This window comes from Chiroxiphia lanceolata, chromosome 10, assembly GCF_009829145.1.
Source record: "Chiroxiphia lanceolata isolate bChiLan1 chromosome 10, bChiLan1.pri, whole genome shotgun sequence".
NCBI lineage: Eukaryota > Metazoa > Chordata > Aves > Passeriformes > Pipridae > Chiroxiphia > Chiroxiphia lanceolata.
Window position 1 is genome coordinate 17,649,225 of NC_045646.1, and position 142,742 is coordinate 17,791,966.

Sequence of the window (142,742 nt, forward strand, 5' to 3'; positions counted from 1 at the left end):
GTGAATCAACCCTTTCAAACTGAGGTCTTCGAAGTTAGATATATAGTGCAGCAACTTGATTTTCAAATGCTTTGGAATGAATGACAGCCCTGTTTTTCATTTGCCTTTCTGTGTGTGACTGGCCCTTGACATCCAAATCCTAAAGCTGTAGCTGGAGACTAGCCAGAGCAGGGCGGGGGAGGCAGGTGGAGGCAGCTGAGACAGCCCAGCAACCAGGCAGGAGAAGGGGAGGAAGGGCCTGCAGGGTACCATCATCGATGCTGGAAGGGAAGAAACCTGCAGCCTGTCCATGATGAGCACCACCTTGGGCAGGCTGTGCACAGGAGTGATGCTGTCTACCCACAGCAACCTTGGGAGCTGGATGTAGAGGTGAGGGAGGGAAGGGGTTGGACCAAGAACTGCTAATGTACTGTAAAGGGGCTTGGGCTATGGAAACAAACTGCTAAGGTTAGATTTTACTTGGTTTAAAGAAAATATTCCTATTTCATTTACGTTTCTTGTAGCAGCTGGGCCATCTGCAGGTCCTGTTTACCAGCATCCCCCCATCACCTGTCAATTCCCACCTGTGTTTACGGCAGAAGAAGAGAGTGATGTTAAAGGAGAGATCCAACCTTCAAAAGCATTCAACCATGTGTCTCCAGGTTTCTTACTCCCAGGCCTCTGATGGGAATTTCTAGATTTTTCAGGTATACAGCTGTTGCAGATAGCCCTTGCTACCCTAGTGGCTAATTTAGCAAGCAAAATAGAGCAGCTCACTCCCCTCAGCCTCTGGAAAGCTGGTACAGAGGGTTCTCAGTGCAGTGCTAGGGCTGGAAATAAGCTATACTTCATTTGATTGTTGTTTTCTCCTGCAGTATTTCAGCTGGGAACGGACTTGACCTGTTATTCTAAACAAAGAGGACCTGTGATTTTCCTGTGTGATTGATGAAAAGCAAAATCTGCCTGGCATCCCTGGGGTGGGTGGAGGAGCTGTGGCAGCAGCCAGAAGAGGGAAACCCAGATTTTCCCCCTTACACAGAAAACACAGCTAATTACAGGAAAGGGCAAGGTGGGGGTGGGAAGCATGCTGTGCTGCTGCAACCCAGCAAGACCGGACGTGCCAGGGAGGGGCAAGGTGTTCCAGGCGGGAGTCTGGTGTCACCTGCAGTCTGCTCCCCACTGGATCCCTCATGGCTCACTGGTGACTGGCTGGGAGAGGGTCAGGGCCCACCATTGTGCCATCCTGCCCATGCTGCTCCCCTGGGACTGCTGGAATGGCTACAGGAATGGCTGGAGCACAGAGCTGTTGCAGGGCTCAGGAGCACTCGCCATGCCTCGTGCTGCCTGCTGTGCCTGCTGCTGCCAAGGAGGAATAGAGAGAGATGGTTCTTGCTCCCAAAACCTTTATAATTTTAGGGGGTTTTACATGATTAATAGAGCTGTTCCTACCTTTATTCCTACAGGGTCAAACCATTTGTTTTCATGAGGTATGCTAATGTAATCTATTTTTTCTTCTTTCTCAGCCATCTCTTAAAAAAAGAGTTCTAAGAGGTTTGTTTGGGAAAGTGTTGCAGATGTATTTCTACGTGACATATTTATGCACAGTGTCACTGATCTGAATTCAGATTAGTGATACTGCACTATAGTAATAACTGATGGGTTGTAATGTACACGTTGCTTTGAGATTTAAATTTAAGAGGCAAGCATAGGAAATAGATCTTTTCACAATACACTGTAACCAAATAGAATCCCGATAAACAGGAATAAAGAAAACAAATTTTGTATCTGGGCATTCAGCTTCTCCCAGATGTTAGGGACCATCTGCCAGGATTTTTTAGCCTTAAAGTAAGCTGCATTTATAACACCTATAAACCCAGTGACTTCTTCCCATCTCCTCCCCTACTCATGCTTTTACAAGGGAAGGATACACATGATAGTAACTCATGTATTCATGTGCAGTTCACATGCATTAGTTACTCGATGTTTCAACTCTGACCTTATTACTCCATGCTTGTTACACCCAGAGGATTTCTGGATTCCCTAGAACTCAGGTTTTTATTGGGACAAAAAAGATGATATTTACTGAAATATTAAAAAATTCTTATCCAGTTTTGTTTTTGTTCTGAATCCCAGGGATTCCATACAAAGATGAGATTTATTAGAGACTTGAATGCTCAGTTGTGTGCATTATTTCCATTGGATTGGGAGCAGATTCAAAACTGGAGAACTGGACATTCACATGGTCCAAGAACTGAAAGGTACAACTAGCACTGGGTTATTTTTTTCCCCTCTGAGTTATGCTGACAGCAGCCATAACATTCAAGCTGAAAAGTTTGTTTACTATATAAAGGGCATATTTTCCCTTCTTATCCCAGCTTTTCTTGGCTTTCATTGCTTGGCAGTATCCCCTTAACCACTAACACCCAGAGGTGTGGTATTAAACTGGGATGAAAAATGAACATGCAGAAGAATATTGGAGATTTAAGTGGGTATGGTTCTAAGAAAACCGGTGGAAAATATGTTTACTCCAAGCATCTGTAGCACCTAATTGAAGCAGTGATATTTTCTGTAAGAACATAGGGAATGCTTTTCTGCTTTCTCTTTGGCTTTGAATTTCACTTTGAATCGATGTGACATAATTCAGGGAATAATTTTCTCACAGCTGCAATGGAAACTTTCTGCCAATAGACAAGGATGTGTTAATCGAGGTGAAAAAGCTCACATGCAGTTCAGCTTTTGTGTTTTCTGGAGTTCTTGTTAGGAACTGTTGCTTCTTCCTAATTTATTAAAATCTAGTACACAGTAAACACTATTACTTTTGAACTATTAATGTTGCTGTAAATTTGAATGGCTAGAAAAGGGTGGCAGATTGTGATCAAAAGGGAGCTGATCTACAGCTGTGTGTGAAATCATTGCTGATACTAAATGTGACAGAGAATGAAGCACACGTTAATGTGCCCATACAGGATGATGTAGTGCTCCTGGGCCAGCAGTATTGGCATTGCCAAATGAATTCCCCTGAATCTGATTTAGAAGAACTTAAAAAGAACCCATATCACCTTTAGGGCATCTGCAAGGGCTGCTGGTTGGTACTTAGTTGTTTATTCATAATACCTTTCTCAGGCATCTCTAATTTGAAGGCTGAGTTCCCCTCCAATGGATTTGCCAGGACCGGTGAGGACATGCAGCAATCTTGGGAGCTGGGATGGGGGACCAGCCACTGATTCTGGCAGTGGCTCCTGGCCAAGGGAAGGCTCCTGGCATGCTGATCTCCCTCTGGTCTTCCCCTGGAAGAGGTGGTGGGGTGTGGGAAGGCCCTCAGTGAGGAGGCTGTCAGAGCACTGCACACACTCCCCCAGCACACCTCGCTAGCACCGTGCACATACCGGAGTTGTAATTAAATTCAGCTAAGCCCTGGTCAGCAGTTTTAGCTCACTGTGGTCTGTCACTCCAGTGCCATTCCAGAACAAATAAAGAAAAGGCATTGTGCATGTTGAATGGGGAACAGCCTTTTCTTTCCTGCATCCCAGTCCCCCTCTTTTTTGAGGCAGTGGGGTCCTGCAGCAGCCATCTGTTCTAAAAGCTACAGATTTAAGCAGCCAAATCTTTTTTGACTGTATCAGTCTATATTTGTACAGGTCACTAATCTTCCCAGGCACACATCACAAAATGCAGGTAGTTAGTAAGCCCCTGATGGATTTGCACTGCCCAGGAAGCCACCAGTCTCAAGCAGGGAGGGGACTCCTCCAGCCTCTGCCTTTGTGGCAGCTGCATGGCCAGGCAGGCTCACCCACAGCTCAGGCATCCCTCAGCATCAGCTCAACACCCTTTTGCTTGCTCCCCAAGGAAACACCACTCCTGGCAGAACTGCCCAGGCCCCTGCTGACAGCCTGGACATGCCCATAATCACTGAGAAGGGCCAAGCCTGGAGAGCTGCCCTCTGAGCCACTGGTGACTGCCCCAGCCACTTGCCAACAAGAGTAAATGGGTTTCCACAGCTCACTTATCAGTCCAGCCCTCTGTTTCCTTGCCTTTTATCACATATGCTTAAACAGGAGCTGTTTCAAAAAGGTACTTTTTTTTTTCCCCAACATACAGATTTACATTTTTCAGAGACCTTTGAAGATGTAAATCGAACAAGATAAAATTTAAAGCTCTTTTTAATCAGCATCACAGCCCTGGTTTGTGCCATATGGAGGAGCAGAGGAACAAGTGGAGCTGAGAGTGGGATGGGCTGGGTGACGCACCGAACAGCCTCACCAGCGAGTTGCAACAGTGGAGGTAACCCCAAACAGGGAGACTTTACTGGGCACCATAGAGTACGTGGTGATGGCCAGCACAACAGGGCACGATACTGCCATCAGGGTGGCTGGAAAAAAATAGATTTTTCTCATTTAATCAACTGTATCATTTTACAGTCATGTTTTGTAGATTAACAATGAACAGAAGAGGCTACTAGTGCAAGTGCTTCAGAGACAGGGACTTCATCCTGCAAAAGGGTTATTGACAGCCCCGGCTGAAAACAGCAGGACAGTGTTCAAGCTGAACAAGCAGGGCCAGCTATGGCTTTGAGCAGAGGTAATTTCCTGAATGTATCTGTGGGGAAAATGGTCGGAGTAGAAACAGCCCCAGTTGCTGCTGGAACAGCTGCTGCAGGCAGTGCTGTGCCAGGCAGTGCCCGGCTCTCACAAGCCTCTGCACAACAGCAGAAATGTAATACCCACCTCACTATGAGGACCAGCATCCAAACATTTCCTCAGTGAACTGTTGAAAGGAAAGCTAATGTCCCTTCATGGACAAAGCTTTGCTACTCTTCTTCTGGCCAGTTGTCAGCCTGAGTGATGGATGTGGTCTTGGGTATGGGGTTCCATGCCCAGGAGGAGGTGGTTCCACTGCAGGGTCACAGCACTTCATGTAGTGGGAAGGGCCTTAGGGATTTGCTCAGTCTGGCAGAGGTGTTGTGATGGGAGGGGGTAGGCTGGCTCCCCTTGCTCCACATCCCTACCAGTGTCACTCCAAAGCTTTTTAGTGTGGTAACTTTCAGCCAAGTGAGAGCAGGGTCTGACCTGCTGAGTGGCCCCGTGGTTGCCAGATCAGTGTCACAGGGCTGCTTGCGAGGGTGCAACCCACATCAGAGGTGGGAGCAGAACCTCCTGCTCACCTGAACACTGGTTCTCTCACTTCCCATAAAGCAGAGCAGGGCTTTATTCCAGGATTAGTCCCTGGGTACAGACACGGCTCCTTAAGGCACTGGGGCAGAATTCAGCTCTGTGGGGTCTCCATTGCTGCGTATAAAGAGCAGGTAAGTGGGAAGAGCTGTGGGTACCTGACACAAAGCAAAACCAGAGATGAAAAGTAAGTTCAGACTTTACCTTCAGCTTCCCATACATACAAAACGGAGCTGGATTCCCTTCTCTGCCTTAAAAGCTCATCCAGCCCTGCCTAACTTGAAGCACTGAAGAAACATTGATTCTGCCACTCTTTTCCACCTCTCAGCCCTGTTGGTTTTTTTCCCTCAGCAAGATTATTCCAAATGCAAACTGATGGGCTGAGAAGGACAGAGCTCTTCCCCAGCTCCCATCTAAGCCAGCAGAGGAGACCTGTGCCTCCCACCCGTGTCACCATGAGACTGGCTGCTGGGAAGCTCCCTTTGGGTGACAGCTCTTCTGGGGGCAGCTGGCCTTTCACAGCTCTGCAAATATCCAAACACTGACAGGGATTTCTAAAAATGGTATTGAAAATGTATTTTTACCATTGCAAGTGCTGTCAACCTTTGCTGAGATCTCTGGGCTGGCTTGCAAAGGAAGTGCACAATGCTGGGCACAAAAATAGAAAATATTTATTTAAAGAAGTTAAAAGTTCTAATGTCTTCTCTCTTCTGATAAGTGTAAATTACTGGCAGTTCAGTGCTGTGCTGAAATAAGTGGGGTGAGATTGTGAGAGAGCTCTTTTCAGTCAGAAATACACAACACTTTAATTGTCACCCACTTGTTTGCTTTTTAATGTGAACAAGGCTTCAGCACCTGCTACCCACACCCCCACCTGCTCTGGAGTGGCTCCAGCCAAGGCCCTCCAGCTTGCCCACAGGCAGGTTTTGAAAGAGCTACAAAATCACTGCTCAAGGACCCGAATAGCTGCTCCTGTGTCTGTGTCTGCAGCCTGGATAAAGGGCTCCACACTTTCCAAAGTGGCAAGCTAGCAAAGGAAATGTGGGAACACCCTGCTTTGCTTGTTTCCCATGAGGCATCACTGGGTTATAACACCCTCCCCAGCTCCTGTGGCGAGGACACGCCCGCAAGCAACAGCCATCACATACTGTAATGGAAGGGGGTCAGTCTTTGGGTTCTTCCTTCCCCAAATCCATGGTTGTTTTTGGAAGGGAAAGGGCCTCCCTCTATTTGAGGGTTTTCCAGAATCCTCTGCAGTGGCCTAATCCTGCTGCCACTGATAACCACTGGGAAACCATCTGACTGATGCTGATTATTTCTGGAAGTTAGGTCCAAATACCCTGCAGGGGAGAGGAGCTGGGCACCCCAGCAATGTTGTTGATGGGACCTCCAGAGCCATTAGACCACATAGCTCCCAAGAGCCACCTCTGGTTCTCTGTTACTTTGTACTGATAGTCAGATTTACCTTGTATTTTTGCAATTTACTGTCAGGGAAATGGAATAATATTCCTTTCCTTCACCACTGTATTGGAGTCTAATCACCATCCTTAGCCATCCTCAGAGACCTGCATCCTGGAGCTGTAATTGCACCTGGGACACACCATAATGCAGAATAACAACTCGATGCTAATGAGCTCTCTGTGTTCACTCAGGATGTCGTCCTCCTTCCCAATGAAATTACTGCTGGTCTGCTCATGCTGCTTTTTCAAGTGTGTGCTAAGATTTGCAACCAGTTTGAGCAACTCCTAGTTTTGATTCAAGTTGTCTCCTGAAATATACAACAAAGAAAGGCAAAGCCAGGACAACTAAGCAGAGATGAATGTGCTTAAACTGGAAAAAAAAAAAAAAAGACCTAAGGTTCTCTTTAATTTGCAGTTTATCTGCAATTTAAGGGAGTAAACACAGCCATGCTGAAGATGCCTAAACACAGCTTGGAGAGCCATTGAAATCTAGGTCAGGGTTTCAGCTGTGCCTGGGGATCTCATTACATGAATCAGGGAGATTCTGTGCTGCCCCAGGAGCCAGGCAGAGGACCCTTCTGAACCGGTACAATGAAACCAGGTAGGCTCCTGCACAGTCAACAGCAGCCCCACTGCAGACTGATAAACAGGGCACGTAGACCATTGCTGTGCTGAAATTGCTAAATTATTCCTGAGTCCCACTGGTCAGTCATGGCAAAGGCCTTTGACTCTCCAGTGGCTTCGGTCTGCAATTGTGCTCCAAGGAGCACCTCAAGCATTTGCCAGCAGTAACCAACTTGCCTTCCAGGTGCTTGGAGGGAGGTATAGAGCTGTCAATCTGATAGTTGTTCACAAAACACATAATTTGGGGGGAAAGAGAAAAAAACCCACTTGCATTGAGCCATGTTCATTTGCTTTGCAATCCAAGTATATGAGTCCTGCAGAGCATGAATCTATTCTGTATTTGAGACCCAGTCTGTGTTTGTGTTTTAAGCTAGTCTTCCAAGCAAAACATGTGAAAAGAGAACATTTAAACAGGAAGGGTTTGATATTTTTTTTTCCCTCATAAATTTCTTTAGGTCTTGTTACTGCTAATTACTGGAGATCTCAGCACAAGAGCTTTTCTTTCTAGCAAACCAGCTTCTCATGTTTCCTGCCCTTCAGTTAATCAGTTATAATCTCCTGCTCTGTTTGTTTATTTAACTTTTTTAAAGCTAATTGACTGTTTGTGACATGAGTCTGTCTGAGACTATGAGAGCAGAGTTTGTTTGTGTGTACCCACAGCACAGACAGTGGGTGGGCTCTGGCAGTGCCCACCACTTGCCACTGTGGCCTCTGTATGTTCCTCCCCTGATGCCCAGAGCCCACCAGCGTGCTCAGTGGGTGGGTTCAGCCCAGCCTCCTGGCTCAGTCTCCCTCAGTGTGCCTGCCAGGGAGGCTGTTTTCCCTGGAGGCAGGCAGTGGCCGGCAGGGCTGGCAGGTAGGGCACAGGCAGCTGCCAGGGCTGATGGCTTGCAGCCTTGCCCAACCGAGGCAGAATCCCAGCTGAAGAGGGTGGTTGGCATCAAGTAAGGCAGGGACATGGATGGGAGCCATTGCAAGCCTGATCCTCTGATTCCTCTGGTGGGATGCAAAAGCAGATTAGAAAATAAAAATTTGAGGAGCTTTATAGCTCTGTGTCTGTGTTAATTGAAGAAAGATGTTTGTGGTGAGAGTGGTGGGCTTGTGTCCTCTTTTGCTCCACTGTCCCCCTGTCCCCTCCCTGGCACAGACATGCCCTTTGAAAGGCCAGGCACCTATTGCTCACTGTGAACATGTGGCACAGGACAGTGGGTGCACCCACAGCTCTTTATTCCCCCACACCCCAGGCAGACTTCACAAGACACAAACCAGCACGTCTGGGTGTCAGGGCTCTGCCCTCAGTACGGTTCTTACCCACCTGGTACTGTGCCTCCCTGTACCAAAGAGGCCTCTCCCTTGCATGTGCTCCTGACAGCAGCTGCCTCCCCACACAGTGCAAGCAGGTGCTCTGGGGTGTCACCCACAGACCCTCTGAGCAAGATTACGAGATGACTTTTCTCAAAATCAGTATTTAGTTGATTGTAAGGATTTTTTTGACCCTGTGGTTTTTTGCCTTGACCGTGCAAGAATAACTAAGCAATGCTGATTTTATGTTTGTTTTTTTTTTTCTTTTTACCCTTTAAAATGGGTTCCTACATCAAATCAGACTTTGGCTCCCTTATAATTTCCTGTGGCATCACATGGCTATAGGCTCGAAGGATATGGCCAGTGGCAAAATCTTGCTGCCTGAGGGGACTTTCTGAAAGGATGGATCTGCTATGAAATATCTTAGTCATGCTCATGCATGCATATTATCACTACAAAAGAGACTTGTTTTTTTGGCAACTGAGTGCTCCTGGAATTGTGTTTCAACATTGGAGGAACAGGCTGAAGTGCAAAGACTCTTGAAAGGGTCCTACTTGAGTTTGTGGTATGACAAAACTACCCTTTAACCTCAGGCCATGAGGTATGAGGCACTCTCTGTTTCTAAAGCGACTTGAGACATTATGCACAGTTCTATAAAAATGCAAAATGGGGCTTCTGTATTACCCCCTATAGTTGAGGAGGTTTTGGAGCAATTGGTTCACCATTTGTTACCAAAAAAGCACTTTCCCTAAAGCCACGGCTGCTGCATCTTCTTTTGCAGCAGGCTCTTTATTTTTGTGCTTATAACATTGCAGTTTATTTTCGTGGCAACAACTATAATGTGGTAATTTGCATCTATAATCACTGCTACTAGAAAAGGTAAAATTGTGACGATCTTTTTGAAAAAATTATCTGAGCCCAACTGAAATTGCAAACTATAAAAATAATATTAATGACTAGAACATTAAATCATGACATAGTGAGCTGAGCATATGATTTTTATCCTCTCACTGCCACACTGAGGGGCAAGCCTGTGTAAAACGGCTGGAGAGCTGAGACTGGGGATGAGGGAACACACAAGAACTCTCATTCATATTTTACTCAAGCTTTGCCAATGTTGTTCTCTGTTTTCCCTTCCTTGAGGACTGCAATTACTCATGTACCGTTTTCCTTCACTTTACTAAGTGATGCACAAATTGTTTCTGCATTCCAGGTTAGTTTCTGACGTCCCTCTCTTCTGTTTGCGTGTGGATAATGAAGATGCTGCCCTGTTTATCAGGAAATGAGTAGGCTGCTTGACTCCCACCTGAGCTGAAGGAGAGAAGTCACATCTAGGTCAGTGGAATTTGTATGGCTTACCACCAGCCCTGAACCAGGGTTTGCCTCAGCATTGCAAGTTGTTCAGTGGTTTTGCATGTGTTTTATCTTTCACCTCTGTCCAAAATCTCAGTGCTGTCCTTCATTGTCAATTTAGGATGTAACGTGGGCTCTGCTGGGACGAACACTGCATACAGTCATTGAGAAACTAAGGTCAAAATGCATTTTTCTTGTTCAAATTCCAAAACCAGCCACAGAGTGTCTTTCCTACTTCTATCTCCTGTGGGTTTTGCTTGCTGTAAATCTTTTAGAACATAGCAAAAGTTTTTTTATTTTCTTGCACGTACACACACACACTGGTTGGGTGATGAGACGCCTACAAAGGGTGTGTAGGACTTCACACTTGTCTGGTCTTCAATGCCATGTCTTGATTCAAATGATTCTCTGTTTTGATGAGTTGATTAAATCTATTTTAGCTAATACTTAGCAGAAGTCAGGCTACTGATAATATAGAACAAGCTAAGAAATCTGCTGTCCATATCCTTTGAGCTAAGAAATATACTGTCCACCTTTCACCTTGAGTGAAAGGTGTTCCTCCCACGGCAGGGGAGTTGGATCTAGGTGATCTTTAGGGTCCCTTCTAGGCCATTCTGGGTTGGAAGGGACCACAATTCTATGCTTTTCTGAAAATCTTATATTTCCTCCATAAATAGAAGTAAGAAAGCTGGCATTAAGAAAAAAGAGTAGGCTATCCGAGAGCTCAGTTTGACTGCTGTAGAAATGTCAGGTGATCTGATTTTCTGTGCATCACTGACTGCATAACCAGGCTGAGAAGTTAGACTTCTCTGGAAAAGGCCAGACCCATGTGAGCCATCAGAACTCACACGTGGTCATGAGCACTTCATCCTCGCTCGAGGCACCTGGGCAAGCAAGTATCGCTTTTCTTCGTTGTGTGTGATGTGGGTTGAGAGTTAGAATTACGAAACAAACCTCTTCGCTTGCTGCTTTGTCTCTTCACATTTTCACAGGCCAAAAAGAACAAAAATCCCACATCCAATAATACAAGTGTGGGCTTGCCTCAGCCCTGTGTTCCCTTGCCAAAGGGTGGTGAGAGGTCTCTTCCCAGCCTCTGAATGCTCCTAGGACATGCATGACCTACATCCCAGCTGGCCTGGGTCTGCCTCTTCTTCCTGCGTGCTGTTCTTGCCTGTGGTGCTCACCTACATCAGTACATGGATTTGGCAAGTATTTTGTGGCTTATATAGATGATCTGCAATCTGATAATTAATGAACGGTCCTAATTAGAATACAGTTCTGAAGAGTTAGCTCTCTTTTAAATGTCCTGCTTTTCCTGCTGCATGATATTGCAGTCTCTTAAGGGCTATTGGAGTCACCACGTGACGTGCTCCTTGTGGCTTTATGTGTTTATTTTTTTTGCTTCATATTTAGGGTATTATCAATATTGATTCTCAAGACAGTTGGATTGTTGTTTCTAGAGAGACATGTAAATTGAGCCACTTTCCATTTAATATTAACTGAAACTCCCTGGAACATTATCATCTGCATGGCAACCAGAAGCCCATCTGTGCCTAACATCAATACTACAAAGTGAAGGAGCCTGCTTTTTACAGGATAAATACACACTAAGAAAATTCTTATCAGCTCTGAACAAGGGCTTGGTGGGAAAGGCCATCCCCTCCCTAACACCAGCTGCAGGTCACATCCTATTTCAGCTGTGAGTAATGGATAGCAGTGATTCACTCCGCAGCCAGTCTCATAAAAGTCCACTCCTTATTCTCAGAGATAAATAGGACTGGTATTTTTATAGTCAAGTGTTGGTTTTGGTAAGTCCTTTCTAGGCCAGTTTAAACCAGCATGTGTAACCCCTCCTGGCTGACTCCCAGATTCATGCAAGCTGGCAGATCCACTGGAGTACTGGAATGGTGCTTTGGAGGGGACATGCTGGACAAACCACACGGTCAGAATTGGGAACTGGGTACAAAAACCCAAATATCAAAACTCAGGAGTGCTGAGCTCTCCTTTTTCAGTGAAAAATAAGAGTGTCAGGTGCTTGCTGGTGAGGAGGACACCTGGTCATCTGAGCACTGGCCACAGAGAGGATCTTCACATTTTCTGATGCTCTTCTGCCAAGGGGCGATATCAGCGCAGGCTCCCTGTTTGGGGCTTTGAATTCCCTCAAATTAATGGTGCTCTGCTGCTTATAAGAAATCAGGACAGTATTAATTTAGCTGTGTCTTAAATATTCCTTTTCTGTCTTTCTACATATATGGCTGCTTTAATGCTTTAATGCAGTATTTTCCATTAAGCATTTCTAAGCAGTACAACAAAAACAAACACTCTTATAAAAACATGTGTAAGATTAAACTATTAAACGTACTCAAAGTATACAGCTCATAAATTAAAAGTGCTTATGCTCATACTTTAGTATTGATTGCTAAGTTGATACAAGTAGAACTTGCCCTTAGGAAACAAAAATCACGGTTCCTTAAGCTTTTCTTTGTCAGGAAGCCAAAAAGACAACATTACATGGAAATGTCACCATTTGTTCATGTCAAATATAGTTTATTCAATTAGATATTTTATAACTCTACTGAGTTATACAAAGGAGGTTAATATTTTTTATTGTTTTTCTTCATGCTGTGCCTCTCATATACACAGAGATAACAGCCTAGTAAAATATACAGTGTAATTTGGTAATGTGCTTATTGGATTCCAGTAAAAGTCTATGAGAAATTATTCAAGATTTTTGCTTCTTCAACTGAAATTTTCTTTCATTTTTTTTGTTGGTTTGGTTTGGTTTGGAGTTTTTTATTTTGTTTTCTTTGGGGGGCTTTTGGGAATTTTTTAGGTTTTTTTTAATAATCTTGCAAGGTTTTTGTTTTCTGGAAGTGCTTCAAAGAAGAAATCACTAGAAACACACTTGCATTTTTTCCTCTCAGAGTCAGGAAAGAAGGACTTTCTGGAAAACAAGGACTTCAGATACATTCATGTTTTCATAAATTTGTCTATGGTTGTGAAACATATTTGACATCTTGCAGAATGATAAATACAAGAGGAGCCCAAGTTTACAGTAACTCGCCTTTCGAAAGTGTCTTACTGAGGGTACAGATGAGTTCTGGTTTTATGGATACGGTTTAAGTTGGCAAAAAAATATTCCTTTTTCCTTGTGGAGTTGGTTTTCTGCCCAGCTGGAGGCTGAAGCTCCACTCAGCTCCAGTCGTCAGATAAATGCCACCACTGATGCAACAGAGAGAGGTGGCAGCACACAGCCAGTGAGAGGGAGAGGAGAGGACCAGTGACATCCACTTCAGGCTCACTTAACAAGCGATGGAACTTCAGCCAAAGCAGCTGGGTAAAGCTATGGGCATGGTCCCAAGTTTTACTGAACTGGGGCAGTGGTACTATGCCCTGTAAAATGGCCCTGCCACAGGTGTAAAGGAAAAGGAGAAGCCAGGCTCTTTGGCTGACTTTAGGCTGAGAACCACCTTTGTGGTCCATGGTACTTCTTAAAAGTACCTGTGAGCACTTTCATTGTGTGAATCTGCAGGAAGTGACGTTTCTTGAAAGAACCAACACCCTTCCTGGAAATATTGCAACAGTTCAGAAAAGGTGAAAGTTGAGCGCTGCCACCCTCTTCCTCTTGTGTAATTTGATTAGCTCATTCCCTGAGGCAGCAAGAGCTGCTGTCCCCACAGTGCTGGGTTTAGGGCTTTTTTGAAGTCCTGTGTTATATTAGGAACTGCTATCATATTTGAACTTGATTGAGGACATGAAACAAACTGCAATTTGGCAAGCCATGCAGATTGTAGCTTATTTTTGTTCTCTGTTAATTTACCTGCCTGTGGTATTTTTGTGCTGCCCAGGATTTAATCTCAGCTTGCTCAGGAGATGCTAAACACATTTGTCTGGAACTGTGCTGGCTGCTGACCGATGGGCAGCAGCAGCAGTGTGTCACCAGTCTGATTACTCCTCCCCACAGCAGGTACAGCTGCTGTGCTGTGACAGAGATAGACCCCAAAGCCAAGGCTTCCCATGATTACCACATCCCTGAGTACATGGGAGGAGCATCGAAGGGGTCTCTCACAGTGGGTACAGCTTTGGGCTGCCCTGGCTGGTAAGGAGTTAGTGGGGCTGACAGGCAGAAACCCCTCCATGAGCTTTCAGGCCAAACAAAGGAACAGAAATGCTGGAAATGATGGTGTGCTGTGGCACACAGTTTGTGGAGTGGCCTCTGGGAGGGACGCCGCAAACTGTGATGACTAAGAGTGGCCTGGAAGCTAAATCAAGTGTAACTAAGGGTGTAGATTCATGAAATGCTTAATCCAAGTTAAATGCAAGCTGTTTCCAACACAGGTGGCCCCTCCACATCTCACATGTGCATTCCTACCCTCTCTGTCTGTCGCCTCTGGGTGTCCTCAAGCTGTAGGTTGACTCAGATCACATTGCTCACCCAGTGCAAAGCAGCAGCACTGTAGGCTTGGTTTGTGTCAGGCCATAGCTATGCATATGAATCTGACCTAGGAGGCCCCTTCTGGTAGGGCAGAGGGAGAAATGCTGTTCTGTTTGGTAGCTTTCAGTTAGATAGGATTGAGTAAAAGGAAACCGTACTACACAGAAGCCAATTTGAATAATGCTCAGGGCTGAACTGGATTCAGCAGCTCAGGAGACTAAAAAGCAGAAATCCACTGGAAACTCCTCTTAGCTACTTTGTGTAGGAAGCACACAAAACCTGGAGCCTTGCACTAAGCTCCAGCAGGAAGGGCTGTAGACAGAGGAGCCTTCTTTTGGAAACATCACTTGAAAGAAACCAGCCAGCCATAAGTGGTTTGATGGGGTTTGCTGATACATTTATACAGATTGATAATCCGGAGGCCAGGAAGGAGCTCTGGTTTCCAGATAAATGTCCTCTCTTGCATTCACTTTATTATTGGTCACAGCTCTCTTCCATTCCCTTTATTCCTTCTTGCTCCAGTTTCAGGACAGGGATGTGGCAGGGTTTGAACAGGTCTCGTGGTTGCTCATCGCTTGCACAGTGCTGTGAAGGAACACAACCACAGCATTGAAATCCAAACTAAATACTCTTTCATTGCTGCCTACTTATGCTTTGATTTTAAACACAGCTTTTCCCATTCCAAATGTAAACACTTCCCAGGTTTATCACCTCTGGTTTCTGCAAATGGATGCTTCTTTCAGGAAACAAGTGGAAGAGCAGCATTCTGCCCAGGTAAGTTCCCAGGGCAGGATATTGCTTCTCTGCAGTGAGAAGCCTGTGGTGATTACTTCTTCCAGTCTTGTCAGATGAGTGTAGTTGCAGAGTGGTAACAAAAGCTGTTATAGCACTTCTGAGAGGAGCAGTGACTCAGGGAATTTTTGGGAAGATGCATGTGGGAGCTGAAAGTGAGGGACAGGAGAAGATTTCTAGGTTTAATCTGTGATGGAAAAAACAAACCAAATCAACCAACCAACCAAACAAAACCACAAACCTTAGAGAAATTAGGATATAAAAGTGGGGATAAAAGCAGGAAAAAAACATGGGAGTTCTTCTTCCAGCTTCTGCTTGCCTGTCCTGCTCCTGTTCTCTCTGTGTTTGGTGTTGGCATGTTGCTGCTCTACACACTCACCTGCAGTATTGCTGTGGATCCCACCCATCCTCCTCCTCACATGGGTCACATGGTGGGTGCTGCAGGGGATGTTTTCTGACACACACAACTAAAGACTGCCCGGGTGGGTGCCCACCTCAGGCATTCCCAGAAGTGTCATGCCTACCAGCCCCACACCAGGAACTCAGACCAAGGTGCACACGGGATTTGTGAGGCTTGTGTGCAGCAGAAGAGTGGCTTCCACATGCCAGGATGTCGTGGGTGAAAGTCAGATGATGGAGCAAGATTTAGGGGCTCTACAAGGCCTGTGGGCTCTACAACAGCTTCTCTGTCACAGGTCAGGGATGCACTGCCTGCCCCAGCCCCTGCCCACAGTGGCACAGCTCCATCCCAGAGCTGCAAATGAGGCTGTTCCCAGCCTCACAGCGAGAGAGTGAGAGGAACAAGTGACTGGTAAAGAGCACGAGCCCTGAAGACCTGGAAAGGTCTGCACAGTTACTGAGCAGTGCTGGACTCCAGACTCTGCAAACTTTATGATCACATAAAGTAAAATACATAAAAATAAATTAATTTAGGTGGCCTGCTTTACACAGTAATGTCCTGCATATACCATCTCTGAAGTCTTTAATGAGTTCCTTGTACCGTAAATTCTGATCTTTTTTATTATTATTTTTAATTCTGTACTGTTCCAAAAATGTCATCCTATTTCCCGCTGTCATACAAAGTGCCTGAGGCTGTGATTGAAAAATCTTATGAAAAGACTCATATTCTGTTTCTAATCTGATGTTTCTGTCTTTAGAGTGCCTGCTAGTTTCTTTTTGCCTGCATGACATTTCTATTTTGATCTAACCTCTTCCTCTCCTCCCCTGTTGCAGTGCCTCTGTCTGCAGGGCCGGTTTCTCCTTCACAAGTTGTTAATGTGAAAAAACTACACTGCCCCATACTTGGGCAGGTCAGCTTCAAGCACTCCTGAATCACAGCTTCAGCTGGTGTTTACAGTGGCTAACAATGAAAAACCGTTTTTACGCTGAGGATAACGGTGTATTTGCTCTGTAAGGTAAACCTTAGATGTAAAAATCATTACTTATTTAATAAGCACATCAAAGAATACCACTGGAGAAGGGAATTTCAAAGTTTCCCAGAATAATCAGATTTCTGCTATTATGTGAAGTATTTTTTTCTCCTGACTCCATAATAATGAGTAATAGAAGCATAGTTCTCAGAAATCGTTGAAAGCATTACTAGATTGAACTAAAAAAAAGTGAAAAAGGAATTAAGCGTTTCCTTAGAAGCTAGAAATCTAGTAAGCAACAGGACTACAGAGCTAATGAGAGAAAGAAATTCTGACTTGGAGCAGACTACAGCACTTCCGAAACCTGAGAAAGATTTTCTTTTAGGAAGGAGGAGAAGTACCATTGGGAAAGCTCGTTGCTTAATTTCCTACAGGACTTGCCTTAATTAAATGCATATTTAAATAAGCAGGAGCTCAGTAGTGGAAGTATCCTATAGCAACATTGTGCATTGTGCTCCCACGATACAGAAGCACCACTGAGGGCAGCCCTGTCCCCAGCATTGCATATTCTAGGTAAAGAGTGCCACAGAAAAGACATCCTTTGTGGCTCTCCCATTACAGATTTGTCTGAACGACTTTCTAAAGCCTCTGATGACCGACTGTGAAACAAGGCCCCAGTTGATTAAGAAACCGAATGGCTTGGCAGAAGAATGAGGTCCTCAGTTTAAATTCAGGCTAGTTTCCGTTTTCTTAGTCCTTTCCATGGCTCACAGAGAAATCCCTCACAATTTTTTAACCCTTTGCTCTGCCTGGCTGAGCCCTGGAAAGATGGGGGCTGCGTGGGTCACCTTGAGCTTTCTTTGTTGGCAGCACCTCACTGCTGGAGTGCCCCTGTGCCCACCTGGAGCCAGAGTATGGCAGGAGAAGGCTCACCTGGCAGGGCCAGTGGGAGAGCTGGGTCCACTGGGCAGAAGGGAGTAACCAAGAGGAAAAAGGGGGCATCCAGCAGGTGAAGGATGAGTCTTCCAGCAGGATGCATTAAGGTCCAGGTGATGTAGTTTGTGGCAGAGAAGGAAGTGTGGTGGTCTTTGTCTCTCCCAGGTGTCTCTCCTGGGTGGTCTCTCCCAGGTGCATGTGCCACACACTGGCCCTGTCTGTGATCCTCCTGTGTCTGATGAAAGCCAGGGTGGAGAGTTCCCTGCTGTGAGTGTGACATTTGGTGAGCAGGCATTTGTGTTTGGCACTAATACAGGCAGCTATTGCTTCATCCCAGGCATGGTTGTGGCCCCAGAATTGGCAGGTTTTGCCAACAGCTATGAAAGGTTTCTTCATCCTGAAAGCACAGGGTTCATTTCCAACCCCCACGATAGGTGCATTGTTTGCATGCTGTTGGGAAGTAAGAAGTTTCTAAGTTGGTAGGGCAATGATCAAGGTCTCACTGGACCTGGCTTCTTGTCTCACAGCTATCAAGGGTCTGCCCAGTGGCCTCCAGCAAATCACTTCACCTCCTCCTGTCTCAGTTGAGCTATTGTGAAACAGAAATACAGGTGCTAACCCTTGGCAAAGTTCACACAGGGACTTCCATCAGCAGAGGGTATGGAGGTTAGACCAATATTATTATTACAACATGCACAAGGAGAACAATAGACAGAACTGGAACAAAACCAGATGAAGTGGAGAGGGGAAAGGATGGAGCTCAGACTGGAAAAGAACATTTTATAACAGTGACAACAAGCAGGAAAAATAGTTAGGTGAGAACATATCCTGTTGCCTAATAGTAAACAGCGCTATGTCTGTGCATTAGGAGACATGGGTGACCTTAGTGTCTGTGTCTGATGACTTCACCCAGGTAGATTTCTGGACAACAATGTGTGTATTGCAAAGCTCTTCCCAGCCTTTGGTTTCATTGCTTGGCATTCTCAGACAGTGCTCCACAGTCCTCTGTAGGCAGCTGTGGCTTGCATGGCCCATGGTCCCAGCTCACTGGTGGCTGCTCATGCTGCCCCAGCTCCCCAGGCTGAGATAACGAGCCCTGTGAGGGCTAAGGTGATGCTTATGCAGGCACGTGGCTTCTGGCTGGCTCACAGCATGGCCACAACTCGCTCGGGCATGTCTGCATAGTGCCTGTCAGGCTCCAGATGGGATCCAGCCTGCCAAATGGCAACTGTTTTAAAACCTGGCTGGTGAAGAGTGGTGACACCCCCAAAGGCAGCTCAAGCTGCCTGCAGTTAGGTGTCCAGGAGCTCTGGCCAGGACATCACTGTGCCAGGGATGGCCAGTGCCCTCACCAAGCTGACTGGGGGCTGTATGCAGCACAGGAAAGCTTCAGGGTGGGCTGGACTGAGCTGGGGAGGGATGACCAAGTTTAGACTCTCCAAGGCATTGCACTGATTGGGGTTGTTCAGGAGAGCAGTGCCTCATCTGACAGAGCAAAAGATAATTTATCCTTCTGTAGCTCACCCAGAATTGCTCCCTCTGACACCACTAACACACCCTTTCCTGTGGGTAGGGGATATGCAGTGATCTGTATTCTCGGCTCACACAAGATGTACTTTTTTCCATAGCACTTTCAAGTGCTATCAAATACAAAGGTACATTTTCCTTTGTCCTAAATACCATACTAAAAAAAAATAATCTGTGGTTCAAGTGGTCCAAAGTATATGACTGAGAGCTTTTCAGAGATAATAATCTGCAGGTGTGTTCCAGTCCTGGACAGTGATGGATCTACTGCAGAGAGTCCTTCCAACAAAGAAAGGGGCTCCTTCTTGTGGGATGTGAAACACAGCAGGAATGAAATGCTTGAAAGAATATTGATCTATGTACAGGTGGCAAAGATAGTGTCAGTTTAATTTTAAAATCAATACAGGCACTTGTAATGATTCCTAATTGCAGCAACCAAGACTCTTACATCTTTTGTTATTAGGGCTGGTGAAGTCAGGACAGAGAACTTCAGTGGGAGATTAGTACAGCTCTAACCATGCCACAGGACAGGAGATATGGGCCAGAGTTTCAGAGTATAATTCCCCCCCAGAAGGATTTTTACTGTTTCAGGAGGAGTAAAAAGGAGGCTTATCCTCAATGCAGTACAGTACTTCTGGGGGAACAATACTAACAACAAATAGGATATAAAGCTGTCATAAGGGAAAGTTTTCTGGACCAACTCCAAGGAACAGGGGCCAGATCAAAAAAGCCCTGCAATAACAGGAGTGATAAATATAATATCTTCTAGAGTCTAAAAAGTGAAACCTAGAAAGTGACATAGAAAGGCTGGAAAGAACAATATTTTGTATGAGTTTTGTGGTATTTTTGTGGAAAACTGACTAACAAGCACATGATGTGCAGCTTGGTAGAGTGGGGGGAAAGTGCTGGGACAGAAACCTGAGCTTTCAGAGAAATTAATCTCACTGACATTAAAACAAACTCAGTTCACACATTGGTGGGAGAAAGACTCAAGTGCCAGATTTCTAATGAAAACGTAGCTCTGATCAAGCCATGGACAGCAAAAAGGCATGGCAAAGGTTTAAAAAAAATGGCAACATATTGAGGAAAATCTAGGTGGAATATGTTGGCTCCAACTGCAATATTGAGACAGCTGTTGAATTGCAGGCTGAAAAAGCATAAAATATTGAGAGCTGGTAACACAAGCTCCAATTCTGAAATACTTGTGTGACAAGCAGAAGAGAAACTCGTTAGGAGCTGAAAATGTCACAGAACTAATTGCTTCATTTTGTTAGCTACCCTCTGTTGCATGCACATCAAAAACCACACCAAAAGATGAGGAATATTCAACTTTTTTCAGGCAGTAGTAGACTCGGTGACATCTGAACACCTCCATACTCCAAATTTTTGCTGTCTGGCACCACAGTAAAGAAATGCCACTATTCCCATTTTACAGACAGGGAGGTAGATGAAAACAAACAAAGTGATTTTCTAAAGGTTGCACTGAGAGTTTGTTGGCAGGTCAGGGACTGAACCCAAGTCCCCAAAGAACTAGCTAAATCTTTAGTCACTGGATTTTTTTTTTCCCCCGAGTTGTGAAATGGGTCATTGTTAATAATCCAGATTTGTTATTCTTTTCTCCTTTGACAGATTTAAGGGTTTTCATGTGCCACCTCCTTGTTCACTCGTATTTTTATATGGAGCATGCACTGCATATTTGGTTGAAAGCCAAGTCTGTGTGCCTCAGTTCTCCATCTGCTCTTTTTATGTTGCAACTTATCTCCCACCCCACCTCTGCATTGTCTTTTATAAGTGTATCTCTAATCTCAAGCAGCATTTAGCAAACCGAGATACCAGTGTCACAAGGGGTGACTGCCACAGCAGTGCTCCTCATGGTCTCCATGGTGCTTCTATGGAAAACTTGGGCAATCCTAGGAACAGATCACTAGGTGTTTGAGATTATTTTCAAGAACCTTTGCTAAGTATTCACCAGGAATAGGGAGACAGCTGTTAACACTCCAGAAATACCAAGTGAAGGTTTGAATGCCAATCCAGAAAAGGAGTTGAGAATATAGGAGATGATTTATCAAGGGCATATTGGAGAAGTGTGAATAGAGATGGTGCTGTCATGATGTATCTCACAGTGTCTGATATTGGAATGACTGCTTGGAGACTTCTAGTTAGACGCAGCAAAATTCATGATAATTGCCAGTGTTGAGGGAGTCTATGTTAAATGGGCACCAAAAAGCAAAATGTGAAGAGCCTGAGGACAAGGAATTTTGTTGAGGACAATGGAATTTGGGTGGTTGGGTTTGTGGATTTTCTAATTTTTTTTTTTTTTTTTTTAGTTTTGGGTTTATTTTTTAAAAAATGTTCTGACAGAGATTATTATAGAGAATTAAGAAGAAAATGTCATTTTATCTCAATCCCACTATTTGCTAGCAGTGGCAGTTCTCCCCCTCTCTAGATCCAGAAATCAAAGGAAGGAGAGAGGACAGAGGTCTGGGGATGGACTGCTGAGTGCTGCATGGCAGTGTGTGTGGTGGGGACAGAAGGAAGAGCATCTGCTGCTTTTGTTTCCCTCAGTTCATCTCTGTTGGTTTCACAGGCAGCTGGGAGGTAGCCAGTCATACAAAGGGAATAACTCAATCCAAATAACAGAAATTGGTAATAAAATATAAAGGATACTTGCCAAGAGGGTTGTACAAAAAAAAAAAAATGTTTTAGCCTGAGGTGTGATTGCACCTGAGGTGTGAGGTGTGAATTGCTGAATGCAGCTTTTTTTAGGAAAGAAGGATGCAAAACGAGGGAGCTGCTGGCACTGCTTGAGTGATACATGAGCTCGGTTTTGTCTACATTACTTGGAATTGGCTTTTAACTTCTGCTACTCTATTATCTGCTCTTTTTTGACAGTAACTCAATAAATATAGGAGCCAACTGCTCTGAGGGGTCTATGTGTCCAACCTGGATGTGCAGTCCAAGTCCAGCCTGGTGTGTAGCTGGCCATGTGCATGCACAGATGCCCCCTTTGTGCGCACGGTTGCTGTGTTAGTGCCAAGACACGTGGAGTGTGCAGTTTGTGCAGGTACATATGCAAACAGGTAACCTGAAAATCGAGTCTTGAAAGTTATTAGGGTTATTACCAGAGACATAATTGACCTTGAATCTGTTTAATAATAGCATTTTGGAATGAGCCAAACCTAATGATTACGAAAAGAGACCTGCAAGGTTCCGTTCATTTTTAATACAGTGTATGGATACTAGGCTCTGATTCCCTGCCTTTGATCCTTGGGTAGTCATTTATTTCTATGCAAACTGGACTCTAAATGCTGCTGAACTCGAATTCAGTTGTCCTGTGTTGCTCTGCTAATGTGAACAGACCACTCCTAAAAGGTGAGGGAGCTCTATTTTGTGACTGCCCGACTCTGGTTCTACAGACGTGTGAAAGGCTGGGGTCAGGCTTACTCTATTTGCCTGAAACGCTCAGGCTTAGTAAAAACGTCTTTGTTTCAACTCTGAATGGAACCAATATCCAGTAGGCAGTTCTCTGCTCTTGATGACAGTGAACACTCAGTAAAAATGATGTAATACTAGATTGCTCAACACCTGTCATGAAAAAAAGCTTATAAAAATTGTGTATATGAAGATTTACTTAGAGAAACCATGGCAAGGTTTCTCTCTACCAGGAACACTTCTGTGAGAGAAATAACTCCCCTAAGAAAGCGAAGTCCAGAGCACCTCTGAGGAATGGGCTGGCCAGAAGTGAGAAATGGTTGCTCTAGAAGCACAGGGAATCTGAAGTGCTCTTGGAAGAAATGGATGGATGTGAGATGCTAGTGCTCTGAGCTGTCTCAAAGCTACTTTAGGCCTAATACCTAACCTTTCTCTTACAAAGTACTAAAAACAATGGCTTCATATACATGCCATTTATTTAACACAAATGATTGTTCTGCCTGAACAAATACCAATCACAGGGGGTAGGCATAAAGCACCAGGTGAGACTGCTACCTTTGGACAAGTGTATGAACCAAGTGAGAAATTCCTAAGGAAAGCTGAATTTGCTTTATGCAGCTCATTGCCATCTGGACTACCTTCCTGGACCTTCCTGATAACAGGCAAATTGCCAAAAATAGCTTCATCTGATACCACAGGGCACGAGAACCGGAAACATAAGGCCAGTGCAACATAAGGTGTACACCTCCTGTTGCTTCACACACCTTGTGTCCCTTACCCCTCTAGGCACAGTTAGAAGAATCCTCTATGAGGGGACTTATCTGCATTTATTTGAACCTGGGCAGATGTTTTACATGATTCTCCATGACCTCTGAACCACAGTGTGCACCAAATGAACTACAGATATTGGCTGCTTCATAGCATTGTGACTAGAGAGAGGTACATCCACATTCTACTACAGAAATACAGCTCTTGGTGCCAACTATTCAGGAACTCATGAAGTTAAAAAGCCTAATCCATGCATTTATTACCTTTGAGTAACTGACTCTGGAGATAAGCTGAAATGAGCCATCATTTCTGTGGTGATCCTTTCTCCTTGAGCACTGACAGCTTTCCTGAGTGCTGTCATCTCAAGGGAAGGCACTGGGGCTACTACATCAATCATTTCTGAAGTGTTGTCAAGCCTGATGGGGCAAGAGCAAGCCTGAGTTGGGGATGCTGCTGCCTGTGTATGAGCTTTCTGGCTTAACAGCCTATCCACTGGACCCAAACAGCGCGACTGGAAAACAAAGTAGCAAAATCCTAGCTGACAAAAGTGGATGGAGGCAAGCCAGGATTAGAACAACAACAAAAAAAAACCAACCAAAGCTGCAAATAAAATAGAGATCATCTCTGCCCTGTTAAAGAAAAAAAGAAAATGGATTCTTGTGTGGCCAGGGGAAGTCCATGCAGTGGTGAGGACCTTGATTTATGTCCCCTCTTATGACACTGAAACACAGTGGGGAAGGCAGAGCTGTCTATTCAGCACAAAAAAAAAAAAAAACAAAACAAAAAAAAAACAAACAAAAAAAAACAAAACAAAAAAAACAAACAAAAAACAAACAAACAAAAAAACAAACAAACAAAAAAAAAACAAACAAAAAAACAAACAAACAAAAAAAAAAAAAACAAAAAAAAAAACAAAAAAAAAAACAAAACAAAAAAAAAACACAAAAAAAAAAGAAGTCATGTTTACTTTTCATTTAGAAGGAGGTGACGAGACAACCTCCGGTTCATGGTGTCCTGTCTTGGCTAAGGAGTAGCTTTGATCTCTTGTCTGCTGGACTATCTGTGTTTGTGGTGAAAAGGTGCTGACCCAGGAAAGACCCTGCGAGGGTGACTTTGGTGCAGAGCTGAGGTTTTCTTAGGCTAGTCCATGAGCCCACCAGTTTACATGTGGTTTCAGAATGCAGACAGTGTACACAGCTTGGAGACTGAAGCACATCCCAAGCACTGTTATGATAGCTGTGGAAATGGAAGTCACTGTCTGCGGAGCCACAGCAAGATGGATCAGTGTTGGCAACATCTTCTGTTCAGGAAGGGACACTCCTGGTACTTGGGCACCAGCCAGAGGTTCAGGCTTGGGAGGCAAATGTGCTTCACCAGAGCTGTTCAGCCCTACAGGATGACTTCAGTGTGCTGAATTGCTTCTAGAGGGAGCCATTGGCTGGTGCAAGTGTCCAGCCTCCCAACTTCTGGCACGGTGAAAGGTGCCCAGCCTGAGACAGGCTTTCCTAGTGGTGCTTGGATTCATGGATGGATCTATCTGCTGAAGCCTCAGAAAGAGTTAGAGCTTGTGTTGGTGCATCAGGGAAGGGGCCTGGCAGAGGCAGGGGCTGGCCTTGGCCATCTGGCCAGGGTTCGACCTGGTACTGACACCAACGGGGATGGAAATAAATGAGGTGGTGGGAAGTTGTGGTGCAGGCTAACCACAGAGCAAGAGCGTGGCCTGCATCTGCCCACAACAGCCACATGCCATAGGAATGGTGCTGCTGATGCCTGGGAAACAGTTCACCATCCTGTCTGTCCCACTCTTCCTCCATTTTGTCCTTGTGGTTTCATTCCCGGCAAGCACTGACTGAGCAGATGTAGCATATTTAAGCTTCAGTTAGGGCTTAGTTAAGTTTGGCTACAATGGTATCTAAACCACTTGTCCCAGAAAGTGTTTTGACCATAGCTTTCACCCTCTTCCTAATCTACAAATTTATGTTTTTGCTTACTAGGAACTGCAAGATGCAAAAGGGCCCTGCAGGCTCAAGGGCAGAGGCACTGAGTGGGGAAGGACACCACACTCACCAGAGGTAAGGCTGCAACGTCTTGCTTTGATCTCACCATCACTGATGCCCAGACTAAGGTTTCAGCCAAAAAAACCCCACTTAGGTCACTGGCTGCAGTAGTGTAAGAGTGAATTGAGGGAGGGCAAATGTGGTTTTGTTCCTTGGCAGCTGTTTGGAGACTTCTAGAGCTTTCTTGGACACCTTTACATGAATAAGGACAAAGTTGTTTCTGCTCAAAAGTCTATCTAGCTGTTTTTACTAAGGCAATGTCTTCTGTGATTAAAGGAGTTTGTTCTGTTATTGGTAGTTGTAAAAAACTTTTTCCTGAAACTTTCTGTTTTCTCCCATAGTGCCGGTTTTCTTTGCCTTTTAAATTTAAAAAAAAATAATCTAAATTAATGTCATATATGCTTTTATATATATTCACCATGTATTGAAAATATATCAAATCTTTCCTATAGAGTGATAATGGGTAGTTGATATTTTAGTCCTAATACACAGTAGCAACTAAATCTAAAGAATTAGATTTGTCCTCATCTTTTTTCCTGTTACATCCTGTCAGACAGTCCTCCAAAGCAGACTGCTCTTTCTTGTCCCTCAGAAAAATGAAGCTAATTCACAAGCTAGTGTGGCCCCACCCTTTTCTGAAAGAATGAGTTTGGACTATGAACCATTCAGTCTATTTCTGCCTTCAGAAACTGAAACTTCACAAACTTCAGAAATTCTGGCTTAAGAAATCGTTAGCCTGAACTCCAGCTCTGAGAAGGGGACAGGGAAAAGGACCTTTCCCATCATGTCTCAAATTAATTCTTAAAGCTTTGAACCAGTTAATCCTGTCTTCACTATTGTTGCAGCACAAACTGACTCAAGGGGATGTCTGGAGTAAACCATAGGCAAGAATTTCTCCTCCCAGAGAGAACATCAGTCCTGGAAGAAGCTGGTGCTGGAGTGCAGAAGGGGATGGGCAAACCCAAGACACTGAGACATCAAACACACCAAATAGAGGTGGTGAGTGGAGAAATAAATTCGGGAAAATAGAAAAAGAATGTTTTTCAGTATGATGATAGGTGCTTTATATATATAACAAAGAAATATATATAAATAAAAATATATATGAAACTTCCCCTTAACCAGAACCGAGTGTTTAATTGCCAAGCCCTAGAGACCTAGAGAGGTCAAGAAAAGCATGACAGAAGTCACAGAAGATGAAGATAATTAGCATGATCAGAGTTGCAGTGCAGACAGGAAAATAGACCAGAAGAAATCTATGAAATATCTTGCTAAGAAATAATAGGCTTTTCAAAGACCTGAAGTATATTAATTAGTTGAAAGACAAAAACTGCCCAATCTGCCATCTTACGCATTGTTTTAGCAAAACAAGCAAAGCAAGATTTCCTGTGTTACTCCAGCTTGTCAACTCAGAAGCTGCCTTTGTTTTGGGAGGGGGCAGGCTAATGAGAGATGCTGAGGTTTAGCTAAGGTGTCAGGGCTGGCTGCCCTGTGATGGGGGAAGATGGTCCTGATGGAAGGCTGCAGGTCCCGCCTTTCGGGCTGAGCTGTGGCGCTGCCCTGGCGCACAGAGGAGCAGGTTCCACGGGGCAGGAGAAAGGTATGTTTGCATTGTCCCTTGGCTCCCTGCTGCTGGGCTTCCTTCCTGCCTGAGTGGCAAGTGATTACAGGCTGCAGCTGCTAATTGTTTCAGACAGTGATTGGAACCTCTGGGGAATCAAAGCCCTAGCATTTCTCTTAACTTCTGGACTCTTAACTTTGCACTTTAGGTGTTTACTGTCGGCTGAATAGGCCAATAACACGCTCTCTCCAACAGGCTGAGCAGCAGCCTGTTTCATCCAAGAAGGATGAAATCAAAGCCCTGAGCCTTGTTCCTTCCTACAGGCCTCTGAAAGAGAATAGTAATCAAAATTGATTTAATATTCTTGGGCTGAATATTGAATTTCTCTTCAGTCCTCATCCTCAGAGAATACAAGGTACTTGTTAGCCTCAGAAGTCACTTGAGTGGGTACAGCACAAAGCAAAAACCTAAATTCTTAATCTGTAAGTGTTGGGGGAGAATATTAGCCTTTATTGTTTCCCTGTCAATAAAATGCAGGAAATAGTCCTAACTGCCCCACCTCTACAACTTCCCATTATTAATCACAACAAATGTCCCTTCTAGGCTCTTTGGTTTACTCCTGCAAAGGGATTATGCCAACATGTCCCACAGTTCAGCATATGGAACAGAACAGATCCAAACCCTGTTCAACCAAGCGCAAGGTGCCTTCAGGTGATGCTGCTTCAGAGTGTGAGCTGACCTCTCCCAGGGAAGACAATGCACTGCACTGTATTATGAGCTGTATGAAAACACTCAGGTAGTCTTGGAAAAACGGTTATCAGAAAGCATTCACTGGAGCTGGCAGGAAAGCACATTTTGGAAACGCTTGTTTCATAAATATTTATTTTAAAAATTGAATTTTGTGAGTTTTCAGATGAAAGAAGCCATAAAACAGCGAATAGAAACTTCAAGATTGAATTTTTTTATATAGAGTCCTTATAACCTCTTTTATCCTTTTTCAGTTTGAAAGAACTGAAGAAACTTAAATCTAAAAAAACCTGTCTCAGGCAGAATGCAGAGCCAAGGCCAGGTTTCCCGAAGAATGAGTCAGTAATAAAGAAACCTGCAGCTTGTAACCAAAATGCCTCGAGCTGTTATCATAAGTTATCTTGAATAAACTATGTATTGTGTACTTCTTGAGGAGCATGACCAAAAACTCACTGAGACAGTGGATCTCCAAGTAGGTTATGGCTAAAAGCCCAACTAATGTTTTATTATATGCTTCTTTTTAGTTCATATTCAAAAGGATGTTTGTTTGGTTTTACTCATTCATTACTCATGGAAAAAAAACCCCAACAACCCAGTGAACTTAAATGAGATTTACAACACAAAATTAATTTTTCATTTCTTAGAGAGCACCTCCTCCAGACTGTAGAGAAATTGTTTCCCGGCACAGTAAAATCTTTACTGATGTGGTCAAGATTTAAAATTCAGTGATGTACTTCCTCTACTGGGGAAGTTCTGAATTTCTTCAGTGCAGTGAATCATTCTGGTGGTGGAACCAAATACAACTGACTTATGTTGAATGGCAAAAGAACAACAAAAACTTTCCCAAATTTGAAAATATCACTAAAAAAGAATAAAAGCAGAATTGTCTTCAGCCATTATGGGCTGCCCTAATTTGAATCACACGGGAAAATGCTTTGTTAATGGCTTTCTTCTTTTACTCTTCACTGGCAACAAACCAAACCAAATCCTTTCCTTTGTTCTCTTCCTTTATGCATTGCTTTTCCATCTGGTTTTAGAAGAAGCTGGTCCTGTGGGTTAGCAAAGATGTGGAAATACTAGAGATCTGGGGTCATTTCCACAGATTTCCTGAACAGCCATAGAGTGATCACTTTACCTCCACTGCTCTTTTGTAAAACAGGAATATTCCACTTTACCTCACAAGGCTGTGACTAGAAAATTTATTTACTGCTGTAAGATGTCCAGCTACCACTGGAATATTCAAGGCATATATATTTTGTATTTTTCCTTACAAGTGTGTGCTGTGTAGAGTTTAAGCTAATGAGTCCCGATGATGATTCACGGTGATTCATAAGAGGAACAAATTTGAATAGATTTAAATACATACATGTAAAAGAAACATGTGAGGCCTCCCAGAACTCTTTGAAATATAAATGTGAGAATTCCTTTAGGTATAATGCTGGAAGCCTTCACGTCAGACCATATTGGCAGGTGCCAGGAAGAAGGAGCCAGCCAGAAAGACTGATTTATGCAGTTTTTAGCTGGCAGACCCCAAAGATTGCAGCACTGCATCACTCCAAACCGTGGGGCGGGTAGTGGGATGCACTCCACTACCACCACCATCTGCTTTGAAACACAAGTAGAAGGCTTATTCCTCTGTGTTCTGGACCTATGGACTTTTTTTTTTCTTTTTCTACCAGCTTCTCTAAGTTTGATTTTCATTTTATTCCCCATTTTATTCCCCTCCTTAGAGTATTATTTACAACTGAATAGCAAAATGTTATAGGCTGAGCTGACAGGGCACTAAATATAGCAGGAGCAAGTTCGTTCCCCACTCTAATCATCTCCTTCTGCTTTTATGCAGATAGTAAATGATGGGCCACAGAGGGAATTGCCATTTGTCCCTAGGAAATGCATGTCAAAGGAGTTTAAGCGCTACATCCTGCCCACACCAAGGGAAGTTAATTTAGGTTTGATGCAGCAGTACTGGCTTTTCCTAGCGCTGAGGAGTTGCAGAAGAGATCTGTTGTCCTTCAGCTGAGTGCCACAGAACCCGTGTTTTTGAATAGGGTATTTACAATGGCAAATGGCAGCATTTCCAGCCTGAAGTAACAGGCAAATTTCAGCCAAAAAATTGTGGCATTCATTCACATCATCTCCCTTGCTGACCCCACTGCCGACATACGCCTCTCTCGGCCTTGGGAACCCAGCCATGCCTTGGCTGGTGGCTCAGCTCTGCCTCACCAGGACCTGGGCCAGCCCCAAGGCTGCCATTTGCTTTCTTTGTGCTTTAGGCTCGCTCCTCTGACTTGCCTCCCCCGAGCCAGCTGACTTGCCTTTGCTTTTTTACCTCTGCCAAGTCTGCTTTTGCTGCCTTCTTTCAGGTCTGGAGCTGTTCTTCTGCCTGCTCTTTTAACAGCTGTCCAAGTGTGCAGAAATAGTTGAACCAACAATACAACTTCGCCAGCTCTGGTCACTTGGGTCCTACAAACTTAAACACAGTGTGCAAAAGTTTAAGCAGCAGCTTCGCTGATGGGGCTTAGCCCCAAATCCACACAAATCCAAGGTAATCTGGAAGCAGCTCACTGCTGCTTCCTTAAAATCAGCGTGAGACGGCTTCAGATGAGACGGGGGCTGAAGGAGCTGGGAGCTGTGTGCGTGCCTTGACAGAGAAAGTTTGTGATCTAAAGGTTTTAAAATCTGCATAATGAAAACTGCCAGAAAGTTTAGTGCAGCAGTTCTGCTTTTCCCCGTGCAGAGCTACAGGGCACAGGTTAAGGCTCAGCTCCAAGAAGCGGGTGAGGTATTGCAATGCAAAGGAGCAGAGGAGATGCTGAGTACAGGGATATCAGTTAAAGTTTCTGTCCAGCCTAAGGGTTGTTTCATGTATTTTATTCACTGGCTGATTAATGTAAAATACAAAAGTATTCTGCCTGGCAAGCAGGGAGCAGAACTGCAGTCTCCACCCTCCCGAAGGATGACTTAAATATGAAGCTATGGTGCCACGCTCTTCCTTTCCTTCTGCCTGATCAAATGCATTTTTAATTTTTTAATGCAAAGAAGGAAAGCACCAAAATGAAGAGCTCTCTCTTGCTCCAGAAAAGCCTCAGACAGGGTAGATAGAGACCTCTCCTGGGAACACCAGCAACTCTCCTCCTGCCTTTCAGGGAGTTAAACTCACGCGCCCCATGTTCTAAGTGACCACCTAACAGTACAGGAAGAATGGAGCTCCACCTCCTCCCTAGCTGTGTGCTGGAGCACAGCACCAGATCCCATGGCATTTTGTACCCAAGCAGCCTCAGCAGTGACTAGAGCCAAGCCACCAGCCTGATTGCACAGGACCCGTGGGCAAAAGCAAAAGCACAGGTTTAGTCACCCAAGGGATATGAGCTCTTCATGGCCTACTCCGAGATTTAAACATACTTTGGGAAGTCACCATTCAGTAAGAATTGCCTTATACCCTCGTGAATGTACAAAATATCGGTCATTATAGTGGTCTTCCAAACTCAAAAACTGAACACACTTTACTTCAGTAAAACCACTGTTTACTTTATTCATTACAGGCAAAGCACTTCAGAGTCATTCCTCCTGAGGTGCTAAGGTCACTCACTGCGGTGTTTCTGTTGCAAGCTTACTGGGTCCCAAGTCACCAATAATTTCCAGTTAAAACACTCCAGATGAACACAATGGAAGCCAATGAAAAACAGGAGAATTGTTGATTGGAAACGTTCCCCCATTCCTGCCACCAATGAAAGCAACCAGCAATCTGCTATGTTTGCACGGTGAAACAGAGTACAAACTTTTTAATCCTCAATTCAGAGTTCACCTAAAAGATTTAGGGCCAAATATTCCTCCTTCTTACACCAGCGTAAATTTAGGGAAATTTGATCCAACTTAATGTACTACCAGGTGGTGGATTTTGCCTCAGATCTCATTATTTTTGGGCTTTTATTTATATTCAGCCACTGTGTGTATACACATATACAAAGCAGTAATTTTTTTGCCAGCAATGAGAGAGTGGAGTTTGCTATATAAATCGGTATTTCTCAGTCAATATGTTGCAACCCCTGAAGGGGTTATAAAAACCATCTGGGGGCTTGTAAAAAACTGAAAATTTTATAACAATCTAAAGCAAAGAAAATGTCATTTCTTCCACTCTCCATAGAGCAGCACCATTCTCTTGGCAACCTGTCAAAACCATACATGAAACAATAAATTCTATAGGCTTATCACTTTTACCACAATTTTTTTACTTTAGCTTTACAAAACATGTATGGGAACTGGAAAGTTTCTTTTTTTTTTTTTTTTTCTCTCTTATATACGATTTCCAATCTGAACTGCTTGAAAAACGCTGCTCTAAAATTTTTGGCCTCAAAAGGCATTAGATTTCATTAAGGGCCTCCGCCTTGGTCTTCTCTTAAGCTGCTTGTTAAAACTACGGCCTATTTTGTCAAGCTTAGGCTTGTTTGTGTTGGAGCCAGTTTTTGTATTTCACCGTGACTTTCAGCCTGTCAGCTTCCTCTTTAAACCTAAATCATACAGGGAAACATCAACATTTCCCTTTGTGGGAAAAGATGTTTTGCTTCAAGTGGAAAAAATGGATGAGATTTCCTGTATCCTCATTAGCAATGTGGTGTATGGTTTGAAATCTGCCCTTTCTAAGGTGAGATACCATCTGAAGAACCTCTGTGCTTTAAAGTGTAGCCTCACAGCAGATGCAACTTGTCAGTGAATTTTGCTTTCATGTACTCATCTTTCATCTCCGTGCATAGGTACTTATCTATGAAATTAATTTCAATAGCAACCGAGTGTATCCCACCTAAAGGAATCAGAGAATAAATTCAGAAATCAAGGCTCACTGTTGTTTTTCTTCCCTACCAGGATGAGATGGGTCACACAAGGACTGGGCAAGCAGCAGAGCTGGTAAGGCTCTGAGACCCTCAGAGGGATAGGGGAAAAAGGAGGGGATGGTAGTGCTCCCCTTTTGGCAGCTGTTTGGTTGGGTGAGCCAGTCTCATGCAGCTTCACCCCAAACTCCTCTTGGCTTCAACTATTTTTGCCTCATGCTTGAATTTCCACAAATTAGCTGTTTGTTGACGCTAAGTACTTAATAGGTGTGGTGCCTCTTTCCAAAAAGTGTGACTAGTTAACTGCTTAATGGGCACAAATTTGATCACTCAAATGACTTGCTAAGGAGGAGAAAGTGATTTCTTCCCGGGGTGGGAGGTGGTTGTCGACAGATAGAAACTGAATGAGCTCTGGGCTACACGGCAACAACTAAAGGGAGGCTCCTACTCTTTAGCTCCAGTTTCACTGGATTGGAACTGTGCTGTCCAAACTGGGTGTAATCAAAACTGAGCCTATTTCATGGAAATTATTTGGAATGCAACTTCTTTATCCCTGTCCCATTTCTACTGAACACAGACTATAAAGCTTCCATGCGCAAAGGGCGGCTTCAGATCCAAGCTGAGGCTATTTGGGGGCCTGACTGTTGGTCTTCAGCCTTTCAGACTAGAACCAGGGTTCTGCCCCAAGATCTGAGTTCAGCTAGCTAGTCAGGATCTGGCTCTTCTGCTGCCTTTCCATAAACCAGATTGTACCAAAAGGATCCTAAACCCACTCAATTATATTTTCCCATGTAGTTTTCATGATACTAAGCAGTTGGGCAGGACATCTAACATGGTCTACACAGCTTTCTGTCTTCATCCCTGAGAGAAAATGGATGCTCAAAGGTTGTCTCTGCTAACGTGAAAAATCATGCAAAAGGCAGGTGGGTTTTGTTGTTGTTTTTAATTAATCTCTATTCTCAACTCAGAAATGGATCTGTGTAGGAAAGATGGTATGAAACATTTTTGGAAAAGAAGCCAAACTTTAATTAAAATAAGAAACTTGAGCTAGTTAGTAAGTAGCCTAAGAAATGTCCAGCAGCTGGTGCTGCCCACAAAGAAGCAATTCCCGGACATCCTCGCCTGCTGGTGCCAGCACCTTGTCTCAGCCAAATTCCCCCTGCCCTGGATGAGGCTGAGCTCCTTGCCTCCGTGTACGGCCACGCTGTGCCACCTCCCTCATCCCTCTTTCCAGCATTTTGGTTTTGCCCAGGCACAGGGGCCCTCCACTGAGAGAGCCCACCTTGATGAACACAAGGCTCTCCACCATAAAGACCAAGAGCAGCTGCCACTGCTGCTGCTCCGGCTCAGGCCAGGAGATGGGTTGTTTTGATTTTTTTATCCAGAAGAGTCCAAACTCCTGAGGGAAGAAATGTGGTTTATTGCACACTCATCCTGTTTCTTCAAAGCTGGACTGTGCCATGCATGAAAAATGTTTTGGAAAATAGGAGCAGAAAGAATGACTTAACAAGGCAGTATTATCCACTGCCGGACCAACACACTGCCCGTTTCTCAGAAGTCAGCAGCAGCACCGTTTTGGTACGACGAGTAGAAATTGCTTCTTGTGCTTTGTCAGTCCAGGGCTGTCAGTCGGTGTTAAGGTTCACATGTGCTTTACCGAGATTACACTTCTGTCCTGCCACTCTGCTGTGCCCATGCCTGTGTCATTACGCTGGAGCAGCAGCTTGTCTCAGATCCCTTACTCTGTTTGTGAAGATTAAAACCCCACTGCCATACGAGGGACCGAGGTCCTTGGCTGAGGCATTTCCTCGTCCTCGCTGCTGGAGGACGTGGGTGCAGTGGTGGGTGATGAGAGGAGGTGTCCCTTTGGCCGAAATCCTCCAATCTCCCACCACGCCACTGACCAGGAAGGGGCCTCATGGTGCTGGGGGACGCTGCTGCATTTGGCCTCGGTGGTCTCTGTCCCCTCGCCATCCCCTGGCTCGCCTGCCAGACCGGGCTGGGCACCGGCACTGCTGCCTCGGCTCCCCCTTCTCCCCGCCGCGGCTGGCGCGTCTCCGGCCGAGCCGGTGGGGCTGGGCAGGGTCCCCGGGGCAGGGGCAGAAGCCTGGGCGAAGGGATTCCGCGGGGGTACCCGGGGCTCCCCGGCCCGGCACAGGGAGCGCGGGGCGGGCTCGGGCCGTGCATCCCGTGCCCGGGGCGGGCCCGCGGCGCGGGGCGGGGCGGCCGCGGGCCCCATAAAGGGCGGGCGGCGGCAGCGCGGTCCGGCCGAGCCGTGCGGGCGGAGGGGCAGCGGCGGGGCGGGCGCGGAGCGGCGGGAGAGGTGAGCGGGGCCGGCGGGGTCGCCGTGCCGGGCGCGGAGCGGGAGGACGCGGGCGGGAGGGGACTGGGGCACCCAAAGTTTCGCTGCTGGCACCCCGGGTCCGCGGTGGTCGCTCAGGCGGCTCCTCGGGTGCGCTGTTACCTGGCTCCCGCAAGTTTCCCAGTGCCCGGAGCGTGGGCGCTGTGGCGGGAGCGGGGCTGCTGGAGCGGTGAGTTTCTCCTCCTGCCTCTTCGTTTTTTGGAAGGGTTTTTCCCCTGGAGGGTTTTCTTCCCGTAAGAAGCGGGTTTCGAGGCTGGTAGCCCCCGTGCCCCGGCAGGGCAGGATCGCAGCATCGCCGCCGCGTCCCGGGCGGTGCGGGAGAGGCGGCACTGCCCGAGCCCCGGCTGCGCTGGGAGAGCTTGGAAACTGCGAGTTGCTCGCTTCGTTCGTGTCTTCTGTCTGCTGTGAGAGGGAGCTTGCTGTTCTCCTACTAAATGGAAGTAATAAAAATCAAAATTCAGTTAGTAATGAAATTTTCTTTGCATGTCGAGTGATAGAGTAACAGGGGGGCAGCGGTTTTAGCCGTTTGGGAAGGAGGGGGTGACATCCTGATAGTGAAACGGGATTTGGATAGATCTGGTGGCATCGCATTATGTGCCGAAGCAGGTTGGCTAAAACTCTGACCTTGACTCCCTTTAGACTAATATAGGAGCATCCTTAGTGTACTGAGTTCTGGGAAGATTTGGAAATGCAGAGTACACCTCAGGAGAGAGCAGTTTGTCTCTTGGTTAAAACGGTGTTCGATATCTTGGCTCAATACTGTGCGGTGTAGGAGGATCTTCACAGAGAAATTAAACCTTTGGAGATACTATTGTGCTAATGAATAGGTGTTAAAATGTCAGGTGTCCCTTAAAACTGGGGAATAATATCTCTTTATGGATTAGAGGCCTCAGTGTGATTTATTTCTCTCCCCCTTTCTTATGCCCTCATATGATTCTAAAACATGATTTGTGTTTTGTGGTTTTAATTGCATTCTTGGGCAACTTCCTGAAAGAGAAACCTGGTAGACTGATTTTTTTTTTTCACTGCACTGAAAAATGACCTCTTTTTCTTTCACTTTCTCTTGTGTGAGTATTTAGTAATGTCTTGCCCCCAGCTTGCCACAGGAATTCATTAGAAACCTGGTTTCTTAGGGAGCATTCACAAAATGTACGTAGGTGTAAGCAGCTGTGCTGCCGTGTAGCCTGGAAAAAACGGGAGAAGCTGCAGACATCCATGAGAAAAGCAGCTACAATGATTGCTGAGTGATCGGATGAGTCTTTAAAGTGTGTGAGGTGAAGACCAGCACAAGTAAAAAACCTGAATGATTAAGTAGCTTAATTCAACTACATATAAAATGTACTAGCTTGGAATTTTAAAATTTTATGGGGGGTGATTAAACCTGTGAGCATAGCAGCTCTTTGGCACAGGAATAAACTTTTGAGTAATGAGTGCTAGTTTGCAGCTTTTTACAATGATAGACAAATTCTATGTCAGACAAGCTGTAAGCAAATTTCATCAGTGCTCCTAAGGTGCTGAAAAACTGCTTATCTGGGCATTATTCTTTTTTCTGCTCCCCAGGTATCAGGGTGATAGAAGAACTCCTCTTTGCTTTGAATGGTCATCACTATAGTCACATATACATATCTATATATAGCTCCATGTATCTCGTGTGGGAGGCAATAGAAACTCATGTCAGTACAAAAAAGAAAACAACAGAAGCCTGCAGTGGATTTTGTCTCAAGGTGTATACAGAAGTGTTGAAGCTTCTGTTTGGTGTTGTCATTGACAACCAGGAGAATAGCATGGCTTAGTGGCATGTGGAGACTTTGTGTGGGTCTCTAAATTGCACAGCCAGAAGCGTGTGCCAGTCCTAGAGCTTCTTAACAGAATATTGTTAAGCAGAAAAATGTCAAGCAGGGAACCCAGTAAGTTGAACTAGGCATTTTTAGACTAAATTGAAGTGTGTGTGTGTATAAATACAAAGAAATAGCCACCTCACCTTATTGCTAGGAATTACAGTGGAAATGGGGGATCAGAGGGAACTCTGGCTGGAGATTTGTGTTGCTGGTGTGATGGTGGGCTCAGTAGCTACCTGGCTTATGCAGCTGGTTGTGGCTTTTGATTCTTGCTAGGCAACTAGTGAACCCATGCCTGAAAAACGTGAGGCTCAGTGGAAGGTTTTTCTTGGAAGCTGGAGTTAGGGTTGTCTGGACTGCTTGAATTGCTTCATCACAAGCATGCATGAGAGAGCATGCTTTTGTAATACTAATTAGGGGGAAATTCAGCCTAATCATCAAAACATTTCCAGTTACTTGGTCTGTTAACTGGATTCTACTACTCTCTAGGGTCAAAGGTTTTATATGTGGGAAGACGGGAAAGATGGATTAATCATCACTAATCTGTAAAGTGTTGATAGATCCAGTCAGTTTTCTTTGTGTGCCTCTGGGCATCTTGCCAATCACCTGTGACATAACTTAAAAATCATGTTTTACACCAAAGTACTGGTTTGTAAGTACCATGTAATTCAGTGCACGTATACCAGCCATAAACAGCTTCTCAATAAGCAGAGTGATATATAGAATTATCTCTTTTCAGCTTTGAATAACAGGTAGCAGTAGCATGCAGTAGTCAATCACCTACATACAAATTTAAAGGTTAACAATGTAAATGTTATGAAAATATAAGAAGGTTTTTTATTATTATTAAAGTAGATAGCTTCCCTGTGTAAAAATATGAGAAAGCTGAATATGAGCGACCATGTGCACGTTCAGATGTGTCTCCTCTAAGATGGTTAAAGTGGTGGGGTGGGAGGAGAGCAAAAAGAGATGAAAATAAAGGTGGTAGCATTCTACAGTTGTAACTATACAAATGTTTGGGCTGGCATGCTATGGGAAAAAAGCTGTCCTGTGTTCTTTTTTCATGTCTCTAGTGATAGGCTCTAATTCACTACTTGACTTACATTGAGTACTTCTGCAAGCAGAGGTGAGGTCTCTGCTGAAGTGAGAGTCAGTGATCCTGGACAGGGAGAGGATGGGGCAATTTTAGTGGCAATGCTTCTATTAGCCATAGGTTCTTGAGCTGTTTGTCATGGCCTCGAAATATACTTAAGTGCTACCTGAAATGCTGTATTTATCCTTTAGCACCTCCTCCTGAGTGGTGTCTGTGGAAACGTGCATTTTGGCAGCTGCTACATCTTGTCTGTGATCTGGTGTTCACCTTTAATAGCCAGAAAGATTTTTTTTCTTATATTTTCAGGCTGAAATCAGAAGGTACCTTATGCTGGGGTCAAATAAACTGCTTTGTGGCATAATTAAGTACGAAAGCATATTCATCTTGTGGAATTATCTCCCCATGGTGGAAATTGCAGTCTTGCTGTCTATACTCATCAATGTGGTGTAAAGTGTGGGCTTCAGGCAGTCTCCTGTTGTCTCCTTGGGCTTTGGAAACTGTGGCCTGAACTTCTTTTTATTATCATGGAACCATGAAAGCAATTGTGGAAGGCATCAAAGCTGATTGCCAGTGAGTTCTGAAGTTCAGATGCCTGCTCAAGGCTGTGTATAGGTAGTGGCCTCAGCATGCAGGCAGGTTTGTTTGTGAGAATTATTAGTTGTCAGGAGACTGTAAGCTACAGTTGTAAATCCCACTGGGGTCCCCAGAAGCACAGTTAAGAAATGCTGGTACATCTTAGCTCTCTTAGTTTGGCTGATGTACAGATGATGTGAATTTATGTTAATCAGTTACGTGGCTTTGACCAAGACTCGTTTCTTACTTAAATGCTTTTTATGTTATTTAACAGCTTGCACTTTAAACTTCTATTGCTGCAGAAGGGCATTTTGTGGTATTTAGTGATGTTTCTCACTGCTTCTGTGAGGTGCTGTCACCTGGTCTGAAGTGCAAGCTGCTTCTGGCCAAAGGTTGAGTGGGTTTTGAGGTTTCATGTTTTCGTGGCAGAGGGGCAGTTTGTCATTGTCTCTGACAGGTTACAGGTACAAAACAAAGAGGAGAACTGAACATAACTAACTTTTCCATTCTGTTATCTTCTTACTTTACATCTCCAAGTAATCTAAGAAATATATGTAGAAGTTGGTGGATTATCTGTTAGCTATACATTTCCATTTTGCTATATACCTTCCCTCTTCCAGGAGTAGTTCATGTTGATTTCTCAGCACTGAAACAAGCCTCCAGCTGCTCTGGCAGCTCAGCTTAAGAGGCTGCTTTCCCAGCTAATTGCCTACTTCCTCTGCAGAGGTTCGTCATCTGCGTTACAGAAATAGTGATGGACTCTGCGGAGGCTTCTCAGCCAACACAGCTCCCAGCTCAGCCTGCAAACTTTCAGGCTGAACTGAATCAGATGGTTTAATATACCAGGTCATGACCTGCTCTTGCAGAATTCATGTGCGTAGTTCGTTCTCAGTTGTCCCTTTTTTCCTGTGGAAATTTAAGTCTTGCCTTTCCAAAAACCTGTAGTAAAGCCAGTGGGATCAGTCGGAAGTGAGGTGAGATTAAGGAAAAGAGTGTGTTCTCTTAAATATATTAACCAGTTAATAAGAGAATTACCAGCTGTTTAAAGACTGTAAGTCCTCTTGCAGATGACTGAGGAGGTGTCTATCTGAGCATATGGAGAGTTCCCAGCACAGTGCTCCATTCCTACATCCTTACAGCATCTGTGACTGCTGGTTGCATTTGTGGTTGGCTGGTTCTGCTTCTGAAACTGGGAGGGGGAAAAGATAAATATATGTAAATGTCTATATCCCGTAAAGAGAAATGTGAATACCCTTATCCTTTTTGGGTAGCCTTCAACCCAGTTCTGAAACAGCTGAGAAAAGGCCACTAAAAACTAATATCTCATGTTCCCGTGAGCTTAAGTCTGTTTCAGCGATGCTATCCTGGATACAGAAACTCAGTATGCTTTTTTTCATCTTAAGTACTAATAATTTGGCTACATTACACTTTACATTTGTTATCTAGTCTTTCAGATGAGAAGGTGGTTTCTAAATTAGCTTGCAAATAGGAAGTGGTTGATTGCTAATGTTGTACAGTATGATTAATAAATAAATAAAAGGCTAGTCACCTCTTACTCTGCAGATCTCCAACCACAAGTACAGTAAATGGTTAGAATGCTGTTCCAGGTAGTTTTGTCAGTTGGTAGCATTCTCGAGATACAAATGCTTAAAGTATCAGGTCTTGGCTTTCAATGAGTTTGTGTAAGTAAAAGTTTTTACAGAAGTTCTTGTTATGAACAGAGAATACTGGAGGTCCAATTTATTTTTATGGTGAAAAGAGTGTACTGATTGCAACTGTGTAAATTTAGAGAACTGCCAACACTGTTATTGCCAGAGCCTTTCCTCTTGTAGGAGGAAGGATAAGTAAAAAATTAGTAATATTGAATTACTTGCATTATTTTAAGCGAGGTTTCTTAAAGGCCACTTGGAAGACTGGGAGCCTGTCTCCTGTTACCAGCTGGGCATCTCTAACCCAAGCATGAATAGGCTTTGGTTAGATGTCATGTGGCTGATATGTCCTCCTACCTCTCTTAACTTCCCAGAAGAAGCTACATAGCTTCTTAGCTATGTAGAAAACCTAATTTTCAGTTGTGCTGTAAACCTAGACTGAACCATAGGGTGTGGAATGATGGGAACTGGGCTTTGTAGGATGTTGTTTAGTAGGAAATACAAGTACCTCTTCTGTAGAGTAACCTAAAAGGTGTAGAATCTGAAGGCAAACTGTCATCTGTCTCCTGCTCTGCAGCAACTCACATGCCTTTTCAAAGCTCTACTGAAATTTTCACTATTGGCTTGAGGATTCAATTCTATACCTTTAGCTTTCTTTGTTTCTTATACAGATTTTTTTCTTTGCTTGACAGTTCTCCAAGTCCCAGTGTTACAGATAGTAGTATCTTAACCCTTCTGAAGAAGGATGTATACTGGAAAGCTCTTGGCATTCAATCTGCTCCAAGCACAGCTTTCCACAGTTTTTAAGTGGCCATGGAGCCATCTCCACAAGGCTCTTTCTCCTCTCAGCCTGGTAGGTGCAAGACACAAGGCATGAGTCACTGGCCAGCAGATTAAAATTTACTTGGGGAGAGGAGAACCAAATTTGTTTCCCCTGCAGGGGTGTAGAAGTGCCAGAGCCATGGTATCAGATGATACCAAGATACCTGCAAAAAGTGAAAATGAGTAAGGTTACTGGGTTTCCCTTTAATATTTTTTTAAGGAAGAAAGAAAGGTCAAATCCTATGGCAGAGGTGGGACTTAGGGTAAAGGTGGTGATGAGGTACCTGATAAGATAACAGCCATTGTTAGTCCAACACCTTGTGAACTATTTACTTCATAAATGTGTACTTATATAGCCCATTATCAAAGAGTTAATACCTTGTACCTTTATTAATGGGAGCTCACAATGCTGTAGGCTTGCCCTTAGCTCCTCATGAGCCCCTGCTTGCATAATAAGCATTGTTAATGTACAGTAAATGTGGGAACTGTGGTTCCATGAGTGTTCCTCCTACAAAAAAAACTTAAAATGTGAACTTGAGTTTAGGCAATTGCTGTGATTGTTGAACCACTGTTCCCTCTACTGGGGTGAATCCAGAGCAAGAAGGTATAGCCTCACCAGCATGTTGTGAAACACTGCTGGCTGCCTCTTTTTGGGAAACTGGTTCTGCAGCATTAGTCATGATGAGCTGACTGTCCCAAGCTTGTTTCTTCATTACATTAAGATAACCACATTGTATAAAGAACTTAAGAGCAACAAAACCACTTCTTTAATAAAGGGACACCAGTAAATTTAAAACATAATTCTCTTTAACCTTCCCGATGCTGTAAAACTTGATAATAGATCTTGGAAAATTCTGTGGCAACGCTGCTTTAAATACAGGAGTATATAATATTTACAGTAGTAAGTAATACATAGAAACTTTTAACAACAGCTGTTGAACTTATAGCAGTGAGAGAATGCAGATAAAATTTGAAAATTGTGGTAGAAGTGTGCCCTGTCATATCAGCAAACTATATTTGCTCCATGAAGCAGAGCTTAAGTTGGCTTTTTTAATTATGTAAAAATGAGAGATGGAAGGAAAAGCAAATGATACATAAATGCCTGTCTATGTTCTTGAAACTCTGAATAGTGCCTGTGTAGTGGAGTGGTGAAGTAAAAAACACTCTGGTCAGCTTTGCATGATGTGAAATTGGTCTTTGTAATGAACTACCATGAACCACGACCAAATGCTATTGAAGACAGATACTGGTGCAAAAATCAGGGTGGCTTAGGAACTGGAGACCCTGTTCATGAAAAGAAAGTTTTCGATGGAGCTTGTCCCTCTGCACTTGATGCTTAACAAATTTGCAAGAAGTGGTGGTGGTCAGGACTCTTCATAAAGAAGCACTGAACTTGTAACTGTCCCCTCATGTGGGAGCTGTGCTTGGACAAGGAGACAGTTCCTGTCTGGGACCAGCCCGGTTTAACAAGCCAGGGCTCTGCTGGGAGATTCCTGCTTGGCGGGGGAGGCTGGTTGGACACGGCGGAACAGGCATTCCAGACTGAAGCGGCCCATCTTGAAACAAGCACAAATGCACTAAAAAACTGGGAGGAATAGGAATAACAGAGAAAGGTTTAAGGTTGAAGGACTGAGCCATTACCATGCTTTCTGCAGTTGTGTGCAATGGTGGCTGTAGTGCCTGAAATCAGACCAATATCTTAACATACAAAATTAGGTTTTTTAAAAAAAAAAAGTCGCTTCCGGTTTATCTCTGTGGACAAGTTGTTTATATCTTGTTGACAGTAACTCACTCCTCTTCAAAGCAGTGTAAGTACTGAGCTGTTTAAAAGCTAGCAATCATCCTTTCTTGGTAACACTGTGCATATACTAAACTTTCCAACTATTGGGTAATAGTGGAAAGAGTTGTTAGATAAAAAGGGAGAGCCAACATTCAGGACATACTAGAAAACCTGGAGGAAGATGAAATGTTTCCCAGATCTGTTGCGTGGAAGAAGCCACTCCTGAACTCACCTGCATTCAGACCATGATAGGAGAAGATACTGAAGCTGAAGGCTTTGGGATGTACGAAGCTTAGGTGGGGAGTTATGAACACCTGTGAGGGGGAGAGAAGCCTACTGACAGGTTTGAGTGTTTTAATTATGTTTAATATATATTTAATTATGCTGCCAAGTGGGTGTCATCTGAAAAACAAGACCCAGCATCTGACCTTCCCATTGCAGCCAGAGTGGTCTCACTGCTTGGAAGAAACAATTGCTGTGTGCCCAGCCAGCTTCTTGAATGACTGTTAACAGGTTTGGTTGAGTATTTATTCAGTCCTGCTGGAGAGACTTGGTTAAATGCCTGAAGTGAAGCTGCTTTTTTTGAGCTCACATGTCAGCTGAAATAAGACTTTTAAATTAGTAGCCCAGATGGCTCTGACATGGAAACATCAACATCTCGGACTTGGAGAGGTCCCTGACTGTTTGTTCCGGGCCGAGTTTCCCTGGGTACACAGGCTGCCCAGTGTCTGCCACGTGGGCTCAGGGGATCTGAGCTTTTTGAGCTAAATGCATGAGACCAGCAATGCTGTGGGACTCTGCTGTTTACTTTTAGTCTGTTTAGCTGTGCTTGCTGCTGTTTTGGTTAGAGCTATTCACAGAAGTGCAGTCTGGTGTGCAAACTTCCTGATGGCGTGATATGTCTTTAAAGAAACTGCAGAATCAATCTTGCAGCTGCAAGAAGGAGGGGTTTTTTTTGGGTTATACGTTATTGCTGTTGAAGTCAGGCTTCAAAATAAACTCTTGGAGGTGTCTCCTAGGAAGTGCAGCCAGTACAGATCTAAAAACCTATGTGCAGTTCATTATTTCTTCCTCAATTTGCTTCAAAGTGTTCTTCAGGCTCTCTGGGATAGGTCTTTTCTCCAACTTAGATTTTAAATATGAGTATTTTTTCAGCTTATATTTTGCCTCTGATCTTGAACCAAACTAATTTCTCTTCTTCCTCTTGGGAAGAGGACAGCAGCTTGGTTTGGCTCTCTGAAAACGTAAGTCCTTCCTAGATAGTTCTTTCCTGTAGGGGGATCTCCATTCTTAGCAGTTTTTTGTGCTTGGGGCTGAGGTGTAACTTCTCCCTGCTCTACCAAAAGCTTTTCTAGACCCAGATTAAACACTCCATATTAATATAACTTCACTTTTGTACCAGGCATTCTGTAAATGCAGGCTGGAGGCATTGTGTCCTCTTTGTTGACATAACTATTTCCATAATAAATTTCAGCCAAAAACTTAAAACTGTGCATTATGGGGGTGATCTGAAGAGCTGAGCCTAGTGAGAGCTGAGTATGCTGCCTAGTGTGTCAGAGGGTTAGTGTTTTGAACACCAGCTTGAGGCTGAGGTCATCTAGAGATGGATATCCTGAAGACTTTTCATCATCTGTCATGAAACAATGCAGAATTATCAGTGTAGATAGGACGTGGAACAGTCGTCTTCTCCTGCCTTTCCCAGAGCTCTGTGCCTGACTGGAGTAGTTATCTGAAAATTATATAGCAGCTTAAACTAGGCTCTGCAGTTAGATACAGGTATAACTAGTACTTCAGTGTGGTGTACAGGACTTGGCGTGGTGCTGTTGAGTGAGGCAGGGGGAGTTAAGGAGTCCTTGGTGTGCTTGCCATGGACATGGCATCCCCCATACAGCTGAATGTGTGACACTGTCATCTGTTTTGTTCAGAAAATTTAGCATTAGGGTTAAGAACTGGATTTGCATAACAAATTGCAGGGGGACCTGTTTTGGGTTTTTATTTATTTATTCTTTAGATATATTTCTTTGGGTTAGTGACAGTATTTACATTGCCTATTAAGAAGTCTAAGTTGTGGGATGTCCTTCCTGTAAGTTCTCAATTTAAGAAGTGGGCAGCCTACCCTGAAGAGGGACAGTTTTTTTTGGTCCAACATCTTTCAAAAGCCCACATTTATGTAAATGAAATTCGCCTATACACCTTCCTCCTTCTCAGTTAACTTTGTAAAAAATTTTAAAGGTCATAGGCAAAGAAATGCCTAGCTTGTATTTTTGTTTGGCTTTCTGAAGCATTAGATTCAGATTTAACTATCACTAAGTTTTCAGCTTCAGTGTTATGAAAGCTTGTTGGTATTCTGTATAGCAGGTCAGCTGTTTTCCATCCTACACATTGTACATCCTTTTGGATTTCTTTTCCCTGCAATGTACTTAAGCTGTTTCTTTCAGGATATGCAAATGCACTTGTTGTTACTGCACTGCACAGAAGTTGAATATACTGAAATCCATGACGGAAACATTAATAACAGGGATGCCACTTTGGCTCAAAGATGAATTTATATCCTCAGATGAAATTATCTCCCTTTTTATTTAACAACTGTTGCCTGGTTAAGCTGCGCAGTGGCCATAACAGGACCAGGCCAAGAAGGGGCTGCTCTATAACTGTTGCTGAAAAGTGTTTTTATGCTTTTCCCATGCTCAGAGCATTGCATGACTTTATTTCACTTATTTAGTATCTGCTAGAGATTGTGCTCCAAAACAGAGACCAACCTGCCTTAGTAGCGTGTTGGGGGTAGAGGTGAGGCAAACATCCTGTACCTGGTTTCCCAAGAGGTCTCCATGTTATAATTTGAAACAAAACAACAAACACAAAAAAACCCAAACAAAAAAAATCCTGGAGCAGTGGCCTTGGGGGCAGAGTTGGATTGTTTTGACAAGGCTTCACATGTGTCATGGGGAAAATGAAAGGCTGTCATCCTGAGTCTGCAGGGGCTGTCACCAGTGGAGTAGAAAATTTAGGGACTTGTGCTATATTGCGGTATAGGCAAAAAGAGAAATGTCTGACTTCAGCTAGGTTTGTGCAGATGCACTGCGTAAATGACAATGAAACATTGTTTTACTTGACTTCAAAGAAGTGTCACTCCTGTCTGTGCCCTCATAGTATACTTCTTGAGGTGTAATGTGTCAATGGTAGATGTGCTCAAAATAGCCCAGTCTCCTTTGGTTTGGGCCAGGTGGAGCTGCCTCAGTCAAAAGCAGGGTTTTCAAATTGCAGCTCAAACTCTGCTTTGTGGTCATCTGGCACTGTCCCTGTCCATCACTACATGGGACAGGCTGTATTGCACCAACATTAACTTTTGCTTGCTTTTAAGTGCATCTGGTAAGAATCTCTAATAGTTTTGGGGGTTTGAGGCTTTGTTTTGCCAAGGTATTTGGTAAAGGTAAAAGTCTGCTTAGTATCAGGATTAAGAATTTGTTTAAACTGCCCATTGGGTTTCCAAATAGGGTGAAGAGGTGGCCACCAAACCACCAAAGAAACCTTAAACCCTTAACTTCTCTTGGAGTGTCAAGCCATACTTGCCTCCTGCAAGGCAGCATTGCCATCAGCGTAGAGCTGCTGCCTGGGAGAGGGGGAAGCCTTGTGCCTAAGAACAAAACTAGAGGTTCAGATGGTTTGTGCCAGCATCAAGGAACACTCAAGAATATTCCTGAACATTTTTTTATTTAACAGTACAAGTTCACTTTCCCTGTCAGGCTCCTGGCTCTCCCCATGACAGCTTTGTGCTGTAGCTGGTGGTAAGAGGTGCAAGGTGAACCTGGGGGTGGGTGACTCGTGTAGCCTCTTTGAGGGGCTTGGGTGGCATTTGGGTTTTCTTCCTGCAGGTCTCTGCTGCAGATAGCCAAATCCTGTCTAAGTTTTGGATTAAGCATGAATAGTTCCTGTTGATGGCTGATGTGGAGTTCCTTTGGAAGGAATTGTATTCAGTGACTTCAGAACTGCTTGAGGGATTATTAGGTTGATGGGAAAGACTTAATTATTGAGTGGGCTGTTAGCCTGCTTTGTAGGATAGTGTTTTTACTTTTACTTGCATAACTTAAATCAGTCCAACAAGCTGCTCTGGTAATATTGACAGTTGGACTGAGGGGAGAAAGATGTCTCAACTCCTTCATTATTTCATTTGGTTTATTCTGTGCTGCAGTGGCAAACTTTAACAAAGCCAGTTCTGTCCCCTGAGACAGTGTATAAGAAAGTGGAGATGCTGTATTTTGCTACTTTCAAGTGTTTTAGCACAGCTAAAGTACATGCTATTAAAAGACGATTAAACAAATCCGTGCAAACACCAGCTGGTTTGATGGTAATCAAATGCTCCAGCGTGGTTTAGGTAGGCTGGCGATGGCAGAGCTCCTGGGAGCCTCACGCCCTTGGAGTGTGTGGGAGGAGGCTGCGAGTGACGCCTCATCCCGAAGCTCTGCGGCTCTGCCGGGCCCGGCACTGGGGATGCTGCAGCCAGGAGAGCCAGTGTGCCATGCCCTGCAAAGGCTCAGGGGGGGCAGAGACCCGTGTTAGGGGTTTGCATGTGTTGTGCAAATGACACTTTATTCAGTTGTGTGCCTTCTGCGGCCTGATGAGCCTTTGGTGAACTAGAGAACCAGCTGATTCCTCCTCACCTTGTTGGAAGACGGACAGCTCAGCACGTTCTTGGAGTGCCAAAGTCAGCTTAGTGAGGCAACAGGCACACTACTGGTCTGAAAATAGAAGTCAGGGCTGTTAACTGTGCAACTGAAATGTCTTAAAAGTGTGGTGAGCAGGGAACATAATTTAATGAAACTGAACATTATTGCATGACTGTTTCTCTAAGTACTTGTTTGCCCTAAAAAAAAAGAGGTTGACTGCAGTTTCATGAGTAGGAAATACAGTGTAGTAGTTACAGTACAATGTTTAAGATTTGGGCTTGGTTCTCTATAATCAGTTGCTGAGAGGTCTTGAACAAACTGTTACTGCTGCTTGTGCTTCATTTCCTAGATCATGGATGTCCTGATACTGAATTCTGTCAGGTGTTAGACCTGCAGATAGGCCTGTTTTGAATGTTAACTTCACTCTGTACTCATTAGCTCCTGTATTTTGTTAAATGGAAAAGTGCAAGTTGAAAACAAAACTTTGCATTTTAAAATCTAAAAGTTTTCCTCTACATTCCCATTATGGAGAATGCCAATTATGCAGCTAACTCTTATTGTTCTAGGCAGGTGTAAATTCCTAGGACAGAAGGTCTGTTTGCATATGTACACATGCTTCTTCTGTTCACTGTGGAAAATGATCTGTAAAGTGTACTGTGCATCACATCTTAGTGGGCGAGGACTGTACCACATCACTTCTTGGCACTAACTTACCCTAAAGGGCAGTCTAAATAGAATGCCAAGGCTCATTTAATTGAAACACAAAACTAACAACTTCTGTGTGGTGGGAGGTAATTTCCCAGTTTGGTGGCTTTTGCCCTGTTACATAGGCAGTGATATTTAACCACTTCATGATTATCTCTGCATCTGGAAACCCCTAGGCCTAAAATACTGGTAGTGGTAAGTAAAATGCAAGTGTGAGCCTCACTGCCAGAGCTCTGTGAATGGTGTGTGGCACATGTGCAAGACTTGCCTGCTCTTTAGGTAAATAAGAATTTATGTTAAAAATAAAAACGCTGTACTTGTGAAAACTGACTTAACTTTCCCCTTGTTTTCTTACAGGTATCTCCAACCAGGAATCATGAACTGGCACTTCTCCCTCCTCTTTGTTCTTGGGACTTTAATGTCTGTATGTTCCCAGTTCAGTTTTTATCCTCTGGAGGAGCTTAGCTCTGATGTTGGAATCCAGGTCTTCAATCAAATAGTGAAAGCGAAGCCTCAGGACAATGTTGTTGTTTCTCCTCATGGGATTGCATCAGTCCTGGGGGTGTTGCAACTGGGAGCTGATGGCAAGACCAAGAAGCAGCTGACAACTATGATGAGATACAGTGTAAATGGTCAGTGGTTCCTAAGGTGGTTCTGGGTGTGTTATGTCAGACTCTTCATGCTGTATGAGATGGCTTTCCAAGTGTGGTAGATTGCATCATGCACCAATTAACTGTGTTTACCAAAGCACAAAATGGACAGACTGGAAGCTAATTGGCAATTTGAGTGTGGACATATACATATACTCCAATTGGCTTATAAGCAGCTTGGTTAATGACTTCAGGGCCCCAGCTAGAACTGCCTTTGTCCTTGTAAAATTGGTTTTTCAGAGCAATGTGGGAGGTGGTCCAGTGCCAGCACCGTGCAGGAAGGCTGCAGTACCCCATTTCAGGCTGTCCTGAACAGCCTTTAATGTGCCACTCCTTAGATAAGAGGGCAAGAGAATATTTATTGACACCATACTGAAAGCAATGCAAACTAACCATACTATTGATACTTTCACTTTGCTCTTCAGCTTTTTTCATGTGTTTCTGCTGTCGGGATCCCTGTATCTTGTAGTGCCCTCTTCAGCCATTTCTGCTTGCCTCTGTGCCTGACATTGCATGCATTTGTGTTTGTGTTCCTCTGCCACTGTCTGCCCCTTGAGAGTGTGTAGCCTGAAGGTTCTTACTGCTTTAATTTGCACGCTATTTTTGTGAGTGTTTGCCAGCAAGACTTAACGTCTTAGTGCCAGCATTCTCCCTTACTACCAAGAATAGGAAACCCTCTAAGAGGTAAGTGCACATTTAAATCTTGAGCAGTATTGTCATATGACATGCTGTTCTGTCTTCATTTGCTTTGCTGTTTTGGTCCTGGGTTTAAAGTACAGCAAAATTATTTGATAGTTTAAGATCGAAATGATGTAGATGGAAATATCTTCATTGGATGATCAACTTTAGGAACATTTGAATGCTCAAAATATAAGTACTTTGAAAAATTTTCAAGCATTATATCAACTTGTTTTATTTGGCCCACAGTCCTAATGCTGTGAGACACAGAGGTTCTCAAACACCTTAGCAGGTAGCCAGTACCTTGTTAGAGACTTGTTATGGGATGGGGAGATACCTATCTCATTGCACAGATTTCCTCTGCTCTTGTTCATGATTGCCTTGCAGTTCCTTGGCAACTGCAGCAACTGCTTCTTTGGAAAGGTAATAGTTGAAAAGTATTTAATTTGTCTTTAGCTGTCTTTTAATGCAATTTAGCAGCAGGAAGCAAAGAGGAGAGCCAGCATCATGAGACCAGACAGCTCTCCCCGGACCACCAGCAAGTGATCCGTGGACCACCAGTGGTCCACAGAATACAGTTTGAGAACCTCTGTTATGGTATGTTCTCCAAAAGAATTTGCCCCTAGTGTTGGAGAGTGAACATTTATAAATTCATACAACTGTACTGTTAAAGCATTCATGATACATGAAACAGCAAAGCCATCTGAGGCTTTTTTCTTGTATGCAACTAAGAGAATAACTCTGAACTAATTTATTCACTTCACATCTCTTAAGTTTGTCTACATCAGGAAGTAGTCTGGAAATGTTTCTGCCTAAATTGTATTGGGAAACAGAGGGAACTCATTAGTAACTCTGAAAAACAGCCACCCAAGGATTCTGTTCAATATAATGGTTGAACATGAAGTTGCTTGCCTGGCAAGGGCTTCCCTGTGTAGACAAGCACTCCTTCATAAGCCATAACACTGGGGAGAACTGAGTATGGTGAACATAGCAGTTCTTCTGTGGTGCCATATGCCTTCTCTCATACACAGTGAAGGAGCTAGCAAGCCCTTGATACAATCTGCTTTCAGATCCTAGGGATCTTGACTGTAACACCAGAACCTGCTACTTTCCTTTTTCCTTTTTTTTTTTTAGAGACAAGCTCATGTGTTAAGGGATTGATTCCTGCTTGTAGCTGATTTAGGCTGGGACCTAGTCTTGAGGGAAACCAAGACTTGACTTGCAGTTTATTAAAGAAATCTTGACAGTTTACTTTATTCTACAATAAATGGAAAGGAAGTATGTCAAGAACAATTTTTGCTTTACACTCTGCAGTTCAAAACCACTTGTTGTGCAAATCCTGCAGAGCTCTGACTGAGCAGCCTGACCCCTCAACTTTTTTTTGTCATTGTCGCAGAACTGACAAGTTTTCTGGGCTTATATGATATGAAATGTGTTTTGGAACAATCTGTTCTGTGGAAGAGCATGGTTAGTAGCTCCACAGTAAGACTTGAACCTCAGTGTTATCCCTAGCACTGTCTGTTGCATTCTGAGCAGATACCTAGAGGGGCAGCAGGAATCACAGCAGAGATCATGTTTTTGCTGGGAAACCGTATCAATCTTCAGATGAGAGATCAGAAATGGTTGTTTTGGAAGTCCTCTGAGAATGCCTGCTTTGATCTCCTTTTCTAGTCCAGCACTTAATGTCTTACCTTTCATGTCATTAATAGTTTGCATATAAAGTAACTGTTCATCAATCTTATTCTAAATTAAACTTGCTGTTCTTTCCAACTAGGAGTTGGTAAAGCCTTAAAGAAGATAAACAGGCTCATAGTCTCAAAAAAGAATAAAGACATTGTAACAATTGCTAATGCAGTGTTTGCAAAGAGTGGCTTTAAAATGGAAGTGCCTTTTGTTACAAGGAACAAAGAGGTGTTTCAGTGCAGTGTCAAGAGTGTGGACTTTGAGGACCCAAATGCAGCATGTGATTCCATCAACCAGTGGGTGAAAAATGAAACAAGGGGTGAGTATTGGTGAGTGCCTCTGTGTGTTGCAGGGTGGTGTCTGAGACCTCAGATTCAAATGGAAATACTGGGGAAAGATGGGGAGGTGGAGAAGGCTCTGCCCTGCAGCTAAAACTGTCTTTTAGCTGGCATTACTGTGGTATTCTAGAGCTGATGGGCCAGGAATCAGCAGCCTCACTGCCCCAGCAGATGAGCCTATCTGATGGCCTGGAAGGGATGTGTGCAGTGTGTGTGCCTGTGTCCATCTGCCTGCCCATGGGATCAGGGGAGCTTCTACTGTTCTTTACATTCATACAACTAATGAGAAATCCAAGCAGAGTTTGGAGCATGCTTCCTCTTGCAGCTGTGCTTTCTCAAACATAAAAGATACTTTCAGGCAACTCAGATGTTTTACTCAGTAAATCAGATTTACAGAAAGATATAGGGCAGTTCAGCTTTTGCTGTGACTGCCCTAAACTCTTGTAAGATATGACCCTGTTCTTATGACTCAGATTTAGTGGAGGATTCCTAATTAACCCTGCCTTGACAGAACTCCTCATGATTCAAGCCTCTTGGCATCTAGTTGTCAAGATTACATGTGCTAAAGCCAAAGATCACGTTTTGCAACATTTCCCAATCTAGGTGAACTACCTAGTTTGGTACCTCTTGGAGTTAAAACCAGTGCCTCCTGGATGTGAGGAGTGTGTTGATGATGTTGGATGTGGTATGTGTGAAACGAGGCTGTCAAATTCTTTCTCAACCACATCACCAGTTTTGCATAGCAATGTTGCAAGCAGCGTGTGAATGGGGAGGTGTTTCAGCTGAAACTATTACCACTGTAACAGTCTTAGATCTGTTCACATGCTGGAAAGGGTAAGGCCTTGTTAGTTGTTATAACATCAGACTATCAATTAGTAAGATGTGTTTGAATTCTAGTTATCCCAAAGGCTTACTTTTTGACAAAGAATACCATTGGCTTTATGAATCGTGAATGCATTGCCCTGTGAAGAGCTGGTACTCTCACAGATCAAGAGGTCTAAACTAATGTGTGCTTCACGTTCCTCATGAACAGTTGGCAGTGTTATGACAACAAGTACTTAAGACTTCCTTTATTTCTTCTAGGAATGATCGATCAGGTTGTAGCTCCAGATGATATTGAAGGCAGTTTGACCAGACTGGTTCTAGTAAATGCTGTGTATTTCAAGGGCTTATGGAAATCGCGATTCCGACCTGAAAATACAAAGAAACGTCCATTTTATGGAGCTGATGGGAAGACCTACCAAGTTCCTATGCTGTCCCAGTTGTCTATCTTCCGCTGTGGTAAGCTCAGTGACTCCCACTACCAAGGACAATGGTTGTAAACTCAGCTCTTTCAAACTGAAACAAGAATTTGCTGTACGTGTGGTGTTTAAATGGTGCTGCTTGTTGCAGCTGATGCAGGCACCTTGTGTTAGAAGAAGTGTCTGTGCTGCTGGGGTATGGGTAAGCTTGCCCTGCAAGGTACTTAGCAGTTGCTTAAGGTTGAATATTCTGTCAAATCCTCTTGCCTTCCAAATGGAAAATCTGAAGTACCCAAATTGAGAAATTTGCATGTTACTTAAGCTTTGCTGTAAGGAAAAGAAAAAAGGTACAGGTTCCTAAGGAGTGAGAATAAGGAAAAGCTGCAACAGAGACAGAATGTAGAGGTTTACCTGGTGATGGGCTGTGTATGAAAGACGGAGTACAATAAATCTATATTTTACCGCATATAGAGAAATGGAACTTGCACAGTCCCCAGTCCTGTGAGAGCCAAAAGAGCACGGGGTTAGTATGTTGGCTGTATCTCTCAAGGTGTGAAACAGCTCTTCAGATTGAGTCACAAGTGAAAAGAAGTTCAGCAGGTTCAGCCAGACTTCCTTCAGAGATTCTCAGAGCTGACATAAGCAGCTTGATGTGACTGACAATGAACTTCAGAGCTGCAGTGTTGCAGCCCTGTGGGGATTTTAGTGGTCAAAGTAAGATTGATACTCTGATTAAAAACTTCTGTTGCATCCTTCCAAGAAGTGCTGCTTGGAACTTGCTTCCTTGTGTGCTAAATACAATCTGAGGAATAAGTCTGAGAGTACAACTTTCTTGCTATAAATCCAGAAAGCAAGACCCACTGTGCTTTTAAATGCCTAGTTTTACTGTCAGTAGTGCTCACCTAATATTAGTAATTTATGTTAAAGTAAACAGCTGTGACTTTCTGTCCCAAACATATATGTTAGAGCAAATGTAATGTAGTACTTTAAGTGACTGCTGAAAGTGTGAGTTGTAGAAGGTGGGGAAGCCTCCTGCAGTATGTACTAATCTGCGGAGTTTCAAAGAAATTCATGACTTAAGATGGGGTTTAGCAAGACTATTATTTTGAAGGCTTTTGACTTCTGATGCTGGTTAAAGTCTCCATTACGTCTAAGCTAGAAAAGCTATTAAGGCTAGAAAGGAACAAAAGAAATACTGCTGAGTTAGGACTCACTTTAGTTTGTGAATCTCTGGATTTCCTCACACAGGGCTTCTGTTTTATCTATGCTTGCAAAGGGATCTTTAAAAGTTTAAATTTATTAAGCATCTTCAATCCCATGAGCTGACTGAAGCTGAGCTTCCCCTCCTTTGGGGATGCCTCAGTAATGATAGCAGTGTGTAGCAGATCAGGAAAGCAGTGCTTACCTGTTGGGACAGTTCACCTTGTGTTACTGTCCTGTAGCTGAATTACACAGCCAGTGTTTTGGTCTGTAGGCTCTAGTTGGAGAACCACTGCCATAATAAAAGGAAATAATGAAACTGCCAAGCCTGACACTATTCCTGCAAAAGTGTGATACTGCTGGTTTTGTAGCAATATGAACTCAGTCGAGGCATGTTGCATGGCCCTGGCAATAAGATTTAATCAGTAATGAAACTGTTGATTTTTCGGCTTGGGCTGATAAGTGCAAGTTTAGATGGAGAAAGGGGAAAGATAATAAGATCTTGCTGCTATCCAAAAACTTTGCCCGAAATCCTGTCTGTAGTTAAACTGACAAGTTTTCACTTGAAACTAACTATAAAAAGCGTTTGCTTCCCAGCCACATGCCAGAAATCCCACAGTAACTAAAGGGAACTTGGAAGAGGAGAGGGTTGCTCAAAGACAGTCTTCCTGACACTTGCTGTAACTTGGAGGTGTTGCTATCTCACTCCTTCTCATCTAATTGGCATCGTGCACTGCCTCTAAGTGGCTGATTTCCACTATCTTGAAAGGCTTAAGACTGCTTCCTAATCAGATCCTTATTCAGCAAGAAGATTAAGTAAATGCCACAGACTACTTCAGACAGGAGCTAGGAGCTCTTGCAATAACTCTTGGAGGAAAAAGCTTATCTACAAGATCTCTTCAAGCTGGAAAGATGCTTTTCCTTGCTTTTTGTTTCTCAGTGTGCAGTTGGTTCTGGTACAATTGAGATCTGAAGTAGAGATGCAGCTGCTTTGCAGACTTTGTCACTTCTAACGTAGCTTGCTTGCTGCTCTGGGCTGATGAGGTTTGTCTGGGACACAGGATGTATATTAAATGAGTTTTTGGTCCTTGGTGTCATCCTGTCTGTGCTTTATGTAAAGCTAGCATCTCTCCAGAGCCCATGCCTTTTGAAGGGTTGCCTAGTAGGAAGCCTGTGACTCTAGAGTCAGTTTTAAGATGTGGGCAAAACTTCCCTAACAAACTCTTACAGCTGTAGGTATCTAAAGGTAAGATGGACACTTAAGGCTGTAGGTTATGGCTCACTAGGTTTGGTTTTTTGGGTTTTTTTTTTTAGGTACTACAAGTACTCCAAATGAGCTGTGGTATAACATCATTGAGCTGCCATACCATGGTGAAATGATAAGCATGTTGATTGCATTGCCTACTGAAAGCACAACGCCACTCTCTGCTATCATTCCCCACATCAGCACAAAAACAATAGGAAGCTGGATGACAACCATGGTAGCAAAAAGAGTGCAGGTTATTTTACCAAAGTAAGTACTGATGTAATCTATTTCTCCTTCAGAGTGTTTTCAGGGGTTATTTATGTATATCTCATCTGATACAGGGTGACTTTCCTGATGCATTCATTTTTATCTTTCTTTGTTCCTACTAGATTTACAGCAGAAGCAGAAACAGACCTAAAGGACCCTTTGCAAGCACTTGGTATTACAGATATGTTTGACCAGTCGAAGGCAAACTTTGCAAAAATAACAAGTAAGGGGGGTTTTTGTTTGTTTTAATTCATGGTGGTCCTTCATAGCTCCTAGCACTGAATAAAGTGCTGCTTTACCAGTGCAGTTTTGTCTGCTTTATTTTGGCTGCGTTACTATGACACTGGAGCTGGGTGTTATATTGTAGCCAGCCAGGCATGACTGTTTGCTTCTGTTGAATGTTGCAGTAGCTCTTTTTTTCCCCTTGTCTTGCATTACAGCAGTAAATCATGGTGGTCAGTTTAAGATTTGATAATAAAGCCTAAGGGTCTCAAGCATTGTCTAAAATCTGTGGCAAGACTTATAACAATACTGTACCTTAGACTGTGGCAAATACTGCAACTACAATATGTAACTTTCCCTGAAGTATGTGTTTAATGACTTTTTCTTCAGCTCTGTAGGAAAGCTCAAGGATTACATTCACACTTTAAGGGACTGGACCGACCCAGAGCTGTAAATATTAGTATCTGAAAATGGAGTATAGACACTTCTGAACTCATGGCTGTAAAATGTCATTGTATTTTTCTTCTCTGCTTTTATTAAACTTCTCCATAATGAGCTAACAAAAAAGCCTGCCTTGTGCTGGCTTAATTTGAAAACAAATTCTTGTGTTTGATTGAAAGCAAGGTGTGTTGCTAAGTGCTTTTTCCCCCTCCCTGACATTGAGATAAGTGTCTTAAATTCAGGAAGCATATTTTTTTCAGTTGTTTTCTTTTTTTTTTTAATTAAAACTAAAAATGGAAGTGAACACTTAAGTGAACACTTCTTAAACCATCAAATCAGAAAACCTATTTAAATGGGGAGGGATGGGAGTAAAATAGGTTATTCCCTGTTTTCCAGTTACTCAGTGACTGTATTCAAAGATGTTACCAGTAGTGTTCTTCACTGCAGCTTCAGGATTTCAGCAGCTTTTATTATTCTGAGCCATGCTGGCATAGCTGTTAGCTACAAGGTACTTCAGGACTTTTTCAAGTAGTTTTACTGCAAGTGCTGTTCTCCATGGCTTTTTCAGGAACAGAAGGTCTTCATGTATCTAATGTTATGCAAAAGACAAAAATTGAAGTTAGTGAAGATGGAACCAAAGCTTCTGCAGCAACAAGTAAGCAACTGCACTGATAACTGTCAGACTTGGGAAAACTCCATTATAAGCTATAGCACTAAGCAAAGATAGTCCACTCAGAGACCATTGCAGGAATAATCTGACTTAGATCAATTGGTGGGTTTTATGAAATCTCAGGAAAATCCCAATTTTCCCATGTTGATCACTGTAAGAAATGCTAACAGGCTTACTTCTAGAGAAGTGTCTTCTAATAGCTCTGACCACTCATAAAATGTTCTGGCCATCCAGGTGGCAAAGAGGACTGAGCTACTACATGGCTTTGGGTGACAGCCCAAGAGTTCCAACTTTCTTTGGGTCTTGTATTGTCTTTTTAATATGCATCCTGTAAGAATATCATGTGACCTATGTGGCTTTAAATGTCTGAGGTGGTAGGTCTTAGGCATTTGTCTACACCAGTGAAAGCCTATATGTATACACACACACACACATATATATATACACACACACATTACGAAACTGATAGAGTATATCATGTGTTGTCATGCTTGATTTGTCTCACTCTGAGTCTTATCTTTCCTGCAAGCTGCAATTTTAATAGCCAGGTCATCTCCTCCATGGTTCATAGTAGACAGACCGTTTGTATTTTTCATCCGGCACAATCCCACAGGTAAGCAGCATTTGTAGGTACTTTTTGGCTTAGCAGTTGAGTGTCAGTTATGTAATAGTGACAAAAGAAGTCTGGAGCTACTGAATAACTATTTTTGAAAAAAAATCCTGCAAGTATATTTTTATACCTTTAATATTAGATTATTTTATTGGGAATACAACTCAGAACACGGTGAAAAATACATACTGGCTGCCAAGTTAACAGAAATAAGCATGGCAGGTTTATGGGTACAAAGAGTCTTTAATAGTCAGAGTTCCTCTGAGGGCAGAGGAAACAACTCTTACTGATAGTGAATTGGTGAATAGGACCCAGCTTTCTGATGGACAGTCAGCTATTCAGGGCAGAGGCATGATAGGGGCTTCAGAGATCTAGGGTGTTGCTCCAGCCTGCTCTGAACTGAAGTCAGTGTTCAGATATAGCAGTCGTGGCTTCTCTGCACTATGGGCTGATTCTCCTAGAGCAGGGTTGCCCCATTTAGTTTGAATAGCTTGTCTGCTTCTTGCAGTGACATGTATGATAGATATGTTAGTTAGCAGGGAACAAATGCAGCTGCCAGCACTGGGGGAAGAGCAGGCTCCTGGCAGCAGTCCCCATCCCCAGGCTCCACAGAGCATCAACAGAACTGTGTCTCCAGAAATATGAGCTGGCCACCTATCCAAACATACGCTTCCCTGGGCTCACAAACTCGAGGGAGGCTAGACAAGACTGACGAGGTGGCTTGGCTGTGCTCTGTGGACTTCATGCTTTTATGGAAAAAACTCTACTGACAGACTATGGTAATCCTTGTTTTTGTTTCATCCCTCAGGTACAATCTTGTTTATGGGACAAATAAACAAACCTTGAATGTGGAAAAGACTTTCTTCAAGAAGTAAACAGGCACACCCCTGTTCTGTTAAATATTTTGTACACTACTCTTTGACTTCACTCAAGAGCTAGTTTTAACCACTGGCTAGGTTTTGAAACAGGAGTCGACATAGTTCTGGCTTTGTGGGGGAAAATACAGATTGAAAACTACAGTATCTCTTCAAAATGTCTAAAAGATTCCCTAAACTACTGAATGGTTACCTATGCTAACAGCTTTTGAGCTTTTTCTGTATCTACTAAGAATTTTATGTATGGCTTTTTGTGAGAGGATTTTAACAAAGAATGATAAACGTTTCTATTAATGTTGGTTTTTTCTTGTGTGTGGAAAAGGTCTAATTTTGTAGATACCACCTATCAAGACTACTTTTGGTTCTTGGTACCTGGATATTCTTGGTAGAAATAGAATAAAAGTTCTAGCAGTTTTTATATAGTGCATGTATCACTGAGAGTTCTAAAACTAGTGTGGTGTTCAGTACACATCGCATTGTCCTGTCTTATTGTAATGTAAACTTGTCATTGCTAGTATACACTTTCTATTGGATTTAAATTTTATATTTGTTTTTGTACAAAGGAAAAAATAAAAGTGCATTATGAACAGTCGGTGTTGTGGATCGTGGATGTGCTGGTGGATATTTGGCTCCAGAGCCCTGTGAACTACTTGATTGAGACTTACTTCCAAGGAAGGTGAAAGGAGAGTGGTTTTGTGAGACCTTTGTGGTGTGTGTGTGAGGGAGTGGTTTGGGGTTTTTTTGTGTATGTGTGTGGGGGTTTTTTTGTTATTGTTTGGGGTTTTTTTGGTTTTTTGTTTATTTTTAGTCCATGCTGCTGATTACATTTTTTTGTTGAAGTCATTCTGCTGTGGATGAATTATCCATAAGTTTGGTATCTGAAGACCAAACTCAATTTGCTGTGCCCAAGTTATGGCTAAAAACTACCCTGTGAGGGCATCTCAGTGCACCTCTGGGACCTTTCCTTCTGTTCCCTATGGTGTAGGTTACATGCACATTGGCATCTCGTGCCCCTTGCAGGACTCTCCTGAGTGTAAAACTCCTCAAAAGATGAGCAGTAAATCCCTTTGGCTTGAAACAGCTGTTCTTTGTTTGAAAGCATGTTGTACTGCTCCTGTGGCAACTGAGGGATTTGGGTGGGTAAGGTAAATCTTTGATGTTAGCTGCTCCTCTTAAGGGCACACTAGCAGGGAGAGCAGCCTGGCTGCTGCTGGTCTGGGGGAGAAATTCCTGCACTCAGCCCTAGTGTAAGTAGATGACTGCACGTATCCATAAGCTGGAGGGTGAATGAGCATTGAGCCTCTTTGTCAGGTAAGAATACAAGATGAAGAGAAAAGGCTTCCAGCTGAAAATACCTGAATGTGTTGTGCATGGCCAGTCCTAACTCAGTACAAAACCTGGGAGGAGAGCTCATAATATGCTGCCAGATATTGGGCCAAGCTGCTGGCCTCTCATTTCCTGCTTGAGTTGAGCACTGCAGTTGTCAAGATGAATAAATCTGTTGAGCTGTCTTTTTTATGGGTTGTATTAGCTGCCTACCACCAAATCCTCTTAAGCTGGGAAAGGAGTGCTCCTGCTGCAGGCTGAGGCTGGGTCTCCTGTACTCAACTGAGGTGCATGGAGGAACTAGTGTGACCTAGTTATCTTCCTATCTTGTTGAAGAGAAAGTGAGCCATGCAGGTGGGGAAGGAAAAAAAAAAAAGACACCCCCCTCCCCCCCCCAAAAAAAAACCAAACAAACAACCAACCAAAAAAAAAAAGTATGTGAGTAATGTAACTCAAGACTCTGGTGCTCAGTAGGAGAGCTCTCCTGGCTAACCTGGCCAGACTTGTCCTCAATTCCTTGCATCTCATGGAGGTAAGGAGCACAAGTACTAACAGAATTGTTACTGGGTTGTGTACAATTACAGTGACACTTGCATTGGTTTGTCTTGAATCTAGTTTGGGTATGGTTCCTCTTGCAAAAATAGAGAAATGTTGCATCACAGAAACTACATAGCCAGAACCACCTGAGCTAGGCTTGAGAAACCATGATGTGTGTGAGAAGTGACTACTGGGGTACAAGGCATCATCTTTGGGCTGTGGAGCAGTGTGGGATTGTATTTCAGAGTAACAGCTGCTATTTTGGTATCAAAATAAAATTGCAGTATGAGAATTTTCCAGTTGCTTCTATTTAATGTTTGTGGTGAGAATTCAAATATTACAGGGTTGGCACTCAAACTGGACTCCCACAGGACTTGCACACAGCAGCAGTGTGTGATCTGGGCAGCAAGTGGGCTTGGGATTAGGTTTGGGTAAGAAAAAATGCAGTGACATAAGCTTTCAAGTTCGCCCTAGCACAGTTTCTGTGTAAACAACTGTAGGTCCCTTCTCTTAGTCCTGAAATAATTTGCAAAATAACATGATTGCTTTAGAGCACTGAACAACGAGTAACTGTGGGTATTTTCTTTTTGCCCTGGTCAGGCCAAAAGTGGACAGTGAAGAGGGTGGCTTGGCAAAGGTGAACAGGCTTATTGATCCTGATGGGGCCAGGAGTACCTGCCCAAGCTGAGCTCTGAGCAAACTGACTGGGAATGTCACACGTAGCAGCTACTTGTGAGCTTCAGGGTTCTGTGGTACAAGGGTGAAGTAAGTCACTGTGCAGAAAAAGGGGTTTTCAGCTCTGCTGCTGTAAGGCAGTACTTTTTTTTTTTTTTTTCCCTCAGTCCTGGGAAAGAAAAGCTTAACAAATGGTGGAAATATTTGCCTATAAACTGGGTAAGGGAGATCAGGATAAAAGGAAGTGAATTAAGAGTCTTGGAAGATGGGGGTTAGATTAGCTGCTAAAAACTTCCTTTTTAGTAGTGCTGTAAAAACAGTATCTGTGCTCTTCTGTCCTGGGAGTTGATTAATATCAGATTTCCAGTCCTGCTTGTCAAAGTAACTAAAGTTCAGTGGGGTGTTTTAACATTAGGGATGTGCTTACTGTAGTCTTTTTAACCCTTACTGTAGCAGTCTGTCAGCTGCTCTTGAAAGGCTTTGGGGAATCTGATTGCAATCAGCAGAGGTTGTATGTTAATTTTTTTAAAGTCATCTTTGTCTCTAGGAATATCCAGCCTAAGGTGAATGCTCATGTTGCTTGGTTCTGCTTCAGTCTACTCCTTCTTTACTCTCAACTGCTTCACAGTTGAACTTTGTCTTCATGGCAAAGCCAGGGTGCTTTTGAGCCCCTGAGCCCTGTGATGCAGCAGCCCTGCACCCTGCTTGAGGGTGGGAGGGCTAGGGAGGAACCATCCTCATAGAAGAACAGAGACCGTGACACTGAATGTGTAAAACTTAATAATGGATTGGTAACCTCAGGCAAGAGTTGCAGAATTGCTGCTCAGATGATTTCATTATCTGCTGTTCCTGGCTGCTCTCTCTATGGATGCCTCAGTTTCTCAGTCTTTAAAAGTAGAGGTAATACATCCTTTGTAAACTTCTGAGATGGAAAGCCTGGAGAGACTCAGCTCTTCAGTAATGAAAGGCTGAAACCCTAGGCAGGGACTGATTGTGAAAAATGCTTGTGGTTACAATTGCTTTAGCCTAGAAAGTAAGTAGGGAGAAAAAGTTTGGTAAAACTTGCCATAAGTTTCCTAAGCCAGATCTGTAATAAAGTAGTTAGTCCTGAGGTAATTAACAGGTAAAATAGCAGGCTATTAATCTGCCAAACTGTGTCTCAACTTTGTTTTCCTAACTTGAGAGAGCTCTAAAAAGCTGGTTTTCTTTTACAACTTCCACATTTCATTAACACTTTGTTTTCAAATCTTGTTTGCTGGACAGAATGGAAAGTGTAGGGAAGGGCCAGTTCCTCAGCCCATGTAAAGGGATAACTGCTGTCCACCCCTTGGCATCACAGCATATTCCCTGCTGGCAGCCTTCTTCTGACTGCAACCTCTCCATTAAAAACATGGCTACATTGCTTCCCAGCAGCAATGTGAGTTAATAAAGATGAAAAAGAGAAATTGAAATACCTCTTTTGTAAGCAACATTTTATAAACCCTCCCTTGTGCTTCAAAGAAAGTAAGAGCCCTTTAGCTTAGCCCCACCAATGCAGTTTAACTGCGTGTATTTAGTAGTAATGCAGTGGCTGAAACTTGTCTAACACTAATAATTTCCATTATTACTGTGGTGCCAGGAGTCTGTGTTGGATGTGACACCCAGGAGGATGCAAGTACCTCTTAAAAGCATGCAGGGACCCTAAAGGTAGAAACTGCAGAGGGTGATGCAGTTGCCCTCTTCCCCAAGAGGGTGGTGCTGGTGACAAACTGCAGCTCTCCTTGCCCTCAGATTGCTGGGCTTGCAGCTAGGGCCAGGTGGGCACTGTTCACTTACTTGATGACAATTTTCTGTGGTAAGGATGGAGTCATGTTGGGTAGATGCTGCCACATCCACCTGTCCTCACAGCAGGGCAGCCCCCTCAGTGCTGTGCTGCCTTCAGTCCTCTCTGTCCTTCAGATCATGCTGGAATTACCAGGGTTGTTAATTTTTGCTTTCAAGGCCATGTTGATGATAGCTGTTACAGTCTGGAAGGTTGGACCCTGTCTGGAATGCATGTAGCATGCATTATGCATTACCATTGTGTCATTTCCATTCCACCATGCTGCCAATGCACAATCAACCCTGACCCAAGGATTAGCATCCCCAAGCCTTTTCTGGCTGCTAAGCTCATGGCATTTTCCTTGAATACTGGATCTGGGCTCCTAATGCACCATGTTCCCTGTAATTAAGTGTATCAGCTCCTGAAGGGCATTTGTGCAATAGAGGGAGTGAATCAGATGATTTTTCTTTGGGGCACTGAGCACCTGGAGCCTGTGGCCATCAGTTAATTACACTGGCTGTGAGCCACCCTGCCCTAGACAGAAGGGCTGGGTATGTCTCCTTGGTTCACAGGCACCATTTGTTTCACTTCCAGGCTAATTTGCATTGGCTGGTTTGGGATCAGAACAGGTGCTGGAGAGGGGGGAAGGCAGGGCTGTATCTTTTGCTGTATCTGACCAGCCTAGGCTCTTCCACCTTCCTGAAATGGTTGTGGTGAGGACACTGCTATTGTTCTGCTCCAGGCCTCGCTGGCCTGAAGCACAGCCTTGCATCACCTCTGGCCCTTCTTGCGCATTGTCCCCGAACTCCTGGCTCCCAGCTCTCCCCAGCAGGCACCACTGGGCTTCAGGGGGCTGGGGGCATGTGTGTCCTGCTGAGAAGCAGTGCCACCTTCAGTGCTCTGCCTTGGACTCAAAAAAACCCAACAAAACCAACAACAAAAAAACCCACCAACCAAAGAACTCCCCGCTAAAACCATTCTGAAGGGGAATGATGGAATTTGACCAGTCTTGTTTTGTTTTTTTTTTCTGTTACATTTTTTCTATTGGGAGCTCTGATGGGTGTCCTCTAAGCACTGAGGTCAAGTAGGGGGGCTGAACAGGTGCCTTTCCTGCCCTGCTGGCCTATCCAGGAGGCAGTGTTTCAGCAGGAGCTTTCCACTGTCCCCATATCCCTCTATCCCTATGTCCCTCATCCCTGTATCCTCATACCCTCCTGGTCCCCATATCCCCCTGTCTCTATATCCCCCATCTCCATGTCCTGATGTCCTCTATGTCCCCCTGTGCCTATATCCCCATCCCTATATCCTCATGTTTCCCATGCCCACGTCCCCCTGTGGCCGTACTCCTCTCCCTCTATCCCCATAACCCCCCTTCCTCATATCCCCATATCCCCCTATCCCCATGTCCCTACATCCCCATATCCCCCTATCCCCCTGTCCCTACATCCCCATATCCCCCTATCCCCCTGTCCCTACATCCCCATCTCCCCCTATCCCCCTGTCCCTACATCCCCATATCCCCCTATCCCCCTGTCCCTACATCCCCATCTCCCCCTATCCCCCTGTCCCTACATCCCCATATCCCCCTATCCCCCTGTCCCTACATCCCCATCTCCCCCTATCCCCCTGTCCCTACATCCCCATATCCCCCTATCCCCCTGTCCCTACATCCCCATCTCCCCCTATCCCCCTGTCCCTACATCCCCATATCCCCCTATCCCCCTATCCCCACATCCCCATATCCCGTTGTTCCCCCGTCCCTCATTCCCGGTCCCGGCGCTGCGGCAGCGCCCCCTGGCGGCCGGCGGCGCGCACGGCGCCGTGTCCAGGGGCTGGTCCCTCACCTTGGAGTTTTGGAGCGGGATGTGCCTCGGGACCTGGGAAACACGAGTTGTTTTCAGATCCCCTGCTCCCGCGGGAGATGGAACTCCGTCCAGGACGTGGAAAAGCTGGTAGAAGGATGTACCTCCGAGCCAAAATGCGTTTCCACCACGCTCCCAAGCCAAGGTCAGCAGGATGATGAGCACCAGCTGACGAGGCCAGAGGGAACGTCTTATGTGATAAGAAAGGAAGGTTAAAAAAAGTTCAAAACCACTAGTCATCAAACAAAGTTTTTGGATAGTTGCTCTTGAAAACGTTTCCCTGTGGATATGCCATCCTAGAGCTGCACAGGAGTCCCTGCTGTGCAGCCTTTGTACAGGGAGAGCACTGCCTTCCTCTCTCTTCTTTGGGCAGAGAGCCAGAATCTCACTTCTGACAATGGGCAGCAGCTAAACAGGTCAGGCTTAAAATGCAGAGGAATAGATATGTACAAGTCTGAGCAAAAAAAACAGACCATTGGGCAACAAGGTGCCTTTGGTGGCTGCTTGGATCACAAATTATTAATTCTGACTGCAGGTATGTCCACTGGGCCAAGTGCTGTATTGCTGTTTGCAAGCACAGTAAACATAGTCAAGGCCTGAAATATTGTGTTTGAAGGATTTTTAGATCCAGCTGTTCCATGTATTTCACTTATGTGGTCCTTGCCTGTTGTCTTAATTGGGCCAATTTGCTAGACCAGACCTGGAGTAATATTCTTGTCCTTGGTAACCAAACCTGACTGCCATGCATCAGGTCCCCCCTTACAAGTGGGATTCAGGCCAGGTTCTCATGGCAGCATAGACCAGCACATTACTCAATAAAATCTGAAATTTAGCCCTGGAGCTTCTGGTGACAGCAGTTCTTGTACAAGGAACTGGTAAATGATTACAGGTGATCCCACAGAAGAGTGTTTGTACACAGCAGCATCCCTGAGTGCAGTGGGCTGAGCCAGCAGCTCTGCTGTGTGCTGGACCTCAGCTCTGAGGCAGGTATCAAGCAGTAAAACACTGGGAGAAACCCTGTAGGGTACAGCAATGTAGGGTTTGTAGGTGTGGAGACTGAGAGCCTCAAAAGGAGATTTATGTTTAATTCCCCTAGGTTCAAAGGGGATTCAGGCACCTGCATCCCATGGCACAGGTATGAGCTGAATGAGTGGGGAGTGGGCAGGGCTCAGGAAGCAAGAAGGGTGGAAGAAAGGTGGACTCTGGAAATACAGAGGAAAAATAAGGAAACAGGGAAATGCTGAGGCGAAACAAAGTGTATTTAACCAAAAGTATCTTAAAAACTTCAAGCTGGACCTATTGTTCCTGTGTCTGTTTCCTTTGCTGTCTAGCCAATCTCCCTTACTGGGTTTCTCAGCTACAAAATTCCTCTCTTGGAGTAGGTCAGGGTCTTGGAGCAGGTCAGCAATAAAGATAATTGCTGACTGCTGCCCTCTCCCGGGAGCCTGGGGAAGCCTCATTCAGCCTCCCTGGCTCCAGGTGTGGGACATGGTCTCTGATGGCTTTGGTCAAATGGTACGAACCTCACCACTGTGCTCTGGGAGGTTTGTCTGCACCTCATCTTGTAGCTCATCTCTTTGGGCACAGTTCTGTCCAGGACATACAGAGCTGAAAAAGCTTCATCCAGCTCTCAGTTAGGATTTTCAGTTAAGCCCAGTGTGTTGGCTATATAATATATATAAATATATATGTGTTTTACATATATATATATGATTTATACATATATACACTGTTGTTCACATACAAAACCAGGAGGAATTCAGCCCTTGGTTAACCAGCTACGTGGCCAATATTCACATGCATTGGACACAGAGGCACAGTAACAGCACAGTCCAGCTGCTTAAGGACTTAAAGGATGAAGGCTTACAGCTGTTTCTGGTTTAAAGGACAGAAACCAGCTAATGTATTTCCTGTGACTACACGTCCTTCCTCAGCCCATATCCCTCAGTTAATTACTGCAGGGGAAATAGCCTTTCTTCTGCTGTGTTGTGGTGGCCCCAGGCCGGCCTGACTCCTTGAGCCGGGATCATGGCAATGACTTTTCCCGGGCAGAGCACAGCCAGCCCCGCGGCGCACGCCACGAACACACGTGTTTGAGCCCACGGCCACCTTGTCCCCCCGGGCATTGCCGGAGGGGACACGACCGGCCCGGAGCCAGATCGCTGTCCTCCGCTTTTCTACGAAATACGGCCTCCCGCGGCCCTTCTATTCCAGAGAATACGCCCGCCGCCTCATCCCGCCCCACGCCCGTGACGGCATCGGCGCGCGGCTGAGCTGCGCCGCTACACGGGGCACCTCGGCCCGGGCCGGCGCCGCTACACGGGGCGTTACGGCGCGATGGCGGCCGAGATCCACTCGCGGCCGCAGAGCCGGCGGCCCGTCCTGCTCAGCAAGGTCGAGGGGCACCAGGACGCGGTGAGCGCCGCGCTCCTCATCCCCAAGGAGGACGGCGTCATCACGGCCGGCGAGGATAGGTGAGCCGGGGCCTGCTCCCCGCGGGGCCGGGGGCTGGCGGGGGCCGGAGGAGAGGCGCTGGCGCGGGGGGTGCTCTGTGGGGAATCGGTGTGGGCGATACCGGTGTGGGCGATGTCACTGTGCCAGGAGGCGCCCGGCCGCGACTCCGTGCCTGGAGCCACAAGGAAATAGAAAGCAATAAGAAATAGCCGGAGCTGCGGTTGCAGGGAGGGACTCGAACCTCATCGGCTGCGAGGGAGGAGCGGCTCAGCGGAGCCCGCAGCCTTCCCCCGCCCGCCGTGTTCGTGTGCTGCGCAGCCCCTGCTCGCCCCCGTGTGCAGATGGGCTCTGCGGAGGGTACGAGCACAACCAGGAGTGTGGGGATGTGTTTCCCTCGGCCCTCAGCCCCACTGGCCGGGTCACTTGTAGTGTGTCGCTGCTTTCCCCCGTGCCGGCAGAGCCGGAGCTCCCCGGGCTGCTCCAGCCGAAACGAGCCCGCTCCGATGGCTCACCGGGAAGATTTAAAGTTGCTTCGCCCTGGCTGGAGCAGCTCCGGGAGTGAGGTGGCAGAGCGGGGCCGAGAGGGAGTGATGAGCGACTGAGGACGATGGTTTCTGCTTGGAAGGGAAAATGCTTTCAGCGCCTAATCCTGATCCTCGGCTCTGGCTCACACAGCTGTGAAGCGCCTGCCACGGCAGCTGGTAATGGCATTAAGCAGTTATTCAGATGAAAGGCAAGTGGAAACGAGGAAGCAAGTAGCACAGAGGGATTGTGGCAATGAGAGTGGTGAGGGGTCTGCAGCGTAGCGGTGAGAGAGGGAATTTCCCCCGTGCTGTGTGGAAAGTGACTTTCAAACGTTAAGAGGGGTAGAAGATGCTCCTGTTTAGAAACGGTGTCAGTATCTTAAAGAAGCACGTTAAAAATAAGAAAGTGCACTCTTTGAGGTGTAGCTTGGTGGAGGGATAATTTTAAGCTGACTTTGCATCAATTTTTGCATGAATTCTTATTTGAACAGCCTGAGCTTGTGAGAAACAGGAGTGTGTTATCTGAACTGAGTTTTCTGGCATTTATTTTGGGTCAAAAAGCACAATCAGACCAGTTGGTCAATGGCTAGTTGGTTGGTCTCTTCCCTTCCCATGGAGATGACTTTGTGCAGTACATGTTCAATAATGGGTTTTGGATGGGACTGGGCAGCTTCCTTTTTATTCCACTCTTACGTGTGATTGTTCTGGTATCTTGGTGCTGTGCAGGGTGAAGTTGGGGTTTGGGTGCCAGCATGGGCTGTATTCAGTTCTTCTTCCTGAAGGAGAGAAGAGGAAATAGCAATTTTTAAGAGTTCCTGTCTGAGTTAAACCTGCACAGAGTTTCTTGGTGCAGGCTTGCAGAGCCTTGCCTGTGGCAGACAGTGCCAACCTTTAAACCTCAAACTCTAATGCTGAAGGTCAGCAGCCTGCATGTTTAGACTGTTGATAAGAGCCAAGGATGCAGCTGCATCTTTATCTGGGCAAGTTTTGATGTCAGACACAGCTGCGTGAGGAGAGCAGAGGCCGCTGCCCACGTTTGGGGTGTGTAATGTTAAGTGAGGCTGTGGACTCAAAGCAGAATTCATATCACCTGCCTTGCGGTGGGAATTTACTCAGATCTTTAAACTTTCAGAAACTGTTGCACTGTTATTACCTCTAATCTGGGATACCTCCTACAGTACATCAAAGCCTACTCAGGTATCCTTCACCTACAGTTTAATGTGTTGTCAAACTTACTGCCCTGTTTGTTCACAAAAGTGGGGTGTAGGTGTTAATGCTGTGTAAGTGATTATGCTGCTCACAGCAAGCAAAGTACAGAGTACAAGGAGCAAAAGAGCTGCTGTGTGCACTAAGAGTAGGGCTAAAGTATTTTTTATTGCACCTTAATGCAGCTGAGGCTGTCAAGTATTTCATAATAACCAGTCAGAGGAATGTGTTTACAACTTAAGTAGTGAGGAAAACATTGGTGCACAAACATTCTCCAGGATTGTTGTGGATTATTCTCTCATTAGAGAAGTTGTAGTTCTCTCTATTTTAAATTATATTTCCTGGAATGAGAAGTAATAATTCTGGGGTTTTTTTCAGAATACAAGAGGTTCCATAGTAGATCTGTGAATGCCAACACAGAGTCTAGGGGTTTTTTTTAAAGTTTTGAAGATGAAAAAGGAAAGAAGAATGCCATCAGGAGACAAACAGTTAGTTTTCCCAATCTTATTTTTCAGCAGGATACTTGCCATCTGTGGAGCTTTCTCAGAACTAATCTAAAAAGGACGATTAACTCTGTGTCCCTGTTGGCATCGTGCCTGACCCTGGCTCCAAGGCAGTGTTGGGAATTGTTGCAGTGTGTCCCTCAGCAGACAGATAGCTAAGGCTAGATGAGTGTTTCCCAGCTGTAGTTGGGAATGCTGAGGGATGATAAGCTGTGTGCAAGACCTTAAATGCAAGATGAAGGTAATGTGTTTACCACAGGCTAACAGCATCTCTGGAGTCACTGGCCCACCTGAGTGATGGTGTTTGGTGACCATCAGCAGCTGCTTACATTGCAGTACTAGGTTTTGTTGGGTTTGCTGGTTTTTGGTTGTGGAACTTAAATATTGGTCAAAACACATTTTAGTGTACAGAAATTCGATACAAAGTGTCAGCTGCAAGCTGTGTCCTTGAGCTTCCACTGCACTGTGATTAAACCAGACTCTTAATGCTGTTTTGGGAACAAGGTCAATATCAGTCTAAATACTTTTGGTTTATTTTAACTACCAGAAAGATGCAGTCTTCTGTTCTTGCTAGGAAAACAAGAACTCTTTTAGTTAGTAACTGTTGGTGATTGATTTTAGATAGGAAAGCAATTGCTGCTGTTTTGAAGGTGTTAGGAAGGTGCAGAGCTTGGAACAGGGCTAGGGTAGCTGTGTAGTAACTTGCAGCAGTGCTTGTATTGTAGCAGGTTTGGATTTGCCTGCTAATCTTTCATCAGTTCTTACTCCCTGACATATGTGCAGTTGGCTTTTAGAGGGCAGCTTATGCAGCACGAGCACAGACACTGTTGAGATGCGGGATTTTCTCTGCTCTCAAACCCCAGACTTTTTCTCCAACACTGTTGGCTGCTTAATCACCCTGTAAAAGAAACAGCAGTCAAGAACAATGAAAATTCTTAGAATTTGGTGAGGCCACACTCAGTATTGCTTGAAGATGGCTTTTGTGTGTGTTTCTTATATTACATTAAAAAATCCTACTGAAAAACTGCTTTGAATGGCTCTTCTATAAATGTGCATGCTGTCCAGCTGAAAGCAACTTCTGGTTCAATACTGAATGCTAAGGAAGTTTGGAGGTCATTTTTAGCCTTGTTTTGTTTCCTCCTGCCACTCTCAGCCGTCTGAGTCTACTGTAATTTAAAAAGTATGTTCCTATCTCTGGGTGCTCCTTAATGAGTTTTTACGTACTTACCGAGACTACTGTCAAACCAACCTCTGTCTTTCTAGGCCCTTAATAGGAAATGCTAAAGGAAAGGTGAGTGGTAGCCAGCTCTTCTCAGGCACTGAGCACAGGACTCTCCATTAAGTAAGACCAAGTTTTTAGAAGAGTGCTAAAGACTTTAGGGTGGTTCTCATGATAAAGCACTGTTGCGGTAGAAGGCGATTGTGGGAGCAGCATTACTGGAGGGCTTCTCTAGTCCTTTAAGCTGAGAACTAGTATTTCACAAACTAATTTGTCCTAACAGAAGGAGATGCATCACAAAAACAGGACTGTGTGAGAGAGAATCGAGGAGAAGTGGTATTTTGGCACAGGTCACTTGCTGAGTGAAACGATCTCTTCAAATTTTGCTCAGTCAGAGCTTTGTATAATTAGATATAAAGCTGTCTGACAGCTTCTCTTTGCAAGCATGAGGCGAGCGTAGTCTAAATCTTACTTGAACTAAAATAAGAAGCTTTCAGAAGTTAATTTTGCTAACTCTTGCAGCTATTTGCTTAGGCTCTTGACTTCAGTGAGGGACTGTATTGTTGATGATCAATGCAGAAATTATACTTCCAAGAAACAATTTCTTAGAAAAGCCAGCTCTTTGCAGTATTAACTGCAATACTGAGAGGAAGAAAAATCTGCTTGTGAAAAATCTGCAATGAGTGATCTCAATCACTATGATAACCCATTAGTCTTCTTATTTAGAAAATAATTACATGACTTTGGCTAGAAGTGAAAGAGCTGCATTAGTAAGGGTGGAAGCTACCATCCGGTGAAGTTGCTTTACAAAGCAAATTAAAGGCTGATAAAAATAAATAGGTGATAACTCATGCTACTACTGGCATTTGCATCATAAGAATGACTTGGAAACATTGTTTTTCCCATATTGTCATGTTACCAAGAAATAGCAAATGCTCTTCTGAAGTGTTAACTTACTGACATAAGGCAGGGTGTCGATTATTGTAAAGAGGAAGTGATAGCTTTTAAGAGGCAGTCTTAATGCAAAATATTTAGTGGACTGGATTAATGGACATATGTCATTGAACTGGTGGAAAAGTGACTTGATTTAGAAGCTGAAAATTATTGCTTTGGGGCAGTGTGTACTCAGCTGTATTGATTTCAAGTTTTAGAAAAGTAGTACATTAAGGGTGGGCGTTGTTTGCTTTGTTTTTGAGTGTTTTTTTTAAAGAAAAGCCCTGAAGTGGATTGCAAAATTAGAATGCCACCATTGTATCTTCAACCTGAAAAGTTCTAGTCTTGATGCAAGATACCAGTCCCCTGCTGTGCTCTTTTTGTTAAACTCTTTACTGTCAATCCTATATGATGTTTAGAAAAAAAACCACCCTAGTATTTTTCTAAAAAATTCTAAATACCAGGCCTTGTATTAGCTAACAGTAAATAGAACAATGCATCTCAGTGAAGTCTCCTGACAGTGTTTCCAGGTACGTGTATTTACAGATCATGTAGGAATGAGGAAGTTGGATTTAAACAGTAACAAAAAGGCAAACAATGGTTTGGAGAGGAAATTTCAAGTAGACTTAAAATAACGTGAGCACTGTCTACATGTGTGCTCTTAACTTCTTGATGTAGATTCCCTTCAGATGTGTCTGTTGTAGGAATGTTTTTAATTGACAATAGCTTTCCACTTCCTTGCTGGTCTCTTATATCCCTCCTCCCAGGATTTGACAGTCACAAGAGCAGTATAATGCTAAGTGTTCCCAAGACTCTTTTTCCTTTTCTTCCAAGGGGTGATTCTGGCAGGTTGCAAACTAAAACTGATTTTATAAAGAATCTTAGCATGCTGTCCAACTCATCTTGTCAGCTTGTTTCAGTTTTCATTTGACTGCCTTGTCAGTCCTGTTCATGTTTAGGCCAGAGGAGCAATGCAAACTTACAGCAGCTAATGTTGTTTGTTCTTTGCATTTCTACATGAGGGAGTACAGGCATGGCTTAGTGGCAATAGTACTGACTTAGATTTGTTGTCCTCTAAGAATTCACACATTAATTAATACTTGGGGATGGAGATGTCAGTAATATACTTGTCTGGAGGATTAGGTGCATCTCTTACTATATATATATATGTATATATTCAGTGTCTGGCTTGCTCAAGGCTGAGTTGCACAGAGAAGCCTTAAAAATAAAAAAGTTCAGACTTCCATAATGACATCATTTGCAATTTTTTTAAAACATATCAACACTTAATCTGTTATAAAACAAGCTGTGTTTGCACTGCCAAAGCTAGAAAGTTTCTGCAACTTGAATTTGACTTGCATCAGCCAGATCCAAGGAGGGGAATTAAAGGAATGCAATATGTAGCAGTTTTGAGGTGAACTGAAATAGCATTTCCATTTCATACTTACTGAAACTCAATGTATAAATAGTCTTGAAGAAAACTCTTCAGAATCCAAGGGTGCCTATTCTTAGTACTATTATTCTTGTTAAGTTAGAGTAATATTTGAGTGCTGTTATTTCTGTTATGTCATTCCTCAATTATGTTTGAGTAGCACAAAAGCTTAGAGGGTTGGAGCTGATACATAAGTAATGAACTGGTTCAGATGCAGGGAATGATGCACTCACTCACAACTGGCTTCTCCCTGCTCTTCCCATGACACAGAACAATACGAGTGTGGCTGAAGAGAGACAGTGGACAGTACTGGCCCAGCATCTACCACACCATGTCATGTAAGTACAATACTGGAGATGGTAAGTGCTGGCCAGGCATACCCTGGGTTTTGTACCTGTGCTGTGTGTGGGAATACCTCCTTTCCATTTCCCCAAGTGTTGGATTCCTTTAGTCATCTTGATTTCGGGAGCTTTGCAGCAAATCTAGCTCAGACTTCAATTTGAAACAAGCTGCATAGTGGGCGAGGTCTACGGCAGCTCTGGCAGAACCACGCCCTTCACCAGGGTGGATCTGCAGCTGTAGGTGCCTCAAGTGCTGGCAAATAACTTGTCTGCCAGTTAAGTGAGCTTTTCAAACCACTAGCTCAAAGTTCAGACATAAGAATATTCTGTGCTTTCCAAGGTGTGCTTTTTTATCTTTTAGGACTCCATGTGAGGTAATTTTAGTGAGCTCAAGTTCTTTAGTGTAACCAGCTGCATATGCTGTTGCTGCTAGCTCAGCTTTCAGCCTGTGTAAAATTCCTCTTGCTGAGTTGCACCCTGTGGCAGGAAATTGTGTTTGCATATGGTTCCTAGTAGTATATCTGGGTTACAGTAGTCATGTACCCATCCTCAGCTTCACAAGTGGGAATTTAACAATCTTACCAAGGGATGTTATCTGTGCAGGCTAATTTCTATCAAGCTACTTAAGTAGCTCTTGCCCTGAGTGAACGATTTGACTTTCTGAAAAGTCATGTGTATCCTAATACCTCTGTTTAAATCACTGTAATGTACTTGCTCTTTTTTTGACAGCACCATGTTCTGCCATGGCTTATCATCATGACAGCAGACGAATATTTGTTGGCCAGGATAATGGAGCTATCATGGTAAGTTGTTGTGACTTTTCTTCAGAAAGTAGATTAGAATTGCTTAGATTGTCTGTGAGCTCCAGGTGTTGCTGGCAGCTAATAATCTGTTTTCTTTCCATTCATTTTGGAATGCAGCTACTACTAAATGGCTGAACTTCTTGGCAGTTCAGCTGAGCTGTGCAGGGGAGGACTGCAAAGTAAGGGTTCTTCTGGCTAGATGAGAGCCAGATAGCCTCAAGAAGTCACTGAGCCATTAGTGCAGCAGTGGACCCTAACAACTACACTTTGTCAAGGAATTATTTTAAGGGGAGTACATTAAGCTGGGCAGGGTGCCATGGTGAGAACTAACAGGGGTTATGAACTGCCTCTGGCCAGGAATATGGATCTGCCTCTATCTTGCCATGCACATGTGTCTGGATTTGTTTTCTGCAGATCTTTTTATGATGTGGAAATTTGAACACTAGCTCTAAAATTACAAGAGACTGGGTTCGTTTCTTTTCTTTCTGGAATCTCTTCCTTCTTTCTATACTCTTGCTGTAGTTGCTGTCCTTGTCCTGGAGAGGAGATACACATAGCAGAACAGAAAGTGGGTTTGTATTCTTCCACTCTGTTCTTGATAAAGAAGGGGAATCTTGTGACTCTCAGATGTTTTAACGATTTCCCTTCTCTATGAAAATAAGGTCAAAATAATAACTGTCCTGTAAGGAGTCAGGGTATGCATGAGTGTCATAAACAGTGATTCTACTGATAACTGCTGTGAATAGTCTACACAGAATTGCATAGAATAGTGATTCTTGTGGTAAATACTGAAACTTGTAAGTTGAGACTTCTAAAATTTCATAAGCCTAATGGATCAAATAGAGAATACTCTCACTTAAACCCATCCATTATGAAGTCTCAGACATCTAAATCCTAAATACTATAAGATACAGTTTTGTTTGGTTCTGCTGGGGATAAATGAGGTCTTATCTCTTCCTGTAATCTCCCTTCAGCAAACTCAGTTCTGAAAGGATGTTCCCTGTGGAAAATTCTGTTAACCTTAATTTACAGTTGGTATGTCAGTGTGCTTTGCTCCAGCCTCAAAAACAGCTCCGTTTTGGTGAGATATACTGCTGCTATATAACCTTTGGCCTGAGAGGCTACTGCTCCTTTTTGGGTATCAGTGTTGTTTATGTCACTGTGGTATGTTTCCTAACAATATCATTTTGCTTTTAGGAGTTTCATATTTCTGAGGACTTTAATAAGATGAACTTCGTGAAGACCTATCCAGGTAAACTGTTAACCAGTGTCTACACTAACATTTGTGTGAAGGGAAGGCATCTAAAATGCTTGGTAAACTGGACACAGTCACAGATTAATCAAATCCAGATATGCTTTAAATCTGACTGACCTCATAGCTGTCACTTAGTTGGGGATAACTGCCATAAGATAAATGTTCTGTCAGTCAGCTGAGTCCAAGTTGCAGTCATTAAGTTCACTACATCATTAGCCTGTAAGTGTAATGAGCCAGAACTAGTGAGTTCAGATTTTGCTCTTCAGTTGGAGTAGTTATACTACATGAGTGTTGGGGTAAGAGTTTTCTAAAGGTGAATTTTGGTATTTACAATTTCTATCCTTTTGTAATCCCTGGGCTTGGTTACTTCTAGCTGAAGGTAAGAGTCCTTACCTTCTCTATCATCTTAGGAGGGCAGAAGGGATGAAAAAGATCATATTTTTCCTGTACGTGGGAAATAGGAATTGTTCTTGTATTTATAGAGATGCTAATTTCAGCATTTGTCTGGACATCCTTAAAAGAAATACAAAACTCAATTGCTGGTTAAAATTGGAATATTAATGTGAAAGGCCCGAAGGAAGTTCTTAAAGACTGTAGATTATGTAGCAAAACAAAGTGCAGTTTGTCTTATGACTCCCTGACACTGATAGAAGCAATGTTCTTGCTTAGGAGAAAAAGACGTTGTTTTTAAAGCAACAAAACCTCCCTTTATCCTAAGGGAGATGATTGGCAATTCAGTCAAGGGAAGTACTTCCATCTTGGGGTGGGGGGGACTTCTTTCTAATGTCCATGTAACTTCTTGCTTAGTGGCACCATTCGAAACAAAGCTGGGTGGGATTTGGTTGCTGTCACAGGAGGCAGTTTGAGTGCCATGGACTAGTTATGCTTTCAGGTGCTTAAAAGGAGGAATCTGAGCATAGTTTCCCCAGGGTCAGGAAAAGAGGTATTTAAAGAAAGCAATTAAAGTTTTCAGATGTTTTACATTACTCCCCAGAAATCCTGGGCTAACTAGAGGAAGCTGAGGGTTTGCCTGTTCCTTAACCAGTGTGTCTTGGGTATCTGGGCTGAACTCAGCTTCTCTCTCTCAGGGAGTAAGGCTTAAATTAGCTGTCTCATGTGTTTGTTCTGTTTAGTATTTGCCTTCTGAATAGCTCAAGTGAACCAATATGAACCTTTTAATTCAACCTAGACACAAGTATAATAGTAAAAAAAAAAAAAATCTTCTTGAGCATCCTCAACCTCTGTCTCTCTGAATTAGAATGTAAGAACACATCACTTTGATTTTTGGGAAAAAACAGCCAAAATCTTTTTCTTCTCACAGCTCATCAGAATCGAGTGTCTGCTATTACCTTCTGCCTGGCATCAGAGTGGGTTATCAGCACAGGTCATGACAAGTGTGTCAGCTGGATGTGCACCAGGAGTGGGAGTATGCTGGGGAGACATTACTTCACCTCTTGGGCTTCATGTCTCCAGTATCCTTTGAAAAATGATTGCTACCCTGAAAATGGAAGAGTACCTTTAGATCAATGTGATCCCTCCTTTATGTGTAAAAAAGCTAGAGTGACATCTCTTGCAGGTCTGCTAACCCTAACTCTGATTAGAAGTTTAACACTTTTATTTCTGTTAGTGGTTGTTAGATTGCAGAAGTGACTGTGAGTTGCACAAATCAGTGTGTACTACTTCCTAATTTTGAGGTGTTTGTCTGCAGCATCTTGTGGAATTGACTAGTAAGTGTATCTGTAGCCTGGCCTGCATTCTTCCTAGGCAAGTCCCTTTGTTCAGCAGATGCCAGTGTGCATTTGAATCCTTCTAGAGCATAAAACATCATGAAAACCCTTTGGACTGCTTGGATTTTTCTGTCTTTGCTCATGTTAATATCTTCTATCTTTAAGCTGCAGGGTATGTTGAAACTTTATTCACTACTAGTAGTAATTTCCTGTGTGCAGTTTGCTTTTCCACAAACTGCATTTAACTGCAGCATTTGTTGCTTAAACACTCTGGTTGTCTGTCCAGCTGTATAAGTACTTCAGGGCATTCTTTATCCTATGTAAAAGACTTACAAACCCAGTAACTTAAAGTGTATTTCACATATCAAAACTTTCAAGCAAGTTAAATACTTAAAATTCTAAAACTATTTTGTAGCACTTGTTAGTGGTAGCAGTTTAGATGTGGCTGGACAGTAATTGAGGTACTGGCTGATGTATGAGGATTAATGTCAGTAATGTTTTAGAAGTGGCAAGATTCAAAGATGAAAGAGGTGAACTACATCACTTGAAAACATGAAGGCCCCTCTGGAGTGGCTCTGTAGCTGTGTGGTGGTAAGAAACTAGGAAGAAAGGTAACTGCTCAGTTACCAGCAGCATGTCTGGCCTTCTGAGGTCTCCCATCTGTGCAGACCCTGCCTTAGTGAAGAGCTGACAGGTTTGTACTGTTGCTCTTTTTTGCTGTCTTTTTTTTTTTGTAGAGTTCTAGTAGGTTGTGTCCCACAAAACATTTCATGTGCAGTTCCAGTTTGTCTCAACTGAGTGCAGCACAGAATGGGGTTAAAGCTGGAGAGTGTGTTGGAGACCAGCTAACAGAACAGTGATGAACAGTCTGAGCCTCACTGAATTCAGTGAGTTCTGTAGCTAATGCTACTGCAAATAATGGGATGGTTTATTATTGAAATGGAGAAAAGAATATGACCTTTTATATCAAGATAAAAATAAATTTACGCTGAAGAACTTGACATTTGAAAATGCTTTGTAATCAATCCTGCCTTCGGACTTGTGTTTGGAAGACCTAGCTTTCTGATATGTGTTCTAGGTGCTTGGTCTCCCTATTGGAGGTTCCTTAGCAGTTATTTGTTAATGATTCTATGTGTAAGCTTCTGAATAACACAGCAGAGCTCCTATTCTTTACTGGATTAGTGGGGATAATGCAAGTCTGAACTTCCAATATGAAGAAAGGATCACATGTTCAGGGACTTAGAGGATTTGTTGAAAGCGAATTGTTTATCTCAAGATTCTGGAGGCTTAAGAGGTTTTAGAATGTCATCAGATGGCAAAGCCTCTGCATTTTCACTTAAAGTGGTGGGCTTTTTGTTACTCTGTCTTTTTAAAGTTAGCCTTTTCTGTGGCACACCAGAGGCTACTTAGCTCGCTGTTGCTTGTGGTTTTGTGTGGCTCCAGGAGGACACCTAAGTTTATACACAGCTCTTGGGTGATGTGGTGTCAGCTCCATGGGTCTTTCATAGCTCTTGCTTTTATTCTGAAGAGCAAAAGTCTTCTGAAGGCAGCAAATGTTCTAGTTCCATTGGCTTGCTGTTCTTTGGTTTCTGGAGACAGTAGTTACACCGTGACAAAACTGAGTATCACAAAACTGTTATGAGGTATAATGCTTTTGCCCAGTGTGCCACCGTGTTAATAGATCCCATGTCAGGATGTGGTGTGGCTTTTATGTCAGTGTTAACTGACACACTCCTTTCTGAAATACAGTTCAGTTTTCAATACCATGCTCAAGGACCTGCACTGGTAAACTTGGAAGTGCAGAGAACAGAACAAGAAACAAGATGGTCTCACCTTCTCAGTAGCCTGAACATTGGGAGTGTACTTCCACTGCAAGATGAACTAGCTGTGGAGGGTCGGCATCTTTGTATCCTGATACAAAGGATATAGTTGAGGATATCAACTATTATAACTTGGTAGAAAACTGAGGGCTTATAGGGGAGCATACTAGCTAAGACTGAATGCCACCCAGTGTCCAGTGAGGTGCTTCTAATGGTAGCTCTGCAATGAAATAAGTAGCCTGACACGTTTTGGCATCTCTTGTAGACAAGCATGAGTGTTTTCTGTAAATATATGCTAGAAATGGCCCAAATCTACTTAGCTTGCCTTAAACTAGAGCATGGATTATCTCACAGCTTTCTCCAGTGGCTTTTTAAAACTTTTCTCACTCATTTTCTTTATATGCAAGTACAGTTTTACTTGCACATATAGGGAAGTGTGATGAGGAGAGAGGAATCAGAAAGGTTTATTACAGTCTCCAACCCCTTTAGAAATGTTTATGTAAATATTTATCTGTCATATTAAAATGTTCTTTGTTTTTGTTTTTGTTTTTTTTGGTGCTGTAGCTGACTATTTGTCATGTAAAATACGCCTTGACTGCTGTTCAGATATGATCATGAAACTCAGCATGCATTTGTTGGTGATTATTCTGGACAGATCACTCTTCTGAAGCTTGAGCAGAATACGTGCTCAGTTATCACAACCCTCAAAGGGCACGAAGGTAAAGTAACTCTTTGCTTAAATCCACTTTTCCCAGATGTAATACCTCGTTGTAAACTGGGGTGAGACGTTCAGTTGCATATCTAGCTCTTAAGGATAGATTTGGGATTAAAAAACCAGTCCAGGGTAGTACTTACCATAAGCTGTACATATGACTGTCTGCTAAAGAGCACACACATTCTTGCTGAGGGGAAATCTTAGCCTAATAAATCTGGACAGGTATTTTTATTATAGATGAAAAATAAAGGTAAATATATGCATTCAGTTAAACACAAGTTATCCACTAGATGGCCACCTTTAAAAGCTTTAGTCTCCTTAACTTTGAAGAGGAAGGATGAGAATGTATTACTTTGTGGGGCTTTTTTCTCTTTTTTTAGACTTTGTAGTATGATAATACCTAAAGCAGCTTTAACAACTTCCAGTCTAGATTCTAAAATACCACTTAATTCTTCTCAGTGCAAACTTTGCTGTTCTGATCAGTCTTTATGTTCTAGTTCAATTTCCTATGTCTAGCTGAACCTAAGCTATAAGCAAGAAATCCAGAGAGCCTTTTAGAAACAAAAATGCCAAGTCAAAGGCAAATGTCTCATCCTGTATAGTAGAGTTGTAGTCCTTGTATCAAATGAAGAACCAAATGGTCTGTAACATGATATAGAGCCACTGTCTGCTGTAATGAGTGACAAGAATGCAAATCACAGAAGAATGTGTGACTTAATTATATGCTGAGAAAAATAAATAAGACAGTGCCTTTTCCCATGTGGTACTGCCAACTTTGAAATCAGTTGACTAGTTTGCATTTGGGTAGGGTTGAACTACTGGGTCATGAGTCTCTGACCCACTGGAAAAGGCTGCCTTGTTTAACAGCTGTAAGTATAGAGTAGGCTTTGTTACAGCTGAGGAGACTCCTGATTTACAAATGACTGTAAAGTGATTAAGCTGGTTTGGAATGCGAGAGGCAGGTTGAGATTTTCAAGTGATAAATGTCTCTTCTGCTTTCAAGCAGAATTCCAGATTGTTTCAGTTAAGAGCCAAATAATTCTCTTGGCCCTAGAGACTCCTTTACCTCTCTATTCTTTTGCACTAGTCTGTTCAAATGCAGCTCCTTGGCAGATGTTCCTGTTAGTCTGAAAGCAGTATGTGTCCTTAGCACTTCTTGTAAGTGCAGGTTCTACCTATTGGGTAGAACCTACTTTGGCTTATGTGCTTCCATATGGGGATTGTGACCCTTAAAACAAGAATTGATCTAGAATAAAAGATGATTAAATTTGAGGGGCAGAAATAGGTTTCTCTTCAATTGGTATAATACTAGCTACTTCATCTTTTTTTACTTTTTTTTTTTTTTTTAGTAAATCAGATTATGTGTAACTTTTATTCCTCCGCAGTATTACAGTATTTGTGTAATATTCTCAAGATCTAGTAACTCTGAACTTAAATGGCATCAAGTTCTTCTCTGAATGCACCTGTGTTTGACAGACTTCGAAAGTCTGATTTCATCTTGTTTCCTTTCTAGCTCTTGCTAGATAGAACTTCATAAGCAAACAGTGTTTGCTTTGCAGTTTAAATGGTTTTAGAGTTTGTTCTTCAGGTTAGCTTCCAGAATTCACCATATTTAACAGCTTGCTCTGTGTAATGCTGAGATAATACTCAAACTACTGCCTTTTGTGATGCAAATGCTATTCCCAGTGGGTCAGTCTGAAAACAGTACAGCCCTAAAGGTGGCCAAAAAAATCTCTTGCTCCAGAGCATTGAAATGGACTGATTTGGGCTCTAATTACCATTCATCTTGCTTTCAGACTAACAAGGCTTTTGATGACAACTGAACAGTGGAAGGATGCTTTAAAGGGAAGGATCTCTGCAAAGGAATAAAATATCCCAACTTCACAACTATAGGTGGCATAAGTGACAAAATTACTCCTTTAGTCCCCTGGCTACATTACCATGCACATGAGTTTAATATAAAGCTGCTGCTGTCAGATGACTCATTTCTTTCTCTGACTAGTGTAATGCATAGCCAGGCTGGGCCTTCTGAAATTTAGTTTTGTAATTCAGTAAGTGGTGGCAGATTTGCTAACAGCAGCGAAACTGTGACTTCGTTTCTTATTCCAACTATTTTAAGGTCGTAAATGTTTATGTAAGGGACTTGGTTTACCTGTGAACACTGCATGCTGTCCTGCAACCACTGACCAAGCACCTTGCTGAGTTGTAGATACTAGTCTCTGCTTGGGGAGCGTTCATAGTTTTCGTCTTCCAAAGCTTACAAAGCAGCCTGGCAAGTCTTAAAACCACCTACCTAAATATAAGGGGCAGAAGGCTCATAACTCAAACTTTCTGGTTTATGCTTTATTTGTCTGCTTATGGACATTCTGTTCTGTTGTCCAGTGCTCTTCCCCCTCTCCACCAGGACTGTATCTTGCTGTTGAATGTTGCCCTTTGCCTTAAGGCTTTCAATATGTTACCGGAATAAGGTTTCACTTTAGTGCTCCAGAAGGGCATCACTGTGCTGGGGAGCCAGTCCCTTACATCTGACTGCAGAATGTTCTTTCCTAGGGAGTATTACTTCCCTGTGGTGGGATCCTGTTCAGCGACTGCTCTTCTCAGGTGCCTCTGATCACAGCATCATCATGTGGGATATTGGCGGAAGGAAGGGGCGAACGCTGCTGCTCCAGGGACATCAGTATGTAATGGTGCCTTATTTTTCCTACATGTTCAGTAATGAACACAGAGTCCCAGGAAGACTAAGTAGATATTCGAATCTTTGTGAATAATGGAGAAAATATCTTTTTGCAGAACCCTGAGGACTTTGAGAGAGGAAGGATAATCGCTACTAGGAAAGCATTACTGATAAATCTTTTTTCTTGCTTGTGTTTTATATGTTCTTATTACTATAGTCTAGAAGTAATATAGAAGTAGTTTATAGAAAGAGGTGGATAAAAATCCTAAATCATCTCGTTTGTCTTTTATGTGAAAATTGGATGTGTCTGTATTGTAAATACCACTTGTGAGGGTGGGGCTAGAACCTTAAAGTATAAGCATGTTCATGTACCCGACTAGAATAAGCTTCAGTATGTTCCTGTTCTCTGTCTCTTTCTATCAGTGAGGTGATAAATTGATTGGCTAAATTACAGGGGTGGTCTCTCAGCTTCAGACAGTGTGTCACATCTCCCTTGTTCTGCAGATGAGGTAGTTAGCTGTCTGTATTTAATCAACCCTTGATTTTTACAGAGACACACTATCTGCCATTTTTAAATGTAGGGCTCTAACTCAGTCTGACAGGCAATTCACCACTAAAGATATATTCTACTTAGAAATGCACTGGTGGTAGAGATCTTGTTTGTGTTTAAAGATGTATTTGTATAGCGCATTCTCCTCATGTCTAATTCATAGATGCCTCCATCCACCTTTGATCAAGACTGATAGCCTTAGCCCTAGAACTCTTGTTAAATATTGAGGATTTGGTTTTATGGCTAAAGAATTAATACTGTTTACAAAAAAAGTAACTGAAGTCAGTAGCTGGAGGACCTTATACTGCTATTACTGCTCCCTCATGTGTCCTGGTGAAGACTTATAACAGTTAGTTTCTCTTCAAACATCACACTTAGCATCAAACTTCATACTGAATGGGAAAGGAAGTTCTACTGAGAAGCAGAATGACTTTTTTAATTCAACTTAGATGTTGCAAAGCAGTTTAATACTATTGAGATCCTTTGTTTAGTTTCTTAGGGTAGACTTTTATTTTGCCATGACGTTATTTAGGATTAAATTGTCTTACTGGTAAATGCATGCTTTGCTTTGCAGCTACAGACTGACTTACTGTGATTTGCTAGCAAAAGTGGAAGGAAGCTCTGTCTGCTTCTTAGCTGCATCTTGAAACAAATATTTCTCTTTATTTCTCTAGTTGTCTCTGTTTTGATAACTTGGCTTTCCTTGCCAACATAGAAGAGTATTTGCACACACATTCGGAGCCAGTTGACACTCAGCTCTCTGTCAGTGCTTACTGCCAGCAAATGTTAACATGGAATTGTACCTCTGGTATTGTGGTCAGGCCTGTTCTAGGCAACATCCTGATGCCAGGGGAGTGCTCAGGTGACAGCACCTGTCTAGTCATCCTCATAGCTCTACTCACCAGGCTTAGCAAACTGTTTGAAAACCAGTTTTGCCTTCCTAGATAGCTTTACAAGGATAAATCAAGGTTTGCTGGGAAACTATGCTTTGTTTAAATACCTTTGGTTAAATAGTGTCTACTTTGTTTTCAGTGACAAGGTGCAGGCTATCTGTTACCTCCAGCTGACACGGCAGCTGGTGTCTTGTTCAGCTGATGGAGGAATTGCTGTTTGGAACATGGATATCAGCCGAGAAGAGGTAAATTCATGTCCTAGGTCAAAAAACTATTTTATTTTTCCCCCCTTTCAGAGACTGATGTGACTTGACTTAGTTCTGCAGGCTGCTTTCCTCACATTGTCTGACACTTTAAGATTGAATGGTACTACTGAAACCTGTTCTGTTCTAGTGGCTGTCCATGCTGCATTGTAGTAAATGGGCTCCCAGGACAGGAGAAATGCAGGACACACTCGGGTCTGCTTAGAGTCTTATCTCAGTGAGACAGCATGTTCACTGGAATGGCTGTGGCCCTTACTGCTAGAACAATCTAAAGCAGGCAATCTTCTGCAGTAAAAAATGGACTGTGCTTCAACAGTCTTGAAATAAGTTCTCAACTCATGTCAAAGCAGGTAAAGAAGTGAGATGCAGGTTTTGAGATGCTGTTCAGAAGGCAGAGGTTCAGTCCCCAGGCAATGCTTTTTTTGAAGATCTTAGTACACAGCAACTGACCCCGCTGTGCACGTTCTGCATCAGTTCATACCCGTCACAGGAACTGAGAAGATATATATTTATTACTCTCTGTGGTTAAACCATAATTGTAGGAGTTAGTTTTGGTTACTCCCATAAAGCAGTATTTAAGGCTCAGCCTTTCTTGTCCTGTTGCTTTTTCTTAAATGCAAGTGCCATGATTAAGAACTGGTTTTTGATGTGTTGAGCTGTCACCTTAAACACACTGAATGCTGTATGGGATGCTCCTGACATTTTCAGCATGATGATCTCTCTTCAAAACTTCTGTAATGTTATGAACCTTTGTAGTTGAAAGGAATTGACTTATCATACAATTGGGGAAACAAGATGTGGCCGTTTCTCTTCTGGACCTGCACACAATAAAGGGATCTTCTAAATAATAGACAGTTTTAATGCAGTTAAAATAATGCAGTTAAGATAGAACAGCTGTGATGTATCAGAACTTGTTGGGAAAACATAATCAAGCCCAATCCAAAAGCAAAGAAACCCAGTGTTTGACAAATGATGAACATACTGCCTCTGAAGCATTAGGTAGTGAGTCGTGTTGCAGGGGTATCTTCAAATATGCACTAATGCACAGAAGACTAGAAAACAGACTTTTTTGATTAGAAGGAATGGTAACTCCACTGACAGCTGTATTATTGCTCTTGAGCAGTTCCAACTGTATGTTGGTAATAGTGTTGGTAGCATTGGCAAGTTTTTATCTTTTGTTTAATGTGTGAAATTAAGATTAAAAGAATTGGAGGATATCCTGTTTTTCTGCTAGAGGGAGCCAGAAAGGGGATTGTCTTCCCAAAAATGCTTTTAAGTGAAAACTGCTATTCTAAGTAACTGAAAGAAGCAATATGGAATATCTCATGTGATGGAGAGGCAACTCATTTCCTCTACTCTCCCTCCCACCCCCACACTGGATTTGTTACTACTCTTTTAAAGTATTTTCCACTATTTGGGGAAAGGAAGAGAATACAATTGAGGTTGAAGATTTAGGAGCTGGACATCTGGAATCAATAAATGTTCATGGTGAGATGGTGGTGCAACTGAGAATATTCTTGTTTTCTTACTGTCAGTGATGAATGTATGTGAATTAAGGAGAAAAAAATGCTTTGTTGTTCCAGCTTTCCTCCTGTCAAGTCTCAAGGAGAATTGCTCATGAGGTCTATAAAGTTGTATAGAATATACATGTTCTAATTCAAGTCTATGTACTAAAAATATTGTGCCTCTTTCTATCCCTTACAAGGATGCTCAGTTAAAGATCTGAGAGAGTTGAAATGTGTGAAAGCTCCATTTTCATTTGGCCTGGTCCATTTATGGCAGGAAAAATATGTGGGTGTGAGAAGGGTTGCTTAATGAAGATGTGGGCAGGATGGAAAATGCAAAGGAGTTCTTAATTATTTCAAACTGCAATCCTAGGAAAGCAGGAAATATAGTTATGCAGAATTTACTTCTGGATACCCCCCTTCTTAGGGGGGATAACTGCCTCATAGCTTCTACAGCTTGAATTACACTAGTCCTTAAAAGTCATCTAGGCAATGAGAGCAGCAGTCTTGGAATGCCTGCAGCAAGTTTAATAACTTGGATGTTTGAATGAGTTTTTTTTATTGAGGCAGGAACATAAGATATTGCTGTAGGCTTAAAAAGTGTAGGAGGTGTGTAGGTAACAAATAACTGTAGTCTTGGATTCAGGGTTTTTGTACTAAACTTCCTCGGTACTATACCCTAGGCAATCTATTGTTGTAATGTTCAGAACTGAGCCAGGGCATCTTTCCAAGTAAAACTTTACTTTTTCTTGAAACAAACTTCCTTGACTTGTTGTATGAGGGAAAACAATTCTGATGGCTTGCATCTCTGCTCTTTTGTAGGCTCCTCAATGGCTGGAAAGTGATTCCTGTCAGAAGTGTGAACAGCCTTTCTTCTGGAATATAAAGCAAATGTGGGACACAAAGACGATAGGGCTGAGACAGGTGAGATGGCTGGTTTGAGTGCTTAGTTATAATTCAGCACTTAAGCAAAATGTAAGCAGAAAACTGCTAAAGCCATTAGATCTTTTCAACTGTTGATATTTTTGCTGCTTTGAAGTGAGGGTTTATTGAGAGGTTATGGCTTCTAGGCAGCACTAAGACATATCCAAGTGCTGTGGAAAGTGTTGCACCAAACTTCTGTCAAGGTCAAAGCAGGCTGTGCTAGGAGTGTTCTGTTGGATTTCTCTGGATGTTTCTGTGCATTGAAGCTTTGAACAGCTAATCCTCAAGTGTTGTGTAAAGTGGCAAACAGTGCCCCATAACTGAGCAAATTGCAGCCTAACATGTTGTAGGTGCTCAGTTCAGGGAAGCAGTAATGGCCCTGCTTTTAGTGTGTGACAGTGTGAAAGCTTTCCAGATAGCCTTTTTTATGGAGGGGCTGCACAGGCACCAAGACATTCATCTGGTTTTGGCTTTCTTAGACTGTTATTTCCTTAGTTGCTTGTTCAGTCCAGTTTTTTCCCCTTCTCCCAGAAGAGGCTTACAGAAGGAGAAGAGGATGTACGCAGAGAATATGGAGATAAAACCATTAATGGCCCAGATGACTGGTCAGAACTCGAGAGTCCTTGGTCTTTGGTTGAAGTAACAGAGCATTTCCTAACAGGTTGCTTTCTAACAGGTTGCAAAACAGAAACTTTGTTGTTGTTCACTGAACACTTGGTAAAGGTGGTCAAGGGACACAGTATAATGATTTATTTTTCTGCTTTCTTCTTCCTCCATGAAGCATCATTGCAGAAAATGCGGGCAAGCAGTGTGTGGCAAGTGCAGTACCAAACGGTCCAGTTACCCAATCATGGGATTTGAGTTCCAGGTCCGTGTCTGTGATTCCTGTTTTGAGTCCATCAAGGATGAAGAGTGAGTATTAAGGACTAATAAACTGAGGTAATACTGCTGGGGTGCAGAAACACTTGTGCTTGGTCCACATCCACACACAATGCTACAAAACACACCAAGCTGACTCTCTGCTAATAGGCCACCTTTGCCTTGGGCACTCAGAGCACTGTGGTGGCAGAGATCCCCCAACTGGCTCTGCAAGCTCATTGGGATCAGGTGTGGTATTACAGCTTTTCTGTCAGCTTTGTTTCTTCCTCTCCGTGAGCCTAGATGTAGACTTGAAACATATTTGTCTCAAGATTTCTGTTCATTTAAAAGCTATTGATTGCACTTAAAATTGCTAAATGGCTGCCTGACAATGCATCACAGCTGCCAGGATGTATATGCATTAGTTCATATACCCTTATTGAATACTATTTCTACTATTGAATACTATTTCTACTAATACTGATATTCTTCACAGCCCAACATTATTTTCCCCATGCAAGCAAATTAGGTTAAACATCATTTGCTGTCTTGTCATTTGCTAAACTTGTCTTAGCAATGAAGAAACCCCTTTTTATCTTGATATGAACAGAGTAATCGGATGTGACAATTTTAAGGGTTTTTTTGTTGTGGTGGTGTTGGTTTTTTTTTGGTTGTTGAGGCTTTTTGGTTTGGGGTTTTTTTTGGAAAAGTGAGGTGCTCTGCCCTAGTTGGCTCACTGTAGCCAGCAGGAAAAAATGTAGCTGAGCTTGACTTTATTAACCAAGAGTAGGAGTAGTTGCTAATGCAGTGTCCCACTTCTGCTCTAGTATTATTAACAGGCTGCAGAAGGCCAGGAAATGTCACACCTACACAAGCAGTGCCTTACCATGACTTGCTAATTTAATTCTGTCCCCTTTAATATGGCACTGCAGCTCCCAGGATTGATTTATTAGTACTTGAGCAACTTAATTTTCTTTTAAGTTTATTTTGCACTGCTGTAATGATGCCATGAAGCTTCATCTGATGACTGGCTTTCATTCCAATTGTTCCTGTGCAGCCGTACTTCCTTGGCAACCTTTCATGAAGGAAAACACAACATTTCACACATGTCCATGGACATCTCCAGAGGGCTAATGGTGACCTGTGGGAGTGACCGGATTGTGAAGGTATTCCTGCATCTCTTTGCTGCATTTCTTAGTGATATTTAATAGAGAGTTAATTTTTGTATATTCTTTTTTCTTTCTGACAACTGTTGTTACAAAACTATCTGTTGTGGGCAGCAAGAATTGTATTTATGTCAGGCTGTTCTTCCTGCAGCTGAATGACAAATTGACCTTTACTCCCCTGTATGGAACATAGCTCTTGGAACTCATTATTGTTGTGTCTCTAGACAAATAAAGCAGGCAGGAGAATCTGCCAGCAGCCTTAAAGACACAGACCTGATGAAATGTGCAGGTGCCTTTACTCTGAGCTCCATGACTTGGAGCATGGCCACTAAAAGCCCTTGTTATGAGACGGTGACATGGAGCTCAGATTGATATAGAATCTTGGTGTGATTAAGCTCAACATCTACCATGGATCTCAGAACTGAGACTGTCCCAGTCTGTCCTTGTTTCGGTGTAAGCACGTTTGTAGCAAACTGCATAGCACTTCTTAAAACAGTTCTACAAAGAAGTACAAGAAGACTCCCTTGACCCCCAAGTTTGGCTTTTGGTTTATAAGGCTGGTATAACTCTTTATGGCATTTTCCTCAAGTATAGTTTATCAGGATTTGTTACGTCCAGGGACATCTTCGTTTGCTTCTATGCCTCTTACAGAAAGCCCTGTTAGGTCTTATAATGCTGTATAATTCTCCACAATATTCTCTTCCAGATCTGGGACATGACACCAGTAGTTGGCTGCAGCCTTGCAACGGGCTTCTCTTCCCGCTGATCTCGTCCGTGGCAGGTTTACGCACCTTATGTACAGCAATACGCACCGAACGGATGGAATCCTCCTCGAGAATACTACCGCCAACACTGGTTGCTTGATTCTTCTCCTGCTGCTGTTCCAGGATGGACAGTCACCTTTGTAGAGCACGGCTTTTCTGTTGGGCTCACCAGGAATCTCCTTGGTGCCGAAGTGCGGTTTCGCAGCCTCTCGGACTAACCTGAAATGGCTTACCTGCAATATGACACTCGATGGAAGGACCTGTTGTTTCTCAGTTTACATATGTAGTGTTAACAATGTGCTATCTCTGCTGATATATCTTGTATAGATACCTTGTAGCTAAAACATTATCAGAGTAAAATGAGTGTAGTAAATTCAATTTGTACGAATAGTAAAATAACTTATTCTCTCTTCCAAAAAGCAGTTCTGTCAAAATATTTTTGAGCAGTCACTTGTCTAAACTGCCTCCAAAAGGTATGTTGGTTATTCCTATGGAAGGAGGAGATACTTCAAAGTGGTGGGTAGCTTCCTTCAGATGAGATAGTAAGAGAACCTTTTGATCACACAAGATTTCCTGTATTGGCTTTCTTGTAGTGTTTGTCTTCGAGTTCAGTTGTTAGTGAAATCACTTTTGTGGGACAGCTGTTCTGTAGCTGATGAGTCTGCAAACAGTCCTGGGCTCTTTCTGTAGTCTCTTAGCATAGCTAATAAACTTCTGTAGTTCTTGTGAACATGTGCAGCCCAGCTACTCTAAAGAGAGGCTGTAGGTATCAACTATATACTTTGACGACTCTATAATGCTGTTAGAAATGGGAGCCTAAACAAATCTGCCTTGTTAAAGGTAATGGCTAAGAAAAAACGGCCAGCTAAATTTTAGAAATTTTTTCCTGTGGAAAGGCTGATGTTTCTTTACTGTTAGGGAACCTGTCTCTGCTCAAGTGCAGCATAAATTCAAATACTGTCTTGGTGTTGCTTAAAACAGATAAATACTGAGCAATAATTACTGAAGTATAGAACAGCTGCTTTTTTCCCTGCTCCCTAGGTCTGTTAATCCTGAGATATCTATATTGATCCTTTCCTGTTTCAAACCTGAGAAGTATGAAGAAGAGCTGGGAGGCTTTTATGACTGTGCAGTTGGCACATACAAGAAATAACTAGTGAGATATTGTCAGTTAGCTGGTCTGACAGTTGAGTGAATCTCTGCATTTAAACTCTGTAAAGAGAATTTATTTTGTAACTTTGAAACCTGAGGTAATATGTCACAGAGTTTAGTCTTGGAGCTGTTTAGATTTGTCTCAAAACAGAGGCATATGTGTGAGGACAGAAAATGTGGGTAGATCAGCTGGCCTGGAATAGGTAGTGTTGCACAATTATCAAAGGTAATAGGCTCTTTCTGGCAGAAGAGTTAAGGGTTAGACTGTCTTTATTTACAGCAACAATCAAGTGGTGCTATGAGTGTTAGTGAATTCAAGTCCTAGGTGTGCAACTTGACACTAATAATCTGCATTGGACCATGCTGTAGGCTGAAGTAGATTTAAGATCGTTAATACGTCATAATTCACTTTAAGCCAAAAATCTGATAGTCTCCAAAGGGCATTAGAATCCAGAATATGCTAGTTACTGTTATTTTTTCTGCCTTTCCATGGGCCTCCTCTGAAAGTTTTGTGAAGAGTTTTTATTTGCTAGCCTTACTGGGCCACTGAAGAATAAACAAATCCATCTTTTGTGGGAATCCCAAAACTTGTCTTGCCTTCAGTTCAGGATTTAGCACTTGTCACACTGATTTGATTCCGCTCTCGCTACATGCTGTATCGCTTAGGTTTTTTGGGAAGGTTTATTTCTAAGCTATTGAGAGAAAATCAGCTTGTACTGGAAAAGCAGTTGCAACCTTCTGCTTTGAAGGCCTTCACCCTTCTAAATTAGGAAGGAAACTGAGTGGTTGTAAGGGTGAATAAGTCCTGATAATGCTCTGCATTCACTTTCAGACTTGTTCCTATCTGACTCTGGAGGAGAATGGAAGCCTTCTTCCTCGCAGCATGTAAGGCAGAACTTGAGTTATAGTGCTAGAACTGTTCAAAATCCTACTGTGGTAGGTAAGGAGGATCCAGGGCGTGAATTAAACTTGGGGATTGAGTAACATTTTTCAAACCAGACATTCTGAAACTTACACCAATGACACTGAGGTGTAACTCCTTTGCAGCTAGTACTACAGAGCCTCAGCTTTTTTAGTTATTAGTCAAGGTACCCCCTGCTCAGCATGCAGCTCCCCCTTCCCTTTCCTGTGAATACTTCCTTTGCTTCTTTACATTTTTGCCACTAGATAATATATTCTCTACCGCCTAAGGAATCTATTTTCTATAATTGATAAAGATAGTGTCAGTTCAGATATAACAAGACAAATATGGCCACTAAATCATTAGCCTTTTAAGTATACTCTTGGTGTTGAATGAGTAATGCTTACAAACCACTAAAGAGAGAATGGTTTTGTTTATAAACAAGCGTTTTGAAGGCACACACTCTCTCCTGAAACTGAACATATTCAACTCTGTTAGCTCAAGTGTGCAATTACCAAGAAGCCTTGACTTGAAGCATTACTCATCTCGCTTGTGTAACCTCCTCCACTGGAGCAGGGAAGGGGAGCAAAGGGTACTAATATGTGCTAATTCTTTACTAGTTGTATTTCTGTACCCTGCATAGATAAGAGATGCTAGATAATTCTGTCCTTTGCTCCTTCCTGTCTGTTTTTTAAACTTTGATTACATGTACAATAAAATATTTCTTGATATTCACTTAGTCTATTTGGATGATCCATTTTTTTCTTCCATCCTGTGAAGGTACAACCCCCATTTTATGCTCTGGCTCCTCTTTTATGTGACCCATGTCCAAAATCTGGGTTGATGGGAGAGCTTGTCAGGTGTGTTGCATTGGAGCTGAATGAGCTGCAGCAAGTTAAAGGCCCCTGATGTACTAGTGTGCTGAGACAACAACTGCTGCATGGTCCCAGTTAGGGATGTATAACCTTATCCTGTGTTCTGTTTGCCAGCTCATGTAGACCTCTTCTCTGGTTACCTACAGAGTATCAGAGGATTAACCTCTTTCCTGAGATCCCTTGGACCTGTCTAAGGTATTAAAGAAATGTTAATTTTGCTGGATGGGGTGAGCAGAGTCTACAATATGATACATACAGAGGACACAAACTGCAGCCACAGGAGGTGGTTAACAGTTGTCTCATACTTTCTCACAGAGAAAAGATGGAGATAAGCTGGGAACTATCCTTATCCCTCACAATTGCTCACAGCCTTCACAGGCTCAAAAATACAGCATTGGCTGGCTTTGTAGCTGACTGCTTTCTTAGGGTATTTAGGAGCCACAGAGGGAATCTGAAAGAGTTTCACAAACTTGGCACCTTTGAAGGGTGGCTGAGTAGCCTGTGTAGTATATAATACTGTAATTTTTTTTTTTTTTAAAGACATGTCTCATTTTAATCAGCTTAAGCTTCTTACCTTTCTCAAGGCAAAACCCCATGTTTTCGAGTTCCAACAAAGACTGACTGGAACAAAATCAAGCTGTTACTGATCTGTAGTCAGAAAAGCCTATTTAGATGTCTGTGTAGACCATCTTATGTTTTAAATAAAGCATATGAACTCTAGTTAAATTTGAAAATTTTGGAGAACTGCAAATCAGTTGTAGTGAAAGCATGAAAATACATGTATTGGTTTTCTAACTAAGAATGCATAGTTGATCGCTTTTCACGTTCCTTATGTTGAAAACTTCATTTAAATTTCAGATAGCTCTGTGCCACATCTTAGTAACTGAGGGTTCTTTTTGTGGTGTTGACTTTACTCGTTGAAGAGATTTCATGTGGTAAATGAAGGAAAGGGACAGATTTTTTTGTTGGTCAGATTTATTACTATATACTTCAGAAGGAAAGCTGTCTAAGCTTTGTCTCTATAGACAAAGTCCTCAGTGCTGAATGGCCTGGCTTACAGTGAAATGCCATGATCAAACTACAGAAAATGATGAATTCTGCCAGCCTAACATTTAAAACACCGTTTTGTCATCAACTAACCATCTCACAGTGAGTTGCAACATGGCCTTTGAAGGCTTTCTCTGCCTCCCTCATTCTCATAAGGCAAGTCTTCTCAAGGATCTCTTTAAGTGACTGCTATCAAGCGATCCCACAAAATTTTTTGTCCCTGTGGATGAAGTAAGGGCATGGGCTCTAGGGAGCCATGTGGTCTCCTAAACTCACATAAAAGCTAATTATTGAACAGATTCAAAGACAGCATTGTAGGTTTTATCACCTCAGCAATGGAAGAAAGCATCAAAAGAATAGTAAAAAAATCTATACAATTTTTCATTAAATTAAATATAAACTATTTTATCAAAGAATAAGCTGAAATATATGGGGTCATTAGAAACTTTGCTTTCTGCTTCTATACAGGAATCTTTTGCCCCCTGACATACAGGCAGCTCAGAGTTGCTGTAACTAATTGCTGTCCAACTCACATGTGTACCCAGGGTCTCTCACCAGTTTTAGTATATAATCTGTGCTCACACAGAGAAATAGAAGCATATTCTTTTAATTACTCTTGATGTATTATATTAATTTTGATCACATTGACTGGCTTGTCTGCAGAATATTTGGTACATTCATTCCTAAATTGCTTTTTATCACAAAGATATGGCTTGTGGAGGTACATGCTTTTCTCCTCTTTAGCTTGTTTATAGAAAAGACACAAAATAGGGTTTAACTTGCTCCTAGCTTTGCTACTATAGCTGTCAAGTAAAGATACCAATCCTCTTACTATCTATATTGATTCTTTTTTTCTGAAGCCTGTTTTCCTTATGCTTTCAGCTGCTCTCAAAATCTACATGCATGTATCTGTCAAAACTCAAGTTCTTGTGAGCTGAAGTGCCACCCCTATGTTGCTGATCAAGAGAGAGCACTGCTTGCCAGTACTCCTTGATGGCATTGCTGCTAAGTCACAGCAGTTTTTCTGTTCTAGTGCTGTCCTTTGTCTTTTCTCTGTTCTCATTCATTTCTCCTTCTTTCTCTCAGAGTTTATGGCACCTCTTCTGGGTTTCCTCCACTGCAGCACATCCATGTTGGAGTTTGGCTCCTTGAGACAGGTGATAGCAGCTCTTGAAGTACAAGTGACCTGCTGACCTGGGCCTCCTGATCTGTAAGAGTGAGCTGGTCTGGCAGTGGCTGAATAAGGGACGACCGAGGCAGCAGACACGGAAGGTGAGCGTTGTTTAGGAAACAACCCGTTACCTTACCCTCAGTTACCAGACTCCATCCCATAAAGCACCCATAGCAGTGCAGTCATAACTTGATCATCTCTTTGCTACAGCCTTTGCATGTTGAAAAAGAATACTGTAAAAGCCACTACCTCCTACAGCTCTGTGCAGTGTCCCAGTTGAGTGGTAGACAACAGATTTTTTTAATCTTGGTGATTGGTAGCGAAGGTCTGGAATAAACAGGACAGTCAATAGTACTTACATGTTTTGGAGACTATCAGAGTGATTTTTATGAGGGTAGAGATTTTTATGATTTAGACATTGCACATGTCTAAATGGTGTCTGTGGGACACTCAGTTTAAAACTTAATCTCACAGGCATTAACTAAAAGAGAGAAATAAGGCTGTGAATTTTGTTCATTACAGTCCCTTTATGGAGGAGAAATGCTGGGAATATAAGCATGCTCCAGGCAATGAGGGGTGTCCTGGTCCTCCTACTCCAAAACAGCAGTTCTCTTGTTTTATGTTGTGAATATATCAACTGAGCACTCTGCTGTTTCAGGAGCATGGTCTGATTTTACAGCCAGGATGGAAAGAGGAAAAACATGAAAGAAACTGAGGGAAGGTGTAGAGGGCAAAGAGCTGGCTGGCAGTGTGGTTAAAGCATGCAGAGCTGTGATTTCAGGGGTGGTGAGGAAGGGTGCTGTGGATCTAAAAGCTATAAATCCAACTGAACACAAGAGGGCTACAATAACACATTTTCTTTGATTGAAGCAGAGTTCTGGATGGAGCTTTGTTAATATCTGTCTACCTTTTGGCCTGCTCTTAATTTTATACAGCTGGGAAATGAAATAAAATGCTATTTGACACCCTTTAAGTACTTGTATGCCTATCACTTCAGTACAGGCTATAAGGATTTGAGACTGCTATTTTTAACACTTTTCTAATACTTTAAACTACTTAAATGTTGGGACTACTTACTGAACATGCTGTTGCTGCTGATAAGGTACCAAAATCGGTGCCATAGATATGTAATTTGGTATGCACTCTAGTGATATGAATGCTTTGTTCTGCACTTAAACTGTGGAGAATCCAGATTGTGTGAGCAAATAAGGAAAAGGGAACATATGAAAGGCAGTCTGGAAAAGTACAAGTCCCTGCCTAGTAACCGAGAGCAAGTGTTAGGTTGCTTCTCTATTGATCCAAAGTGCAATTAAAAGATACCTCCTGCAGCTGAATTTAGATTGGGCTTTTAAAGTTTTTTCTTTCCTCCACAGACCTAGTATCAAGTGGAAAAAAATCTGCAGAGCAGGTCTGCTATAAAAAAATCACCAAGTGGAGTTTTCATCAGCCTCAACTCCTTGGTTTGTACAGGGCTACTTACCTGAAAAATGACACCAAGGCATGTGCTGGCTAGAATCAGGTAAATGGCCAGTGTTCTGCTTCATTTCTGTAGTACTCAATGTCAGGAAAAAGCCACCTTTCTGCAATATAAAGGTGCTTGGGTTTGGGGTTTGTTTTCAGAAGGAGTTTTTGTGCCTTTTGTTTTTAGAACAAAGTGAGAATGTTATATTTTGTTCACTCCCTGCTGTTCTTTAGACAGTAGTTTATCTCTTAATTGAAGCTGTCAGGATTTGTTTGTTTCTCTGGAAATGTACAGGAACATAACTTCCCAATCAGTTGTAAATCATTGGTGAATATACAGCTTTATTTATATGGTCCAGGATTAGCTTCTGCAGTGCATAAAGCTTGCAGAGATTAAGAGGGCCTAAGACAAAGCCTGTTGCAGATTTAGGCACTGGACGTTTTAGCAATGACTTTTTTTCAAGTAAATAATGCCCAAACTCACCTGAACTGATACCTAGGAGCTAGAGCAGCTCTTATAGCAGGTGTAGGCACACAAGGCCCATTAAATCCATTGTAACTTTTGGTGTGAACATTTTCTGCTTCTGAATGCTACAGGCTGCTAGAAGAGTGGAATATAAGCAAAGAGGAGACAATATCCAGTAGCAGTAAAAAAGCTGCTTGTCTGTCTTAAAAGCCTGTTTCAAAGGGCCCTTAAGAAAGGAGTATGAACATTTTCTTCCAGGCAGAGGCAGAAGCCAAAAGAGAAGGGTGTCAAAACTGCCTTTTGCAGAAGTTTTGAGTTAGAGAGATAAATCTGCATTCCTTTGCAAGCTTTCATATTCAAATTAATTAACTGGGGCTAAGGAAGAACTGAATGGAGTCCATCCTCTGGCATTTTGCTGGAATGAGTTCACCTCATCCGTACACCTGGCACAACCGTGTGCTACAGGTGCCTCCCCCTGCTCCCATTGCTGAGTGACACTGGTAGCTCAAACCTCCCAAGTAGGAACCATTAGAAGATGCTTATCTTCCTTATCAGAACATTATGCAGGTACACAGTGCTGGTCCTGAGAGGCAGGGAGGGGAGAATTCCAAGTCCTTACCACAGCTATTTAGGCAGTCATTAAGTGCAGCCTGGCTTTCTGAGCTGGAAAGCATCTAATTCAGGCATGATTCTGTATCTACAGCCTTGTTTCTGTAGGGCTTCTTCCCTCTGCCAACCTCCAAGATTGGCCATAATAGATTGATTTTGGCCACTGCTGTTCATGTGTACTGTATACATGATATATTTGCTGCTGCTGCTTTTTTTCTGATTCCGTGCAAAAAACACAAAAGCAGCAGGCTGGTTGTCTTGAGCCTATGGGCCTAATTAGGGAAGATCTTTGCACAGAAAAGCAAGATTATTGGGAAACAGTTGTTAAGCAAAAAAAAAAAAAATTACTGTCCGTCACCTGAGTAAATTACATAGGTAGGGATTGAGGGGTATGTTCATCCCTTAATTTCAAATTCACTTTGGAGATGAAAGTGTTGATGTCCCACTCCTGTAGTACAGCTGTACTGTGGTGTCCACATTCTTGCATGTAAGGCAAATCCAGTTCTGAGTGTTCACAGACACTTGGCTTTCCCAGTGGTGCAGTGCTATCTGGGAACACTCCCCATTCACCAACAGCATGTTTGGGTGCAAGTGCAGACAGCTTTCTGTTCTTCTGCATAGGCCACAGTAGGTAGAGCTGGGGACTGCAAGGGGCAGGAGCTTGAACAGGGGCGTGGGGAAGGCAGATGTTTACCTCCTGGGAAAGGCAGTGTGAGCACTGTGGCACTTAGTGTGGCCTGTTTACTCATCCCAGCTGTCTTCCAGAGAATCTGAAAGATTATGGTCTGTTTTAACAGATGCTGATTGCAGTAAGTGTGTCTTTGGCAGGCTCACTGAAGGCGAGATGGTGCCCCAGCAAAAGGAGTGAGGCAGTGCAGTCTGGCAGCATAGCATAGTGTGTGCTGCACTGTTTGTGCTGCACAGCTGGGCAAAAAAGGGCAAGCATGTTTCTGGGGTCTGTAGATAGTACTGCTTTATGTGTACTCAGGAAAGACAGAGGCCAGGGGCAAGTGAACAGATCAGTGAGATCTGTAGGCAGCTGGGACTTGTACTTGTTATGTCGTGCACAAATGAAACCAGAGCACCCAGCAGCTGGGAGTGCCACAGCACAGCATGTGATGTGCTGCTTGGTGGGATGGGGCTGGAACATGCAGAAACCAGAACTGAGGAAACAGCAGTGAAGGACTCTGTGAAGAATAGACCAAATCAAAGCTTATGGAAGGCCAAGACAAGTAGGGTCATGCATGCTTAGGGAAATGTGGAAATGACTTCCATACTGTTAAATGAGGATAAGGAGCACACACATGCATTTGCTCTCTGCTCTTGCAAATAGGCATTTCCAGCTGGGAGCAGATTTAAGCCCAGTTGTTCTCTCAGCTATACATGCACAATTGCTTTTGGCCAAGGATCTCTCCCCTTTGCTGAAGCCAGAGGGTGAAGAGGGATTGTCACTGACATTACAGTGTCCCCTAAAGTCCCCAAGCCCTTTTGGATTTCTTTTCCATTTTCACTGATGACTCAGATGCATCTAGCACTGCACCCAAGAGCAGGGCACAGCTCTTCCCTGAGCAGATGTGATCCGTATCCTGAATCCAGACACACTGCGCTTGGGGCTAGATGCATGCTGTGCTGGGGGGATGTCTCTCCTCTAGATTACAAACACGGGACTTAAGCATCCTAACCCCTCTCATTTTATGCCCGTAGACGTCTGCATCTGGATCAGACTCCTTGTACAAGCTTGAGAAGCCTTAGGCCTGGATTTAGAGCTTTCGATTCAAGTGCTGAGTCTGTGGATGTTGCACATTCTTTTGGCACCAGCTCCTTATCAGCAAATCCCTGCCAGAGGTTACACGGATTTGCTGATGCCTTGCCCTCTCATCCAGCTCCATCAAAAAGCACAGGGTTAGCAAATCCCAGCCATTTAAAGTATTTAAACTATCCGAGTTTCATTTTGATGGAGATGGGATTGCTCTGGGAGATGGGCTGCAGAGCAATCGTACCTGCAGATCTACCAGTGTCTTCAGGGTATGAATGCCTGACAGGGGGTAGAGCCGGTGGACCGCAAGAACTGCGTTTTTATTAATCTCGGGTGCCATGGTGAGGAGGGTGCCCTTGGAGCAGTCCTGAACGTACAAGGGGACAGCGGGCGAGGAGGGCTCGGTACCCCCGGCCCGTCACCGCCCAGAGCCGGGCGCCGTGGGCACGGCGGTGCCGGGGAGCCCACGCTGCCCTGGCACAGGGCCGCCCAGCTGTGCCGCCCTCAGCCCAGCGCTGCCCTTCGCCCCAAGGGAGCGGGAGGAGGCGCCCGGGGAGTTCCCGTTCGGGGCATTGTGGGAAGGCGCGATGCGGCCGGGCCTCACCTGGCGCGGGGCGGGGAGGGCGGAGGGAGCGCCCGGGAGCCACCCGGGCCGGGCCGGGGCCGCGCCGGCTCCCAGCCTGCGCTCCGCACCATGGTAAGTGTCCGACCCCACCGGCTCCAGCCGCCCTGACCCGCCGCTCCCGCCTTCGCCCCCGGTGCTCCCCGGGGCCGCGGAGCCCTCGACGGGCGCGTTGTCAGGGCTCGGGGGAGGCCGGGCACACCCGGGCTGCCCCGCTTCCCTCAGCACCCGCTGCGCCGAGAGGCTGAAATGCCGTTTCCAGGCGGGTTTCCGCAAGGTTTGCACCTTATTTTTTTTAGGAAATGAAAGTTATATATTCTGCTTTCTGTTTTCTGACCCCCGGGGTGAGCTCGGGTCACGCCGGCGGTGTTTCGTGGCCAACCAGGAAAACAAGGCTGTTTTACAGGGAGGTTTCATAAAGCCTTCCTGTAACTTGAGGAGCTGAGGTTCAAGTCGGCTCCAGTGCCCGGAGAAGGATCGAATGTGGTTTCAGATGGATCTCTGTCTTTTGGCTGACTGGTGCAGAGAGGGTCAGTGTTGGGCAGTGGGTTTTCCTGTGACAGGATCGCTGGGAAGAGCCTTTCCCCAGGGGTATTCCCTGGCGCCAGGTAAGTGGAGAGCTTGGACAGGAGCCTTGCCTCCAGGTCGGGTGCCTTTGCTCCACTGTCCGGTCTCACAGGGGTTGTAGGGATTTGGCTCCAGCTCTCCATCGAGTGTCGTGCCTGTGAGAGACTGTGTGGGTCTGGTTGTGTCCCTCGCCCGCTGGTCACCGGCATGGGTGACCCGGCCCCACGGCTGGGCAGCGGCAGCAGCAGCGACTTGTTTGAACTTGGAAGGGAGGGAGGCTCTTTGACTCTCCAGGACTGCGCTTGGCGGGGGTTTGCTGGGGTCAGTAAGGGTTTCTGTAGATACTCTCTTATGCTAAGCGTGATGACCAATATCTTGAGAACAATGGTTGGATTTTCCCCAAGGAGGACTGCGGGGTCTCAAGCAGTGAGATGGTCAGTGATGCCTCTTAATGGAGAAGCCGTCTCACTGCTTGATAATTCAGACTTGTATTGCACAGTTTGCCCATTGTGTGCACCTGTAATACCAGTTACTGGCAGCGCAGTCGAACAGGAGTCTCTCAACTCCTTCAGCGGAGGCCAAGTGCTGTTGTTTGTCTCTATCCTCAAAGGCAGAGCTACGTTGTTTCTTCTCAGTAGTTTAGCCAGAATGCTAAATATGTGTTAGTCCACTGTATTTAGAAAGGTGTACCTGTCATTACATATGCAAATAGAATGTGCACAGTAATGAATTTACAGACGGCAATGCAATTTCCACACCTTAAGTCCCTATATAGATGTAACTTTTCTGGTTACACCCTAAGACAACCCTGCATATCCAATTCCCTCTAATAAAGCTTATGTAAACAACTGGAGTTCCTATTTTGCCCTTGAAGGTCAGTAAATATGGGAGCTGATTTCAGGGAAGCTGATCTCAGAACTCTCTCTGATGCACGTACTTCACAAGTGCCAGTTTTCAAAGCACTCACGATGGTCCCAGGGGAGCTCTGCTCACAATAGTGCTGCTTATTGACAATTTGGAGACTGTCTGCTGTATTGGTGGTTAGAATTTTACAAGGTTGAGTGTGCATTCTTACAATTAATTTTTTTTTCTGTGGTCATAGTATGAACCCTTGCTGGTGTTATTACATTTAACTAGTGCTGTCAGCCTTACCCTATTCTCCTGTAGTAGATCCAGTGCTGATGAAAGGATTCTTTTGTCAGGGAACCCTTACTTAAAATTCCTCTGTCATCCAGTCTCCAGGAAAGAGTTGTTAACACTGGGTTACAAGTCAAGAAATAAGGGTTTGCTGGGTTACAGACCAAGAATATAACTTATTCAGGCTCGGAAGTGACAAACTTTCAACAGGTCCTTTAAACTCTCTGTGCATTGTTTCCTCCAGTTTGGACTGACAGAATTATGCTTGCAACCTTTTTTCTGTGTTTTGAGAGCGGAATGGATGTTTTAGCAACAGAGTTGTTTCAGTTGTTTGCTCTTGCAGATTTCCAGGGAAGTTTCAGGGAAGAGTCTGTTTAGCAAAGCTGACTTCATTTCTTACTGAGAAAGACAGCTTTTCTGCCCAGCTGCTACTTTGGGATATGTTTTTAAAAGAAGACTTCTTAGAAAAGACTAAATTCTACTCCCTGACATGTGGGTGCAGCAGAGAAACATGTCACAAAGAATGGCTGTCTCAACAAAGTCAAAGAGTGGGGAGAGAGTACAGAGAAGGAAATTATTAGTGTCCCCAAGGACATATTGCTGTAGTCTTTCATGCCTGGAAGTGTTGCAACACCTTGATCCTACTGCTGCCTCAGTGTTATCAGTATTATTTTTGTGACAGTACATGGCTCTGCTTGCAAAGCTCTGAGTGCAGAATTGGTGCCTGCATAGTAAAGGCTCTGCTTCCCTCCTACCTGTGCTATTCATCAGTAAGGGGAGACAAATTAGTACTTGTGGGCACAATCTGAAACCCTGGAGAAAGATCAAAAGAATCCCATTGAGCACAGCGGCTCCAAAAATGTATTTGGCCCAAATAGAAAAGGAGTTGGCAAGCATTGATTCCACTTAGCAAGACATTTGATAAATAGTCACTGATCTAGAAGCTTGGATGGAAATATTAGTTGCTGTGACTGCAGCTGCTGACACCTTCCTAGTGTTTGGAAATGAACTCTCAACTCTTCTGAATATCGACCTCACCAACAGTCTCAATGCTGTTAATTGTTAAAGTGGATCTGCAAAAGATGTTTTCATTGCTGCACAGAATTTACTGTCTATAGTTCAAAGAATGACTGCTTATTTTCCACTTTTTACATTATTTTCCGTTTTACAGCTGTGTGTTGGCCTAACAAAGACAATGAACTTTGCCTCTAGGCATTTAGCTCTGAAAGACAAGAGGGACAGCAGATTAGAACAGATGAGAGGAGAGAAAATGACAAATAAATTATTCTTGTTGTTCAAGGCAGCATTGTACAGGGAAAAAAAAGTCCATGTGGTATTTCTTTGTTAATTTTTCTTGTAGTGAACTTTAGTATGATAGTAGAAAATGGCAGTGGAATGGCATCTTGTTTAGAAAGTCCTGAGTATATGGACTTTTCTGCTTGGAAAGAGGTGACTGCAGGGGAAGTGATACAAATGCATGAAGTCATGAACACTATAAAGATTGGTTGCTATGAGAAAAGTCAGGGTACATCCTGCAACATTTTTAGGCACTAAATGTATAATAAACAAAAGGGAATACTTTTCTACCCGGTGTAGGTGAATGTTTTTAATCCACTGCTGAGGATGCTGTGGGTGTCCTAGTAGTTAGGCAGCTCATGGAGGGTGGGTCCACAGGTGGGTTGTCTGGATGCAGTTTCTATCCCTGAATCCTTAAACCTGTGATTCATGGAGATAGGACTACCAGAGTGATTTTACACATGCCCTGTTTCTTATGCTGTCCCCTTCTGGTAGCTGCATTCTTTCTTGAGTGACCACCCCTGGACCTTTGCATTTCTGCAGGTGTTGCAATGCAGAGATAGAGGTGCAAGATCCAACCATGCACAAATGGCATTTCATTTTGTGAGTAGGAATATAGCATGCAGAGGCACTGAGGTAGGATGGGAAAGTAAAATTTGCATTTGTGTTTGAAGGCAAGCTTGGCGTGCCTTTCTGGCCAGACATGTCTTTCAGAGTAATTCACAAATGTGATCCGAACTCACGTGTATCTTGGGTCCTTTTGGAGCTCAGGTTTTCTGTGAACGTCTTTGTTGGGAGCTGGAGGAATGGGTGTGAGGCTCTGTTCCTGCTCCATCAGGTGTGGGAATCCCCAGGCTGAAGCACTATCTGTCAGCTGGCTGAGGAGTCAGGGAAGTTTGTCACCTTCTGGATGTGCCTGCCCTGTCCCACAGCAAAGCTTTTAACTTTGCTCCTTGAGAGGTCAGAGTCAAGGGAAAGGCCCTGCAGTGCCTTCACACCGCAGGGCTTTACAAATACCTGATAAGGCGAACTGGAAATTAAACTGAAAGAGGCTGCACCTTTTACCAGAACCCATTGGATGAGATTTCAGCTCTGTTTCTTCACTAGGTGTTCAAGGAACAGACTGGAAAAATAGCTCCTTGTGACTGTGAAGTACACTGGGGTTATAGTGAATTAGGAGGAGCTCTGGTAGCTTGTTCAGCCTCTCCCCTGATCTTCTTCTCTGTATAGTAACCTCATGAAGATTTTCACTGCCTCCCAGAAACATATAAGCAAATAAAAACAATTCTGAGAGCCCAGCCAGCTTAGGAGGCAGAAGGGATGTGATTATCTGGTTAAAAATTGCTCTGAATGTCTTCAAATTGTGCTGGTTTCTGTGAGGTCAGCCAGCTGCCACCCCTGCCTCTGTCTGTCCCTGGGGGTGGCACTGAAGCTGGAGTGCCCTCTGTCTGGTTCTCACCGCTGTCCTATGGCAGAGCTTGAGGAAGGTTCTCTGCAAACTCCCAGCCTGGATCTGTTCTTGCTTATTGCCTGGAAACTGGAGTAACTCCACTTGCAAGAATAAAAAAGCACTGATTTAAGAAAACCAAAAGTAACTATCCTCTGTAAAAACTGGGTGCCGTTGCCTGCATCTACAGCTTAGGAGCTGTCTTGGAAAGCTGAGCTGTCTCTCCTCTGGAAACCCCGGGGTTGCCGTTGGTGGGATGGCTGGCAGCCTGTGAGGAGGAGGAGGCACATGCTGTGCTGTAGGGAGGACACTGTTGAAGGAATGCCACCAATTTATGTGGAATGAGCCAAGGTTGGGAGGACTAAGATACAATGATAAGCAAGAGCAGAGCGGGAGGGAGATTGTGGGGCACTTACTGGGCACTTAAAAAAAGCTCCTTCAGCTTTGTTTTCTGATCCTTAGGTAGGGATCAGAAGTGAGGAGCTTCAGGATCTTTTTGGTTCAGAACTAGAGCTGAGCTATATTGTTTAGATTATAGTTTAATTTAACTCAAATGAGGCAAACAAGAAGGTTGTTATTGTCTGAATTGATACCATATGTTATAAATATCCTATAAATGCTGGTGTGCCGGTCCATTTAAAATCTTCAGTAATAAGGGTGACTTCTGCATCAGGAAAAAGCATAAAATCAATGTGTAACTATAGTCACGTGTATCTGTAATGATCTGGCACGGCTTTTATTGCATGGACTTTGGATGTATTGTTTAGGGGAAATTGCTCAGAAATGCTCCTAATGGAGATGAAGTGAGAAAGAATCCTGTGCCAGTTAGGCAGCAACATGGTGCTTCAGGATTTCTGTGTTTGTGCATGTTTTCTTTGTTCTTATTTGCTTACATCATGTAGGCTAAATGTATGTTTTAAATTTTAAAGCTGAGATCCAGCAGTATTTAACAAACTCAGTCTCTCAGCTGCTGTGAATGTTTTAGCGACAGAGTGAACAAGTAAGGAAATTAATATTTTTAATAAAGTAGTCTGTTTTGAATTTTACATATTTGCTTTAGAAGTATCTAAAACCCCAGAGTGTGTATTAAAGGTCACTAGCAAGATGGAGACCTTGTGCAACCGCAGAATACCAAAATACCTGTACTTGAGTGTGTTAGTATTCTGCCTCATCCTGATGTGGGTAGGTTGTTAATAGGTCCACAGTTGTCAGTTCAGTACATCTCTCTCAATTCACCCTGAACACCTGACATTCCAAACCATCTCTGTGTTCACAGTATAGCTGTTCTTTTTTGTTTTAAATTTCAGTATTTACTTTCCTTCTGCCAAAAAACAAACACTATACAAAGCAAAAGCTAAAGGAAATCTTTTATTCTTCAAATGTTGTGGAGAAAAAAAAGTCACTTAATAGGTGGAATATTGTGAATGTTTATATTTTTTAAAAGAAACAATTTAATGAAAGCAGGTTTTGTTCAATTTCAGATGTGATGTAAAAATAAATACTAATAAAAAAATCTGGGCAGCTGTCTGTGCTGGGACATAGATTCTTTCATATCAGAGAAAAGAATGAAAAATAGCAAAAGATAAGTAGAATATAAACTCAACTAGACTAAAACAGTGCTAGAAGATCAAGCAGACTTCCAAGGAATCAGAATAAGTTAAGAGAGAACTTTACCATAAAAAGTAGCTTCCTCTGCCAGGTACAGCTAGTCAGTCTGGTTTTCTCCAGGCTTCTGGCAGCAGCTGAAGGTATGGCTTTTTCATCCCACTTCCCATTTTATGAGGTCTGGGAATTTTCATCCATTAGTATGTCCTGTATTGCCTGTTGCCCTACAGAAAGTTTTTAAGGAAATCTTAAGAGTTTCCACATTCTGCCGAGATGTTTTGGGATAGCGATTCCTAATTTGCAAACCTTAGTTACATGTGAATTTTAGGAATCTCTGTTTTATAAAGGTGGCTTTGGTTTTGGAGGGCTCTTAACTGAATTTGGAAGGGTTTCAGCTGGAGCAGAGTGTACCCCCAGTGCTGCTGGAGTGACAGAGCTGCCTAGCCGAGCAAATCCTTGCCCAGAGAAGGATGCTTGCTATTTTTTCCACAGTTTTCCTCTTCTGCCTCCCCTCCCCTGAGGCTCCTCGAAGTCTTCCTGTCCTGTCCCCCCCAAGGACCTGGAGCAGCCAGATGCCACAGAACAGGTTTGAAACCAGTCAGCAAATGTAGTGCAGGTTGAATTATGGGAGGAGCAGAAGCATTTCTGGGGCACATTCTTTTCACAGTGGGGTGAATTAGAGCCTCGCTGCACACCCCTGGAGTTCACTTTGCAGGAAGAAATGTGGCATCTTTTACATGTTTACACTGTTGGACAGTAAACTGGACAAATGACCCCTGTCTTCCCATGGAGTCATCTTTATTTGCTCTCCCTATGGGTGGTTTGTTGAGTATGTAATAGAGTACAGGCTGGAGCCCTTTAGATGGTTGTGCTAAATGTTGCAGTACAGATTAGGTTAAATTTAAAAACCTCTGTAAAAGCAACAAATGATCCGAGTTTGAAACCAGTGAGCCAACTGTAACGTGTTTGATCAGTCTGGACTGTGTAATGGCCAAACACTGGGGAAGGCTGCACCAAAGGGGACCTCCAGTCCTGGCAGGGAACAGTCCAGAAGACAAGCTTGGGTGAGCTGCTTATCAGATCATGACAGCCCATTAGCTAAAGGAAGGAAAGGTCTCCCTAGGAAGGTGGAAAGAAATCACAGTGTGTGTTAGTTTTACATATTTCTCTTCTGTTTGCTGTTCATGAACATGCAAACCTGTATTTTGCATTTTTTATGTCTGTTCCATTTACTGGTAAATTATTTCATGTCAAAGTCTACCATTTGATTTTTGTGTAGCCCTGAAACTAAGGGTGTTAGCTTTTATCCCAGTATAGCTTTGTAGATCTCAAGAAAAGAGAAGGCCCCATTACTTTCCAATCTGTCATGTAACTTAAAGTAGCAGTTGATTCAGAGATGCATGAGAACATAGAGTTCAAGTTTAGAAATCTGGTTTAAATGCTGGATTTAAAAAAACCCCACCTTTTTTTTTTTCCAGTAGCCTACAAATAGAAAGTGGAGTCATTTAGGCTACTTACTGACGTTTACGGAGGTCATTCTGCACAGTGCTGTAGGTGGTTGGGTCTGATTCAGTAAAACAAGCTAATAAAATTACACTCAGCTCCCAGACCAAAGCTTGTCTCCACAGACTCCACATGTGAAGGCAGCTGATGCTCTCCTAGGAACTGTACTCCTCATCCCAACCCACTCAGTCTCGGACCTAAAAATTCCCTCTGGCATCGCCCCTGGGTCTGGTGCTTGTTAGTCACAGCCAGCACCCCTGTAGGATGGTAGGAAAGGGAACCAAGCACCCTGCTTCTGAGGTATTTTGCTTGTAGAAAGTCATTTGCCTTTGTTTTCCTCTGGAGTTGGAACTTTTAACAATGAGTAAAATATTGCAATGTAATTTACCTCTGTTTGTAGTTTGGCTGCTGGAAACCAACGAAAAATTCCTTAATCAACATCCATCTTGTCATTAGCACTATAGGAAAGCAAATATGTTTTCACAGTCAAGGAGCAAGGAACAGATGAGCTGTTAGATCTGTGTTTGTGCAGTACTTCAACATTTCCAGGTTTATTGATGCATCAGAATCTTTCCAGCGGGCTGTAACAAACAGAGCCATGAGAGTGAGGAATGTGTCGTGTCATGTCAGTGTGACTGGGCAGAGCAAAGCTGAACTGAATGAAACAGTTGGGTGCTTATGCTTACAGGAATGAAGCTATTTAACCTCTTGAGAATGTAATATTATTACAACTCCTAGAGGGTTACCCAGATTGAAGGGGCCTTAGAATTTAGAAAAAGGAAGAAGAATCAAAAGAGGAGAAAAAACACCCACAATATTTTCTCTTCTAGGTATCTGCAGCTTTGTAATGTAGTGTTTTGTTACAGTAATTCTCAACTGGGCAGTCATATGTACCTTATTATGCAGACTGTAAAATTAGAATTGTACTACAGTAGAGGCTCTACCTATTTTCTAGCTGCATATATTTCTGTAAAAATTACCATACGAGGTATGCAGTTATATTCTGCATATGAAACAGTGTGATTTTGGAGCTTGTGTACGAATCTTGGTGCATTTAGGAGCATTAATAGATATTTTCTGATTGCAAAGAATGTTGCCTCTGATCGTGAAAGTGGTGGTGAGACATCAACTGCATCCTTAGAAGAATCAATGGAGTTCTCAAAGCAGTTTTAAGTGAAGAGCATCGCACTTTGCTATGGGTGAAGCAGAACATCCTGAAGTAACTAATCAGCAAAAAATAATGGTAATATTCACAGTGATTCCCTGGTTTGTTGGTATTTATTTAACCTTTTAGAGGCATAAGGTTGCTCTCCTGGAGATATACATGTATTTCTTACAGGCACTCAGATTTAAGGTCTGTTGGGTCCAACAACTGAGGGTCCGACAACTAAACCAGAATATCCTTTCATTTTCTTTCCCTATTAAAGCACTGCAGGCAAATACATTTCTTCCTGAAGATGTCTCAAATCTCACAGTCTTATGCTGAACATGCTGTCAGCTTTTGATAGGGTTTCACTGACTAATTCCCTGGCATTTTCAGTCAAAACTGATCATCCTCTCGGATCTGATGATTCACCGTATCTTTAGAAATTTGTTTATCAAATAGCTGCTACCTGTACCCGATGGCTTTTAGAAGGACTCCTGCTGACCTGCTGCTCTTATCTGTAGAACCTGTGCTCAGCTTTTCAAAACATATTCATCTTTACAAGGGCTTTGGAGTTAATGTGCTGTGCAAAATAGCCTTTCATTCATCCAGCTCCTCTCAGTGGACAAGTGTATGGACAGTAAGTGCTGTCCCTACATGTACTGGGAGAGGGGTAACCCTGGCAGCTGGAATACTACCATGTCAAACCCAGTTGGTAATATAAGCAGAGAAAGGCAGAAACATGGTGCTTTGCTCTTCACTGTAATCAGGGTGTGTGTATTGCCAGCAGCATACTTTTTATTTGCAAGCTCGTCTGGAGGGTATTATAGGACTCAACACAAGGCAGCTACAAAATCCTTGTAATTTTATCAAGCATATTAGACTAATGATGGCAAGAGCCTTTTTTCTAGCAGTAGATGCTGCCACAGACACATGAATAAAACAGTCCTCCTTTCCCTAAAACAATCCTGTATTTGAAGTCTTTCTCAATATAGTCAGAACTCTTATCTTTGGATTACTCAATAACTATGCAACTCAATAGCTAGAGAATGGTTCTGAATTATGAATGAATGCTTTGTCTAAAATCCAGTAGCTTTTTCTTTTTTTTCTATTTTGCAGAAGCTTCTCTGGTGCACTTCTCTGCTCAGACTTTACCAAAGTGTGGAGTGATTTTATCTTTAGAGAAATTTGCATTGTAATCTTGATAGTGATTGTGAACATTCCTCACTGGGGAAATGGAGAGATGAAGTATAGGTACAGTAATAACCTGGAATAGAAAACAAGAAGCAGAAGGGAGTAGGGTGTAGATTGAAAAACTAAAGGGAAGGGTAAGGTTAGGCTAATGGGAATGGGGTTGTGGTAAGGGATCTCCCAGATCTTCTGTTGGGACTTTGCAAGGATTGGGAGCAAGTGAGGAAAGCAAGGCTCCTGTGCTTCTCCCTGGTCCTCCTGGGATCCAGGGAAGCCATCAGTCACTGCACAGACAAGCAGCAGTGCACCTGTCATCGAGCACATGGATGTGACCACAGTTAGACATCCTTCCTGCACATCCCTGGCCTCCAGGCATTGGTACTGGTGAGAACAGCAGTGGGGGTGCCTGTCAAGAACAGGGCAGTTCACAGTGTCTTCAGCCACTGAAACATCTCTATCCCCCTTAGGTGGGTTTGTGGAGTTTTTTTCCATTTAGCAGAGGATGTTCTGTTGAGAAGGATGTCCTCCTCAAATAGATGCCCTGCATTCTTAACACCATTTCTGTACTCTGAGTAAATGGCTATTGTACTGCTCACATACACTAGGGTCAGTTATTTTAACCTGCTAATAGAAGTATTTGTATAAATGTGAATTGATGCTTTTCTCCCAAAGCCCCACTGGCATTTAAAAGCTGGCTCTTGTGTATTTCAGTAATACTGCTTATGCTAAGCATGAAAAAATCATGAGTCAAACCCTGTAAAATTATGACTAGCTTTAAACTGGAGATTTTAGAACAGTGTAGATATTATACTTTATTTAATATAATATATCCCTGCTCAATGAGGTCCATCATCACAATTGTCTGTGTTTCATGGTCTGCTGATTTCTTTAGTAAAACTAGTCAAGCCTCCTTTCCAAAGTTCTTCTGCCCCTTATTGCCTCTTCTAGGAACCTGCTGCTTTGTTTGTGACCTGAAATATCAGGATTGTTAGTGATTATGATTACTATCTCGGTATTCATATTTCTAGTCTTCTGCCACACTGATCTTGATTTCCCTAGCCCTTTTGTGGATAAGTCTTTATTCCCTTCACTGAGGTATCTGATCTTTCTGGAGGAGGGGGTGGTGCTCTCTTCTCACCACTGCAAAGTGGTGATGCTCCTCCTGTTCCCCAGGGCAGAGACAGAAAAGGAAACAAAGCTACTGTTTGCACAAGGTAAGGAAGGATGGGTAGGAGAGGATGCAAAGGGTTTGGCCTAGGGAAGAGGTCCCACAGGGAGGGGAGGGCTGCCTGGGGAAGAAACAGGAGAGAGGAGGGATCTTTCCCCTGGACCTTACTGACATCATGTCCAAACGTCACACCAAGACTGGAGATGCGTGGCCAGAACTCAAGATTTCTGGCAATGGGCAGAGGACTGTTCTTCTCTGGCCATGGCCCTGGTGTTAACCATGTTGCTTTGTTTACTCTAGATACACTTTATCCTGCTGTTCAGTCGGCAGGGGAAGTTAAGGCTTCAGAAATGGTACACGACGCTACCTGATAAAGAGAAGAAAAAGATCATTCGAGAAATTGTTCAGATTATTTTGTCTCGCAATCAAAAAACAAGTAGTTTTGTTGACTGGAAAGACCTCAAGCTTGTTTACAAAAGGTGTGAGTAATTTTATAAGAACGTATAATTATTACTCATATGAATAACACATGCTAGAAGAGAAGAGTAAACGCTCACTTCAAGAAAAGCAGCAAACAACACTCTTAGTGCTAGGCTCAGTTAGGAGCCTGCCATCTGACTGTGTATAACAATGCAGTGTCCCTGGACAAACCAGCAGGGTAAATTGTGGGGTGCAAAATACTTGTACAGTTTGTCAAATGAGACAAATGGGAGTAGTCTAATAAGTATTGGTGGTTAGAAGGCTCTAGACTTCACTGTGCCTTCTAATGCAGTGAGGTAGCCTGCTGAGATGTGTGCTGGGCTTTATCAGGCTCTTTGGGGGGTTGCAAGAACTGTTCTGAGGTACTTCCAACATTTTGCCAGATTTTGTCTTTGAAATATTTGTTGCTCTGGAAAGTGTTAATTCCCATTTCCTTTTCCAAAGAAATCACTGGTTCCCAGTTACACAATACCTAACATTTACTCCCTGTTCATTCTTCTGAAGTTGTAGCAAACAAAAGTAGCCTTAAGGTATAGTTAGACAAATTAAGCAACATCTCCCATATAGCAAAAATTGAGTTCCATGCAGTGAAAGGAGGGATATAAACATCTGATCAGCTGCTGTGAGCCAGCCACAGCACCAGTGAACTGAGGTAGATCGTTCTTGCATCTTAGGTTGGTTTAAACATAAAAGTTTTGCTGCAAGTTAGTTGTGAAGGTTGTTTGGTCTAAGCAGTTTCATGCATTCTGGCCCTGTGTAAAACACTGTCATTTGATAGCCAGCAGGCTTACTGAGATGTGACTCCTTTCACCTTTATTTTTGCCTTTTTTAATTAGGAGGAGTAGCTTGTCCTGCAGTTTAATTAACCCCACTTACTATAGTGCTATTACAGTGGGTGACAGAGACCTGAAAGTACTACTGATTTATTGTTTATTTTATCCCAGCCAGTGTTGGAGGTATCCCACTTTACCAAGGGTGGAGTTTGTTGGTCTACCTAAAATAATCATTTGGTTAAATTCTCTGATCTTTTAAAGTGTTCTGTGGGATACTGTAAGAATGAAAGAAAATGTTTATTTTAGAGACTAGATAGGAATTAACTGTCATACGAGTAACTACGAAGAGATGAGCAGAGCACTGAGGTCCCAGCTATTCACTCTCATGTTTTTGCCTCTGTTTCCCCAGGTATGCCAGTTTGTATTTCTGCTGTGCAATAGAAGACCAGGATAATGAGCTCCTGACACTAGAGGTTGTTCATCGATATGTAGAGCTCCTGGACAAATACTTTGGAAATGTAGGTTTCACTTTCTCCCATGAACTCATTCCTGTCTGTCTGATAAACAAAGCTATGTGAAGCTCATTTACTTCACATTTCCATCTGCAGTACTTGCCCTGCAGGCTTTCTCAATCCAGAGTGAAATTCATTATTAGAGTAATTTATAAAATAGTGCTGAAACAATCATAAGATTGTTTTTCCATCCATTCTTCCCCCTCCTCCCCCCTCCAAATTAATCTTGATACTTAGTATGTCTGTCTTGGAATAGAATTTGAAGAGAAGGCTTGAGGAAAATTACTTTTAAAAAAAAACAGGTTAAAGTACTTTAATTCTCCCTCCTGATGTCTTCAGATATACTGGTTTTGTTTGTTTCATAATACTGTGTAACACTTAAGGACACAGAACGAGGAAAAAGATAAACTGGGAGTGTTTTTAAAGAAAAGACCTGAAGAAGGTCCAAGTAAGTGTTTTAGTAAGTCTTTGAAGACTAGAAGAGACCCATCTTTTCTATGAATATTTTTGAAACTATCCTGACTACCTTAATTCATCTCATTTCAGTCAGTGTGCCATGACTCGTGTCTGTACTGCCTCAAAACACAAAAGTGGTTGGTGGCTGTCACTAGGCAGGGAATTTGTCTTGCTCAGTGAAACCCATCTTACAAGGGCTATGTAGGACCTGTTGTAAGGTTAGTAGGCTAGGAAGTCTGCTTTGTTCTCTGAGAGCCAGTATGGATTTAATAATAAGTGGAATGTCTTTGCTGTAAGTCTGTTTATGTGAAGAGGCTTCAACATTACATAATATTCAGTTTCTTTCTTCACCCTGCTACCTGCCACAAGAGTGCATATGTTGAGTATATTTGATTAACCCAACAACTTCTGACCCAGGAGTGCTTGTAATGTTGTAAAAGTGGTTTAAATGTGATGTGTCCTTTTGTTCTGGCAGGTGTGTGAGCTGGATATTATCTTTAATTTTGAAAAAGCTTATTTTATTCTTGATGAGTTTATAATTGGTGGAGAAGTACAAGAAACTTCAAAGAAGACCGCAGTGAAAGCCATAGAGGACTGTGACATGTTGCAGGAGGTAAGGAAGAGGAAGACAAAAGGCAAACACATCATCTTCCTACATCTTCCTTGTTTGACAGGAGCTGAAAACACAGCTAAGCACTTCTGGTATTTAATTATCCAAGTGTGTCTTGCATTCAGTTTCAACAGGTACAACGGTGCAGTTACATAAGCTTTCAGTTCAACCCTCTTGGAATCATCTGGAGACTCTTCATATATGGCTGTTGCTCTCTTGCAGTTTAACTGCTAGAATTTCACAGATAGTGTATTAAGAAATAGTTTAAGACGCATCAAAGATATTTCTGTAAGATCATATTTTAAGATTATATTTTATGTATAGATATATGTATATATAAATACGGAAAAATCTCTTGTGTTTCACTAATACATTGGAAACAGTGACATACTGTTAACATTTAAAATTGGAAAGAGGATGTGCTGGCAAACTCCCATTCAGAAGCACCTATGTAGTTCTGCCAGGCACAGATATGTAACCTTTATTCAGAACCCTGCAGGAATTCTCTGTAACTGGTGTCGTTGTGCCAGGAATGGCAAAAGCAGTTGCATGTGATGGATTTACTTCATTTTTAACTCGACAGTGAAGGATCCATCCTAATTCTGAAGGAAGCAGCACATGGGTAGAACTAGCTCAGGACACACTGTGTGAGTTGAGCAGCTTTCCCAGTGGTCTGTCATGTGCACATGGAACTCAGCCAGCTGTGTACAGAGGCCACTGGGCACGATGAGTTTAGCCACAGCTGTGGTATGTCATGATTTGAGGATCAGATGCTAAACCACTCTGTTACATGTTTTTAAAGCAGAATTATTTCTACATTTTAATTAATCTGATCTAATTCCATGAAAAACTACTACTGTCCTCAAGGAGGACAAGAGGTTTTGTATGACTATTACTGTACCACTCCATAATGCATCAGTTGTTTCTTCTATTTTTTTTTTCTAGACAGTGGAAGAATACATGAACAAGCCTGCATTTTAATGTTAAACTACCTGGAGAGAAAACTGCTGTATACACTTCTACAATGCACTTCCTGAAATTGCTTCCCAAAGTGCCAGATTCTCAGAGAAATACCAAAAACCAATAACTGAAGGGGTTTGTTTGTATAATGGTGAAGATGAAGGTCAGCTAATGTAGCAAAGGGTTTAACAGTTCTGTACTTTGCATTACTTTGCATATGAGTTTCCCAGAGTTGTTATTACCCTGGGTGTAGTTTTCCCTTCTCCTTGCTGGACTGAACTCTTGTTTTTTACCATGTCTTTTAGCTACAGATTTTGTCATCATAAAATGCTACTCTGACAGTACTTCGAAGAGATATTTTTACTAGTTTTGGTTCACTGCTGACTGTATGACTCTACTTTTGTACAAATGTCCATTATTTTGAATGTAAGGATTATCCTACTCTAATAATAATTTTTTTTTCTAAAAGCCAAATTGTTGTGGGCTCTGATTTCATAAGCTTTTTGTGACAAGATTAACCCATCTAGCATAAGAAGAAATGTGCATCTCTTTGGGCCAGCCCATTTCTTTCACGATCTTCCCTCTCTTTTCTTTTCTAGTCTGCTAATAAGACTGCTCTAACTGCTATTAGAGTGCACTCCATGCCTCCATTTGATCTGGAAAACTGTTCTGACTGCAGATAGGCTTCTCCTAGGTTTAATGAATCCTTTCTGCTGCTGCATGTGGATGGCCTGTTTCTGTCTTCCTCCTCATTTTCCTATCCCCTTCCTAGATCCCTGTGCAAAGGCTCCAAACTTTGGAAGTGTGCAGCTTGAGAGCAGGAGATAACCTGAAGAGGAAAAAATTAGTCTTTGGGGATTTTAGCGTGAAGATAACCTCATATAATCATTTGGTATCTACCAAAACCCATATTTCCCTTAAAAATTTTCCAGTCTCAAATTCACACACCTATTGGGATGATCAGCTTTCAAGTAGTTGAACATGGCCCATTTTTGTGAAGATTGGACAAATAAATCAGTTTTTTTTAACTTTGCAAGCTGCAAAAAGGGTAAAATAGAGGAGTCAGCTGGGCTGTGTCTCTTACTGTATCTTAAAACATTGTAGCTGTGTGTGTGTGGAGCCAGGTGTGTTAACATAACTGTCTTTCAGTGCAATTTGGACCCTATAAACTGATTTAACTGGCTTCCTTGGAGAGAGAATTTCCTCCTTTAACAGAATTCAAAGCTCAGGGAAATTCTCTTTATCTTAGCCCATAACTCACAGCTAGATGTTTTGTCTCTGTCAAATCATGAAGATATCCTGTACAGAAATTAGGCAAGTTATCAGACATATATGCCAGAATGATCCAAGCACTGATTCACATTTCCAGTCAAGATACATTTCCTTGATTTCTGGGGTGTACAGTCAGTATTTTCTTTCAGGGCTTTTTCTAATCTTTAAATGTCCTGCATGCTTACTCTAATTTTTTCATTGCTCCTTCTTTCCTAGTCCGTTTGTATCTTCCCAGGAAGGGGTACAGGGGTTGTTTGGAGGGTGGGGGCACTTTGACATAACACAACAACTGTGCTGATTGTCAGCCCCCTCTTCTGCCTGTGCTTCCTGGTCTGTTAGTAAAACTGTGACAAGCTGCTTCATAGCATCATTGTTGCTCTTTTTATAATTACTTTATCCATCTGTTTTCTCTGCATTGATGTCAAAGGCATACTTTGAGCATTGAAAAAATAGTGAAATTGCTGAAGGGCTTTTAATAGCTCTGAAGACATCCAATTTAATAGTAAATTAATGAAATTGTATGAGTTGTATATTATTTTCTCATGGTTTGAAATGAAGTTTTTAAAAGTAGAATGTTTAATTGATTAAGAAACCACTTCAGAATGTACAAAAAGGCTCCTTCTGCTCTTTATAAGTGACTTCTATTCAGTGAAATCATCAGTAGTTTGATTTGCTTTCACTCGTTTTTGGAGCCATGCTGTGATTCTCTGACTCTTGAAACTGTCATGTTGCTTGAATTCTGGATTATATCAAAATAAGATTTTCAAAAAATTTCTTGGTATGAATAAGGATATCATAAACCTGTCTTTTCAGTCATTCTAAGGAGAGCTAGAAGACTTCTTTCCCTGTAATTTCAAATGAAGGAGAATTCCTTATGGAAAAAAACAATAGACTAGCTAGGGGTACTTAGCCATATCAGTATAGCATCTGAAATGAACAGCGTTGCCAAACTGATGTATCCAGTGTCAACCTGAGAAATGTGAGGGAATTAGTATGGTTTCCTTGCTTAGTGCAAAAGTTTATTGGAATATGATGTGCCTTTGTACTACAGAATTGAATGGGAAGTATATGTAAAGTACTCTAAAGAACTGCTAAATTATGCTCATGCTCTAAGAAACATCTACAGTTTCCTGTTGCCTACAGGTGGACTACACAAAGCAGGCAGGTGAGCATTAATTAATGTGAGTTTTGCTAGTGTCAGCCTGCATGTATGGCATACTTAAAAACAGATTGGTTTGAAGCATAAAACTTGTATTTATACATTTTACAATCTTCAGTGAGAAAGGGATCACTCACCTGAATGGTTTTGTAATGGAATTCAGCTCAACCCAACTTTCCCAAAGGGAAAAAGCCCAAATGAAACCCTGTTACTGACCTACCCTTAGGTCACTGTCAGAATGCCTGTGTCTCCATCTCTGTGGAATTCCATTGCCACCAACAGGACTCTGCACAGATCAGTGCACTGTGGAGCAGAGCTCATCAGAAGATTGATGTCTCTCTTGTTATCTTAGTTCCTTGATTTTTCTTAGAGCAGGAGATGCACGTATCTTTGTACATAATTGACAGAGCTGGGAAGCATTGCCCATTTCATTTATATTTGCTCTTTTCAACTTGCCTGACTATACTAGGCAATGCTCAGTGTCAAGTTTTCTGAGATGACTTTATGAAATTATTATCCAAAAAGGTATTAGCAGATTCCTTGACAGTTTTCCCCATTTCATCTCATCTTTTGCAGTTACCTAAACTCTCACCTTGCTGACAAGCCTTCAAGTACTTATGTCCTAGTTTGCAAAATTGTGTTTACTAAAATAACCGTGAATCACGGTCATGTTGCTAGCCTAGATTGCCTTCCTTGCTTTTGCCAGCTGCATCTAACAAAAAGCTGCTTGATTTTCGTGCGGGCACCCTTGCCTGGAGGATTCTTCTTGTGATCTTACTACTCACCAGCTGGGACAGAGCTGGTTCTCTGTCTGCTACTGTTTGCAACTCGAGAGTTGTAACATCTTTGAACATATGATGGCAATTAAAAAGAAGGAGACAGATATTAGACTGGGGTAAAATTAAGTGTAATAATGTCAAAAGGAATATTAAAAGTATGACAGATCATCATGAGTGAGAGGCAAGAGTGGCAGGACCTCACAGGATCGATTTTTATAATTTTTGTTTTCTTTTTTCATTATGAATTTCTGAGCGTAATGGCTCATTAAAAGGTGTCAAATCTTACAAATAACTGTAGGAAAAATTGACATTTAGGCTACCTCCCATCAGCCTTTGTTTAACAGAGAGCCACTGAAAGGGAATCTTCAAGACATCCTCCTCACTGTTCCTGCGAAGCCCGGCTGTGCTTTCAGAAACTCAGGGGGGAAACTTACAGTAAAGTTTGGATGTGATTCTGTGTCTGAATTTTCACTGGATGGAATAATGCTGTACTTATAAAAGGATGAGTTACCATTCTTTCCTTTATTTTACAGTCCTTTGAATAGATAACACATTTTTCTATCCTCTGCTTAGCACTGTGCTGTATTGGAGTAATACAGTGTGCAAAACCGGTACATTAGGTGTCAGGAGGGACTGGTTTATAAGGAAAGATTACAAGAGTGTAACAGTGTGAGTGGGGCTTTCAAAGATACCCAGAGACATTCAGTTAACAGTCCCTCAAAATAACAGTTCATATAGAGAGAGAACTCCTATCCCTGCCTGTCCATGACGTTCTGCTCCACTGAAAATGCGTCTGAAAATATTTCTGTCAGCACAGCTCCTGTGTGAGGGGGATTTTGCTCTCACCCTGCACAAGGTGACTAAACCCAAAGGTCTCAGTTCTGCAGTTAATCCCTATGGTAGGGTTTTCATTAACTTTATCCAGTGTCTTTATGAGCATGGAGTGTGCATCATCATCTTGCATCATTGTCTTTTCAATTTAGATGGCTGCCAGAATTTGTGAGCTCAGAGCAGGTAACAGCATCCTTCTGGGGGAGTTGATGACATTTCTACTGAATTCAGTAGCCTGCATGTTCCTTGGCAAGGTCACAGTACAAATAAAATACAGCTGTTGATTTAAATGTCTGTTAGGATATTTCAGGGATTTTTTTTATGAAGATAGCTGGTCTAGGTTAAAGTATAGTAGTGAAAGCTTAGTGTTCGTAGCAGAAATAACGGGCTGTGCTCCAAGAGAGTTAATGTTTGCTGTCATGGAAACCTGTTGCCTTGGAACATGACTAGTGAGACACAGACTAAGGGAAAGGAATAACCTGTTCTTCAAATTAGTGTTTAGCAAAGCCTAAGCAAGACCAGCAGTATATATTATCATGAATTGTAGTTATTTCAAATTCTGTTATCTAGTTCACTTAACTTTATCTTTTTATTTACTCATTCAACAGCTCTTGTAACCACATGTTTTCATGCAAAGAAAATAGTTAGGAGCTAATCCTTTGGCTGTCTAGAAATAGATAGCATCTTATTTGCATTCCTCTTTCCCAGTACACTACAAAATTTGTGGAAGGGACACACTGAAAACAAACTTGTGGCTAGAATGCCCCCCAGTAAGGCAGGGGACAGTAGCAGTTTGGCTGAGGACTTTTGCCTTTGATTGTAGCTGTAGGTTTCAAAGGCAATCCAGGAATATGAGGTCAGGAACATTTCTGTGTACTTACCCATATGGAAAAATCTGGTTACCCCTGTGTATCAGTGTGGTAAAACTGCTGCTCTCTAATGCTGAAAGGAAACTTGGTGGGGGGAACAATCAGAAGGTATTTTAAAGTTGACTTCAGCATTCTGTCATCTCCTTTTAAAATTACCACTGAGAATTTTCTGGAGTTCCTACTCCAAACCCAGCATCTGTCTTTACACACCAGGCTCTGCAGTGGAGAATAAGAGTGCTGATGTTATTTTCCTGCAGAGGGGAATTTGGTGTGTCTGTTGTGAAAAACAATGCTGAATGTAGAATTCCCACTTACACAGGGTGACAAATTCATTAGAACTTGCTGAGGGTTTCAGCTGCTCTCTGAACCAGGATCTTGCATGAATAAATTGTCAGCAGCTTTAAGTCTCCCTGCCTTGTGGAGATCACGCTTCAGGGTCCTTCTGCAAGCTCACAGTGGGGAGTCAGCCTTAGCTGAGCTGAGCCAACAATGACAAATCAGAGAGGAACATCTCCACAGAAGTTTCAGGTGAAAGAATCTGTTCTTTTTTATTTCTCAGGAGGGCTTGGGATGTGGTCCTAGATGAGTATTATGGTGGATAACAACTCTGAAAGCACAACATGATGATGTGGCAAGAAGGAAATATTCTGGGAAAAACAACAAAGAATTGGCTGGGTGTGTAAGCTGACAGCTGCATTTGGGATGAAGGAGGGTTTTTTTCTGGTCTCTTTTGTCAGGGACAAGGTGGTTCTTCCTTGTTCTGGGAGGGAAAACTGGCTTGGGTAATCAGTTCTTGTTTGGCAAGGGCTGACAACGAGTGTTGTCTTGGCAATGACAAGAATGTTTTGCTGGCAAAGAGGTACTGCAGAGGGCAATGAAATATCATACATTATTTTTAAATATGATAAAACATTGATTCATTCTAGTTGGGCTAATATGAGGAAACAACAACATTTAGCATGACAGTTCAGTGAATGATGATGAAAATAATCAATATGCCAAAAAAGTTGTGTTGTAATGTATACTCCAACATTTATGTTTAAGTCTGGCACAAAAGTGGAAAGACTGGGACCTCAAGAAGTCTTGTTCATCTTTCAGTCCCAGGCAGGATCAGCTGCATTTAAATCGTATCTGAGTGATGTTTTTCTAACAAATTCAAATCAGCCTGTGGTGGTAAATCCAAAACGTTGGACAGTGTGCCCCAAAACTAAACCTCCCCTCTCAGTTGAAATGCTTTTCTTAATGCCAGGTCCTTCCCTGTGAGATAAGCCCCGTAATACTTGTGATATCAAGCACAGATATAGAAAAACCTCTACATTTCCCTGTGCAGCGGCACTTTAAGGGGTTCTCTGTTTTGCTGTCCAACCCCCAGGTAATGCTCAGGAGCAGTGAAGTACAAGGCTGGCTGTGCCTTCACTATGGAGTACTAAGTGGTTTTAACCTTGATTCTGTTGTGTGAACCATTTCAGTTGTGGCTGAGTAGCTGGTCAGAAAATTTAAATAGCCAACTAAATTGATGAAATCAGAAGCACAATTCCTTTGTCTTTCTCCTGTTTTCTTACACTCTGTAACTTCTTAAAACAGCTGTGCATGAGGTCTGGATTCAGCTTTGGGGTGTCCTCTGTTACAAACATGTAAGAAAGCTCAGACTGCTTTAATGGGGTACCTGCATTTTTGAGGTTTAAATTAACCCCTCTCCCTGGCTGGCTCAGCACCGGGGAAACAGCTGTTTCTTTTCAGATGCAGGAAAAGGGGAGCTCTCTTCACTGTTACAACTCTGGAGTCATGCTTTAAGATAAAATTAATGAGAAAGAAAGCTTGTATAAATTCTAATAGGTTCTGGCTGTGGGTGTGAGATTCCTGCATATAATTTTCCAGCTGGAAAGCAGCAGAAGAGCTCCCCTCTGACAGGGAGGGCTCTTCTGGAGGGCAGGAAACTTAGAATATGGAGCAGGGTGTGGTTTGAAGCCAAGGCAAACAGTGAAGAGAGGCATTGCAAAAGGGATGATTTCTGCCTTGTGTGGCTTCTCCTCTGGGGTGCTGGGGCACAGCTGGGCACAGCCTGGTGCCTGCAGAGGGGAGGGAGAGGAGCTGCGTTTGCAATTCTGTGCCTCTTCTGAAGGCAGGGTGCACAGCCTGCAACAGACCCCAAAAACACAGGGTGGGTTGGGCTGATGCCTGGCAGGCCTGGGCAGAGGTCACCTGTGCTCATCCCTGAGCTCCCTCGCTGCCCTGCCAGGCCTTGCCGAGCACCCAGCTGAGCATCCCACTGAATTCCCAGGAAGAGCCACACTTTTAGGTCTAGCCTGCTGTGGCTTTTGCATGGCAGTGAGGGCTGAGCTAGAGCTCAGACCTGTATTTTAATACAACATGGCCGTGCTCCACGTAAGACTCTGCTTCAAAAAAATATATCAGCTTGAAATGCTTTTACTCTGAATTGTGTTTTGCTGCGTGGGAAGGGCTAAGAGCATGTGTGGGCAGCTGATATCAGAGAGTGTGATGGTCAGGTTAGTCCTGTTCAGCATGTAAGTGCCCAAACAGTGTCCCAGGATGTTGCACTGACTTCCAGAAGAAATGGGAAATTAAATCCTTTGGGACAGCAGGAAGAGTGGAAGGGCTGGCTGGGAGACACAAAGGTTGGCTTGTCCTGTCATGCATTAACAGGCAGAGCAACCTGTGCATCCTGTGTGAAAAAGATTCTCCTAAATATTATAGCCACATTGGAGCAGAAGAATGGGGAAAATCTAAGACCCTAAATATCTCCAGTAAAAGAAAAAACTAACAGAAAAGCAAAGAGGTACTTAAAGAGGGATGGATGAGAACCTCTGTTTTCCTTCTGTTCCTTAATGAAAATACCACGTTTTCTTATAAGAAGGTACTGATGGCAAATATGGGGTTGTTAAGGGGTTTCTGTAATTTTTTTAAGTAATGAGTTTCTGTAGCTGCTGAAGGCTGTGTGTGTGAGGCCAAGCAGCAATAGCGTGGCACAAGTAGACAGGAGTGAAAGTGCTTACTGCTCCCATTCTGCTCCAAGGTGATCCTGGCCAGGAGCAGGAGGGAGGTCCTCCAGGTCTCTGGCACGCCACTTTCTCTTGGCACAGCCTGGGGAAGCAGGAGATCTCTTAGTCAGGGATGGCAGCCAAGAGCATTAGGGAAGTCCTTGGTGCCAGCTGGTGGCAGTGAAGGCAGACTCCCCCGCTCCCAGTGTCCCTGCAGGAGCAGGGAGCAGGGCAAAGAGGGTGAGCCCTACTCCAGAGGAGAGACTTTTGTAAGAAGGAGGAATGAGAAAGAGGATCTTCAGATGCAGTCTCCACACCATTTGGAGAGGGTTAGTTTTAGTGGTGTTATCCACAGCTTTCACTCATTCTGCTTTCTATTTCTGGATGGCCACTGCCCCATACACTTTTTACCACTTTTTTGCAAATCTTCCCAGTTTTCTCCAAACTTGTTTTTCTTCCTTTCCTTTTCCTGATGTCTGTTCTTGCATAAACTCCCCTTCATCTCCCGTCTCTTCCTTTCTCTACTCACTTTTAACTGACTTTCCACGGAGGGAAGGAAAGGCTTTGTCTCTCCAGGGAAGGCAGAGCAGTGGAGCCCAGGAGCTCTGTTCTGCTCAGCCCTCAGCTCCTGCTGATGGCACTTCTGCAACCTTCTCCTCTCTTCTCTTTTCTGTGTGTGCTTCTGCCAAGAATGCAAAGTCTTTTGGAAAGCCTTGTGTGAGGAATGACCACATTTTTGGTATTGTCTTCCCCATTTCTTGTCCTTAAGTAATTGCATAGAGTGTTATGGCAGCTGTCAGATGGCAGCTTGGTGCTTTTGCAAACTGAAATGTTATTTAGGGTCCAAGTACAAGATTATGAGGCACATGCAAAATTCAAGTCCATTGGCACCTTTGTTGCTAATTGATTCTAGAAAGATGAGCACTCCCATTTTAGTGTGCTCTGTTGTCCAGAGTTAACTGGACACCCAGGGGACATTTTTGCTGTGAACTTTTCCATCTCTTTGCTGCACATCTATGTGAGAAAACTTCTGATTTGGACTGCAGATAGACAGAGACCCCACAGAAAAATGAGCAGTTAAACTGAATCAAGGCTAAGAATACTAACAGCCAAAAGGTTGGACAGGAAACCCATTTCACCCCAGAATGACAGAAAGAAGGTGTTGATTATTTTTAAATAAAAAGTGTGTTGGGCGGAGGCCGCTGTCATGGCAACTCTCAGTCTGTGTGTAACACTGTGTTGCCGGCACCTTTTCTGTGATATGTGTTTGGTCAGTCATTTCGTGGCTTTCATACCATGTCTGTGTCCTGACGAGGTGTGAGGGGAAGGAGCGCAGGTGGGAGCGCAGCCGTTCTCCAGCTGCATTCTCCATCCCTGGCACAAACCCCGCGCGTGCGGAGGGCCCAACGCTGCCACGTGCTCTTTCCAAACCTCCACTCTACTCCCTAATTGACTGCCTTTGGTGAAGAGATTGAGGCAGCAGCAGTGTTTCTGCTTCCAACGCCATGCTGGGGAAGTCAGGAGTCGCGAGCTGTAAGCGATGCTGCAGCCGGGACCGGAGCTAAATATATCTCCTGCCCTGCCCTGCCGTTCCCAGCTGAGCAGCGGCTGCTGTCTGGGATGCGCTGCCGCGGGAGCTGGGCTCGGAGGAGGCTGGGGCTTGGCTGTGCTGCCTAAAGCTAGCAGAGAAAATAAGGTATCGCAGATGTTAGTAATTAATCCCATTTAAGGCTAAATCTCAAGTTACCCGGCTTGTTCCCCTCTCCATCAATCACTTTGCAGGTTTTCTGGGTAAAATGTTGTGGTCCATGAGACAGGACTTGCAGGCTGGAGTAAAAACCAGAATTTTAACTACAGAGAAACAGCTCCTTTCTTTCTAGGTTGCTACTTCTGCTTTTAACTGCGATGGCACCAGACCCAGGGTTTTTTTACAAATTCAGGGCTGTGTTCAGGTATGAGGTTTTCGATGTCTGCACATTTCAGCACAACCTTGGCAAGGTACACACAGAGGACAGGGGATCTGGAATTTGGCAGCACTGGCCTTGTTGGTGCTTCTCTGTGTGTCTATTTGGGCACCCTTATGGGGTGTTAATGGGCAGTATTATTTGAGTAATCTCAAGAACTGATTAACAGCCACTTTGGGTTGTGTCAACATCTTGTGAAAGTCCTCCCACCTCGCAGTGAGTGTGGGGAGAGCCAGGACAGGGTGTGTACTCACTACCCTGCCGAGCCCACTGAGCAGGAAGCGTTCCTGCGGAATGCACGAGCAGGATTTACCAGAAGGCCTAATGCTGGGGCTTTGTTTTGATTTCTGAGTCAGTTTCTAATAAATCAACTTGCTTGAAGAAGTATGTTTTATGGTTTTAGTATTCAATAGGAAAGTTTACCCTTTTGAAGGAGCTGTTGGTGCATATGCACAGTGTAGCTCTTCAGGCAGCAGCAGAGATGACCCCTGACCAAACCCCATGTGTTTGGGAGGAAGTTCAGGCTGTTATGTTGATACCTTTTTTTATCTTTTTAATGAAACCTCCTTCCTGCCATTTCAGAGGAGAGGAGGGTTTGACGTCATGTGCAGATGAGTCACTGCTTTTAACAGGCCAGCAAGCAGGGATTGAGAGTGCTGTCTGGAGCAGCTGCTCTGTTAATCATTCACAAAAAGCCCAGAGAAAGCTCAAGGGGAATGCTTGTGAATAATTAAATTTCTGTTTTCATTATGAAGACGCAGTTGATTTACCTGGATCTGCTAGAATCCAGGTATTGGGAAGTGAGAGAGGAGGACAATGATCTCACTGGTGTGTTGATACCACTGTAAATAGCTTTTGGATAGTCATTGGTGTCAGTCAAGCATGTCCATGATTTAACAATTTCATGCAAAGCTTATGTAATAGAGCTCTGACCACCAGCTACGTTTCACTTGTTGCAACCACTTCAACCATACCCATGTTTTCTAGAAGAAAGTTCTTGGGGAAGCAAATGCCCTTGACAGGGCAAGACATGGATTTCACTGGAAGGCTGTATTTCCGATGTGTCTCATAGCCTAAAGCTGTGTATTGTCAAAGGAAGCAGAGTTGTCTAGGTTTGTTCACCGATGGTTCTCCTGCTCATAAACACCTTCTGGGTGTTGACTTGGATCATTTTGAGTTAATGCGGAATCAGTATCTTGACAAGAGATGTTGCACTCATCATTGTGATGAGCTTTAACTTCAATTGCCAACATGCTGTGATCAAAGAGTTCATTAGATTCTACTTTGGATGAGTAGGACTCTATTTTAGACAAGGTCCAAACTGGATAAATACCTAAATGGTGAATTATTCACTGCTCAGCTCTTCCTCTCGAGGTTAAGTGTCTTAGACAAGAGCTGCTGCCTTTTACCTAGGGGTAGAATAAGACCTGATGGTCAGTTGAAGCTGCCTTAGAACAGAAGGATACTGCTTGGCCTTGACAAAATGTTACATTTAGCTTCGCCTACACAGTTGGAGTGCTGGGATGGTGGGGGGCGTAGGATTGCTTACAAACATTGACTTTAATTACCTATACAGTGTGGGTAGGAAGTTGTTATGCTGCCTGTGAGATATATAATGAGAAAGAAAACCCATTTGAGTCTTATAAAACTTTCTGTCTTTGGACATTGTTTTCGTGGACTTGTGAAATCCCACAGATATGTAGGCAGAACCTAATTAGCTACAGCCATTGAAAGAGCAAAGTTTGAAACAACTTGTTGAAAACTGAATATGTTTTTCTTCTTTCAGCACTGTGGCCAATTAACTGTGCATTTGCCTTCTTGAATTGATTAGTAGAAAAGTTTAACTGATTGTATCAATTTCTCCATACACACATTAGCCCCAAGTTCTAAAGCTTCTTATCACAATAAAATGCACTTATTCAATGGGCTGCACCATTCTTGATAGATGAAAAAAAATGTTGGCAGATGAAACCAGATAGTATCACCAGGGAAGAGAGAGTAGCTGATGATCTGCCATTTCTGCAGTGAGATGATTTCCAGAGCTCACTTCTCAGTCTGCAGATATGATGGCCAGTCTGGACCCTTTCAGAAGAGCTGGCCTTGCTCCCTGGGCAGGTACAGGCCTCCTGGTGGGGTAGGAGAGTACAGGGGCTATTTAGATATTTAGGGGGCAGTGAAGGACCGGCAGAGATGATATGAAAATCTTATACTGGGGAGCAGAGGGGTTTGTTGGAATGGATTGAAAGCTGGGATGCAACAGACTTGACTGTCCTGAGCTGGGAAACCGGAGCCAGAAGGATGGGGACAGTGACAGGATAAACTGGCAGCTGAGCTGTAGCTCTTCTGAAGAGGAGCAGAAGCAGAGGCAAATGGAAGGCAGAGGAACCCTGGAAAGGCTCCTCTGCAGACCTGCAGAAATTAGAATCAGTTGAGAAAGCAGGATGTCCCTGCTGAGGAGTTCAGAGGCTGGGCTAGCTCTTTCCCAAGAGGACCAGAGGTGACCCTGAGAAGTGGTAAATGCTGGGACTAGGACAGCTGATGTGTCAGTGTGGTGAGTTTGGGGTTGTTAAAGTTTGTGTGCTGTCTGTAAGTGAATGAGAGATGAAGAGTGTACCATCACACAGCACAGGAGACTGGCTATGGAGAGACTGGGAACACACTGGGACTAAAGTGGGAGAGCAGAATAGGAAAACCAGTAATGCTGTTCCCTTTTCACAAAGGTGACCTGCTTTCTACTGGGACCACGAGAGGGAAAATTTTTTACTTCACATAGCAGAGCAGCAGCGCTGATGAAGTTGTAAGTGAGCAGGTTATTTCCAGCTTCTCAGATCATTGCTTGCTGTGGGGAGTGGGTAGCACTGTCCCTGCAAACCCATGGAAGGTGTGATCAGGAGGAAATGAGGTTTGCATTGATTTTGGCAGTGGTAGAGCTCAATTTACAGGTGTGACAGCAAGAGGTTCTACATAAACTCTGTCACAAGCAATCAGAGATCATGAACCAAGTGACTTTCTTCCCCATAGAATCACAGCCTGAGAAAAAGGATGTCCAAGGATGGATGATTTGTAACTTAGATCCTGTGGCACATCCTAGAGCTCTTCTTTTTTTGCCTTCTGAGCCTTTGAGATTCCTCTGTTCAAGTTCTTAATAATTTCAAGACCTGGAGAAACCTACATATTGAAAGATGTGATTCTAATAAATTGGTGACATTATAAGAATACCTGGCTTTAGTAATAATTCCTGATTTTGTGGGATTTGAATTTTTCAGCATCATGAGCCACTAAGTCTGGGATGTGGGATCGAGCCCAGTTTGGATATCACAGCTTAGGTTGGTTATTAGCAGGGGGAAAAGTATCAGCAAAGCAAATCGTGTTGCTCACAGGTGGAGTATGCATTGTATGGCATAGAATAATAATGAAGGTCATCTCTCAGAGCAGAGTTGCTAGCAAAAATTGAGGAGTACTGAAAATAAGGGAAATCAAACAGGAACTTACAAAGTATGGGAATAAAACAAAATCAAAAGGAGGAAAGCAGTTAAAATCTAAAAAGAACACTGTTTTTGAGGCCTTATGTCAAATGTTGATTCTAAGGGTCCTACTGAAGAGCTGTTGTTCCCTGAGAAATCAGATGCATTATGTAGTCAAATGCCATATTAAAAAAGAAAAGGATTTTTGAGACGATGCGGATGCAAGAAAGCAATAAATTCTGAACAGTTTGTTAAAAGCCACCCAGAGAAATTTGCCATGTGAGATGTATTGCAACACTGAGAAGCCATCAGCAACAAGACATCTTCTGGGACACCAAAGCCTGAGTCTGCAGGTGATCCTGAGCACCTGGGAGCCTCTGAGCTCCCTCTCCTGGAGTCCTTGCCATGTGGATGAGGACAGCTGTTGGCCTTTGCTCTGACATTTCTATGACTGGAAGCATTCTCTGTGGAAAAGGATGGCAGGTTTAAAAACAAGTTTGAAAATTTTCCGTATTCTCCAGACACTTTTTTTTTCTCCTAATTGCAAAGCAAGTATAAGGTGTTTTTTTAAAATAACCGATCCAGCCAGCCATTTAATCTTTTGCTGTCTGTATTCAGCAAAAATATGAGGTTGTCTGGAAAAATAATAACAGGAGAAAGATTAACACAAGGGACCAAAACAATCTCTGATTAAACAGGAGTCTTTCCCCAGCCCAGGTCAACAGTAACCAGAAACTGTCCAGTAGATTTTGACATTAATCATGGTCTTATGCCAGTGTCCAGGGTAAGTATGAGCCCTGTAGCATTAAAGGGTGGGTATTCCCTCCCTCAGGCACTCTCATCAGACAGGCAAGCCTGTCTGCTTGCCTGCCTTGGTGCTCATTAGCGATCACAGTGTTATGGGGTGAGAAGAAGCACAACTGGTTGCTGGTCAAATCATTAGATTTCTTTGCTCGCTTCTGAGCTCTCAATTTGTGCTCGGGAGAGCTCGTCCAGGCTCCTGGAACCTGCCAGCTCCCCAGGGCTGCAGTCAATGTCTTACTCACACAGCAAAACACTGGGGAGTTCTTGTAATGCCAGAGCTGGTTATGTTAGGTGTGTCATCATTAATTATTTACAGAGCACTCAGAGATGGGATTGTGATATTTCTGTTCTTAGTTTCTCTTATGAGAAAAAGAATAGCTTCTAAAGTTAAATTTTAAAAGTTTAGAAGTTTAAAGAGATGCCTATTCTCTCATGCCTGAGGGAATGCATTTGTTTTCTTCTAAGGTGAGAAATAAGTGTCTTTTCCAGCTTCCATCCTTGATCCAGCACCTTGGGATTTCAAAAGGGCTCTGTGTCCCATGTAAACCAGCACATCGGATGACTCCAACGGATCAGCTACATGCTGCTCTCACAAGTATAGTACCAAAGGCAGAAGAGTAGTTCTTAGCTTTGATGCAATTATTAACTGCTCCCTGCTTCTCCAAAGTGCTGGGCAGGTATCCTCAGAATCCCTCACGGCTGGAATTGATGCTTAAAAAGATGGAAATACCCGTTGCACTCCTGCTTTGGCAGCCTGATCTTACCTGTCGCATCCTTCCATACATTGTGGCAGGGATACTGAGTGTCCCCATGAAGCTGTTCTGCATTTCAAGAGCATGGCACCTTGTCTCCTCAGAGAGATGAAGACTTGTCTTTCTTTTAGCTCCAGGCCTGCTGGAAAACAAGGTCAACCTGATTGTTTTGGAACAGATGGCTTCCTTCCATGTAGTGGCATTTCCCTGGCTCAAAGGAGCCAGACTGCACATAAATATCAAATGTGTGGATCTATAAGTATAGTAACAAATTTCAGGAGAATTTAGAGCTGCTGAAGAAATTACGATTTATTTCCCCAAAAAATCAGCACTTTAGGTTACTAGTTTTTTTTTGTCTTCAGTAGTCATCCTTTAAGCTAAGCTAAGCTGGCAGGTGACAGGTTACCCCAGTCCCTCCTGGGGAAGGTTTACAGTGGAAGATGGCTGGAAGCAACTGCACAAGGAGAGCTTGATATATTCTGAGCCATCCCCCCTGGCAGAGCGAGGGTTTGTGGAGTTCTGTGGAAATGTGAGCTAAACCAGATCTGATCTGGATACTAAAACAGGAGATTGACAGGGAAGCGTGGGTTATGAGGCTAGAAAAAATACAGGTTAATTAATGGCACACAGAAAGACTACTTTGCTGTTTCTGAGTAAAAGCAAGTTTCTGTCAGTTTTGCTTGGTTTTTTCAGAATATAGGGAATGATTGTGCCCCAAATTCTTGTCTGTCTGTATTACAACATGCTTGCGGGGGGGGGGGGTGGTGGAATAGGAGGGTGACCTACATGCTTTATGCAAGAGAGTGTTACTTGAAATTTCCTGTTTTTCAGGATGTCTGTATGCTTTTCCTGGTCCCAAAGAAATAATTCAGATAATATTAACAAATTTTTTCAAATACTATTGTTCAGAAGGGCAGAAGACCATGTGACCTCCAGAGGCTCATTCCAGCTCTATTTTCATATTGTCAAAAAAGCAGGCAGCCCCACCAGTGAACATCCCTGCTACAGGCTGTTTGCCCCTGTGTGAGAGAGTGGCCCTGGCAGTGTGTGGAGAGCCCTGCCTTTCCAAGGGGGGCATTCAGACCTCTTCCCTCCAGCTTTATCTCATTAGCTCCTTTCAGAAAGTGCAGAAGAAATATAATGTAATCATTTTGTCGTTCAGAGACCCTGGGTCAGTGTAGGACACTCTGGCTCAATAAGGAGAAATGCTGCTTCATGACTCACTTCTACTCCTCAGCCAGTGAGTCACTGTCCACCCCTGTTGCAAGAACTACCTGAGAGAGTCTGACTGGATTCCTGTGCACTTGGTGTTTTACCAAATTTCAGATGTGTAAGGAATCACTTAAAGACATGGAAGCTTGTTGTCCCCTCCAAAACACCATGAACTATCCTAAGATTTAGGAAATGAGTTTGAAAGCCTGGCTTAAAAATACACAGGTTTCCTTTGGCTGGTAGGTCATATGCTGAAAAAAGGACTGAACCACAGATACAAGGACTTCAAAGGACTTCAATGAGCTAGAGCTGAATTTCTCTTTTGTAGCTTGGGCTTGTTTCCAGAGCAGAAAAGAACTTGCTTATGCATTTTAAATACCATCAATCCTGCAAGTCAAGCACCAAGTTCAAGTGTACAGTGAAGTGAGGACCTTGGCTGAGGTGGCTCTGTGGTGCCCAGCTGGAGTTTGTGCTCCTACATCTGAGCAGGAGGGGAATAACCATCAGGAACACCTCCACCCTGCCCCTTTGGCACACCCTCAGCCTTCCTCTGCCCAGGCTTCCTGACTCTGTGCTCTTCTTTCTAACTGCTTGTTCTGCTTCCAGAAGTGCTGCCAGCTCCCCACAGTTTGCCTTTGCTGTCAGATTTCCCAGTGCCTGGAGTGACTACATCCTGCAAGTCTCCCTGGTTCAGCTGTAAATCCAGAAGCTGCTGTGGTCTTAGCTGTGAGCCTGCTCAACCTCCCCTCACATAATCATCCAAAGTGTCAAGAGATCCAAAGTATTTTAAAAGCAAACCCAGTTCATTACAAGATAATTTTCCAAAATAAACACTTGTGTGTATTTGGAGGATTTTTTCCTCTTTCTTCACTCAAAGGTTTTTTCGTTTTTCATCAATATTGGAGTAATTCTGTTTTAGGAAATTTAGATTTTTTTCTCTTTTGGAATTAAAGCTATTTTAACACAGTAGACCCCAGTATTCTTATAAAAAATGCTCACTTGTTTAAATCTCTTTACAAATCCTGAGGAACAAATACCAGCATCAGCATTAAGAGACTGAAGTGAAGCTAGATGCATCATTTATTTCTCAATAGCTTTAGGCCCCCCAAATTCCCAGGTTTTCATCCCTTTTCTTGTGATTTGGTTGTCTAAGGCAACAATTACTTAGCAAAGTAATATGATGTAATATTTCTTCACATAGACCTTGCTTTTAGTTCCAGCATTTCCAAAGGAGACGTCCCAGCCTGCTTGGAGCAACTTGCCAGAAGGCAAACTCATTATTCAGAGACCTGCTTTACACAGATTCCTTTCTGCTCCCCAGTAAAAGTGATCTTAGTCATGAGAGTTGTTGACCATCTCTGTATACTTGCCAGCATTCATCAGCCCAACTGTTAGTCCAGAACAATTTGGGGTTTTTTACTTTGTTAAGAGCTAGTGAACATTCACAGTGACTAAAGGAGGCTCCAGGGTTGCTGGCTGCCTTCCGAATCCTGTGCTCCTGGTGATGGTGTCAGACTGCTCCAGAGCTTCAGTGGCAGCAACCAGGAGCTCAGGCCGAGATCTTTCCTGCCCCAGTAAGTTGATACGTCCCCTGTAATAAGCACAGACCAGAATATTACTGTAAGTAGGTCTATTATATAAGACAGCTAAGAAATTAGCGGGAAACAAAGCAAAACCTGGCTCCATAAAATCTGATTAGTAGTTTTTGCTAGAAAATGCTGGCAGCACAGAGATTTTATTTGTGTTGTTTCACAGAGCTTGGCTGAGACTAAATGACTGAGGCTGAACAAGGAGTGACGTATATGCTTGATTTACATGTGCCCTGTCCCAAACAATCTTGATGTTCATGTGTGAGTTTAAATATTCCCAGAGCCTTTGCAGAAGCAAGTCCCTGAAATTAACTTTCAAAGGCTGGAAATGTATTTCCCCAGGGCTCATGGATATTTGTGGTGGTTTCACTCTAGGCCTTCCTGGAGACCAACTTGTAGCCAGGAAGGAACTAGAAAAGTGATCACGGAAGTATTCCATGCTATTCCTTTACGTAACTTGAGGTATAAATAAAGCCAGCGGGAGGGATCTCGCTCTCTTCCTCTCCGGCGAGGTTCGAGAACGGTGGGTCCCTGTTTCGGTCGGGTTTATCTGGAGCCGAGGCCTACAGTGACTGCCGTTATCTGCCCGTGTGAGGGGAGAGCCGAGGACCGTGTCTGGTCATCCTGCCTGTTCGAAGGGAAGTGGTGAGATTTTGCTAGTTTGCCTTCGGCTGGCCGTTTGACTTGTTCGGTCCTTGCCCTTTTTGTCCTTCTCCCTTTCCCCCCCCCCCCCTCCCCCCCCCGGTGTGTGGTATTCTCCTTTTGTGTATCTGTCTCATATGTAAAGTATATACATATATATATATATATATATATTTTGCTATAGCTTTGGCTGCTTGGTTTTTTTTTTTTTCCCCTTTTTCCCTCTCTGGGAGGCGGGTCCTTGTTGTCGAGTTTCGGGGGACTTGGCGGGAAGCCAGCTCGAAACTTGTACAACATTTTTGGTAGCAGAGGATGGTTGTTTTGGTTAAGTTTGGCTTGTTTTGATAAACATTTTCCGGGAAGACAGCCAAGTTCGGTGTTGTTTTGCAAACCAATCTATTGTTTTGGGAACAGGTCTGGGAACACTGCCAGAGTCTGGGAAAGCAGCCAAGGAAACTTTGTTTATATAAACAAAAGTTTGTTTTGGGATCAGGAAGAAATAATAACAAAAAACAATGGCTATTTCATTAATTTGTCTTATAATTCTAGCCATCTTTACACCTGTGTTAGGCTACTCTATAGGGAGACGTCCAGACCTTGAGGATGGATGGAACGAATTGCTTCCATCCTTTAATTTTGACATCGAAGGTTTGGTAAAGGAGATCCCCATGGTTAAAATTGGCTCTAATTACTATATAAATCTTATTGCAACAGTACTGTCATTGATAAAGGTACTGGAAGTGCTCCTTAAACTTGGAAGAATGGGGTTCCGTTGCTTTCCCTCTTGTAGGAAAGATCACACCTCAAAGGGACTCGCTGGAACTTTGGAAAGGGCTGCAGACAGGCCAGTCTCCGGGTGGCATGGAGCTTGGGAAGATTTCGGTAGATTAGTAGGACATGTGTCACCCCCCATTAATTGGGAGTTTACACCAGAACAAATGTTTGATTCTGGTGAAATGGCCCACTGTTTGGCAGAAGGGTGTTTTTCCTACAAAGATCCGAATATGCAATTCTCCGCTTTGTGCTGGGGCCTGGCTAATGCTTATCGAGCTGCCATAGACCACCTTCAGAGGGTTAAGGTTGACACAGAGACCCAAACCACGCCACTTGAAACCAGTGATGTCCCTATTAGGTCCACAGAAGTTGGAGTCCAAGCACAACTTGAAGTCAATACCATCTCTACTAAGTCCACTAGGACCGGGACTCAAGCTAAGAACCGGAAGGTCATCATTGCCCCTGTGAAGAAGAAGAAGACGTGGGTAAGGGAGATCAAGGAACTTACGGACCCATCTCCGCAACCAGAATGCACAGAAGAAAGAGAAGAAGAAGAAGAAGAAGAAGGAACAGAGGATGTAGTGAACGAAGGAGCGGCAGCAATTGGAGAAGGAGCAACAGCAAGTGATGAAGGCGCGACTGCGAGAGAGGAAGAAGTGGTTGTGACTGAGGAAGGAGCGATTAGAAGAGAAGAAGCAGTTACCAGAGAGGAAGAAACGGCTACACGGGAAGGAGCACGTCCAAAAGAACTAGGGGCACGCCCAAAGGAATACAGAATAGCATCAAGAGAAAAGAAAGCAACAGTACAAACGGTCGGTGGTATATTGTCGCTTGATGATTTATATCCTGACTACACATTCAGTATTACAAAAGACGCAAAGAAGGAGCCAAAGCATCCCCCTCAATTGGAGGGGGAATTATCCCTACCCCTCCAGACCCAACCTTCTCTTGGAGGTATGAATGATTGGAGGAGAAGGCCCTTATCTCAGCACGCGGAAGATTACTCACTACCTCCACCCGCGGGGTATCGCGAACGACACAGGAGTCCATCCCCATGGCGTGAATGGCATAGAAGTCCATCTCCACGGCGTGAACGACGCAGAAGTCCATCTCCGCGGCGCGAGCGGCGTAGGAGTCCATCCCCACGGTATGAACGACGTAGAAGTCCATCTCCGCGGCGTGAACGGCGTAGGAGTCCATCCCCACAGTATGAACGGCGTAGAAATCCATCTCTGCGGCGTGAACAATATAGAAGCTTATCCCCACAGTACGCCCAGTCTCCACCTCCACATGAGAGATATAGGGAGGAAGTGGGAGCAGTCCCACGTAGGAGTGGAAGAGTAAAGAGAGAGGTGGAAAAGATTCTACGTGGGAGAGATAGACAAGAAATAATGCGAGAAAGCGAAATTACACAATCACTGACCACAAGAGAGCTTCGAGATTTACGGAGAGATTATATGCGCTTGCCTGGTGAAGAAGTCCTCACCTGGCTGGTGCGATGCTGGGACAAAGGAGCTGATAGTCATGTAATTGAAGGTGATGAAGCACGACAATTGGGATCCATTGCTCGAGACCCTGTGATAGAGCAAGAAATGGGGAGGGAGAAAATGGCGTCCAGCCTTTGGCTCCGAATCCTCCACGCGGTGAGAGTGAAATACCCATTTAAGGAGTCCCTGAAGAGTTCTTCAAGAAGGTGGAGGACTGCAGAAGAAGGCATCCAATACCTACGGGAATTGGCCATGCTGGAGATCATCTATTCTGATCCAGATTATTATGACATCCAAGTTCCTGAGAATGTTCCATGCACGCAACCAATGTGGAAAAAAGTAATTCAAGGTGCCCCCAAACCATATATTTCCTGCTTGATATCCGTATATAATCCAAAGATGGAGGAACCAAGCGTGGACGCTATGTGTGCTTGGATAAGAACCATAGAGGAAAATATGGAAGACTCCTTCAATCCCCTCTACCGACGCACCTACGATAGGGAAAGAATGGAGAGAGATTATGAATGTTCCAGATATGAGGACGACCTTAGAGACAGAGAGGACAGAAGGTATAGAGATTACCAAGAAAGGCCAATGGGAAGATCACGGTGGAACCGACAAAGACGACCTCGGCCTAGACCTCGATCCTGGTCTCGATCTCGCTCACGGTCCCTGTCATTCACACGTCGAAGGAAAGAGAACTCTAAGCGTTGGTCACGTAACCAACTATGGGCATACCTTCGTAGTAAAGGAGAAAACATGAAGAAGTGGGATGGTGAACCCACTTCTAAGCTTGAAGCTAGAGTGAGGGAGTTGAAGCGAAAGAAGACTGACAAGAAAGTTGTCTATGTAGTAGACGGAGATTTCTTAAAAGAGAAACTGCGATCACCGAAACACGAGAAGATGGAGGTCCACTTCGACAACGGCAAAAAGTCTAAGAAGTCAAAGTCAAGCTCTGACGACGAATGCTCTGATCAAGACCAGTAGAGGGGCCCTGCCTTCTGCCAGGAGAAGGAGAGGGACCAAGAAGATAACCGAGTTTACTGGGCTGTGTGGGTTCGATGGCCTGGCACATCGGATCCTCAGAGATACCAGGCCTTGATAGATACTGGAGCCCAGTGTACTGTAATGCCTTCAGAGTGTAAGAGTACCGAGACTGTTACTATTTCTGGAGTGACCGGAGGGTCTCAAGAATTGTCAGTAGTAGAGGCAGACATGAGCTTGACGGGAGACCAATGGGAAAAGCGTCCCATTGTGACGGGGCCAGAAGCCCCTTGCATCCTTGGTATGGACTACCTAAGAAGAGGATACTTCAAGGACCCGAAAGGGTACCGGTGGGCTTTTGGTATAGCCTCGGTGATTGAAGAGGAGTCCAAGCAGTTGTCTGCCCTTCCTGGCCTCTCAGAAGACCCTTCCATTGTAGGATTACTGCGAGTTAAAGATCAAGAAGTGCCAATAGCCACAACAACTGTACACAGACGACAGTATCGGACAAACCGAGATGCTGTGATCCCTATCCACAAAATGATCCGAAAGTTGGAGAGCCAAGGGGTGGTCAGCAGAACCCATTCACCCTTCAACAGCCCCATCTGGCCTGTGCGTAAATCCGATGGAGAGTGGAGACTGACTGTGGACTATCGTGGCTTAAATGAAGTTACGCCACCGTTGAGTGCTGCCGTGCCAGATATGTTGGAGCTCCAATACGAGTTGGAGTCCAAGACAGCAAAGTGGTACGCCACCATCGACATAGCCAACGCGTTTTTCTCCATTCCTTTAGCGGCAGAGTGCAGGCCACAGTTTGCTTTCACCTGGAGGGGCGTTCAGTACACCTGGAATCGACTGCCCCAGGGGTGGAAACACAGTCCAACCATCTGTCATGGACTGATCCAGGTCACGCTAGAGAAGGGTAAGGCTCCCGAACACATCCAGTACATCGATGACATCATTGTATGGGGGGATACAGCAGAAGAAGTTTTCAAAAAAGGACAGACGATCATCCAGATTCTCCTCAAGGCCGGTTTCGCTATAAAGAAGAGCAAAGTCAAGGGACCTGCCCGAGAGATCCAATTCCTAGGGGTGAAATGGCAAGATGGACGACGTCAGATACCAACAGACATAATCAACAAGATTGTAGCAATGGCTCCCCCCACAAACAAGAAAGAAACCCAAGCTTTTCTGGGAGCAATAGGTTTCTGGAGGATGCATATCCCAGAATACAGTCAGATTGTGAGCCCTCTTTACTTTGTGACCCGTAAAAAGAACAATTTCCAGTGGGGTCCTGAGCAACAACAAGCTTTCAGGCAGATCAAGCAAGAAATTGCACATGCCGTGGCTCTTGGACCAGTTAGAACGGGACCAGATGTAAAGAACGTACTCTATTCTGCAGCTGGAGATAAAGGTCCCTCCTGGAGCCTCTGGCAAAAGGTGCCTGGCGAGACACGAGGGCGACCACTGGGTTTCTGGAGCCGAAGCTACAGAGGTTCTGAGGCCAATTACACCCCTGTGGAAAAAGAAATCTTAGCGGCATATGAAGGTATACGAGCAGCTTCGGAGGTAATCGGTACTGAAGCACAGCTCTTCCTGGCACCCCGATTACCAGTCTTGAGTTGGATGTTCAAAGGGAAGGTGCCCCCTACGCATCATGCCACCGATGCTACGTGGAGTAAGTGGATAGCCTTGATTACGCAGCATGTACGATTGGGAAGCTCAAATCGCCCTGGAATTCTGGAGGTTATCACAAATTGGCCTGAAGGTGGGAACTTCAGTCTGGCAGAAGAAGAAGAAGAACCAGTGAGCCGAGCTGAAGAAGCTCCACCATTTGATCAGCTGCCAGATGAAGAAAGGTGTTATGCCCTTTTCACTGATGGTTCTTGCCGTATTGTAGGAAGGAACCGGAAGTGGAAAGCAGCCGTTTGGAGTCCCACCCGACGAGTGGCAGAAGCTGCCGAGGGTCAAGGCGAGTCGAGTCAATTTGCAGAGCTCAAAGCCGTCCAATTGGCCCTGGACATCGCCGAACGAGAAGGATGGCCGAGACTCTACCTCTACACAGACTCGTGGATGATAGCCAATGCTCTGTGGGGATGGTTAGACCGATGGAAAAAGATGAACTGGAGGCGTGGAGGAAAACCCATCTGGGCTGCTAACTTGTGGCAGGACATCGCTGCCAGAGCGAAGAGTCTGAATGTGAGAGTCCACCATGTAGATGCCCATGTGTCCAAGAAGCGAGCTAATGAAGAACATAATAACAACAGAGAAGCTGACCGAGCTGCACAGATAGGGGTGTCACAAGTAGACCTAGACTGGCAGCAGAAGGGAGAGCTGTTTCTGGCTCGATGGGCCCATGATGCTTCCGGTCATCAGGGCCGAGATGCCACCCACAGATGGGCACGAGACCGAGGGGTGGATTTAACCATGGATATCATTTCTGAAGTTATCCATGATTGTGAGACCTGTGCCGCTATTAAGCAGGCAAAAAGACTGAAGCCCCTATGGTATGGTGGACGATGGGATAAGTATAAGTATGGAGAGGCATGGCAGGTTGATTATATCAAACTGCCACAGACTCGCCAAGGTAAGTGCTATGTACTTACCATGGTGGAAGCAACAACGGGATGGTTAGAGACTTTTTCGGTGCCCCACGCAACGGCCCGGAATACCATTCTGGGCCTTGAAAAGCAGGTCCTGTGGAGACACGGGACCCCAGAACGTATTGAGTCAGACAACGGGACTCATTTCAAAAATCAATTAGTCACCACTTGGGCGAGGGAACATGGTATCGAATGGGTGTACCACATTCCTTATCATGCACCAGCTGCTGGGAAGGTTGAGAGATATAATGGACTATTGAAGACCACTCTAAAGTCATTAGGAGAAGGAACTTATAAAAACTGGGACAAAAACTTAGCCAAGGCTACCTGGCTAGTTAACACCAGGGGTTCTGTCAATCGAGCTGGCCCTGCACAGGCAGAATCCCTTCACATTGTTGATGGAGATAAAGTTCCAGCGATCCATTTGAGGGGAATGCTAGGGAAAGCTGTTTGGGTTACCCCTGCCTCAGGCCAAGACAAACCCATTCGTGGGATTGTCTTTGCTCAAGGGCCAGGACATACGTGGTGGTTAATGAGGAAGGATGGAGTCATCCAGTGTGTGCCTCAAGGAAATTTAGCCTTGGGGAAAAACTAATTGTAGGTCCTAAGTTGTGTTTTTACAGGAAGCCAGTCACCAGATGAGAGAGAGACCTGAACTAAGCTGATGCTGGTATCCGGCGATGAAACAGCCCAGTGACGAAACAGCCATAAATCGAAACTGTAATTGTGACTGAGGAGACCAAAGATCTGGACTGAACTGACATCGGCATTGATTTTCCAACGACGAGACAACTATGCTATATATGCGCGGGATGTAGGCGAACATGAAAACATAGGTGTTACGTAAAGAAATAGTATGGAATAAGGGGTGGAGAATGTGGTGGTTTCACTCTAGGCCTTCCTGGAGACCAACTTGTAGCCAGGAAGGAACTAGAAAAGTGATCACGGAAGTATTCCATGCTATTCCTTTACGTAACTTGAGGTATAAATAAAGCCAGCGGGAGGGATCTCGCTCTCTTCCTCTCCGGCGAGGTTCGAGAACGGTGGGTCCCTGTTTCGGTCGGGTTTATCTGGAGCCGAGGCCTACAGTGACTGCCGTTATCTGCCCGTGTGAGGGGAGAGCCGAGGACCGTGTCTGGTCATCCTGCCTGTTCGAAGGGAAGTGGTGAGATTTTGCTAGTTTGCCTTCGGCTGGCCGTTTGACTTGTTCGGTCCTTGCCCTTTTTGTCCTTCTCCCTTTCCCCCCCCCCCCCCTCCCCCCCCCGGTGTGTGGTATTCTCCTTTTGTGTATCTGTCTCATATGTAAAGTATATACATATATATATATATATATATTTTGCTATAGCTTTGGCTGCTTGGTTTTTTTTTTTTCCCCTTTTTCCCTCTCTGGGAGGCGGGTCCTTGTTGTCGAGTTTCGGGGGACTTGGCGAGAAGCCAGCTCGAAACTTGTACATATTTAAATCCCTGTTGTTTGGCTTTGCTTATTATAGGATGCATCCTTCCCTCTGATTGAGGTGTTTATCAGATATGTACAGCCAGATAAGCACAAATAAATAAGACTGAATTTATGAATTACCAGCCCTAGTAACCCCGATGATTGATGCAGTCTTGGTGTGATTTGGGTTGCACCTCCAGTGCAGCTGCTTGAAGCTGCCTGTACCCTCCTCAGGTTCTCTTTCCCCTCTGGGAGGGAGAAGAGACAATTTCTGAAGACTGAACCTGACTTCTGAATTTCTGCAGTCTTCCAGGTTTGCTTTCTTTTATTGTATTTGACACATCTCATGAAGTGACTTAGTAGTGGGGTGTTGAATATTGGGGCTTCTTTGGTTTTAGTTCTACAGCTGCATTTCAGTTAGTCCCCTCTTCCATCACTGAAGTCATATTAAAATACAGTGTGTGGTTTGGAACAGAAAATTAAATGTACTAAAGTAATTTGAAAACTTATAGCTATCAGAAGCTAAATTTAAATCTGCAGCAGGGGTTTTGCTGTTCTGTTTGTTTGCAGGCAAGTTTTCAGCAAACTCTCTGGATAAGATGCAGAAAGGTTGTATCATTGCCACAGCTCTGTCTGGCAAAACATGCCATAAGAGCAGAATACTGTTGCTTAGCGACTCATGAGAGATGATTAACTCTTTCCTAGAACTGCCCAATATTTCTGTGGACACCCTCCTGAGGCATCTTTGTGGACAATAATTGAATATGAAGAAACTTATATCTTTAGCTACTACATGTATTGATTTATTCATCATTAACGTTAAATGAAGGACCATTAGTTACTGAAGGAGATCACTTAATGAAAAGTCATTCATGCATAGTGTGACATGCAGTTTTTGCACAGGAAGGCTCATATAATAGCAATAAAGATGGAGTAAGGAGTGATTAAAAATAATTTGGGAGTGATGGCAGTTAATGGTACGCTTCTATTTCTTTGTGTGAACTTAAGTATTTCTAAAATTTCAGCTGGATTTAAAGACTGAGCCCATGTGTTGACACTGCTCTTGCACAGGTACCTTGAAGCAGAGTTTACTGTAGCAACAGTAGTTAGGGAAGTTCCTCACCTCCCATCTCTTTTCAGTGCAACAGGGACATTGTAAAGGCCATTTCAGTGTGAAAACATTAATTTTAATTAAAAATGTAATTAATCTTTGAGGTTGATGGGCTGAAAAATTTCAGTTTTCTTGTTTGAAAGGTGCCTGAAATTCTGCCTGAGCTGATAAGCAGGAACGCGTGGGTGCGGTGGGCGGGTTTGGTTGTACCTGGTGTTGTCCTTTTGCAGATACTACAGAGCAGAAATTTTCCACCTGGTGTTACTAATGTGTTCCAGCATTTGGGTTCACGTATTTTTCAAACATGATCACTTTGGGTGGCGTTCACCTCATCCAGCTTGAGCTCTGTTAAAATGGGATGTGGAGCAATTCTGATGGGTCATTCATTACACCTCTTTCAAATATCCCCCTTGGGTGGGCTGAACTGCCCAGGTTTGCCCTCTTTTGAGGCAGCTGCAAAGACCCTTGGACTCCAGCCCGTGGAGAGTGCTGGTTGACAGGAGCCCAACCCTCTGGCTTGGGTGGTGCCCTGAGTAGTGTTACCTCTGCAAGGATGACTTCCAGGTGTTCACTGGACTGCTCAACAGCAGTGACAGAGCAACACGGTGTTCAAGTACAGCCGTGGAAAAATCCTCACACGGGAACAGAGATTAAAGCATAGATAGAGGATTTTAAATTGCAGTGGCTACTCTTTGTGGAATTAACTGGCAATAAAGGCAAGAATTCCCCTGGAGCAAGAAACAATCTTGGTTTCACCTCTCCCCCTCCAAGAGTTCCAGCAGCAGCAATAAGTCTCTGTAACTATTGGCCCTCAGTTCTGGGAGCTTGAGAGCAGATTGGGGCTGTTGGCCGTGAGAGCAGCTGCCACATGCACATGGGTCTGTGTGCAGCAGCATTCCCAACACCTGTGTGCAGCAGCATTCCCAACACCTGTGTGTCTCTGCCATCATCAAGAGGGAAAACTATCTGAGCTAGAAACATTTCGTACTAGGCAGTGTTGAGATTGTGCTCTCCTCTTGTCTGCAGGTAGGTTAACTCTGTGACCTTAACAGAAACTTGTGAGGTGTTAGAATCAATCCAGGTGACACCTTGCCATGAAGATAACTTTTGCTATGACATATCCCAGTTTGTCTTATTCGGTAATATTATGTGTGCTCCTATCAGGCAGAAACAGAAATTGCTGGAGGTCTTGTTTCCCAAATGTCTTATCCTGATGCATTTCAGACTTTTGGCTCCAGAGAGCATCCCGTGTGACAAACAAGCTGACTGTGTGCCACGTGGGATTTTGCACTACTGCTTTTCGTATGAGTCCATGCCACTAAAAGATCTCCAGGGAGATTAATTCTGTAACAGAGGCACAAACCAATGCAGATATTTCTGAATTGTTAGGCAGATCATTTACTGCTGTTTTGAACATGCTTTTGTAACTTGCCAACAGCAAAAAGAAACTTGTGTGACTGATATCTGAGCTGTTCTCTTTCACTGCCGTCAGTAAGGAGACGGAGCTTCCAAACTGGGATGTTTTGGCATTTCACTAGAATGGATGGATTTGACTTGCCTGAAATACGATTTCTGTTGGCACCTGTGAGAGGAAACAGCCATTTGTCTTGCACTGTGCTGGCTGGTGTGTCACGCAGCGGGGACAGTGTGTATTCTCAGCCCGGCTCTGTCCCTCTCCTGGCACGCGTTAATCACGCGAGCTGTGGTGCTTTGGCTGTGAGCGAGAAATCTGTGTTTGGGCTTCCAGCTGGGCAGAGACCAGCCTGGGAAACTGTAATGTCAATGCTTGTGCACAGAGAAGTCCAACAATCTGCTGTGTGCCCCTGAGGAGGAACAAGCAGAGCAGGGCTCTCCTGGGGCTGGGGAGGGACAGGGCTGAAGCACCAGAGCCCTGAGCTCTCTGCTGAGCCACGGTGAGAGTGGGCAGTGTTGGTCTGTCTGCTCCTGTCTCTGTGCCTGCTCACCAAGGTTGGTAGTCAGACCACTGGTGGGCACAGTGGGAGGCAGCAAGTGCTCACACCGTGGGCTCTGCCCTGGCTGGAGCCTGAGTGTCTCTGTTCCCTCACATCTATTTCTGAGTAGGGCTGAGATGCTGGAATTTCATAATATGCTTCTGGGAGAAACAAACTGAAGCTGAGATCTGTGTGGGCAGTAGGGCCATAGCAAAGTAATATGTGTGGATGAATCTGGTTGTCCTTGGGGAAATTCTTGAGATTTCTTGTACCTTTTCTGATTCAGATTTGGTGTGATTTTGGGGCTCTGTGTTGTTTTGTCTCTGTAGGAGAGTCTGTGCTATGGAAAGGCTGCAACCTGCTTGGACACTGAAATGTAACCACAACTGGAGTGTCTGGGGGGTAAGTGGGTTTCAGGGTGAAGGGTGGTGCAGGGGCTGAGACACTTCTGTGGGCTTGGGCAGCCTTAGATTGGCTCTG

The 142,742-nt window shown here is 43.5% G+C and overlaps 3 protein-coding genes and 1 long non-coding RNA gene across 6 annotated transcripts; 3 read left to right on the forward strand and 1 right to left on the reverse strand.

Moving 5' to 3' along the window:
* Nucleotides 1–34,604: 34,604 nt before the first annotated feature.
* On the forward strand, nucleotides 34,605–58,533 carry SERPINE2 (serpin family E member 2). 3 transcript variants are annotated; one of them, XM_032698252.1, is made up of 10 exons: nucleotides 34,615–34,657; nucleotides 48,178–48,452; nucleotides 49,626–49,745; nucleotides 50,923–51,150; nucleotides 52,253–52,450; nucleotides 54,925–55,123; nucleotides 55,246–55,346; nucleotides 56,355–56,441; nucleotides 56,986–57,069; nucleotides 57,875–58,533. In XM_032698252.1, exons 2-10 carry the CDS (start codon nucleotides 48,197–48,199, stop codon nucleotides 57,910–57,912), a joined length of 1,311 nt encoding a protein of 436 aa, XP_032554143.1. In that variant the 5' UTR covers nucleotides 34,615–34,657; nucleotides 48,178–48,196; the 3' UTR covers nucleotides 57,913–58,533. The 3 variants fall into 3 exon arrangements, with proteins under 3 accessions (XP_032554145.1, XP_032554143.1, XP_032554144.1); XM_032698253.1 differs by having other exon boundaries at nucleotides 34,647–34,666; XM_032698254.1 differs by lacking the exon at nucleotides 49,626–49,745 and having other exon boundaries at nucleotides 34,605–34,657.
* A 7,870-nt stretch (nucleotides 58,534–66,403) lies between these two features.
* On the forward strand, nucleotides 66,404–91,459 carry WDFY1 (WD repeat and FYVE domain containing 1). The gene is made up of 12 exons (XM_032697660.1): nucleotides 66,404–66,616; nucleotides 72,684–72,751; nucleotides 73,484–73,557; nucleotides 74,755–74,809; nucleotides 76,134–76,284; nucleotides 78,966–79,078; nucleotides 81,625–81,751; nucleotides 83,331–83,436; nucleotides 85,782–85,883; nucleotides 86,665–86,795; nucleotides 87,799–87,907; nucleotides 88,614–91,459. Exons 1-12 carry the CDS (start codon nucleotides 66,480–66,482, stop codon nucleotides 88,671–88,673), a joined length of 1,233 nt encoding a protein of 410 aa, XP_032553551.1. The 5' UTR covers nucleotides 66,404–66,479; the 3' UTR covers nucleotides 88,674–91,459.
* Nucleotides 91,460–98,684: 7,225 nt separating this feature from the next.
* Nucleotides 98,685–114,054, forward strand: AP1S3 (adaptor related protein complex 1 subunit sigma 3). Its single transcript, XM_032697661.1, has 5 exons — nucleotides 98,685–98,806; nucleotides 110,090–110,268; nucleotides 111,452–111,560; nucleotides 112,486–112,623; nucleotides 113,566–114,054. The coding sequence occupies exons 1-5, from the start codon at nucleotides 98,804–98,806 to the stop codon at nucleotides 113,599–113,601; spliced, it is 465 nt and encodes a 154-aa protein (XP_032553552.1). The 5' UTR covers nucleotides 98,685–98,803; the 3' UTR covers nucleotides 113,602–114,054.
* LOC116791549 lies at nucleotides 109,408–110,244 on the reverse strand. Its single transcript, XR_004358780.1, has 2 exons — nucleotides 109,953–110,244; nucleotides 109,408–109,592 (listed from the first exon to the last, which is right to left on the reverse strand). It is a non-coding gene; the product is annotated as an uncharacterized LOC116791549 (long non-coding RNA).
* Nucleotides 114,055–142,742: the final 28,688 nt, after the last annotated feature.

Bases quoted from the DNA above. Each gene is read 5' to 3' on its own strand.
- SERPINE2 (XM_032698252.1), top strand. From the start codon at position 48,197: ATGAACTGGCACTTCTCCCTCCTCTTTGTTCTTGGGACTTTAATGTCT. The intron at 49,746-50,922 runs GTATGTTCTCCA...CTTTCCAACTAG, and splicing joins GTTTGAGAACCTCTGTTATG to GAGTTGGTAAAGCCTTAAAG. The intron at 57,070-57,874 runs GTAAGCAGCATT...TTCATCCCTCAG, and splicing joins CATCCGGCACAATCCCACAG to GTACAATCTTGTTTATGGGA.
- WDFY1 (XM_032697660.1), top strand. From the start codon at position 66,480: ATGGCGGCCGAGATCCACTCGCGGCCGCAGAGCCGGCGGCCCGTCCTG. The intron at 72,752-73,483 runs GTAAGTACAATA...TTTTTTTGACAG, and splicing joins CATCTACCACACCATGTCAT to CACCATGTTCTGCCATGGCT. The intron at 76,285-78,965 runs GTATCCTTTGAA...ACTGCTGTTCAG, and splicing joins TCTTGGGCTTCATGTCTCCA to ATATGATCATGAAACTCAGC.
- AP1S3 (XM_032697661.1), top strand. The intron at 110,269-111,451 runs GTGTGAGTAATT...CTGTTTCCCCAG, and splicing joins CTCAAGCTTGTTTACAAAAG to GTATGCCAGTTTGTATTTCT. The intron at 111,561-112,485 runs GTAGGTTTCACT...TTGTTCTGGCAG, and splicing joins TGGACAAATACTTTGGAAAT to GTGTGTGAGCTGGATATTAT.